We start from the raw sequence: 144,179 nt of genomic DNA, 5'->3' as shown, positions 1-144,179 counted from the left end.
AAACTTAAGTTGGCTTAAGGTGTTCTGATTAAGTTATATGGACATGACCTATATTTATCAGTAACATTTAATTCAATTATGTATCTTTAATTTAACCTTTCAAATAAAAAGAATATAACTAAATATTTATTTAGATAACCAAGTTTACCACAGAGAAATTATGCTATTAACAGATCCAAAGAAATTTAATTTTTTTTCTGTAACTGGCAGCAGTTAACAGCATCTAACAGTGTTGTTATAACTAGTTCTTCCTCCTTTAACACATTTTGCTAACTATTTTTTTTTTTATGGTAAACTTCCTTCAGTTTCTGTGTACATTCCCACCAGCCACAGAACTGGTATATTTTTTACTACTTTCTACAATGAAGAAAGCAGTAGAAACAAAGAAAAGAACATTGAATGAGAAGGTGTGTCCAGACTTGCACTGGTAGTGTAATTTGACTGCAACTTTCCATCTGCACCTTGAATACATCACAGGACTAAGAAGGAAGGAGGATGTGTGAGCAGGTCATGTTTTGTTATAATGTTCCTATTACTCAGCAAGTCTCTCAATGCTATCAGCTGGGAGTACATGAAAAACTATAAGTAACTCATTCAGCAGTACTGTCTATAACAGCGGTCCCCAACCCCCGGCCCGCCAGAGTTGAGGCTGGGGTGTGAAATTTATGGTTTTCAGAGTTTTTATCATTAACTTGGTTTCTCTGGGTTTTTTCCCGAGTTGTAGTTGTGTGTCTTATTTTGAAAGAAATAGTTACGCGTTCCCATAGCGACCTGAGAGCATTAAGTGGCAGGGAGGAGGATGTTACTCTCAATGTTTTGTGGCGCATTTCAGGAGGACGCTGCTAATAAAGTAACGCAATTACACAGTGAATTCACGTTTAGCATTATATTTTGTCTTATAGTCGTATCATTTTATTTGTTGTATTTATCCACGACACCTTAAAGGCCGGAAGGCCGGTCCGTGAAAATATTGTCTGACATTAAACCGGTCCGTGGCACGAAAAAACTTGGAGACCGCTTTTTTTGTTAATGATCATTAATTGATCATTAATTGAAGGTGCTGGAACACCACTCCAGATTATTCCAGCCCACTTTAACCTCTGGGGCAGCTGATCAAATACCTTTAAATTTGATCGATCTCTCACTTAAGATCATCTGGCATTGCTGTTATTTCCATTTCTGGATTTTGTTTGCATATCTTTTTTATCTTTGCATCTCAAAATTTTAAGCTGCATTGTGTGTGCAACTTTGGTCACTGATAGTGGAGTTGCTCATGACCTCTTGCATGATTTCCATTACTTGTCTCTTCTTCTTGTCTTCTTGTACTATATGTTACTAAATAAACTAATTAGTTGTGAGATTTTTCACCATTATATATTTTTACTCTCCATTATTGCACAGTTCTTTTGCAACATATTGCTGTCAGTAGGTGAATTCTGTTTTAATTTGCATTTTACACTTCATACAACATCCCACCTTTTAGAAGAAGCAGTTGTATTTTTCAAAAGAAAAATCATCAAGGCTCAGTGGCAGTTTTTAGCGTCAGCAGTCCAACAACAGTCAGGCTTTTCTCTTTGGACCACATTATGAGCCTAATTATCAGCAGCAGTATCTTTGAAACTGGTTCCAGCAGTTCTCAATCCTCCCACGTCCAATCAATTTGGTCATTTTCTGGGTGAGTTTCCATTACTTTAAAACGTTATTACTGAGGCCATTAGTCTGTCGCTATTGTTGTGTTAAAGTGGGAAGGGGGTTGTGTTCTGTTTTGAATATCTTTGAAAACAGGTGCACTTATTATTCTTACTAAGGCCCCAGTCACCACTTAGTGGCCCCCTGACTGTTAGTCACTAGGGAATATGTATTCCCCAACAAATGGCAAATGGTTGCAAAAGGTTGCTGGCAGTCGCAGGGTGACTGGTCATATAGATATATACAGTGCTGAAATGAAACCCTCCTTGTGCTTTTTTTCCAGATTGGTTGGATGGTTGCAATCAAAGGAATCACAATAGTGTTTTTGGTGCAGCACCATGTAACCTCTTGTAAAACACAATTCCAACATTTTATCCCTGCACTTCTTATCTTTTTTGTACTGACAAGATTTCACTGAATGGTAGTTTTATCCCTTTTGGGAGTTACACCACTCAGCAGGATTCTCCAAATAGTTACTGCTAATTCTATTTTTATGTGTAATGCTGCAAGACATCAGTTTTTTTCTGTTATGTTTTTGGACTCTTACACTAAAGCATCACTCTGTCCTGCCAAAAGAAGTGTGGAAAGAGTGTTAGCACAACTGATTTCATTCACAGTGGTAGATCTGACATCAGTAGATTTTTTCTGATGAACCACAAGTCTTCTGATCAGTGTGTTAGGCTTTCTTGCTGTGCTAAAGCCAGCGGCATTAATAGTTTTGCACAGTGACTTTCTTCAGAGGTTTTTCCTTTTTTACCTTTTCGTTCCACTGCTTCACGTCATCTATGACAATAAAAATAAAACAGCACAAAGTCATCAGGTAGGAATAGATACAAGTTGCCTAAATTAGAATACGGCAGTCTACAGTTCAGTCCTGTTTCCTAAAAATGTTTCCATACAGGTAATGAGCTTTCACATTTTTTTTCAAGGGAAGTGTATTTTCTCTCAGACAAAATACATTACAGTTTAAAAGACAGATGACATTCAGGTAAGGAGGTAGGCAGGCAGGGTGGTGGAGCTGTAATCCATAAGATATTAATACAGGAGACTGTGAGTGCAGTTATAAAACAGGATTTTTAGACTTTTAGTTATTATTCTTTTGCATTTGGTTAGATCTAAAGAAGAGAATGGAAAAGATAATGATTAGGATTCAAATATCATATCATAGCATAACCTTAATCAGGTTACCAGGCATTTTCTGAGCTACCAGGAAGTCTTGGCCTGCCTGTTCTAACATATGTTTGGTTTCCTGAAAAGGATAGGTGGTGAGAAAGTAAGAACATAGCAAATGTATCATATTTAAATTTTTTACAGTCAAATGCAGTGTAGCTGGATGTATATGTAAATCTAAGGGGAGGGGAGTGGTCATCTGGACAAAACTCCTCTCAAGCACACAAATCTCTTTCAGTTCAACTCAATTCAATTCAGTTTTATTTATATAGTGCCAAATCACATCAACAGTCGCCTCCAGGTGCTTTATATTGTAATTAGACCCTACAATAATACATACAGAGAAAAACCCAACGATCATATGAACCCCTATGAGCAAGCACTTTGGCGACAGTGGGAAGGAAATACTTCTTTTTAACAGGAAGAAACCTCCGGCAGTACCAGGCTCGGGGAGGGGCGGCTATCTGCTGCGACCGGTTGGGGTGAGAGAAGGAAGAAAGAATAAAAGACATTCTGTGGAAAAGAGCCAGAGATTGATAACAAGTATGATTCAATGATTTCTTTTTAACACATGAAAAAGAAATACTCAGTGCATCATGGGAATCCCCCAGCAGCCTACACCTATTGCAGCATAACTAAGGAAGGATCCAGGGTCAGCTGATCCACCCCTAACTATATGTTTTTTAAGTTTTAAGCTTTAAGTCCATACTTGACTGTATTGATAAAATCCATACATCCATTATACTGCTATTTTGTGCACACCATCAATATTGTTATTATTATTATTATTATTATAAAAAACAAATTTTGGGAAGCCTGTTGTTTAATTATTCTCATGGCCTATGGCCTACTATCATAAATCTGAAGGTCTCTAGAGAAGTTCTGCATCTGTTAGGCAGTATAAGTAAGCCTTTAAAAAAGAGCCATAATACCAAAGTTAGTGAAATATTTTGATTCCTTAAATGTGTCACTAAAGTCCTGAGCTCTCAATCCTAAATGTGGCTTGTGAGGTGGATAAATATGCTTTCATTTTTCATCCTGCCTTGCCAAGGCAAGCAAACTGTCTTCCATTTGCTAAGGTCTTTCCCAATAAAGACAGAAATTTGATATCTTAAGATAACAGAAATGATATTACCCAGAAGCCATAACTGAGTCCTGTCAGAAAGGAGACGAAGTGAGTGATTGCCCCCAGTTATGCAAGAGCTGATTTATCCCATTAGGCTTTGGTGTAGGCACAGACCCAGAGCTTGTGCCACTGAGGCTCACTAGCAGTTATTGCCTGACATGAAAATTCTTCTTCAAGCGTAAAGTGTCAGAAAGTTGGATTGATGCTTCTACTCATTATTGCTTCTGCATTTTGGGATGAGAAAGGTAATATTAGCTTGGAAAAAAGTATGAATTGCAAAGCCTGTGATTGATATTTCTGAGAATTTTGTATCAGTTGGGACGTCAACTGATAAGAATGAAGGTATAACAAAATAAACAGAGAATAAATGCTTTTATGTAAAAGTATATTATCTAATAAAACATTACATAGTTAAAAATATGGATAAAATTATTGCTTTATTTCATTAATTAGCAACAGACAACATTTTGAAACCTTTGTTAGATAGCATATGCATGCATGCAATACAGTGCACAATACATATTTCACAGGGGTACCCAAATGAGAGATTACAATCAGGAAATATTTTGGGGAAAATTATTATTTATCCTAAGCAAAGTAATAAAAACAAAAACAATGCCAGTCTTATCTTATGGTAATAAATCCTGGACCCAGAGTTACCTTTTTCTGATATTCCATTTTATGATATAAAGTATACATCAGCTTGAAGTGCCTTTCTTTAAAAAGTAATCAAGCTATAGGTCTCTGCAATAACAGAAACAAGAACATATTGGAATGCTGCTGACTTTTTTAATATATGGACTCACTGGTGTGGGACATTGTATTGCAGCAATGGCAGACATCTACTCTAGACATCTTCGACCCTTGCCAAATCAGACTGAAACAATTTGGATGAAGAGATAGTATTCCTGCTATCTGAACCAGTATGACTGTTTCTGTTTGCTCCCAGACTAATATCTGGGAGCTAAAAGTATGATTCAGACTATTAATTATATTTGTCATCAACGGCTTTAAAAAAATCATTAACAAACTCTAGTGTACTGAATACAAAATAGATGAAGTCTTTCTTCACACCACAACAGCACCTTCAATTACCTTCATATCAGTATGACCTATGAAGGTACATATAGGCATAGAGTAATCGTAGCAACACAATAAGACTGTCCCATTTCACGCCACTGGATTTGGATTTTCCGGATGCCTAACAGCAATATAGTAAAGGTGTAATGTGCAGGGTAAATTCAAATTGTAGGTTGAGATATATCTATACGAATACAGCTAAGATTTGAATCTTACAAAAACTTTGTGATAGTTTTCCCACAAATTATGACAACTACTGTTTTTTTCTTAATAAAAATGTATATTTTGTGAATATACCAATTTCATTTCAGGATAAGACACCCACAAGCCACAGACAGTTAATTCAAATGCCAGTAAGGCATCTATAGTTTGGTAGCAACCCTATGATAGAACAAACAACGCAATGAAGGGTTCTCACTGGCAACAATATATTAGTTTATGTAATGCACAATATATCTAACAAGGTTTGTATTGATGTTCTGAGAGAAAGAAACACATCATACTAGTGCAGGAGGAGTTCACAATCGATACAGAAGTAAGTGTGGATAAAAATACTGATGGGTACGTAAAAGTGCCAACGGTTAAATAAAAACTATCAGCAGTGAAAACAACAACGATAACAAAAATCACCCAGAAATTGCTGGTTGCAAGTAAAAGAAGATTAAGGTGAGGCAATTATTTCACCAAACACAAGCAAACAAAAGAGAAAAATACTCTCAGCAACCAGCTGGAGCAAATCTAAGGCTACGTTCGTGCATTACGCTTCAAGAATTCAAGAAGAAGAAAAATACAGAAGGAAAAGCATTTAAATCAGACACAATGTTAAAGCCAGGTTAAATGAACAATAAGGACCAAAGTGTTACAATTCAATGATCTATTAGGAACCCTCAGGTCATGATTCCCAGATTTCAATTTGATTGAGAATTTGACAAGTGTTACACATGCAGGTCGAGGCCCATGTTCAGGGATGTCTTAGTGGCTTACAAGACACCTGAAGAATATTGTATGTGGGTTTAACATTGTGGCTGATAACTTTATGTACTTAAAATAATTCCATCATCACCCAGAGGTAAACCAGGGCAAGATGCCTCCCAGACAACGCGCACTTGTGTGAACAAACGTGACCCATTAATTTCCCTAAGAGCTTGTATTGGCACACAAACGTTTTCTGACCCAGTTCAAATAATATCACTGAAACAAATGTCACTGAAGGGCTAAAATGCCAGAAGACTGCATCAGTCCACCAAAGTTTAAAAAAAAAAAAAAAAGATTTATAATTTTTGTGTTTGACATACTAAAAAATCCATTTTTTTTATTTTGCTTTCATGGTGACATGTTAATGAATAGAGAATATAGAGTTTGCATATTAGAAAAATCAAATCTTTCCTGTAGTCTCGCTGTTGTGTGCAGATTTAAAAACAAAAACAATTATTTGAACACGCTCGTGTTTTTGTTAATAGCTAACGAATAATGAAAAGTGTATCTTCCTTTTGTGAGAGTGAAGATACAAGAGTCTGAATGCGTGTGGGAAAAAGCTCATGTACAAATGTAGAACTCCACAGCTGAAGTCAGTGCACTAACAAGCTAATACAAGATTCTGGAAGAAAGAAAAGAAAGAAACAGAAAATATCCAAATTGCACTTTTGGTTCTGATAAAACTAGATTGACAGTCACATTGGCAATTAATTTGCAACATAAATTTGAGTTGCAGTATTTTGCATATTTACCCCCAAGTTAGTGTAGGATCTTTAAAGCACCTTGAGGCAACTGTTGTTGTGATTTGGTGCTATGTAAACAAAACTGAATGGAATTGAAGAATACCATCAGTCTTGAGAAATATCTACATGTCTTTGGTTTTCAAAACTAATGCTGGTAAAGTAGTATAAAGCCATTCATTAACCCTCTCAAGGCAGGCGTTGCCGATTTGCAACAGTTAAAAACTAACAACCTGATTACCCCACATACATATTTTATTGTTTTTTTTACTCAGAAAACTACTGCAGGACTTGGTTGTGCATTAGCAACGAAAAGTTTAATTTGAGCCTGAGAGGGTTAATACTGGAAGTGGCAATGATTAGGGACTGTAGTGATTAATAGGGCAGGCTTGTAATGAAAAACATAGTCTGGAAAATAAATAGCATGCAGCTACAGGTAAGTTATTCCATGCTCACAGATTAGGATGAAATAAACAAAACACGACAGAATGACTTTGACCTCAGTCACACAGGCCTAAGGAACAGCTCGTGACCCCCTCTGGAAAACACTTGTGAAAAGTGTGGTACAGACCATAAATGCAAAACATATCAACTATGTGAAATGTTTGAACCTAGATGATTTATCATTTTAAGAAAAATATTAGCTTACTCTGAATTTGATGGTAGCAACTTTGCTCAAAAAATGTTGGGACTGGGGTCAACAAAGGGCTGGAAAAGTAAGTGGTGGAAGACTTTGTAACAAATTAATTTAACTGGCAACAGGTCAATGGGTGGATGTAAAAATCTCAGAGAGTTTCTCAGAGGTGAAGACTGGCAGAGGTTCACTGATCTGCAAAAACTGCATCTATAAATTGTTGAACAATGTCAGAATAAAAGTGCGAATGCTATAATTAACCATAATCTAGAGTTCATAATACCTTCAACAGATTCAGAGAATCTGGAGAAATCTCTGTGCACAAGGTTAAACATCAGTATCTTGGATGCCCAAGATTTTACTGCAAACTGGTGTGTTTCTGCCATGGAAATCACTACATGGGCTCAGGAACACTTCCACAAATACTTTTCTTTGAACACAATTTCCCATCTCATTCAAAAATACAGGTTAACGCTTTATCAGGCAAAGAAGAGGCCAGCTTCTCTGGGGCACATTTCACTATAAATGGCCCGAGGAAAAGTGGAAAACTATTTTGTGGTCTGACAAATTGAAATTTGAAATTCTTTTTGGAAAATGCAGCATTCTTCAGACTAAAGAGAAGACAGAAAATCTAGTGTGTCAGTACTTACTTCAAAAGCCTGTAACTCTGATGGTATGGGGGTACATTGGTTCCTATTGAACTGGCAGTGTGTACATGAGGAAGAGCACCATGAATCTTGAAAGGTATTGATGGTGACTTTCCACTGTTTTAGAAAAACACATTCTCCCATCCAGATGACTTCTCTCTGAAGGTCTTGTGAACACCTTGCATGTTTTAGCACAACAATGCTAAACCCTCTACTGCATGGCTTTGTAGTAGAGGACTCTAGAATAAAGGTGCTGAACTGACCAACTGAAAACATTTAGAGGATTATTAAATTGAAAATACAAGAAGACCCAGAACTGTTGAGCAGGACTGTTGAGCAGACTGAAGACCAGTCCAGCAAATGCTCTTTAGTTCCCAGAAATATATGGACTGTTGTTAAAAGAAGTAGGAAAGAAGTGGTAAACATGATGCTATTCCAACGTTTTTCTTTTTTTTAATGTGTTGTTACCATCAATTTCTAAAGTTTTAATTTTAGAATACATTTTTAATTCTTATAATTGTAAATTTTCTGTGTCCAAACACATGTTTTACTATGTTGTAATGTGAATAAAAAATGGATTTCTGAGATCCATCTTTTGACGGACGTTGGTCCCCCAAACTTGTTACATTTTTGTTTTAGTGTTCTAGATGAATTTGAACACACTTTTCTCATTGAGCAGATGGTCATGTTAATTACTGAAAAGTGAGGTGAAACTGAAGTAACAATAAGCAAAGGACGATTCTGAGGGAGTATTTCAAATGCAAGCTATCAGATTTATTTCTGTATATATATGCAAGTATGTACATTTTTATTTAACATTTAATTGTATTTACATGTATTATTTAATTACATTTTTGTAATTTGAGGTTAAAAAGGTTAAAATGAAAATGAAACAAAAAAAAAATGTAGCTCTCCATTAGTAGCAACATAGTGATATTGCTGAGCAGCAGCGTATTTTATACTTTTATGGTCTAGTTAATAACAGCCACATACTGTGTGCGAATAAATTCTGCTGGCTGTGGGTTTTTAAACCAAAACATTTCCAAAGGTCTTGACATTGTTTAGACACCGTTGGAACCACATGCTGTCTACCAATCAAAGGCACAAAGACAGATGGGAGGTGGAAGGAAACCCCAGGGGAAAGGCCTTATGTCTCCGTTTCACTGCAACAATGGGGCACGTGCTCTCACTATTGTTGGAATTGTTCACTCACACAGTGTGCATCAGCTGACCGGAGAACTATATCACATCCTGTCTCAGAGCTATTGATCTTGAGTTACAGGGCCTCACGGTATTTTAACGGATGAAGAGATTTTCTTGGCAGTACTCTGCTGTGAGTGGGACCCCAGCGACCCTGGCATCTGGCGGCTGCATCATTCAAACAGGACCAGAAATCTGATTCCTGCATTTCAACCAATCACATCATGACGTTTCATAGTGTCTAGCTGTTTCGACCAATAAAATATCCCTGTATGAATTCACATTTTCTATATGATATACAACCACTTTCTATCACTCTCCCAAGATGATAAAGGACATTTAAAAATAAAGATATTGTGGAAAATTATTTAAAATGCTCTTATATTGGAGAAGAATGAGTACTATGCAGAAATCACGTATATATACCGTCTGATTATACAGTATTTACAGGTGATTTTAAGCACAAAAAATAAATACTGCGTAATGACTTAAACAGAAGTCAGACACTTATAACAATGTGCCAAAATAAAGGAGGATGTGTTTTTCAGATCACTGTATGATCACATTATATACTGATAAACACAAAAACATATAAAGATGTATGTGCATTAGATTAGTAGATATCTTGTAGCATTCATGAGCATACGTTCAAAATCTCTTCTAACAAAAAACCCAAAACTCTGTGAGTATAGTAAGACTGCTTGTCTTTATTTAGTCAAAAATAATAATAATAATATATTTTTAATACATTACTTGCTCTTTTTATTGTGTCAAAGCCGTTCAAGGCCATAATTTTTGAGTTACACAACTGAATTTGTATGGACAGTTTTGAAAGGCAGGCAGCTGGGTTAAAGAGCAATAAAAGAAGCTTGGGTATTGAGAAAGCTAATGAAGTATATCTTTCTGAATGGGAGGGGCTGGACTGCTGGCGTGTGCTTCACACAAACACAGGCACGGGCCAGAGGGTAGTGTCAATAGACTTCTTGGGGGATGGGCACTTTCTACCGTTAAATTTTCAACGGCATTTATTTCCTTAAGGGTTGTCACGTGGCCCATTTCAAGGAGGAGGTTGGGCTGTCTGGAATAAGTCAAAGTAAAACTGCAGGTGGTTGATTTAATCACAGAAAAAACTCACAAGAACCTAATGGTTTTCATGGCTTTATACTTTATACACACTTTGTTGACTGAATATGTGCATGTGATAGTGAGTATATATGTGTAGATGTGTTTATGTATAAGCAGTACAACAATAACCAAGTTTGTTAGCACCTAAAAAACCTGTTCGATAAGTCCTTTGCTTTCAGTAGCTGAAAACACAACATTCAAATTAATATTTGAGAAAATAATTAACAGTTACTTGGCAACACAACCACCAGGCCCACAAAAATAACAGCAATTTCATTTCAAAAAATGCTAAATCCTTATTGGTGTTCAGCAGTGACATCAGCTTTTCTAGCTGAGGACCACCTACATCAAATTAATCACACAGCACAAAGGTCTGCCAGCAACACTCACTGAAATGGGGCCTGTTGAACATCACACAATAGATTGCTGTTTGTATGCTTCTCAGGGATCCTGAGAAGCATGAACAGTATGGAAGTTTACTTCCCCTTGTCTATGAGTCACATATTAATGTACTTAGAAGTGCATTTCATGTCTGCACTGGTAACTCAGGTACCGGGTTACACGTGTCTGTTTTCCTTCAGCATGAGTATCCAAAAAGACATATATTTTAGCCATGTGACGAATTGGCTCCATGAGTTTTCTTGAGAATAAAAAAAAATATAAAGTTCTTATTATATTTGAGGAAGTACTCTAATTGAGTGGCATTCACGGAGAGAACTCTCTTCTCTGTGAGGAAATCAGATCATTCAGCTTCGTTAATGCAACAAAGAGTGCCTGCCACTGTCTGCCGACTGTGGTGATAGTCAACATCACAATGTAAAACTGACATAAGGAACAACATGAAAGTTAGCTGGAGAAGATAGACTGATCTGCTAATAGTGTAATATTTTGAAGCCAAAATAAACAGTGATTTTAGCAGTTTTAGATATTATAAATGAAAAATGTTCAGTATAACCGTCTTTAGCCATAACTTGGCACGTCACTCTTCGGTTAGGCTTAGTGCATGATTTGGGTCAAAATACACCCTTTAATAATGTTAACCACATGTTAGACAAACTTCTCTTCCAATTCATTTGCTATTAAGTAGACAAGTGATTGATAACACGAGCACAGAATATTTGGCTATTTCAGACATTTAGAAACTTCAGTTAAAACATACTGAACTACCACTAGACCTAAAACCGCATCTTAAAAATGAAGCTAATGGGATACTTGTTCAAGAGGAGAGGGGGCTTTGCGTTACTCCCACACCCCTTTAGTGAAAATGGGTTATGGGAATATCACAGAGGTAAAATAAGCCCTCTATAGTAGTTAATAAAATGACTTCAGTGTCTTATTTCACCTGCAAGGGAGCTGGATTTTGACTTGATTTGGCTTTGCTTCAACATTTATTTTTGCTCTTTTTCAGTCTGGCTTTGACAAAAGTATGATAGGGTACACTCGCGATTGGTTGAAGGTAGCCTGTGATAGACAGATGGCTCATCCAAACACCTGCCAAATATGTTTTGAAAATGCCCACCCCATTCCAGTTTTCAAGGTTAAATTCTCAGATGGTTTTGTGTAATAAACCATCTGTCATGTCAGGTTAAGCTTCATCATAAATTTAATCCAACAGAACTAGCAGTAGTTGTGCTTGTGAAGCTGTTGTAGGATTGTGTCCTTGTCACTGCAATCGTGACTTAGTGGTTGCTCTGGGTGCTTTCATTGAACTCAGGGAATTGGATGAACATCTGTGTGGGGTGAGGGTTCTTTCTGGCTGGGGAGAATACAGCATTTAGCACCACAGTGCATATCTGATCATTTACATCCCTGTGTAAAGCAGGTGGAGTACAGAAGAACTGTTTTTTTTTTTTCTTCAAAGTTGGTAAAAATTAGCAGATAACCTTAAAATGTCTGGATGTCTTAAATTATGGAAACAACCCCCACTGTTCTATTTACTCGATTCATACTTCATTACTCTTACTCATTTCAGTTCAGTTTAATGTCATTTATAGAATGACAAATCAAACCAAGAGTCACCTCAAGACACTTTATATTGTAAAGTAAAGAACGTGCAATAATACAGAGAAACCCCTACCAATCAAACAGCCCCCTACAATGAAGCACTTAGCGACAGTGAGAAAGAAAGACTCAACAGGAAGAAACCATCTGCTGCAATATCTGTATATAATGTATAGAAATGATAGCTGTGCTGGACACTGAGTTATACAGTCAATGCTCCTTCTTGAAACTATTGGTAAAGTAGAGTAAAATTTAAATCAGAATATGAAGTCATCTTGGCTTTTTTAGACTTTTGTCAAAAACAGGTGGCATGAACAACAACATAAAGCTGACAAACAGATGGAGACAGCACACTTAAAGAATCCGACATACAAATAGATCCCATGAGTAATTCATTTATTTTCATTGTATTTCAATTCTGGGTGAACTACATGATGAGGTAGGCACGGCCAAATTGCTGTCCTGCTCTCAGGTGATAAAAGATTGTAACTTTAGCTCACACGAGGCCAGAAAAAAACTGCAGCTGCACAGCTCTCTGTAAAGGTTTTCAAGCATATTTCACTTATAACCACACCCAAATCAGTTATGTGTGGGTAATTAAAAGCTGACTAAAAACACCTGCATGCATTATCAGCCATTATGTCGCTATGCTTGCGTACTAAATGGGTTGCATCTGAGGCTCTTTCAATACCTGTTATTATACAAATTTCTCTGGAAAATTCAGATGGCCAAGTAAACCAGGAGCAGCCCAGTAGATTTCAATGCCATTAGCCGCCCTGCTCAATAATCAGCTTCATTTGCTAAGAAAACAAACTGGGGCCAGATGGCGAGGCTGATGAGTGTTCATCGATCTGGGGTCCCTCTTGCATACTTGCTTAATTTTGGAAATGGAGGGGATGGACCTCTGAAGGTTGAGAAGGGAAACACTGGGGCAGATGTGGCTTCCCTCCTCAATGCTGAGTACAACACTCAAAATGTGAATAGTATATGAGCTTTGGAGCAGCCCTTGAAGTATAGAGCAGCCCCACTAGTGAACCTATGTTCACTTTAGTTATTTTTATACCTGCTGCCAGTGAGATGGTAAAGCCTGGGTGAAAATGAACTGCTCATTAAGCTGTGGTATGAATATTTTAAGAATAACCTTCAATTTAGTGCACTTTGATCTATTAAAACATGCAAATAATGTTTTATTAGTCTCAAAGATGTATTTGATAAGTCACATCTGCTAATTAAAGTAGTGTTTGATGAGCTTTCTTGGGAAGAGGAGATTGATCCTTCATCTAATGCTATTATTCAACTAACATTTAACCTAGAGTCAGTGGAAATGTTACCTCTGGGACTTTCATGTTTGACTGGACCTAATCATTTTCATAAAATAAACATTTTTTTTGAAAACCATGAAAGCAAATATTTAAGTTCAACACAAGTTTAACTTAAAGAACAGTGTGTTTCATAATGTAGTCATTACCTTGGCACTCTAATACCACAGAAAAGGTTTTAATATTTAATTTTTTTCCTTTTATGTTTCATTAGATAAGATTTTGGAATTAAAAGTGAGCAGCAATTTCATCTGGATTTGACCTGAGTGACCCTGCTACTTAGGCTGAGATATTAGTCTCACTTCCTGAGAGAGAGGCAGCTTATTAAAAACAACCATTCATTACCATAAGACATAGCAAAGCAGTTGGCTTCCTAATCTTTGGAAGCTCCAGATGAATATCTTTCCATGACCTAAAAGCTATTATGTGCAGTGCAGCAGAATGCAGCATTTCCCTGACAGAAAAAAAAAGAAGCTGGCAGTTGCTGCTGATTTTTAGCTGATGTTTGGGCCAAATAACTATTGTCTCTGTGAAATCTTGTTTAGTCACGCTGTGACTGTCCTGTACTTGCAGGAAAATAGCTGTTGCATATTGTTGGCTGTGAGGGGGGAAAGGCAAAGCAGAGAAAAGGCAAACAGATGGTGTCAGGATCAGGGCTGCACGCATTAAGTCAACGTTAACCCAAACGACAGAACAGAAATGATTTGGAGGTAATATTAACCTTCAAGAACGAAAACTGATTTTAAAAAATCTGATTATGACCAGATGAACTGGTCCAAGGGAAAACCTAAATCCATGCCAGGATTTCACAAATATGGAAAAGTAATGAGAGACACTCGCTGAATAACAATTGATCTACTTACAGAGTGATGGCGATTGCCACCTAGAAAAGCTGACATACATGGTTTCAACTCTACTGTTCACAAAGGACCATGAAACAGACTGAGCTGATTATGCTGCTGATTAGTTAGCAGGAAGAGAGACAAGCATCTTCATTTCTTCCTGAAATGAAGATGCTTTCTTAATGAACAACTGACTTAGTGTCTGACCTAGCAATTTGGTCAAACTTTAATTATGAATGACACCTAAGTACCTCCCAAATTAAGGAAAAAAAACACACTGCACTCTTAGAAAAAGACGGTGTAGAAGGTATTGTTGAAAGACATCGGCCCATTTTTGCCAAACATGTGAGCATGTTGACTCCTTGCTTTTAACATTTTTGAACACAGGCAAATAGATGGTGTCATGATCACAGCTGCACGCCTTAAGCCAGTTAGTTAGCCCACCAAAATATGAATAAACAAAGCCCTTTCTCATAGACAAGGCATGTTGGATGGAAATGTATAATAGTTTAATAAACATAGGCTTTGCGCAATGAATAGAATAACTGTCTGCAAACACAAAAATGTCTGCAAAATAACAGCTTTGGTGCCACAGGCCCTGTCCTGTACCTGTAACCTCTCGATCTTTGTGAGTTAAAGTATCACAGACACCAAAAGAGGCCAAAAAAACCAAAACAGCAACAAAAATCACCCTTGGTAAAGCGTTTACATATCTTGAGTGTCTAAATAATTTAGAGAAAATTGGACAAGTTGGTCTTTTTATTTGTTTAATTGTTTGTTTTACATTGTTCTAATAGAAAATCTTTGCTTAGATTAATAATTTGGAGGAAATAGATGGTTGTGGCTCCCTAAAAAAATCATCTCCCTAAAACAGATCAGTATCTTGACTGACATGAATCTGCAGTGAAACATGAGGTAGATGAGGTAGTTATGGGTTTTTCTTTGACTATGGCATTGAGGAAGCTAAGCTAAACTAAACAGATTTGGTGAGTCTGCATATTATTATATTTTCAGGCACCCTACCAGCTATACTTATCTCAACACTGACATTACAAATTTGCAGTAGATTTAGATAACTATCAAATCTGTTAAATCCTTTTTTGTTTTTAATCCCAGAATGCACAGACGCGTGATACAGCCCACCCATGAGTGACTTTTTAAAATGTAAAACACTTAAATTTTCTTTGTTTTTCTTTCAAAGGAGCTACAGAGAACTGAAAAGGGGGTTATCTTATCAAGGCTTCCTTGTAAATGATCTCGAAATATAACCTCATGAAATTGTTTTCTGATAATTCTTTTTAGAATAAAAGATGAAAGCACACACTATAAAGAGATTGTGTTTTGTGTTCCTTGAAATCTTCAACAATGTCAACCTGAAGATGACTGGAGCATAGTAAGAGCTAGTGTAAAACATGCCTCTATTTGTAGTTCCAGCTTAATCTGTGAGCTTCAAGAAACTGATAGATATGCAGAAGACTGCATAAACAAGGCTTCCATGTCTGGTCTTACAACTGAAACAAAGCAAGAGCAATGCCTCCCATTTTTAAGGGGTATTTATATGTTTTCACTCTCTTGTTTTGCAGGACACTGTATGTAAGTTGGGCACAATGTGAGTTCTGAACTGATTTTAATCCATTTCTTTTAGGTGTGCTGGTGTGGCTTGCTGCTGAATCAGAGGTGGGCAATAGAAAGGCTAAGGCTTCAACAGAGAACACAGGGTTTTTCCTGTTCTTCTTCTCCCAGCATTAATGGCTAGAGCATTCCTATTACCTGCTCTGAGCCCTGAAGATGGGATTCCTGTGGTGCAGGCCGGGAGCTGCTCTGCTGCACTGCATTGTGATGAGTTCTCCACTGATGTTTTCCTGCTTTTGCTCCTTTCAACTCTGCCAGTTCTACTTTTCTCTCCTACCTGTCTTCAAGCGTGGTGTAGTTTCTCAATACGTCTGCTACTTTGTGCCCCTTTATTCTAGCCTATTGCTGAATTCATGTGCATGTTATTTGCACTCATTTCATTACTATTTTGCAGTAAATAAATATATCAAGATTTAAAGATGTCACTGACTATTCTAGTGGAGTCAAAATACAATACAGCAATGCACTTTACCTGGTTTTTGCAACTTTTTCATGTTGAGGATAACATCTAATTTTAAGTAGGGTATGATTTTACGCTTTTTAGAGCACGCGCTTTTTATTTTTAAAACTGTATCTATCTACTCAGCAATCTTAATTCTACAGTTTAAACAGTTTTTTTTATTGACACATTTGATAGTAGATTCAGAATACCAAAACATTTGTTATATTTATGTCAACTATCATTAACTTCACCAAACTGTGATCCTCAGATTTTTTTTTAATAAAGACTTTTTCAGTTATTACTGTGCATATGTGTACATACTCCAAAAGCTGATGCAAAACATTCTCATCACAGCTTTCATGGTCCTGCATTTAATTCAGCTTGTTAACAATCTCAACTGCTGCATTGACGTTCATCACAGCTAATGAAGTAAGGCTTTTCATTTCAGCAGGATCTATTTTGGGGTTGTTTTGTTTTCAGACTCGAAAGTTAGACTATAAACTTATACTTGTAGAATTCTTACAACCTGTCTCTAGCTTCAAACAAATAAACTGTAACGTCAAAGATAGATAAAATGAGATCGTTTCTCAAATAAAATGAGGTGTTTTGTAATCACTGACTATGCTGCATATCAGGAGAAAGTTATAATCAGTGTCATTGTGAAGCTAAAAATAGTAAAAACCAACAAAAAACAGCATTATATTAGTCACATGTGCTCAGAATGATATTTTTTAATCATCTCTGTCTATTACTGTCATTTTTTTTTCTCTTTTCTAAGTTCTGTACTCGTTCCCATTCTGCTCTTTCTACTAATTCTTCTCTATGTTGTCACTCCACGTCCTGCTCTCAGACACCATCATTCTCTCATCTGTTCACACTCTCTTGGGAACCCTGTTTGTCTCCTTATTCCCTCTACATACTCCTCTCCAATTCTCCCCTCCTACTTTCTCTTTCTTCCTCAGGAGTCTCTTGTCACTTCCCAAGTTCCCAGCGGTACATCTTGGAACAAACAATCCAGAGATGGAAATGAAATATGGACAGAGTTAAAAAGAATATAGACACTGGAGGATCAAGAATATTGCACTGACAATGAAATGTTTCAGTAACATATACTGGGATGTAACACCATCTAATTAAAATACAGTGAAGTACCCATTGAACAATGTGCATATATACACTTGTGTGCCTTTGGATGTGTTTCACAGGTGGACTTGATAAAGTGAAGACGAAGTCCATATCCATATTCCCCAGACAGCCCCTTAGCATTTCTCCAGGCTCCCGCCCCTCCTAGTTTCACACCCTTTTTTTTCAGGGCAGTTCAGACGTGGGGCCCCTCTTTTGCTCTGGGTTTGACAGAAACCAGTATCTTCCCCATCTGAGCCTGCATGAAGTCTGGGTCTCTCATCACAGAGCTGGTTGCCTGACAGCTCATCCATTCAGCCCAACCCCAGAAGGCTTTGCCCCAGTGCTCACTGCTTTAACTAGGTCTCCATAACAAACCTCTTTGCAGTGTTGACTGTGGAAAGCTGAAGCTGAAACTGGCCAACCTGTATGGTGGTTGGGAGGGGGATGAAATTGAAGGGGTGAACAAGGAAGGACTCTGGGAGTAAGACATGGAAAATGAAGTAAGGCAGAATGAAGAGAGATGCTAAAGTCAATAAGTAACCTAATAGAGCAGGGGTGGGCATACCAGACATTCCTCTTTGCAGTCCCTTGTGGGTAGCGCAAGGAGCAATTTTTCAAGTTAAAAGAAGGATCTGGGTTAGATGTGAGGCCCATGAGAGTCAATGTGGCATTTGCACTATGCATTGGGTATCAGCTGAAAAAAAGACAAGAAATACTGTAGAGGAAATAATAATTTGTCAGTGTTACTGACAGTACAAGGGGGAAAAGCAAACAAACAAAAAGGAACCATCCTCAATAAAAGAAAATAGTTTTCAAAGTTTTGTTGGAGACTTTGAGAGAAGTGACAATTTAAAAACACCTTCATTGAGAAGAATATTGGCGGAAGCCTCTGTTTTAATCACTTAGACCTAGATACAGAGGAGCTAAACTAAAATAGCTCTGTGTTCCGCCCCGCTTATTCCCTCACGTCTGAGTGGGTGCACGATTGCTGAATAACCTCCTCCACACTCCAATGGTGGCCAGCTTCTACTACAGATGGAGGGAAATTGGATGGATAGAAAAAGAAATAGAAATAGGACAACCTTGGCCTGAAGCAAATAAAACAGAAGTGAGAATCAATTTTATCATCCAATTATCATTTTGGCCTGACCCCCGTGCACTCAATATTAGTAGTTTTAGTAATAGATTTAAAAGTACTTTCTCTAAATCCCAATTAGAGCTGGTACACACACATACAGTAGACATGGGGATCTTATTAAATATCTGTTGTGTGTGCTTGGTATATGTAGACTGTATAGTGAAAGTTGGACACCAACGTGTCCTTATATTCATGTTAGTTAACCCTAAATTAACCCTAATACCATTTTAAACTGAACAGAAGGAACATATTTTATTTCCTCAAAATGAAGCCCACCATGGAATCGGCATGATTAATCATGCTGCGAAATTGCTCCTTGGCTGCTGCCTCTACATGCAGATCTTCACAGAGCTATCTGTATAATTTGCTAGTTTAACATCACTGAGCATCACCATCTGAATCTCTTAGTTTTATTCATTTTGATCTGGAGAACTGACGAGTGAGGGGGCATTTATCAAACTTTCCAAGGGTGACAAAAAAAAAGAAAACTGAAGAAATTATTTGTGCAGATATCACTAATGAAAGTTGTCTGATATTATTTAAAATGTTGTGGTTTACATGAAATCAGTGAACTGCCTAGCTCTCATTGTTACTGTGTATGGGTGCATACATGAAAAACTCAAAAACTATGATGGATCCTCCCCAACCCCCGGGCCTCGGACCGGTACCGGTCCGTGAGTCGTTTGGTACCGGGCCGCGAGAGTTGAGGCTCAGGTGTGAAATGTATAGTTTTCAGGGTTTTTATCGGTTTTCAGCGTTATTTTGTTATCGTTTTTATCGTTTACTCGGTTTTCCTGGGTCTTTTCACGTGTGTTATGAATAAATCTTCTTTTTTTCGGTACCGGTACTCGTTTTATTTTGTTGTATTTATCCGCGACACCTTAAAGGCCGGTCCATGAAAATATTGTCGGACATAAACCGGTCCGTGGCGCAAAAAAGGTTGGGGACCGCTGCTCTAGAACTTATCCTCTGAGCTACTCACAGTGGTACTATAAAGCATCACAAATATCTTATCTTTGTAGTTAAAGCTTGGCTAGCTGACCTTGAGAAAAAATGAAGTATTATGCACCACAGATGAAATGCTGCCTGCATTTCCCATTGCAGTCAATGAGAGCTGGGTTATCTATCAGTTCGTATCTAAAATGTCAAACTTCAGTTGTGTTCATTGATGGGATTGTGTGAGAAAAGGGTGTTGTGGCTACATTTTAATGCATATTATGGGCTTATTGACATATAGCTGCAGGATTCTGAGAGGTTTTCTTCAGTTTCCAGCAGCAAACTGTAAACTGATTTCTATAAATGGCACACTAGTGAAATCTCCACAAAGCTCCAAAATTCTTTTACTTTTCACCTCTACACAAACACATGGCATCGAAGGGCCCAAGTTCTGTGAATTCTGAGGCTGTAGCTGCGCATATGTCAAAGCAGTAGGCTTTTAAAGCTGACTAGGTATGAAGAAATCTGACTGCACTCCCACGGGATCCCCTTCATTTTTATAATGTATAAAAATCTCAGTATGAAAATCTGCCCCTATAAATTTCAGCACTAAAATTCACACATCTCCTAAACGAGCTCAACATTTTAGAAACTATGCTCCTTACTGCAAGCTCAAAGTGAATGATGTCAGTGTGACATGTAGATTTTCTAAAGAATAATTAACAAGCTGACAAAACAGACAATTCCCACCACAAAGGGGAAATAGATTCAGATGCTGAAAGTGCAGAAAACATGCATATACAATATGTAATAGCATTTCTGTCCCATGCAAAAGGCTGTGCAGTCACCAGGCATGGTTGCTCAATAGCAGAGGTCACTGACCCTTAGCCCACATTAACTATTTGTGCACCTTAAAGGCCTCTTTATGTTCCCTGTATTTGCGCCTGTCACTCCTGGACTCTGCAGCTGCTGCCAACAATAACCTCTGCCAGCATGTCACAGACCTGAGCTGTTCTTGGAATAACAGAAAATATATGCAAAGAGCTGAACAAATAGAATGAACACTTAGAACACACTTTGTGCCCTTCAGCTGTGATAAAGGCATGATTCCAGTCCCACACAGAGACAGATTGATTTTGCATGTTGAATTCTGTAAGTCTCATACATTGTTCGAATTGGAAAAATGAACCTTGATTCAATAAATAGTGGGACCTTTTGTGCATTACAGGATGAACACAATCCTGCCAAGACATAATCCTTCTAACCTCAGACTTTGGGGACGTGCAAGCAAAGCAAAATCACAGTGCAGTTACAACGACAGTGAAACATCACAACACACATTCCCATTTGAGGCCCTGGAAACTAATTAATCTCATATGGGACCGAACAATGATGTAGTGGTTACTGTTGCCTGACAGCTAAAAGTTTTCTCTTGTTGGCTTGAGCCTTCCTGTGCACAGTCTGCATGTTCTCCACGTGTGGTTTTCCTTCAGGTTCTCTGATTTCGTCCCACAGTCCAAAGACATGTTTGTTTGAATAAAGTCTTTTAAGCGAAGCATTTGAGCAAAACCACATCCATTTGAGGGCACTTAACGTGTGTAAGGTGGGTTCTTTTTGACACTTGATATTTTCAGTCACGCAAGCTGCAAAGATTCAGTCATCACCTGGTAAAACTCTACAGCTCTGATAATGTGTCTGTTTATTCAAAGCAGTACTTTATGCCAGATGCTCACAGTGAGAACATTAACACAAAAATCTTTAGACTGTTACAGTGTTTGCCATTGTTATTACTTCATGTTAGTATGTAGAAATGTGAATGAAAAAGTTTTACCTAATTATTGGGGTATGTGAAAAGGCAGGGCACGAGAACATTTCCATCACTTTCATGCAAATTCATTCACTGTTTGAATTATTTGAACTGATTTGCATTATTAGAGCTACTCACATGCCAAAAAATACTATAGATTATCGTCAAGTATTAAAAGAAAAAAAAAAGTTTTTTGGCCTTAATGGCATGGGATGGGTTACATCTGCTGGGTAGGTTGGATATATAATTCTACCACCGAACTTGATGTAATTGCTGTATGTGTGCCAGGGGGACAATGTGCAAAGATGCAGTCCAATATGAGGTGGCTGAGGTTAGTAATAAAACTTAAAGTTATTGTAACAGTTTCCGTGGAGACTGATAGTAATCCATATGGGAACCTTGCAGAGACTGAAGCTTTTAACCTGAAGGCCAGAAAAGTTTAATTTCACTAGATAAATGGCACCAGAAAGGAAGCTAAAAGTGATGACTGAACTTTTACTCTTCTGCTTGTCTCTTCTGCATGGCATGTCTGATTTTGTCGTTTTGTGCACAGAAACGTTTCATTTACATTTTGCTATGAATACAGCATTTTAAAATTTCTTTAAATCTTTGAAAATTATTTTTTTTAAATGGAAACAAATAGAGGATATTAATTTTAATTCCTGTGGTCAAACAATATTGTAAATGTGGTCAGCAAGTCCATTTTTCTGGAGCAATCACTGATTAAGTGGGCATTCTGTGTTCTTGAGGGTCTTTTTTTAGCTATGAAAGTGTGCTAACACTGCCATGAGGCACTGACCGATTCACAAAGGTGAAATGCAGGTTCAGACATGTCTCTCTACATTCATATAAATGTTCAAATGTACTAGAGGCTTTAAGTTTCCAAATCACAATTAAGTTTTTGCTTGACTATAACATTTTTGTCATGCAGGTTATACACAGAGGAGCTCATTAAAAATAAGAAAGCAATACAAGGACAAAAGGCCTGAAACTGCCTATAGAGAAGTCCTTGTTTCCACAGTGTCATTTTTAACATCACCATGTCTGCCACATGAGAACGTGCACGCCATTTGATACAAGACCTTTTCATAAGATACACAATAATATGATTGTTCTTGGAGTCTCCTCTTGCTTTAGTCCTCAGCTGATAATGATTATGAATGTGAAAGATTGACAGTATGACTTTTTAAAAAATTTCTAAATACATTTCCTTTAAAGTATTTGGTGTCACAATTCACATAAAGATAAACAGTTTCTAGCAGTCTGACTGAGTGGGGGGAGTCCAGTGACAGCCAAAGACCTATAAGAAGGTGTCCATGTGACTTACGTTTCATTGTTTTCCTTCTACTGTTAGGGTAAAGTAGGCAACAAAAGTGTTACAACACTGCTTTCATCTCTAAGATTTTAAATTCCAGTTCACACTCTGATTAAGAGGTTTTTAGTTCCCACATTTAGAAAAGCTAAAGAAAAAACAGGTTTTTATCCACTTGTTGTGCTGATGAAATGATGACTGTGTTTCCACACCCGAGCATCTCCTGCACTCCTGCACTTGCTTTGTGTTTTATTTAATAGAAACAAGCCATTAAATTAAAAAAAGAAAAGATATGTGGTCATTGATGGCCTCTGTAGCTTAGCACTGTTCATGTGCAGCACGTCTTAAAGCTAAATATTTAATAACTCAGTGTCCCAGACACCAAATATTTAAACACTTCAGAAAATAATTACTCTCAGGCGGACTAAGATTTCAGTTTGAACAATAAGCTCAGGATCCAAACTTTTTCATAGTGAATAATCTTAATCATAGTGAGTAATTTATTAGTTGACGTTTGGTCCATTTTCACTGTTTTGTTTCTGCCACATGATCTCTGTCCTTTGGGGACCCTCAACATGAACTTTAATTGAAAACAATTTAACCCTCATCTTACATCTTAGCTGTGCTTCTATATATATATATATATATATATATATATATATATAATCCTAGTCATAGCTCTTTAGTTAGCCACCAACATCATTATATTACTACTTAGTTTTCTATCTCCATTTCCATCCAAATGTATGATTTTTTTGTTTGTTTGTTTTCAGTCAGAACTTGGTATATTATCTTTATTTGGTTGAAATCCTGAATGATTAAGTCCTGTAAGCTATTTTGATGACAACTCTTCAGAAGGTTTATTGTGTAAAACTCAACTTTGTTGCTTAATTCTTGCTCAACAAGTTGAAATTTTGTTTTTTACATTTTTTCAAGCCATTTTATTTAGTGCATGTCACACTGTACACACACTTGTATCTCCCAGAGAAGGTATCTTTGGCCAGTTCATAGATTTCTTCTAAACCTCCGCGTAAAGGAAAAAAACACAAGAATTTAAAATAAATGTTTAAAATATGTGTATTTACAAGGATCTATTTAAAAAAGGAACAAGAATGCAATAATTGATGTTACCAGATATTTTCAAGGAGAAGCGATGAGCAGATGAATGCTCGAGCTTAGAAAGAAACATGAGCAAAGTGCCATAAAATCATGAGGCAATAAAAAAAAGAAAGATATTTTTGAATCTCATGTTACAAATGAATAAAATAAAGAGCCATTGAAGTTAATCACATTTTTCCGAGACTGAATAAATAATTCAGAGTAATTTAAAGCAATTTCAATATTTTTTATTATTTTCAGATTATTATTTTCAGTGTACCAGTGACATTACTTTTACCACGAGGCAGATGAAGTTAAACTGGTTTGCCTACTGCTGAAATCACAAGCTGGCTTGGGAGATAAACACATCCTTCTGTGCTGAAGATGACCGACAATGACACGAACGTCTTCTCCTAATTCAGCTCTGGAGGCCTTCATTTGCAGTTGCCTTTCAGACGCTCTGACAGTCTGGCCAGAGTAGATGGAGCAGGTTCAGCCAGGGCACAGCCACTTGATGTTGACTTGTCAAGGAAAAAGTGGCTGGCAGGAAGAAGCTGTTAGTCCTTGATTCCTTGATTGTGATTTAATCTCTGTGTTTTTACATTCCTTATCTATATGGAGCAATAGAATCTGTGGCATGGCTTTTGGCTTTAACTTATTAAAAAAAAAAGAAAAACGTCCACATGGAGAGCGCACATCAAAATTAATTTCTGCAAAACAAATACTGAAAAGAAAATCTTTGAAAGATAAGAAAAATGAAATTAAAGAGACCAACATGGGGACAAGTGAAAAAAGCAAGGCAAAAACGCGAGAGCATTAAAGGTAAAAAGGTCAAGAGCTACGAGGGCAAAGAAGCTACACACTAAAAAAGGAAGAGTCTAAGAGGGCTGAGGAAGCCATGAGGTGCACACTACAAAGTGAGATTAAAGAGTTAGAGAGCTACGTTGAGCTTAAAGCCAGAGTTTCAGTGTCATGACAGGGGCTTTTTTTCTACGTCACTATGGGAACAGGTTATGCTCGCGTTTTGGTTTAAAATCAGCTACAAGTGCCACATTTTCACTAATTCTTTTATTTACTGCATGAGTTCAGTGGTTCTCTGCTTGGCAAATATGATTTATATGTGCAACTTATGTTGGACCTCACTAAAACAACCAAATGAACCCCAGCTGTAAAGTTACAGCATCACAAACTGTGCATTACCTTTTCACTGGAATCCGCATGCATTCAGTTGGTAATGCAAAAAAAATGAATAAATATTTTCGTAGTTCAATCTAATCTGCTGTTACATCTGTTTTACATTCCTGGAATTGCAGATACTATCACGCAGATTAGAAGATTGAAACCGTTTATCACCAAGAATAAATAAAATAAATTTCAAACTAATGTAATTTCCACATCATCTTTATTAGGCTATGCACAATTGTCAGACTCTGAAAGTGCCGCCATTACATTGGAAAAAAATATCAATATAAATTGAAAATATAAAATAAGGTCCCGGTGTGCCACAGAAATAGGGGAGGCATGATTAGATGATAGCTGCACCACCCTGACCTACAGCCGAGCCACAGATCACACCTCTCTATTATTCTTTTATACTTTATTATTCTTATTTTAGCAATGCTGCATTTTACTGTTACAGTTTTTTATGTTCTTTATAGGTCTTCCTAGATCATCTGACTAGAGTAGGTGGAACTCATATGGATCATTTTGTGTGGGGAAAAAGAGTCATATAACACGTGACCTAAAATAGTGAGAAAACCTTTTTGTCATTCTTCATTTTCCTGTATTTGAGAATTAAAGTAATTAATGATTAAATTGAATGATTAAAATAGTTTAATGATTAAACATCTTTCTATCTTAATATTTTCACAAATCTGTGCTGGTTTAATAGGAAACTACAGGTAAGTAAGTTATTTTGATCAGGCCAGTTTCCAGAGGTCAGTTTTATGGTCAGCGCTTTAGGTTATTCTTAGGCATTAAGATAAAAATGTTGTGGCTTCTGTCATATTTTGACATGCATAGAAATCATCTTTCCACCTTGAAACAATGACAATCTTACTCCATTAGATTTACCAATTTATTTAAAAATCAGCAAAAATACCAAATTATCTGATCACATAAGGGGAAAAACATTCACGTGTAGGTTGGGGTAAGACATGTGATGACTTTTGTCTGCCTACATGTTAACCTTGCCACAGTTGTGCATTTCTAGATGTGATTTTTGATATGTACAGCACCCATCACAAACACCATGAAAATACCATGAAATGTGGCAGAGAGATGAAAAACATGCAAAATATGACATTAGCTTTTGTGCCCCTCAAGTTTGCCATTGGTGTCAAGCAGAGCAAGTGCAGCATGCAGTAGTTATAACTAACAAAGATCATATAGAATTCAGTAGGGTGCAGTATTTGCAATGCCCAAATGGTTTTGACAAGTATGTGGTAACTGATATAACTGTGAAACTCAATAGCTCTGCCATCAAACCCATTTTGATTAAGCCCAAGATACTGATGTCTGGCAGCAGCCTCTGCTATCCGGTCTGATGTCTTGATGACAGAAACTTCAGTTCCCTGTTTGGGACAATTACTCCCACACAAGCTCTGGAGACTTGAGACAAGGCTTCATGACTGAAAGAGAAAGTACCATATAAACTGTGACAAATATGACATGCCTGCTGACTGGTATATGACAGAGAAACAAAAGCTCAGTTCTCTGACTATCCTAAGATGTATTTTGTCATCACACCTGGGCTTGCTCAATGCTTTTCAATTTTTAAAAAAGAGACTAACAAATGGGAAACATGTTTTGACGAGTATTTCTTTTAGTAAAGTTTTGAAGGGAAGGGACTGTATATCTTGAAGAACTGTTCTACAAAGGCATGACCTTAGTCTCACAACAGCTGAAATTTCAACTGAACTCTTCCTTCAACACAAACCTTGAAAAAAATATGTTATAATGCTCATTTTCTGTGCTTCTCTACAACAGATGTCTTTTAAAAGTAGTATTTTGTGCACACAATTTTTGGTGCAGACAGAGGAAATTAAAACATTGCCTTAGAGCATGAAGATGAGTAAGTCCTGTTTGAAGTTTATTTTTCAAGGAGGAAAGCATTTGTGTATTATACAGTGAGCTGAATAAATATTTAGAAAGCAATAGATTTAAAGTCCATAGCCAAAGTATTTAACAAAAATAGAGAAAGCAATACCAGTGTGCTATTGTGTCTTCACAACTTCAAGGCTAGACAAATATGTTAGAGGTGATTATTACAAAGAGTTTTAGAAAACCAAAAGGAATATTAACCTAAAGACAAAGTAAGCACTGGGTTACAGACAGCTGGCTGACACCTCTTCACATTGTGGATTTAGACTGAGTAATTTGAATTTCCCTAACAGTACAGCTCTGCTCACTGGGCCCCAGCAGGGAGAAGGTTGACTAGAGGGTCATTACAGACTGTTTTTCATAAATTGTTTTGCCTTTGAGATCTGTCCTGCATTTAAATTGCTTTCATAATTGAATATTAAATATTGAAGGTTCAGCTCGACTTTTACCATGACTTCTCGATGTTATTGTTTCCACTCTTATCTTTTTTTTTTTTTTACTTCTTTTCCATCATAAAGCAGAGGTTCCAACTTACGGACCAGTCATTTTGCAGTAATGTGCCAGTGCCAACCTGTATATAACCTGATATTTTTCAGTGAAAATGCACGGCATCATTATGGATTAGGTATTTCTGCCGCTTGTGGAAAAGAACTGCCTGTCATCACTTGAAGTCGGTGAGTATCGCTCATTTTCTATGTCTCTGGTCACCACATTGTTGCTAATTGCTTCCTGTGTGAATGGAGCTTTAGGACACCAGAAGCAGAAGAAATAAAGCTTTTTGTGAAGTTGTGAATACATTATCAGCACATTGTCAGTTGAAGAAGCTCAGTATCACATCATCTCTGTTTGTTCATGTTAAAAGTGGGGAAAAATGTAACAGGCAAGAAAAATAGTTCATAGCCGTTTCTTGTGGGAAAAAAAGATGAATGGAACAAGACATTAAAACACATATGTCCAAAATTCTATTGAGGTCCTCGTTTAAGCGAACACTCTTACCATCTATAATTTGTATATAATTAAGAACTCTGAGTTCTTTGCATTTGACAAACTTTCATATTTCAGATCATCCAACAAATTTTAATATTAGACAAAGATAATCCATAAATAAAATCAATTTATTTGATCATTTGTTAAGGGAAAAAAATCTATCCAAATCTACCTGGCCGGATGTGAAAAACTAATTGGCCCCATAGTTAAGAATTGTGATGAACCACATTTTTGGGAAAACTGAATTAAATGTCTTTAGCCACAGCCAGGCCTGATTACTGCCAGAGCTGTTAAATCAAGAAATCAGTTAGACAGAACATGTCTGACAAAGTAAAGTAGACTAAAAAATCTCAAAAATGAACACATCCTGCCACAATTTGAAGAAACAGCCGAGAAACAAAGTCAGAAATGTTTGGTTCTGCTTACATCTGGCATAAGATTCATAAAAAGAGCATCATACCAACAGTCAAATGTGAGGGTGGTAGTGTGACATCGGGGGCTGTGTTGCTGCTTCAGGAACTGTATGAATTGATGGAAATATGTATGAGGGCGCAATACTTTTTCACATAGGACCAGGTAGGTTTAACCATTCAAAAGCTATATTTTGTATTTATTCAAGTTATCTTTGTCTAACATTAAACTTTGTTTGATGATCTGAAAAAAGTGTGACAAATATGCAAAAAGTAGAAACGGTTTCCTAAAAAATTAAGAAAGCATCATATACGTTTTTATTAGCACCATAATTTCTCTAGGCAAGGATTTTATACTCAGTAACAAAGGGCTGTCTCTCTTTTCCTCTTTTATACACTTAATACCAAAGTGTGAGTATTATATCACTTTCGTCTTGGTCAATTCTAGGCAATGACGGTAGATCAATAAGACATGCTGTTCTCCTCTCATGGTGTTTGGAGATGATGTCAGAGTGGAGTGATGAATGACAGAATAACAGGCTCAGCAGTCGAGAAAAATGAGCTGGACAGGGAACAGGGGGTCAACCAGGTTAATGATGTTGGCCATGATTATTTGCAGGTGCGAATGATCTGAGATTAATCATTTAGGGGCAAAGCTTGAATGACAGGACATGAGAAATGGCAGTGATCAAACTGGAAACGTTCATGAGCTCTACACCACCTTCACGAACATGAAACAACAACACGAGGCAAGGGTAAATATTGCTGCACAGTGTTTTCCAGGATGCTCATTGATTTTCATGCACTTAGGTCTGTCATTATCACTGTGAAATAAAACTGACAATATGTCCTGAAATTTATCAGAAATAATGTCGAGTATTTTGCAGATCCTCATCAATGTTAGGTGTATTCAATCCAATTAAATTGATTTTATTTATATATGGCAACAATTCACAACAACAATTGATTCTAACTGCTAAAACTGTAAGTTAAAGACAACACAGTATTAGAACGAAACCCCAATCATCAATCATATGGCCCTCTATGAGAAAGTACTAGGTGACGGTAGGAGGGAAAAACTCCCTTTTAAGCGGAAGAACACAACATTGGCTCTTTTCAAGCATCTGCGCAGAGACCATGCTAGCAGATAGCTGCCAAAGAACCCAGCCACAAAGCTTGAAACTAGACTTTAACAGGTAACAAAGATGTCATTCTTGCAGCGGTCCATTTCTGCCTGTGCATGTTCCTACAGTAAGATCACTGCAGTGTTGTCTCTTTGAACTGGTTTTCAGTTTTGTTTTGTGTCGTCGTTTTTGTTGTTATATGTAAAGACTAAAAGAAAGATCATATAAAATAGCGATTGCATCTGGAACTATTGGAGATTATGTATCGGAATTTCAGGAACGCCACGCCTCCAAACAAGCTCCTTCCGGTTGTCATCTATATAGGTTCTGCAAGCTGTTCATTCTCGTTTACGTGCCCCACCCTCCCTCCTTGTTCTCAATTCTTTAACTTCTTTACTCCTATTTAGTACATGGGGATCTGCCAGGCCTGGAAGCCGTCGCCAGGCCCCTTCGAGGCCTTCCCCAAACCGCAGCTCAGTTCATGTCCAAGCATTCACCTTTACCTACTAAAATGCTGTCAAACCTAAAATGAGGACGTGGGCCCAGCTAGTGAAACAGCTTATTTCAGATCATGTGGCTGAGTAATGCAAAAGCAGTGTAACAAATGACTTTATTTGGGAAATAATTAAGCACAGTATAAGATGTACAGTATTACTTTTAACAAAAGGGACGAGTAATGTGCAATACATTACTTTTTCAGTAATCAACCCAAAAGTGTTTGGTGTCTAAGAGTAGATAGACAGATAGACACGCAATGAAATGTGTAGTCTATTCTAAATAGAGTGGTCTACTCCAGCACGATAAGGTGGCGATTCAAGTGACAATCAATACTTATGCTTTCCTTTGTTTTAATGGTCAGGGCATTCTGTCAGTGATGCGATACTTTGAATGGGGGATACTCTCCCCAGAGACACAATAGAAAAATGTCTGATTAGTTGCACAGAAAGAAACAAAAACAAATCTGTGTAACACTGTGATGTCACGGATAATCAAATCAGTGACGGTTTATATTTAAATCTTAGTTCATTGATTTTTTTTTTTTCATCTAGTGAATCCAGAGCTTTCACAGAATACCTTGAAGATGGTTTGCCAGAGATGTACACACGCACATACTGGGTATATTTACACACTGTCCTCTCAGGGGCATGTCAAGCATGTTGTGCTCAGTTGCCTGACCGGACCAAAGCACATTACCCAAGGCTCTGACAAGAAGACATACATACATGTTTTTAAGACACACTTGAGAGCTCCAGAAAGCAGCTGATATAGATTTATTTGCTCTGCTTAAAATGCGTCTGCACGTACATCTACCCCAGCTGTCTGTGTGGTGCAATCAGAGGCTTAGTTCTGGGAATACCGTTGGAAAAGGAGAAAGTGTGGGTAGAGTTCCAGATGGAAAGACTCTGATATTACAAGCTGTACATTAATATACATATATCTATATGTGTGAGTGTGCATACACTGTCTATGACAGAAATCAAGTTGGGGCTTAAACACTCAGAATGAGGATGCATTTGAAAAGTAGTGGCTCTTGGGCTTAAATCTGTCCTCAGAAGTCAAGTCAGCTCTGTGTGGTCTGCAGCAAGGAAAGCAAAAAAAGATAAATTGCCCACTCAGGTCCAGTTTGTGTTCACATTGCTTAATTACAAATGGACCAAGGACAGTACATTTAGTCATAAGAATTGATAATGCATGCTACTGGGTTTCAGTATAGAAATACAAACAACCATCTGCATATAAACAGCAATAATAGAAGGACAGTTGCAAATCAACTGTTTACTTAGCCTGACACATGCATACACACCCACTAATATGTAGAAGAAGACATTATTTTAAATTTTCTGTAACACAAAAACCTTAAAAAAATAAAATGCTGCTATTTAAAAAAATATAGCAAAATGTGATTACATCAAATATGAGATGTATCGGAACAACTTAATTTCTCACAAATCTTGCAGATTCTGTTTTAACAATTTAATTCTTGTTTCTTAATGATTTTTCACCAGGGACATTTTCATAAGGCAATCATTTAATCATTATCAGAAAATTTTTCAACCAGTGGCCTTTCACTGGACTAAAAGCACACAACAGGAGTCTAACTCAAATCAATTAAGTTACCTCCCACAGAGTGGTTTATGTCTTATACATCTGACATACAGTATAATGGATTGATAAAAGCGAGATTATAAAGTTGAACCAATAAGATGTCACTAGCTGTTGGTACGTGACTTCTGACTGAGGAGCGTGTTGATGAATGGCAAAGTGAGTCAGTGTAACTGTACAGGCGTGCAGCAACAGTAACTGTACATGTTGGTATTTTGGAAGTGCTGGAGATTATGATAAGTGAATATAACAGTGATACATGAATTTCCATCACGGATGATATTACACCTCATGTTTTATTCCCAACAATGACACTGAATTGAATGACTTGTTCAAATCTACTGATATTTCAATTTAAAAGCAGACCTGCACACAAGGATAACAAGATTTCATGTGAGATTCATGTATGCTGACAAAATTTGCTCTCAGAGCTTGTGGATTTCAGAAAAACAGTGGCTTGTGGTTGCATGCATAACTATGTTGAGACTACCTCTAACAAAGTCCAGACAAAGTCAGTATAAATGAAATAGTTTGGAATTAATAAAACAAATAATACTAAAGCATAAGAATGAATTCTTTGATTATATTTGACCTGCGTGTAATTGTGTGTATAATTACTATTATTATTATTATCAGTAATTGCCATTCAATGTATTGTACCAAAGTTAGCTTAAGCTCATTTTTATCTGTAGTGCCTTGGCTGGTCATGTGCAGAAGATCATAACAGTATCACATAAAAAGCACAACACAACACACATGATACAACCACACATCCACACACCCACCCACCCACACACACACACATACATACACAAAACACATCAATGTCAACCAGTCTGTGAATCTTTTAGCATTTCAATTTGTTTATAAAAGTGGTGATAAAGCTGCAGTTCTTAATGATATCTTAATGAGATATACAAATATATATATATATTTATAGGCCGTGTCTGTAGTCACAAAATTATCCTAAATGCTTTAACAAGACTAGTCGAGTCTTTATTCACAACAAGAGAGTCTTTCTAGTTTTCAAATCTGAAGGTCTGAAAGCCTGGACACCAAAAGCTGACATCTACACCCACACATGCAAGGCTTTAGGTTGAAAAAAAAATCAAGATAACAGGTAGTCTCATTAATTTTAGTGTAGGATGCAAGTGCTTTGGAACAGTGCATCTTTCAAAGGATCAGAAACATTTCAGAACTGCACTCAGACAAGGTCAAAAAGGGACTTTGTGAAATGAAGAACTGGCTTGTTTGAAAAGGCACCTGTACTGAAAATTCAACATCAGGGCTTTGTTACTCTGAGTGGGATGTGCAAAAATAAAAACAAGTATGTGCACTGTTCCACAACCAGTTCCACAACCAGAGAGGGAGTTTGACACTGGCTGAGATTAGTGGGAATACATTAGAGGTGGGCATGACAGGCTTGACACCAGCCTTGACCCGTTAATTCACCTGTTTTCATTAACAATAAAAGCAGCACGCTCAGCCGAGTGGTTCCATTACAGATATTTTCTCAGTACATATAGACATGCATCGAGTGAATATACTGCAACTAAATAATGAGTTTGGTCATGTGAAAAGTTTGGTTTCCTACAGATTGCTTTGAAGTGATATTATCATCGTCATTGGCACTAGCTCACTCATTTCTCCCATCAAACATACAGTGAATGAGAATAGGGACTGTAAGCAACAAAGGCACAGGAACGTGTACGTGTAGTGTTATTTACTTCACTGGTCAGTGGTTTTAATGTTGTGACTAATGTGGTGCATTATGCAACATACATGCACTTAATTCTATTTCTTGTAATATAATAATAACTAAATTGAATGAAGTAGTTCATGATGATGTTATGAATGGACTATGGCCTGCAATTAACACTCCACCTCTAATTGGTCGTGATGGTTCCTGCTCCAGCATTTCCCTGTCTTTTTTAGGGCCATGTTCACCTGTTCATTTAGATTGCAGAGTAAGTATTAAATAAATAATTCATGTTGCACGACTGGCTGTTAAATATTATATGCCTCACAGGCTAAAATGTGAAAAGGATCTGATTAGTAGTCAAGAAGAAAATTAACAAATGTACATTCTTTTTTAATTTTGCATATTCACACTTAAAGATGATTACCCTTTTTAAAAACTGTCTTAATTGCTTTGTGCTCAGTGTAGTTAAGGAAAACAGTTACATCTGCAGCAGTGCTCCAGTACTGACAATCGCTCCAGTATGAGAATTCCCAATCTTCCAAATGGCCTATCCTGAACTTCTAAATAGTATCATCACTTTCTGAGGGAACTGCCATAACTTACATGCTTATATATAGTCTATAGTTCTTCTATGTAATAAAATGTAAAACTGATAGTTACACAACCCAATAGCTTGCAAATTTTATTACTCTTGCAGACTATACATCTCCTTGACAGGAAGCTTCTGAGAAAGTACCCTTAAACTCTCTTTCATTTGGAGTGGGTCTCTTGGACTAAAACCACAGAGAGTTGGGGGTTTTTACAGGTTTTTTGCGCAGGTCTTTAACAAATCATGATAAAGAGAGTATTTGCCGTAATATGTCCATCTTTAAATGTTGAGTGCCTGTCCTGTGCGGTCCTACAGATAAATACAGCTAAACAATTTCCCAAAGTGTTTTTTTTAAAGGCTTATAAATGCTGAAGAAAAATGGACAGCAAGCGGCTGAACATTTGCCCAGCTGGCCTCAAAGTTGCAGTTTTAAGAAAAGACAAGTCAGAAGGACATTTTCCAAAGGACAGCAAATGAATGTTCCTCAGTAATGTTCTGTATGAATAACAATGAGGTGGACTGATGGATGTTTAAAGAGTCAGCCTAAAAACCTTCGTTAGCTGTCCATGAAAATCTAGAGGTCAAGCAAGCTCTGAAATAAAATATTACCTTAAAACACAACACAATATGAAACATACTAATTCATTCCAGTGGGAGTGCCAGGGTTACGGGCAGACACACACACACACACTCCTCCCCCTCCTCCTCCCTACTCTAACTAATGAGAAGCTGTAAATGAGGAGGTTTGGATAGTGTTTATCTATGTGACTCTGAGGGGGCCAAGGTGCCCTCATACACAGCAGTGTGTAGAGAGAGCGACTGCTGGGCATAATACTTCACACATCAGCTGCCTCTCACATATGGCTGTCCTCGGCTGGCCGTGGCTCTTGCCCCATCTGCCTTCCCACCTCAGTTACCATAGTTTGTTTTTCCAACCACTGATTGGCTGCCTCTGAGTGCTTATTGTGGCGCCACATCGCCCCCAAAGCTAGTCGTTATATTTTTCAGTGCCCTCTTCTTGACTGCCATGTGCACATAACCATTTTGCCCTTCTCCACTCAGTACAGGCCCCATCACTAGCCTACCTCCATAACCTTCCCTCCAACCCTCCCCTCGAATCAATGCCCTAATCCTGCCAAGCTTGGCGCAGGGTCACATCTGGAATGGAGAATTACTGCTGCCCCATCCCAGCCCTCCCTGCTATCTATTCACAGATGGCCTGTTGATTTTAAGTTCTCGACTCTACAGTGAGTGCAGGGTGTTGGCATGTGAGAGAATGGTTAATATTGGGGGAAACCTGTTGAGGGCAGCGATGTTGAAACTGTTTTTTGGAAAACAGATGCAAGGATTAGTGCTAAACATTTCACACTTATAATTTAAACCAAAGTAATGATCTGCTTAGATGACCATGGAAACTGGGCTGTGGCTCAGTAAGGCCAAATAGTAACACACTGAGATATTAGATAACTGAGAAAAACCAGGCTAATTTCAGTAATGATTTCTATTACTTTTGCAGTATTGTTAAGATATCCTAGTGCTTTCTTACAGCCCATTATGTGCACAGGAATCTATAATGAGCTGCTGAAGGCATTCAGCTGAGGAAGGTGATGGCATTTACACTCATGTGGTATTTGATCAGACAACAAAAGCTTCAGGTACATTACTGTGGAAAACTCTTGAGCCACGCGTTTCCACATTTCCTTATTTCCCCACCCAAGGATCCAGACTTTCTTGTAATTGTCTGCACAGATCTTGAGAAATAGCTCTTTAGGGTTTCTGAAGGTGGTTTTCTTTGGATAATAGTCGCTTTTTCACTCATTTTCAGTCCAGTCTAGAGTGTTTGTCTTTGTTTGTTAAGACACTTAACACTGACCACTGATCTTGTCAATATTAATGGAAGTAACATAGAAAAATAAACATACAGAATTACCATCAGAGTTTAAGCCATGATGCAATACCATCTGGAAAGCATTTGATTGGCAGAGGCTTCATTTTACAGCATGCCAATGATACACACCATCAGTTATGGATTGGCCTCCCCAGAGCCCGGACCTCAACATTACTGAAGCAGTGTGGGATCATCTTGACAGAGAACAGAACAAAGTGCAGCCATCATCCAGAGAAGAGCTTTGAAAGTCTTTCAAAAAAGACTGGAGAACTACTCCTGAAGACTACTGGAAGAAAATACAAGAAAGCTCGCTAAGAGAGCTCAGGATGTATTGAAAAGTAAAAGTCGTCATAAAAAATACTGACTTTCATTTTTGTTTTCAATCACATAACACTGGAATTCCAATGACTAATTACAACAATCTGAGCTCACAGAAATACTGGATATATTAAACAATTGGTTGTAAAGTAAGAGTTGGAATAAACCAACATCTCTGTTGTGGAACATTCTGAAACCTTTTGGAAGCAAAATGTTTCAATAGTAACACCCGAAGGGCAGATAAGACAGGAAAGGGCAATCTGGGTTAGGCTGGAGGAGAACTGGAATATCCTGCCCACCAGAAAGGAAACCCTCTAATGTATATTTGATGGGTATGTTGTTGGTCTGATGCACGAGCAGAGGAAAAACTTCCCAAACCTCCCGAACCAATCAGCGCACAAAATACACGATTAGCAAACAATGTCAATTTCAAAATTTTCGTCTTTAATTCACTGAGCTGGTCGTGAAAATCGATAAAATACCAGATAAGATAATAAATTATGAAGTGATTAAAACAACCAAACGACATGCTAGAAAGAAGTGGAATGTGCAGCAGTGGCAGCACTTAAATCTATGCCCAAGGCAGGCTTCAAATGCACCAATGCACAGATTAGAACATGAAGGAAAGCAGACGCAAGGCAATCAAAGAGGCAAAAACCAAACAACTGTCCAGAAGTTCAATAATAATGAATAATATATTATACACGATTTATTCCCATGACTTTGTCTGCAGATGTGGTTTGGTTAATTTTACACACCAAAACTACTTGCTTAGGTTAATTGAAAGATCTTGTTTACAGGCATGTGAATAAGTGCATATAAAATCAAGGACATTGGAAACATTTAGAAATCCATCAATTTGTTTTCCTATTTGTTTTTCTGTTTATTGAACATTGCATGAAGTTAACCAATATGCACAACAGCTTCTGATGATCAGGATTAATTAAGTGCACACGTAAAGTGCATATGAAACACAGTATTCTTCCTATCTCTTCTTATTTAATAAATCCAATCTGAAGTGATAGCACAATGAATAAAAAATAAACACTTTGCTTTTGTGACAATCTGCTGTTTTGTTATCCGCTCTTTGTAAGTCAAAGCATAAATCTGCTTTGGGATTTTGACAGCCATAATTTGGCATTGTCTCGCTGTAGCATTTGTCCATAAATATGAGAGGAATTCATTTGAAAATGTACCTTCACCATATGTCCCTTTACGCATCTAAAGCCAAAAACCTATTACTTTGAAACTGCTTACAGCTGTTCTTGCTCAGGAGTTTGGCAAATGCATCCCGTCAACATCAACACACCATCTAAAGCCAGAGCGAAGAGCGAAGCCAAAGAATGACTTTCCAAATTTGAGCATCATAGTAAGGACACGGGCAATAAAGGGAGATCTGTTTATATGAGAGAACTCCAAGGTGATCATCATTGCATATCCAAATAACAAAATAAGACCAAAACTAATAATAGGAGACACAGACTTTTGTGTTGGATTTTGGTCTGGATTCCTCTTTTCATTCCTGTCTTTACCAATGCTGAGCTTTGTGGTATTATTTGAGTTCTGATGGGGCTTTTTATGACATTTTGAGATCCTTTTTGGATCACTTTAATGGTTTTATATTTAATTTTTATGAATTTCCGATTTTATTGAGGGTGTTCCTGTGCAGACTTTATTTTTCCTTCTCATGTGTGTAGTTTCCTTAGCATTTCCTGTCTGTTTTCCTTCTGTTTCATCTGTGGACTTGTAACCTCTGATTTCATATTTATTGTCTATAATGTTAGTTGTCTATTCTTTTATTTCTTGTTTTTTGTTTTCTTTGAAGGTTAGTTTTCTTTCATGTTTTGCTTAAGTTTTACATCCACCATAGTGAATTTCTGCAGGATAGGATTTGCTTTGCTCCCAAGCAAAGAAGAGCCATGTATGTATCAGCAGTAATTTAACACAATGCCTGCTTTTTTTCTTGTTTTTTGCCAAAACTGCTTCCATCTTGAATTATGAAATTGGAACTTTCCGAGTTGGAAACCTGTTGTTGTTAGCAGCAAAAAAATTCCCCTGAGCTGACATAAACTGGGCAACTGAGTTTGAAGGAGTTTTTGTTTGTAGTAACTGCTGGTCTGGAAGTTGAATCCGGATAAGATAAGATAATCTTAGTACAATGTTTTGTAACATCATACATAAATTTCTTCCTCCCAGCATGAGAAGTATATTATAGTGTCCGCATCTGTGAGATTGTTAGGCTCCACTTAGGCCCGGGTGATGTCAATTTTGTCTTCAGACAGAGCGCTTGAGCAGATGTCGCCGTCCCAATTTTCTGTGAGTGTGCAGAATTATCCGTTTAGACTTTACATTACAATGCACCAACTGCGCATGCACTCATCAGGCAGACTTCAAGCTGACGTCAAAGCAGTATAACAGGAATGACTCCTCATCTGTGATGTCTCCAACTGTCTGTGTCTGCAAACTTAATGAAGTTGTCTTCTATTTCAGCACATTTTAAATTTGTATTTACTTTAATAGATGTGAGCACTGTCCTCCTCTTACTATTTGAACATGATGTCACTATCAGAGCTGTGCAGTAACTTTTTTTTCAAAGTACATTGGGAATAAGCTTCAACAACAAAGGGCAAATATTTAGAGGTGAAATTTGTCATTGCTTCACATCCATTTCTGTTAATAAAGAATTAAATTGCTGAAAAGGCTCTGATTTGCCATCATGTAGCCTCTCTAAGCTGGGTGTACATTAACTGCAATGCAGACATTTTCAAAATCTGCATCCTCTTCAGTAATTTTTCAATACAGCTGTCCACGGATGACATGGTCTGTTTGTTTCGCTTTCCTTATTTCATGCATGGAGAACGGGAGACAATCCATTCATTCTATTATTCTGTTACCATCCAAACAGAAGCAATGTAGCACACAAGATTTACAGTACATTAATAATGGTTTTAAAAACACAAGATGTCAAATGAAGAAAAATACTGCAAAGCAGAGGGCAGCTCGGTGCTTCCACTTAACCGTTCCAGCTTGATTCATCTGCAGCAGCCCTTTGTGCACTTTAAACCCAAATAGTTGGCTTAGTGTATTTCTGTCTGAAATCACTTTTGGCAAGCTTCCCTTAAACACCTCTTTCCCCTGATAGCTCTCTGCTGGTTGAAACTGGCAGCACAGGGTTATCTATATTTAGCATCAGTGATTATCTGAGTACTACTGGCAGATGTTTTATGATGCAACATGTGTAATATATTCAAAAGATACAAATATAGAAGATAATCTTTTTACACTGAGGTTTGCCCTCAAAATGGCCTTAGTTAACTGCAGTGCAGATGGCGAATGGTATGAAAACACACACACACACAGGCTCACGGTGACTCCTATACTTACAGTGGTGTTAAATTGACTAAATACGATGTGAAGACTGGAAGTGTATTTAATCTTCATTTAATATTGACCCAGTTTTTTTGGTCACATTTCACTAACAACAGTGGAAAAGGGAAATTATTCTGCTGATGAGCCCATACAGTCTGTGACGTTGCACAAGCTTAAAGACAGTCTTTGTGTGGCCTCCAGTCACAGGGTACTGAAACCAGGCCCTCCAGTTGAAGGGTGGTCTCCCTACTTAAATCAGCCTGCTGCTTATGCGATAGCATCTACTGACAGGGAAGGCAGCAGTGTGCTGAGTTTGTCATGTTTGTGCACCCATTTCTGGCCAGACTTAGCCTTGTGGTATGTGACATTATCATGCAATAAAAATGAGAGATGGCTTCATTGCTGCAGTTAAAGGATGCACCTGCATGGCAGTGATTGCAGTAGATTGTGTGCGGTTATTTCGGTGAGCCATGGCTCATCATTAGCTTGGAAACATAGGATCACTTGGAGATTTCCATGCTTTTCCTTTATAAAAAAACATACAAATAAAAATATAGGAAATCAGATGAGTTTTTTTTCCAGTAAAATGTATTTTGAATTAAATAAAAGTTAAGTAATTTAGCTGTAAAATTACAAAGTATAATCAAATCAAAAAGTCTTAAAGTATAATCAAAAGCTTGGTTACAATTTTCCATATTCCTTTTTTCACTGCGTATTACAAAAAATGCCAAATACTGTAAGATGTTTTGCGCGATGACCCCATTTCCTGTTATCTACTCTGGGTATGTTTGTTTTTTAGGAGAAAATTGATTTGAACATGTTTGGATGGAAGACAAGCAATAAACCCAGAGTGCACATCGACAAAATTTTAAAGTACTGTAAGAAAATCGTAAAAGATAACTCTCTGGACATTTCTCTCTCTGTTGATAAGTGTTAAAAAATGGATTTACTATTTCAACCGCCCAACAAAAATCAAAAACTACACCTTATTTAAATTGGTATGAATCCCCTCTTGGATTTTTGATAGCAGGTCAAAAAGGTGATGAGACACTGCAGTACAGCAATAGCAATGGATTCATGATTGCTACTACTGGCTGCCTGGAAGTCTACTGCCTTTCTAGTATATGCTTAAACCTGTTGATAGGTGATTTTTGTTTAGATTAAAGTTCAGTGATTTAAACAGGATAGGATAATTGTAAAGTAAGTTGCAGTATGGTATTAAAAAGTACAATTTACAAACCCGTGTTAGACAGGTTTTCTACACTAGTAACTCGTGACCTAATCTGCCATTATTATTCCAGCTTCCTGAATCAGCATTAAGATAGACATTTTCAAAACAGGTTTTCCATCCATCCATCCATCCATTCTCTAAGCTAATCATTAAAAGAAAAGAAAACAATAAAACAGATAGTCGTTGAAGTTTAATACATCATCATCAGTTTTCAGTTCTAAGACTTTTTAATATTTGGCAGATAGAAACCTAAAATAAAAAAACAAAAACATGCACAGTTTGTTTCACCTTACCTTACCTTAGTTAATCGGTTATTGCTTTGGTTATTACAAGGTATTACATAATTATTTGTTGTAAAAGAAATTGTCCTATTAAAATAATATTATTATTATTTTTTCAGCTTTCTGACTTCCTGACTAAACAAAGATAAACATTCTCCAACCAGACTTTGATGGTTTTCTAGCACTGCACACACTTAACTTTTTTTTTTTTAGAGGTTTGAAGGTTAGAGAAACAGCAGTCTGACTGAAAATTTGCCAGATCTGAGCTGACTACAAAAGCTGAGTGAATACCACTCTTACCCTCAATAGCAGCCATCAAAATGCAGTTGAGCAAGGCACTGAAGCATCAGTTGTTCTGGGGGTATTACATAGTTGCCAACATAGAAAAACCTGTAATGGCACTGGCCAAGTGTGAGAGCAAAACCCTGAGTGGGTGTCAGGCTCGCAAGCTTTTGGCTGCCTGCTGTGACTCTTACCTTGGCTCGTTTTGTTAAGTCGACATTAGAAAATCAGGTTGTTTTTTGTTTTTTAAGAGCTGTCTTAAGATACTATACTGTAACCATCAAAGTACATTTTATAATTCATAACATCACCTTGCCTAATTTATTTTTTTGTATCATTGTGAAAGTGGCAGAAGATGTGAGCAGACTACTGATATGCCTTCATTTTGCATTTGAAAGTTGCAGCGATTTGTGTTATTACGGCTCTGTCAGGCTGATGGAGGCGGAATTGATGGGGCCGCTGAGCTGTTGCCGAATGCTCGTATGAGAATACAGGTTACAGTCTTTTTCTCATCAGCACCTATGACACTGTGATGAGTGGAGGCTTGTAGCTTTGACTGACACCTAAATATGGAGGCCTGCCACATACTTATATTTGGATAAGAGGCAGCATGGGACTCTAATTTCAGGGAAACACTTCAATTCATGAAGCATAGCAAGACATTGTTATAGAGTTGTATGACAAGGAGAGATATAATGGAAGAGAGGAGGGTGGCAGGGTGGGTGGGGGATGAGAGTGAAAAGTTGGCAAAAGGACTTTAAAGCCAAGAGAAGCAGAAACAAAAAAGAATATCATGAAATAACAGAGGGGGAAAGAAACTCAAATGAGATTGCAGCATCAGCAGGGTGACAGCTAACTAGTGTATAGCCTGCTTTATTTTGTGCTATAATAAGCAGAGGTCTAGACATAGGCAAGGGCAGAAACTGCTCATGGAAGTCTATCAAACTATCCCATCAGGGTTTGGATACGCAACTGATATAAAAGAAGAGGTGAAACAAGCTAGTGTTGTGCAATACTGCAAATTTTGGTTTTAATCTGATACCAAGTAAACACAGGGTCATTATTATACCAATACTCATACTGATACTGATACTTTTACAATATAAAGCTTATACAGGGAAAAGCAGTGTGTTATCATTTATGAAATGAATCCTCATTAATTTACAAAATGTGAACATATTTTAATGACTACTAAATCAGTGTAATTTACTATGATTACTGTGATTACTTGCCACATTAATTAGTTAATACAACAAAACAAAACTTTTAGCTTTTAATTCATTTTGAAATGGTTTTTTTGTGGAGACCTGAAATGTAAACCTTCCGGTCTCTAAAGCACTTGGAGTCAGCTTCTGTTTAAATGTGCTACAGCATATAAATAAAACTGATTTGTTTGAGGTATATTTCCAAAAATAAATACATAATTATTTAACACATTTCAGTGCGCTACTGTGTACTGAACTTAGTACTTAAAGTATCAATCCTATTGTGCTATTATCAATCTGATACCAATACCAGTGTAGGTATCAATACTATCGGTATTTCTATCCGCTAAACCAAATCCAGGTGCAGGCAATGGGTTCGTTTGAAAGGTATCAAAAGTGATGACTGGCATAGCAATAAGTACCAAACGCAGAACATTTTTGGTTTAAAGGTAAATCTGAGTTAGTCAAGGTTGAAATCCAGTTGTAATGATAATAATAATTATTATTACAATATTAATAATAATAACAAAGTTAGCCTGGTCAGCCAAATGTTACTGCAAATTTTACAGCGGGACTAAGATGGCTTGACCTTTTCAGTGTCATGGTGTTCATCTGTTCTAGCATCTGTTCTTGGAAAAAACAGCCAAGACAGAAACAAGAATCAGAACATGTGAGTGGAGACTGTTTGATGATCTGCCCTCTCTTCTCCATTTTGTTTACATGCAGCGTTTACAGTGACCTCTACGATTCTGGCACAGAACCTCACGAGCGCCTCAATCAAAAAGTGAAGTTAGAAGATGCACCAGATGACAAACAGATATTATAGTCAACACGCTCCTTTCCACACACATGCCGCTTCTTTAATCTTTTTGTCTATCTCTCAGTCGAGTTCAGTCTGTTAGTGTGAGTGGCTATATCACAGAGCCCACTGCCTTCTAAAGCAGACATCAGTGGGTAGTTTATCTAACTCCACAGCCCTCCCTCATCACAACAGACTTCCAGCTGCTGTAGTAGACATCTTTCCAGCCACCACACTGAGGAGAGAAGAGGTTGAGTCCAGCAGAGATGCTCTCCAACACATCAAGCCCTCCTAGGAAGTAGGAAGCAGGAGCAAAGGGAGCTTTTCCTCTTTCCTGTGGCTCACAGTGTGCAAAGATAGTTATTATCAGTAGGAGAAGGTGAGGGAGCACCTTATAAGGCAATGAGGCGCTGAATGATTGCACCTTTTTCTTCCTTTTCTTTCTTCCTTTCACCCCCCCTTGTGTACCTTCCCCTACAGTGCTTCTCTCTCACCTTTCCTCTCCCCATACCTCCTGCACTGCTCCTTCTCCACACAGCTGACACCAACACAGGTTATTCTGACTAATGTGACAAATAAAGTCTTCTAATCTCAACAAAGCGGCTGTTGCTTTCTTCTGCGCATTCATCTGTGTTAAATCAAAGGTTTTATGCAAATAAATGTTTTTATGGGGTACTTTCCATCCAAATAAGCAGCTGTATCACGTTGTAAGCTGGACAGTTTTGAATTTACTGCGTAAACAAGTGTCAGGCTTCGTGCTAAAAAGCAAACCTCGCCAACATTCGCCTGTCAAAAGCAGACTTTTTTTTTCTCCCACCTCTCTAAATTACACCTTTTCTAACGAAGAAACATCTCCTGCAGGCAGAGAGGTTTAAGTTTTTAATCAGGTGTGTCTGCTGTGTGATTCACCTTCTTTGCTATTTGAAACTGCTGTGACCTTAAAGAGCTTAGCACAACATCTCCGCTTCCGCCACGGAGCTGTACTCTGCATGTAAAGCTTTATGCTGTCACCTGTGCAAACTAGATAAATAATGCCGGCGAAATGCTGCAATTCCACAAGTAAAGATGTCAGATTTGTGGGTCTGTGCAGTCTCATCAGTCATATTCAAACTCTCATCTCCAAGGGCTTCACACACCCTATTTTTTTCCATTTCTACATCTCATGCTTGTGGGGAAGTACATTACCGTGTTTTTGTATTGGCGTGACAGTAAAAGCGTTTAAACTTTAACAACTATACAACTGAATATATGGTGGCTGTCAGGCTGTATGCTGTGTTTGGCTGGGAAGAACATTGCCAAAGCACAGCTGTCTTGTAAGTGAGGGTAGGTTTAGTGCAGCAGCAAGACAAAGCATCACGCTGAAGTATTTATGAACAGTTTTTAGGGGGAGGTACTGAGTGCTCTCTCACTCTGTGTACTCTCCAGTCTACATATCCTGGCCTACATAACCTATATGTGACAACAAGCAGTCGTCTGTTGAGTGCTGTCTGCTAACCAAGGGAAAGTTTTGTGTTCCATACACACTGGCAGCTCATGCAATTTAATGTGCAAAATACCTATTCATTGAGCTATAGGTACACAGTGAAATGCCACTTCACAGCGATCATAATATTTAGCTTCTCCAAGGACGATCTACACAGACAGTTTTGGGTGTAAAATGCCAAGGTTTTGAAAGTGTGATGATAAGAGTTACTTTTAATTGAAGTCAGTGGAATGTAATTGTGCATTTAAAGTTAGAATGACCAGAAATGTGAAATTGGTAGTTATTCAATTCAGTTTTAAGCACATCGCACCAAATCACAAAAGCAGTGGCCTCAAGGTGCTTTATATTGTAAGGTAAAGACCCTACAAAAATACAAATAAAGATTTCAAGCACCATAGTGTGTTGTTAATGCAAGTATATCGTGTTAAAAGGCTGATTGATTTTTAAAAAAAAAAAAAAAATCCAATTATGCCAGCATAACCAAAAAGGGCTGTGCTAATTAAAGAAGCAATTTGCCTTAGGACTTTTGATTTTTGGTAATGTAATTTAATATTTACCAATTTACAGGCTTGATTTATGAAAGGCTACCACAAGTATTTCCAGGTAAGAAGTTGCAGTATTATTCAGATTAAAAGTCTATAATGTAAAAAAATAAAAGAATAAAAAATAAATTAAATTTTTAGAAAATCACTGTAATATGTCATCATGATACCATTTTGGAATCCAGATTTTGTACTAATAAAGCATTTTAATTATTAGAAACATCCCCACAATGTTATTAACATCTTGTAATACTATTGGTATTGATTTTACCTTGCTTTCTATTATTATCCAGATATTTCCATTGGCTATTATAACCTTTTTACCTTGCCTTAGTTAATTGTATCTGGTTATTACTTTCACTATTACAAGGTATTATGAAATTATTTGTTTTTAATCAATATGATCATCCCAGTTTGAATATAGCTTAAAACAAAGCTACACACATACACTACCAAAAAAGTTTGTCAAAAAAAGTCAAAAGTTTGGACACACACTTTCTATTAATGGTTCTTCTTTATTTTCATGACTATTTACATTGTAGATTCTCACTGAAGGCATCAAAACTATGAATGAAAACACAGGAATTATGTAGTAAACAAAAAAGTGTGAAATAACTCAAAACATTTTTTATATTTTAGATTCTTCAAAATAGCCATTTTTTGCTTTGATTACTGCTTTGCACACTCTTGACATTCTCTCCATGAGCTTCATGAGGTAGTCACCTGAAATGGTTTTCCAACAGTCTTGAAGGATTTTCCAGAGATGCTGAGCACTTGTTGGCCCTTTGTCTTCACTCTGCGGTCCGTCTCATCCCAAACCGTGTCGACTGGATTTAGGAAACTGTAGGTTATCTGGCGCAGCACTCCATCACTCTCCTTCTTGGTCAAATAGCCCTTACACAGCCTGGAGGTGTGTTTGGGGTCATTGTCATGTCAAAAAATAAATGATAGTCCAACTAAATGCAAACCTAATGGGATGGCATTTCACTGAAGGACGCTGTGGTAGCCATGGTGGTTCAGTGTCACCAGCAAAACACCCCCAAACCATCACTCCTTCACCTCCATGCTTCACGGTGTGGAACGACGCATGTAGAGACCATCCGTTCACCTTTTCTGTATCGCACAAAGATACGGCGGATGGAACCAAAGATCTCAAATTTGGAATCATTAGACCAAAGCACAGATTTCCACTGGTCTAATGTCAATTCCTTGTGTTTTTTGGCCCAAACAAATCTCTTGTGTTTGCTGGTTTTCCTTAGTCGTGGTTTCGTAGTAGTTATTTGACCATAAAGGCCTGATTCATGCAGTCTCCTCTGAACAGTTCATGTAGAGATATGTCTACTACTACTGTGTCTACTACTGGAACAATGTGTGGCATTTATTTGGGCTCTAATCTGACGTGCTGTTAACTTGCCATTTCTGAGGCTGGTGACTCGTCAGCAGCAGAGGTGACTCTCAGTCTTCCTTTCCTGGGGTGGTCTTCATGTACTTAGCTGACTGGTTCTTGCCATAATATGAATTCTAACATTTGTCAAATACGGCTGTCAGCTGTGTACCAACCTGGCTTCTGCACAACATAACTGATGGTCCCAACCCAATTAAGAAGGCAAGAAATTCCACAAATGAACCCTAACGAGGCACATCTGTGAAGTGAGAGAAGGTCAAAGGTTTACAGTGCTGTCAACAAAGGAAAGGGCGGCTACTTTGAGGAATTTGAGGAAAATATAAGACATAGTTAGAGTTATTTATCAATTTTTTCTTTGCTATATAAGTCCATATATCTTGCTAAAAATAAAGAAAAGCCATTAAAGAAGGTAGTCTAAACTTTTGACTGGTAGTGTTACATACATTATTCCTACAAATACATGCATACAACGCTACAAACCACCACCTCATGTAAACTTTATGTCACAGCTGCCCTAAATTAACAGTGCTGGTAATTACCAAAATTATATTTATTGTTTCTATAATCCTTAATCTACCAGCATGTTCAAACTGTTTGATAAAAATAATTTTTATAATGCTAAAATCTAATTATTGTTGTTGTTATCCATTAATTTTCATATTAACTGTTTCACCCAAAGAAAAGCAGACAAAATAGTAAAACAGATGATTATTCTTTTAATTAATATGCTAAATTGGTTATTTACTTGCATTTCAGAACAAAAAAAAATATTTTTAGTGGTTGAAAGTTATGCTTGATTAATTTATGACTTTTTTTTTTTTTAAAGAAGTCCATTATGCCGGTGCAAATTTGGGTGTAAAGTTTTGAATTTGATTAGTTATTTTCTTTCAAAAGCAAACAAAACAAAAAAAACTACAATTTATAGTTTCAAAGAAGTTTTTGATAGATTTCTAAAATATTTGTATTTTGTTTTTATGACAGATAAGCACTGGACATATATGCAACCATATATACATATGTACATACATACATACATCACAGGCATGCAGGCATTGGGAAATGCTTTAAATGACCCTGTTAGTCATCACTGGGCATCAGTCTGTACCCCTGTGGTTGGTGCCATCAGGAATGGATGTGGTCTAGATACCACACAGGCCTCTCACTACCATGCCAGATGCAGCTTTGCCACTCGTGGCACCATCTCAACCTTTGAAAATTTAACGGTTCATGTACATCAGGTCTGAACCATCTGGCCCTCTAAAGAGTTTTTGCATGTCAAAATGACCTTGGAGGTGATGAATGGACAACATGATCAGCGCAAAATTCCCCTTTTTTATTTTATAATTTATGCTTCTTGATCACATGGTTCAGTTTGTCACACTAAAATTAAAAAGGGTGTTGTCGTTTAAATGTATGCCACACTTTTATTTTTAAATATAATTATATGTCATATCTGTCCTGTGCTTCACGAAATCTGAATCCCTGTCACTGGACATGTTACACAGAGCCAACTTGTCACCTTTTAAGGCTGTTTGCTTTTCCAAGTTCATCTTAACATATTTTTACAATTTTTTTATTTCTTTCATCTCTAAAACATCATATTTGAGTTTCAGTTCACATATGTATAAATCAAATAAGATTTGCTGTCAGTTCAATGGCCCAGTGATCCTCTATTGCACCTTTGTTTCCTCTCTCTGAAGTAGTTCTTGCTTCTCTGCTCGCCCTCTCCCTGTCTCTTTCTGCAGGTATCTCTGCCTCCAGAACTGCATGTTTCTGATATGTGGTTACTGGCTCCACCACCCTGCCAAGTGTTCATTGTTTGTTGTTTCTCAAGTTTTCATCTTTTCTCACTCTGCGTCTCTCTCACCCCAACCGGTGAAGGCAGATGGTTACCCTCCCTGTGGCTGGTTCTGCTCGGGATTGCTTCCTGTTAAAAGGATATTTTTCCTCCCCACTGTTTCCAAGTGCATGCTCAAAGGGGAATAATCGTATTTCTCCTATAATATTGTCTCGTACTGTATTGTTGACCTTTGTAGGTAAACTGCACTGAAATGACTTATGATTATGATTAGGTGTCGTATGAATACAAATGAAGTGGTCATTTTTGTGTGGTCTAATCTGCCACCTCTATGATTAAGATATAAAGCTACTTCGTTATGGTAATTACTGACAAGTAAGATTGATCACTCTATGGTTAGAAGAAACACATGTTATATGTATTTACATAATACAGTATATGCATATAAGACTTGCTATACAAACTATAGAGGCAGAAAAACAAGGTCATGATAATGTTTTCCAATGCTTCTTTGTTTCTAGTTTCTCCTTTAGAAGGATTTTATTTCCTTTTCTGTAGAAATATGTTTATGTGCAAAACACTGGTATATTGATGTGTCTCATTAGCAAATATGGGCTAGGCAGCTTGGGTATGTGAATCTAGTGTGAAAGCAATCAATAGTTTTATCAATAGTGCCATCTGTTGAGCAGTCATCTGGTCAATAAATTGATACATTAATCAACTTAGAACTACACATGAGTTCTAGACTCAAAATGAGCCATTTGGCTTGATTAATTTATCCCCGTTCGCAGGCTTTGACACACAGTGTGTCACCTTATTGTAAACGGGTGTCAGGCACATTGTGTCACACAGGCAGAGGATCTGAGACAGCACTGTCACTATCCCCCTGCCACTCAACTGACACTCGAAAACAGGGTGTTCAGATGTGCACTGGGCTGTGATCTGAGCTGTAACACTAGCCCAGATGCACAACACACGCACAGTTACACACTCACGTAACTCGTTCGCTGGGTGGTCTGGAGGAGGAGGGAGACAAAGAGAGGCAGGAAAAGAGCAGTATATCTGAAGGGTGAAACATTAGAAGGGCATCTCTAATGTTTTCCATTAAGGTAACAGAGATGTGATGGCAAGGATGTTTGACCAGATAAGCACAGAAAGAGACATAAATGGAGATGCACCAATGTTTTTTTCACGGATAACCTAAGGGTAACATGACTTAACTGTGACTCCTAATGCGCAGCTTGCAGCAGTGCTTCAGTGTTAAATTGCGCTTTCATATAAAGTTGAATTACTACCCCCGCCCAAATACAGGCAAAATACTGTATGTGCAGTGCATTACCCGTTATGTGCAAGATATTTTAATCCAATATATGCAGTGCAGATATTTGTGCAGTGGCACCTCAAACACAGACAGGCAAATGGTAAAATGATTTTACTATTGTTGAGCCAAACTGAGAATCTTTTAAGATAATTTCCGTGCAACTGGTTAAGTAAATGTCAGATAGCAGTCAAACAAATCAAACACCCAAACCAGGGAGCCTTTGTGCTATGTGGCACACATCTCTGGGGAGTGCCTGTTATTTACACCCTCTCATCCTGTCGAGGTTGGTGCTGTGCGGATTCATCACATTCTCACTTTGTTGTAGATCAGCTTTAGACTGCTTTAACTGTCAGCCGCAGCCCTTTAAATCCCACAAGGCCCATTCTATTTGCAATAGCCATTAGCCGAGGAAAAGGCCTCTGTCTGTCGCGCTGCTTATTTAGCAACTCTTTGTTTATTTTTCCCTTGCTGATTCTTATTTGATCGTTCAGTTTCTCACTCCTAGATGTGGACTGCGTATTCATTGCGTTTCATTGTATAAGTTTGGGGAATAGTTGACGGTGGAGTTGGGGGGGTTCAAAGCTCTAAAGGATGGTCTAATCATATGCAGGCATGCTGTCAGAGGCTTTAATCGCCTTTGTCAGCCATGCCTCTGAGTTCAGAGAGGGGCCGACATCCCTGCATGATACCCACTGCTGTGCTCATACTGGATATACATAAACTTTGAAAACAATGGTACAAGGCAGAAGAATGGGGGTTTCATCCGACTAAAAGTTGCCCGTTGCCATTGTTGTATACGCTATAGCATACCAAAGCCAGTAGTTTGACTGAAATAGAACAATTGAAAATGTGCCAACAGACAAATGTCTCACAGATTTTCAGCGGACAGTTGGGTTTCAAGGCCAAAGCCTTAAGCCAACACAGTGAAGAATTTTCCTGGTAAAACCATTCATCATGCAGTTCATGCAGACTTTCAATGAGCTGCCATAAATTCTCCACTCTATAGATGACAGGAAATGTGTAACATTTTGTTTAAAACTGCAAAGCATATTTTCACTGGATCAGTGGATCTCTGTTTAATGGTTTGCCATGTATTTCTCTGCCACACCCTCTACCAACCACCCTGCGTAGGCCACTTCAGGATAGCGGCAGTGCCGGAGAGGAAAAAGCCCACAGACCAGACAGAACTCGTAGCACTGATTTGTATAATTGCTTGGAAATGTCATTCATGTTCTTACTTTTAACAAAGAGAGTCAATATGGCAGATAAAGAGCACAAGCTAGTTAAAATTAATTATCTGCCCCACTAATTTATTTTCCTTATCATGAGATTTATTGTGCAACAAAACATAATTGGAGTTTGTATGGAATCACTTCAGTATGCATGTGTGTGTTTGCTTTTCTGCCTGCATACATATTTGAGTGAAATTTAACTTAGCGTCGTGCAGGGTTTGTTTTTTGTGTTGCGCTGACCTCAGATTGGATGATGCTTGTTCTTTTTAAAGTTTTCTAACCTTGTCTTTAGTCCTACCCGGGAACTTATTTCACAAAGATGACTCTTGGACAAAGAAAGTTTAAATATAGAGTTCACTGAGTAGGTAGCTCAGGATATATTCCAAGGAACATTGTCAAAATGACATTGTGGTAAGGCTCAGTTAATGATGGCATGGCTAATTGATATTAGAGCACAGGATCAATGGTGCAGCTGTGCCAAAGGAGAAAAGCTTCAGTAGTAAGAAGAATATCCCGAAGGTCATATTCTGTTACTGTAATATTGAACTTCCTGTTCCCTCCTGACATTCTGTCCAAATCACATCCTGTTGTTATCGTCCAGCCATTTAGGTATCTGTCTTCTCTTTCATCCAATGCATCCTTTCTGTGATGGCCTCTGTGGCAAGCTATCAACAAAGCCGCAAAGCCTAACAACCAAATCGCTTGCTTGTTCACTGTTAAAATAACGGTGCGAGCATAATGCAATAGGGAAGTGAAAGGAAATTGTCATCATGTCCACAGATTTACAGATTACAGGCAGCAGTGTACTGCAGATGTTTAGTGGAACGCACCATTTTCTATCTGCTATAAATGTGAACAAACATGAAAGACCACATGTTCAAACATCCATATGTACAGTAGTAGGTAGTGAAACTGCGAGAAATTCAGAGACTCCAACAACTTCAGAGTTCTCAAACTTGAGCTGAAACACCAAAAAAGTAAAATAAATAAATAAATGAGATAAAATGAAGTAATCATAATATCCATAATGGGAAACAAAATAGGTGAACAGCATTGCTTTAAAAGTCTAGGTGGCATTTAGTGAAAGGTCCTCTTAACACTTGAGTGTCTTACACATGAGACATTGGATATTTATGAATTGATTCAGCAGTGTCAGTCAGTCCTGCACTTTGCCAGGGGCGCTAATCCATGTGATGGAATTCATATGTCTACTTCATATTAAGTTTCCCGTGTTGCTTATTGACCTTTTCATCTAGCATTTTCCCTCACTGATGTGAGCTGGCCCCTTCACAGAAGCCGTCTAGAGCCATTATTTTGCTGCTTTCGATTCTGCTCCGGGTAAGAAACACTTGGACACTTACACACTTGAAAGGAGGGTTTTCATGTGTAGAGAACCGACAGTCTAAGGTACTGGGTGCAGTAATAAGTACAGTCAGGTCCATAAGTATTTACACAATGATGCAGTCTTTGTAATTTTGTCTCTGGACGCCACCGCGGTGGATTTTAAATCAAACAATCAAGATCTGATTGAAGTGCAGACTGTTACCTTTAATTGCAGGGGTTTTGCAAAATGTGAACGGATTACAGTTATTTTCATGCATATTCCCATTTTCAGAGGCTCAAAAGTAATTGTTCATTTGACTGACAGCAGTTTCATAGCCAGTTGAGGCCTGTTCCCTCATTATTTCATGACAAACTAAGCAGATAAAAGACTCCAGTTGGTGAACTTGCATTTCGGGAGCTGTTCACTGGAATGAGGTCCAAAGAGATGTTGAAGCAAATTAAGGAGGCCATCACTAGGCTACCTCCCCCCCAAAAAAAACAAACAAACAAACAAACAAACAAACAAACAAACAAACAACCAAATACATCTTAAAAAGAAGGAATGCATTCACAAGTTCAGCAAGCCTGAGAGGCCTTTAAGACCAAGGAAAACAATATGCAGAGGATCACAGAAATCTTTCTTTGGTTAAGGAAACCCCTTTATTTATTTAGCCAAGTTGAGAGCATTTTCAAGGAGGTAGGTGCATCATTCTCCAATCAGAATACTTTATCATGAATGCTGATAAAGAGGGTTTACCAACTGGTTATACTCAAGATTAGGAAGGCCAGATTAGACTTTGCCAGAAAGGATCAATAAGAGGCTGCACAGTTCTGGAAAAACATTTGGAAATAATCAACTTGATATAATTTGTACCAGAATGATTGGGACTGATAAGAAGGAGAGATTCTGCTCATGATGTGAACCATACCACATTACCGTCAAACATGGTGGAGGCAGCGTTATGGTAAAGGCATGTATGGCTGCCAGGGAAACCGGCTCACTAATGTTTATTGATAACAAAAGTAACAGGTTGACTCCTAAAGTGTACAAAAGTGGAATGGCACTTCACAGTATAAATGGATACTGAGCCAAAGCATACTGCAAAACCAACCCAAAAATTTCGCAAGGCAAAGACATGGGATATTCTTCAGTGACCCAGGCAGCCAACTAATCTCAGCCCAATAGAGCATGCTTTTCAGTTACTGAAGACAAAAACGAAGGCAGCGAGACACACAAGCAGGCAGCAACTGGAGAAAAAGCAGATTTTGGTGATACCCGTCGATTCTAGACGTCAGGCAGTCATTGGATTTTTATCCAAGTGGTAAAAACAAACGTTCATATTTAAAATTATGTTAGTTTGTCCAATTATTTTTCAGCCTCTGAAAGTGGGACAAAATAAATTAAAATGTAAATGCAATACTTCTGTTAAACCCCTGAAAACTGAAACTGAAAGTCTGCACTTCATTTAAAAGTTGAGTTTTAACAATTGGCAAGTTTTAATTTTTCTCATCTGCCACACTTTTAACATTAACTGAGGGTGAAAAACGGTCACAACAGACGGCAGAGAGACGGGAATCTTTCCAGACATTTGCATGCTATGGTCAAAGAATCGTGAGCAGTTCCAAAAGTATTCAAATGAAGTCATGTTTAAATCATGTTTAGTAGCAATTTGGTGGCAATGAAGCTATTAAGGCTAATGATTTATAGGGACATTGATGCTTCCGAATAACAGAAAAGAAATCTATAACAATCAGCGTAAATAGCTAATGATGATATACACATACAGAATGGGGCCATTGCCATTCCTTCTTTTCTCCTGAGTTACACATTCCTACTGCATTTCTAACGTTTCCAAATTGTTAGTAAATAAACATTTTCTTTTTCTCAGCTGTAACTGAGTTTAATGCATGCCGGGCAGAAACAGCCCGTAGCGCTGGTTTTTGCTAGGTTATATAATGGAAATAAGGAAAGTTAGAAAAAGGTCATCTGGTTTTAAAAAATAAATAAATCCACAATTACTGTTATTTAAGGGGTAAAGGTGTTGTACTTTGTAAACCTGCCATCCAACACAACCTTCTCTGGCTGACTCCAGTAAAGCTGAAGCTGGGAAAGCACAAGAAAGGAAAGCAGTTTAACTGTATAGGAACATCATTTTTAGGTGACAGGGTTGTGTTGTGAGGCATACATTTATATTACCAGTGTCCCTCACGTCTCTTTTATGAAACCACACACACACAATTACAGCCATACACATAACGCACATATTTTCAATTTGCAGTACCTTCCTGACCACAAATGAAAGGAGGATCCTTGTCCTTTAACAATAGAATATGATGAATACTTTCTTTTCTTCATGTTGAAAAGATCTTCTCTCCATTTGCCCTTTTAGCCAGCTCAATACAGAACAGCACTTGATTAAATCCCATCAGCACAGTTATTTGGATCAAGGACCTTGATTAAAATGCTGAAATATGAGTTTGCTATCTTGTGTTAGGCTTAAATCACAAACTCATTTTAGTGACTGCGGTCACTATATATAACTAAACGAGCAAACAATCAAACAAATAGAAACACAATGTTCCTGTTCTTATTACTGAAGCTATAAATAGAATTTATGATTCTGTCCTCACTTTGACATCAGTTTTTTTTACTCATGCATGCTGTGAAATACAGTGTACACAATGTACTAACAGACACTGAGAGGTGTCTTTTACCTCAGTTACAGTCACATTGCGCACTTGTGGCTTCTACTTATTGCGTATTACATCACGTCATTACTGTTTCGCACTTTACTGCAGTTTCAATAACAACTTGTGTGAGTTCAGAGAAATTCTAATTAGAAACGATTGGCACATATAATATAGGTAGGAAGGTACACTTTAGGTTGAAAGGAAACTCTTATCACTGGGCCAAATGAGACAACCATGAGATGCGTGCACAGCCACTGCAGTCCTACAAGCTGTGTGTGAGCGCCTCGACTATCTTTTTAATTAATATCTGCCTCGAGGCAACTAGTTAGATGAAAAACATAGAAAAAGCTTTGGTGCATACCAATGGTCTGTAAATCCAGGCTGGAGTAAAACACTCTCTCTGTGGCCAAAATAAAAAGAGTTTGTTTGAGTCCAATTCAAAAAGTTTTTTTTTTGTTTTTTTTGTTATTGAAATGTTGCACACGTCGATATTACTGATACAATTCATTTTAGCGTATTTAGAATAAAAAACGCAAGTATGTGGGGAAAGAAAATCATGATATTTTATCACGTCAGCATTGAGAAATGATCCACTTTCAGGTTGTAGGACATCTCCGTGTGAATGCTTAGAAGGACTGCAGTCTGGAAAATTACTGACTCGAATCCTTAGACAGCAGTACGCTGATGGATCCGTGGAGTCGCAAACACAAAGAGCCATATGTACTTCTGCAATTAAACAGTAATGATGGAATAGTTTCCTTAGATAAATGTAATGGTGTATCATTAGCTCCCATGGTCTGTCATTTTGTATTGGGAAACACTGAAATAAGACATTAAAAACCCATTTCAAAGCAATAATACTTTAAGCACCAGTCAGCAGTTCAAAAGAAAGAAAAAAGTTTGTCTACACTAAACACTAAAAAGAAGGTCAAACATGCCACTCAGAGCATCTCTAACGTAACACACAAACAAATTAGGAATTAAGCAAACCAGATTTGGGAGCAATGTGGTATATCTAACCAGACCAGCATTGAAAAGGCTTCAAATTGGCCGCTGAATGAAAATCTAGCTGAAGGGTAGAATACAAAATCTTATTTGAGAAGCAGTAGTAGACATAATTTCAACTGCCAATTTATTTGCCTCTAAGCAATTCAAGAAAAAAAAAAAAGAAAAAGAGGCATGAGCAGTAATCTTTATGTGGTGAAAATGTGAACTAATGTAATGAATCGAGGATCATTTGCCCACAGCAAGTTTCTATGTGTGTGTACTTTGGTAGGATTTGCTCTGCGCATGTGAATTTAACATTGAAGAACACAATTGGAAATATTTCTGAAGTCTTTTATCTGTTCCAAACTAATCTGGCACTCGCTGAGTAAACAATGCATTTCTATTTGACAAGAAAAAGATTGGCTCCGTGGACGCACGTGCGAGGTTATCGCTCGGGAGACGAAGGGGAAATCAAAACAAAGCTGCGACTAACCAATCCTCAACCGCCTCATAAAAGGACAAGAGCAAACGTTATTAGTAATTGCTTTTTTTATTTGAACTTTTCATCTTTTTTTTTTCCAGATAGATCACAATGAACACAGCCTTTAGACAATAGCAGTTGAAATAATCCATACAAATGAATGTCTCTGGTCTTTTCACCAGCTGCCCATTGTAGCGTGGAGTCCTATGCTATCAGTGTGGGCCTGGAGGGTGAGGGGACAACACTGACAAACATTGGGTGCTTGCTGTAACTACCAAAAAAAAAAGGCATGTTGTCTGTGTGTGTGAAGCAGTGGCTGTCTGAGTCCATGTGCACCTGCGTCGGTGTGAGTCAGACACCAGAGGTGGTTAGCCACATTCAACAAGGCCCTGTCCTAATCACTTGATAAAACCAACAGTCTCAAGTGGGCAAAAATAACCCACTCTAGAGTTCAGTAATGCACTGCTAACAGTGTATGATGCCAACAGTGTGTAATTAGACAACAATGAAAGGCCTTACATTGTGCTCCACCTCCCACTATGTGTTGACCTCAGCAGCAGCCTCTGCTTTATTAAACAGCAAAAAGCCTGAGAGAGGGGCCATGGCTTTAAAGAATACCTTCTGTCCACTGAACCCAGCTCATTTCCCCATTTGCCCTCACGTTTGGGAGCGTACAGACAGTGGCTGGGCCTGTGGAACGCCATTAGAGGGGACAGCACTTTCAGCAGCAGGGCTCAAGAATCCTGGGATGACCTCTGACCTTTGTTGTTGAGTGAATGTCAAAGTAAAAAAAAAGAAAAAGAAAAAAAAAAAGAAAGAGACAGTGCAACAAAAGCGGTTTCATTTAAGGGCGAATTAAACCTCTCGAAAAAAAGGAACAGAAATCAAGGAGTGTTTAGTCAAAATATAAAGGCATGAAAGTGAATTCTGCACGCGCACACACACGCACAGAAAGCTTGTTTGAGCATGAAGACTGAGCACAAAGAGATAAAAAGAAAAATAAAGCATGAAGAAAAGTGTGGAAGTGTCACATTTGTCTGGGTAGTGTTTTGCCCTCTCTTTGAGCCTTTACCTCCAAGGGGCTAGCATTTAAATAAAAGGCAGTGTGTAGCTGAAGTGCCTTGGTGTTATTTTTGTGTATGTGTGTGTGACAAGAGTTTTTTTATGGATCACAGTTGTAGCGTGCTCGTAGAACAGCACATTTTAACTGTTTGTATGTTGTGAATGTCAGGTTTGCTTGATTTATCCAGATATTTGAGAGAGATAACAACAAGGAGAGAGGAAAAAAACTCATTTAAAAAGAGCCATAAATATTTTCTTCCTCTGTCAAAATCCTCCAAGCCCTCTCTAAAAACAGCCTCTGCCATCTCCCAGGAAAAAGAGCAAGGGTAAGACGAAACCAAATACTCTACAGATGAAAGAGAGGAGAAAAAGGCAACGCATACTTTGCTCCACAGAGGCGAGAAAAGCCAGTGGCTTAGGAGGAGAAAAGTAAGCAAATGAAGGGTAGAATGCACAAAATGTAAAAAAACATGGCAAGTAGGTACAACAAAATGGCAGACTGACAAGAGAATGTCCAAACATGCATCTCAATTAAGAAAAAGGAAGCAAAAGAACTCGGATGTGATGTGTTCACAGGACTGAGGGTGTTATATCTGCTGTTGAGATTCCCATTCAGCTCTTCCCGGTGTTAAACGTACCAGGAGTCGTATGGATCTGAAGTCACTGTTCCCTCTCATGGCTGCATCTCCACATACATTTGGTGATTGTGGTCACATTTTTCCAAAACACATCTAATCTAGTAGCCTACTGTTCTGCGTATTTTACCACCAGAGAATATTAGAAAAAGCACCTCCCGCTATTATTTCAGAGAGTGGCCGAAATGTGCCAAAATTGTTTCAAAAATAAATGTCTGTATCTTTTTTTATTCCTCTTAAGAAAGCCTGAATGCGAAGTCACATGGCTCTATAAAACCATGTACCTAAACAGCAAAGACATCAAAAAAAAAAGGAAAAAAAAAGAGAACTTCAGATAGAATTTTAGATGTCAAGTTTCTCTGCAAACTATGATAATTCTAACAGGTATTGAGTACATACATAAACAACACAGACTGCTGAAAAAAGAACCTCGTTTGGTCCTTTATAGAAAATGCACATTCTGGTGGACCAGGGCTTTATAAGCAGTCACAAGCTCCACAGATACAACAAGCTCTCTGCAGAGACAGTAAGGCAGTTTTATGATCACCAAGGAAACCACTCCACTTTCCATATGGCAGGTTTCTTTTTTTGGAGATAAAGTAAAAACATAATGAACAGAAAATACGTATACTAGTTAAAGAAAATAGCTGCCCTGTAAAAATCTGCTCAGCAAAAATATTTGAACTGTTTTTTTTCTTGTGGTTGTTGCTTTTTGTCGTTGGTTCGAACCGTATTCTAGATCAGCTGGCTCATGAAGCTTTCAACAGTTATTGTATCTGATCCAGCTGGATCTCAGGGTAAAAAGAGGCGACATCTCAAAAGCACTGAAGCCAGCCTGCAAAGATGCAGAATAGAGATGGAAAAAAACGAAACAAAAGAGAAAACACCAACATAAAACCCAAACTAAAGCAAACTCACAGAGTTCGACAGCTACTAAGGCAACTTTTGCCAAATACAATATAAGCCCAAGTATATTGCAACACAACTATATATTAATTTAATAAAATACACAATATAGCTTTTGTACACATAACAATTTGGCTCAAATGCACAGAAATTGCAGTAAAATCAATAAAAAATATGTCAATTTTTTTGATGTAAACACATCTAAATTGGATACATTTACACATATAATGATATTATGTATAGTGAGAATGTGAAGGGACATTTTCTTCTTCGCTTATATTTTTGGATATTTGTCTTCGAAACAATGGCAGTGTCCTCTGTAGTTCTTTCAGTTAATACGCCGCTCTCGACCTTAACGCCAGGACACATTTCGTTTAGTTTCCTCATTTCGTCGTCTTTTTTTTTTGTTTTCTTACAAAATGTATAAATATTTTTGTTAATATTTGGACACTATACATGGATTCATACATACAGTCATCTATATAATCATATAGATATCATCTTTTCACAGTTGAGGAAAAATGTCCCTTTTTTTTTTTTTACAATTTGCCTTAAGGCAGAGCCACACACATGATAATTCACCGTACACAAGGGACTGAAAGCTGATGACGTACATGTATAGGACAATTCCACAGATGGACAGTTGTGTTTAAGCATTTGTGTCTATGTGTGCGTGCGTGTGTGTTTGTTTGAGTGTGGTGAGGCATCAGTGCGTGTGTCAGCGTATGTTTGCGCAAAGTGTAGTGCACGTGTGTAAACTTGTGTGCGTGCAGCTACACCGGTCAGCAACGTGAACATTTAAATAGAGGTGTGAGACAGACACAGCTTACACATGTAGCTACAGATGACAGGTGAAGCATGGTTACACTGGTAATAATTCACCTTCAGCGGGACACTGAAGCCACTCCGACCCCCGAGTTCATAACAAACCCCTGCGAACACACCCCTGATTAACCAATCTTTTCAGACACAGGATCCAAACACTTAGATTAAATTCAAAAAGGATAAGGTCAGCTTGTGGATTTCGGTCTTTTGACCCCAAAACGATTAGAATTTGTTTCTGCGTCCGCGTCGATTGTCGCATCTGACCATAAATAGTCCTTTTTCAATCGTTTTTGATGTCCATCACACATAACAGAAATCCACCTACACACTTAAATATGTAGGATTTCACGAGACCATGAACAACACACTTATGAGCTGGTGGGCACTTAGATAATAAGCTTGCGAGGTGCCTGAGGCGAGAACCTCTGCAATTTGCTTAGGAATCCAAAACATAAGAGTTTATAAATTCAGAAGAATTCAGATGTTTGTTACCAAGTTCCTTTCTGTTGGTAGGGATCTCAGCACCGAAACTGGTGCTGAATGACAGATATATTAAATGTTCAGTGTTTTCTTACAACAAATACAGTGAAAAGAGCTCCTGTCATAAGAGCCATTTAAGCTTTTTTCAGTTTGTTTTGGTGAGAGTTTTGGTATGAGAGTTTGTGGAATAGCACCCTACTCCTCTCTCTACCGTCTTGACTTCTTTTTGCTGCAGTTCTTTGTGTCACTTCCTGAGCGTGCCAGTGGCTTCACTTCCCCTGCAGTCCTGCAATAGTTTGTCGATGTCTCTCACCACCTGGTCAGCGTCCATTCCGTCACGGCTTGCATCTGGCTCCACCTGCTCCAGGACACACTCCATTTCACCTGCTGCCTCTTGGCTGATCCTAGAGCGAGCCTCTGCGAGCACCTTGGCCACTGGGTCTGAAGGAGGCAAGGATGGGTAGACCCCCTGTTCTCTGGTTTGTTTGGTGGGTGACAGGTACTGACCATCAGGAGGCCCATAGTGACCAGAGCAGGTGGCCGGAGGTGGTTTGCCTTCGGCCCCGTCGGCGGGGCTTTTGACTGAGGAGCAAGGAGACATGGTGAAGCAGCCCTTGGTAGGACTGCTGGAGGCTGAGGGTACCTCTTGGAGCAGTGGGCTGAGAGCACGTTTCGCCTTCAAGTAGGGCTTGACGTTGGCAACCAGGACGGTGTGGTCACGTCTCTCCTTGCCAAAAGTACAGAACGTTTTCTTGCCATTGGGGTTGACAGTCTCGTAGGTCTCTGTCTCTGGCACAGTCTCCATCCCTGCTGGCACAAACATATTGTTGCGGTAGTCGATACCCTCTGCCTGGTTTCCTCCAGTGGGGAACTGGGGCATCCAGCAGCGGTCAGAATGACCGAGTACCCGGCACTCCTCTGTACAGTTCAGACAATCCTCATCTGCAGAGAGAAAAAAAGGGAGAAGGAGGGAGTGGACGGAGAAGAAAGTGATCTTTATGTCAGTAGTGAGCACAGAATTGAGTACAACCACACAGGGAGAGGGTAGCAGATTCATAGAAGTATCATGGAACTGAGCTGCACAGGAAGTTGAAGCCTTAAGTCTTAGAACTAGAGCCAGTCCTAATGAAATGATGCAAAAAAGGAAGTGCCCGATCAGGCTCCCCCTATCAAAACACACATGCACACACACTTATATTCCTGAACACATGCACTTATGCACATATAGTACGTGCACATAGCTTTTCAAGGGGACTGGGGGACACCTGCTAGCAATTTCCAAAGCTCTGATCAAGGGGATGGCAAAGCATACAGAAAGGATGGGGAGGGAGCAAGAGGAAAAACAACAACAGTTGAGGTTTGGCAAAGGCATAGTGCCGTTATCATAAATTCATGTCAGTGGGCTTTGAAGCCCTCCCTAGACAGAGAGGCTGTGCCAAATGGCTTGTGCTTCTTCCCTGTGTGTTTGTGCCTGTTTATTTGTGTGCTCTTGTTGCTGGCGTGTGCACGCATGTGTGTATAAGTGTGTGTGTGTTCCCCGCTTTCATCTCTATTCAGAAGGATGCACACTCTGGCTGATTATGGGAGTGTTCATGCCTGTGTCAAACGGATCCAGAACTTGGTTTTAAAAAGAATAATAATAAAAGAAGAAGCACTTTTTTTCCTCCTTTTGGGCATAAGTGAAAAAAAAAATGTGAAAAATGAAACAAAACAAACAACCAAAAAAAAGCATCTGTTGTCCCATAATAAATGGAATTTCTCCATTGGCTGGGTGGGACGAAATCAAGAGGACACACAGAAAGACAATATCTGAACAGTTCCAAGAGCACAAATAAAATGAACACAAATAGGTCCTTGTTTCCCCATCATCATGAGATGTGACCATGAAATATACTGTAAATGTGACAGAAAAACATTATCACGCCATTAGTTAAAGACGCATAAACTTAAAAAGGGACAGGTTGGGGCAATCTCACAAATGTTATAACACACAGGAAAATTTAACAGCCATCTCCGGTATAATACAAAGGTTATTTGCACAGACGTCTAAAGAGCTCAAGCTAATTGCATATTACTTTTGAGATACGCCATGCGCCTCTTTCTGTTTGTGGAACCATATATGGTAAACACCATATTTCCAATTTCTTGCAGAAATGCAACACTAAGGCAGCTGTCTCCAGGGAGAGAAGCAAGGCAGTTCTAGTCACAGGATTTTCATATCTGTTTATATAGCCCAGTAAAAGTGAGAGCAGAACAGGTGGCAGACAGAAATAATTGAACATAGCCATCTCTCTTGCTCATTTTCATTACAGCTTGTCACCCCTTTCACCTCTCTGGCTGACTGTTAATGATTTAAACCTTGATTTCTTCATTGTTGCACACTAAGTTTGGAACCAAAGCACATTTTAAAAATCAGCGTAATTTATCTTCGTCTAACAAGCCTGTTGTGGTTTCAGCTCTTGAAACGCAAATCGGTAGGTGGAATTTAGATGAATTTGTTACCAAGGAGAGTGTTTGCTTTGGCTTTGTCTTAAAGGCAACAATAATTGCAGTTAAAATGAGGCTACTAAGAGCAGCATTCCACTATTATTTCCAACTAAATGTGAAAAGACAACATTGCTGTTAAGAGCTGCGACGCTACCCCCATCAATTCCATTATGCAATGCATGAACCTCTGCAGCACGGTGAGAGTGCTGCTTTAGAGACCACAAACTTGGGACTAATACAATCTTTGGTTGATGCGAATGAGCAGGCAGAGTGGATGTGCTTGAGTGCACTTGGCTAGGCTGTCTTTGCTGTGTTGCGGGTCAGCAGTCTAGATTCCTAAGAGACTGCCCTCCTAAGCTGTAGAGATGAGCTTAACACTTCACAAATGTTTGAAGAAGCCAAACAGTGCTGGCAAAGAGAGCTTGACATTTCCCATGCTGAAGCAGTCATCTGAAGAAGAAATAAGGTGAGCTGGAAAGCAGAGGCCAGACCAGTACGAGACGGACTACATTTAAATCGTGTGGGGGTGAGTGCATGCGTCTGCACGCACTGAGAAATGGGAGTGTGCGTGCCTGTGTTTTGTGCAAAAAGTGATTTGGGTAAGAAAGTATAAACAACATGTCAAAGCGATTCGGTCCAAAGCTTGTGCATGAAAAACAAAAAAACAAACCTGAATGCACTTTCTAATGACAACGCGCTGTTATTGTGATCCATCACCAAGCTACAGCGTACAGGGAATACATGTAACCACGCTTGGTTAACAAACCAGTGCGTGAATTCCAGACACAAACAATTCATCTGGCCTCAGCAATGTCTCGTGATTGTCCATTCAACACGTGTAAATTAAAGTATAAATAATCCATTTTGACATATTTCCCTCTGTTTAGTTGGAGGAATCCTCTGATAGATTATTCATGTCTCAGCTGCACGTTCAACCTTGAGGCGTTCTCCTCATATCTATGACTACCAATATGACATATGAGAGCAGAGGTGACATTCATCTCGCACTCCCTCTCTCTCTCCTTCTCTCACTTTCTTCACCTAGGCTTCACCAGCTCTCTGGGATGGGCAGTAGATGTCCGGATCAAGGACACATTTGCCTGTGTTGATATGGCCACCAGGGTCATGCTCAGCAGGTTCTCTCTTGCGATTATGTGGTCCAATATAAGCTACACCGTTTGACTGAAAATCTGCTCATCTGAACTGATACGGCAGTACAGGGAGTGCAGAATTATTAGGCAAGTTGTATTTTTGAGGAATAATTTTATTATTGAACAACAACCATGTTCTCAATGAACCCAAAAAACTCATTAATATCAAAGCTGAATGTTTTTGGAAGTAGTTTTTAGTTTGTTTTTAGTTTTAGCTATTTTAGGGGGATATCTGTGTGTGCAGGTGACTATTACTGTGCATAATTATTAGGCAACTTAACAAAAAACAAATATATACCCATTTCAATTATTTATTTTTACCAGTGACACCAATATAACATCTCCACATCCACAAATATACATTTCTGACATTCAAAAACAAAACAAAAACAAATCAGCGACCAATATAGCCACCTTTCTTTGCAAGGACACTCAAAAGCCTGCCATCCATGGATTCTGTCAGTGTTTTGATCTGTTCACCATCAACATTGCATGCAGCAGCAACCACAGCCTCCCAGACACTGTTCAGAGAGGTGTACTGTTTTCCCTCCTTGTAAATCTCACATTTGATGATGGACCACAGGTTCTCAATGGGGTTCAGATCAGGTGAACAAGGTGGCCATGTCATTAGTTTTTCTTCTTTTATACCCTTTCTTGCCAGCCACGCTGTGGAGTACTTGGACGCGTGTGATGGAGCATTGTCCTGCATGAAAATCATGTTTTTCTTGAAGGATGCAGACTTCTTCCTGTACCACTGCTTGAAGCAGGTGTCTTCCAGAAACTGGCAGTAGGACTGGGAGTTGAGCTTGACTCCATCCTCAACCCGAAAAGGCCCCACAAGCTCATCTTTGATGATACCAGCCCAAACCAGTACTCCACCTCCACCTTGCTGGCGTCTGAGTCGGACTGGAGCTCTCTGCCCTTTACCAATCCAGCCACGGGCCCATCCATCTGGCCCATCAAGACTCACTCTCATTTCATCAGTCCATAAAACCTTAGAAAAATCAGTCTTGAGATATTTCTTGGCCCAGTCTTGACGTTTCAGCTTGTGTGTCTTGTTCAGTGGTGGTCGTCTTTCAGCCTTTCTTACCTTGGCCATGTCTCTGAGTATTGCACACCTTGTGCTCTTGGGCACTCCAGTGATGTTGCAGCTCTGAAATATGGCCAAACTGGTGGCAAGTGGCATCTTGGCAGCTGCACGCTTGACTTTTCTCAGTTCATGGGCAGTTATTTTGCGCCTTGGTTTTTCCACACGCTTCTTGCGACCCTGTTGACTATTTTGAATGAAACGCTTGATTGTTCGATGATCACGCTTCAGAAGCTTTGCAATTTTGAGACTGCTGCATCCCTCTGCAAGATATCTCACTATTTTTGACTTTTCTGAGCCTGTCAAGTCCTTCTTTTGGCCCATTTTGCCAAAGGAAAGGAAGTTGCCTAATAATTATGCACACCTGATATAGGGTGTTGATGTCATTAGACCACACCCCTTCTCATTACAGAGATGCACATCACCTAATATGCTTAATTGGTAGTAGGCTTTTGAGCCTATACAGCTTGGAGTAAGACAACATGCATGAAGAGGATGATGTGGACAAAATACTCATTTGCCTAATAATTCTGCACTCCCTGTATAAATATTTCCTATTTATATTAGCCAATCATCGAGGAAGCACATTACCTGAATTATATCTCCACCGCTTTATACCTGCACTCGTTTGGCATCTTCAATTTGAAGTCGGTATTCTAGATATTTGTTGTAAAATCAAAACCTTGAGATGAAAATGAAGATATTAATCCATATTTACACCATGCACAGAGATTTTTTTTTTAATCTTTCTTTGTTCACTCATTTACAAAACTGGCCTTAACACCAGGCACTGATATTATAAAGATATATATATTTTTTTTTAGACTTCATCTTACATTCAAGTCTCAAAAAGGCCAGTACAGTGTCTGTGAAATAAATGAGAACCCATGAAAGGCAGGAGGGTGATCCACTCATATTTAGCAAAAAATGTGCGATTTCTCAGTGTGTAGGATGACTAGAACATCTTATCATTAGAAAGAAGAGGTAAGATTCAGCTGCAGCTTCAAGGGAAAGTGGGACTGTAACACTTAGAGTAAGAGTCAGGCAGGGTTGATTTTTGTATCTTTGTAGCCATATTGTAGACTCTTGACCTGAATCCTTTATTGAAATCAGATATTTATTATACCTCGATTGCCAGCAAAAAGGTTTAATTCCACACACACCTTTTTTTTAAACTTGAATACTTTCTTAAAGAGAAACAGAGCTGCTACGTTTAGCAGGGTTAATTGCCGTGCTTACAGGCAAAATTTCAAGTGACTTTGATAGGACACCTCTGTAGCTGCCAGTTATCTTCAATGCTAAAAGCACATTAAAATGGATATAAAAGTCAGAAAGCTGCTCTAAGAAATATTTCAGCAATAGCAAAAGGACACAATGTGTCAAAAGAAAGCAAATAAGTACATGATTCGTGTTCACTGTTTTATTTGTCAACATCAGTCTTGTGAGATGAGCCAGAATAAGATAATAAGTTTGGTGAAAAGAAAAAAAACACAGCTGAATAAAGGAACTTTATTTTCTTTAAAATGACCTAATGATCAGTAGTAACACCATGTAACCCACAACATCATTAAATCTCTCTGAGAGCTAGCTAAACTGAAAGCTAGCCATTACCCTTTTGTTATGCTACATTTGATCAAATTTAGACCAGAACTTTTTGTATATGATTAATACTTATTAACACCAATTTGAATTCCTCTGTGATGTTGTCCTTGGCCTTGTTTTCCAAGGAAATCCATGTACTGTAAATAAGTTTTAAGAATTTAAGAATTATCGCAAAAAACACGTCTTTTGAGGAAGATTTAAAGCTGATTTATTAGTAATGGTTGAATTAGAGTCTTTACATAGTCCAAAAGTTTGGTTTACATTTTTTTCTGCTTTCAGTCAGTTCAATAGGTCGATCTTAAGGATCTACCGGGCTGAAGCTGTGTTTCACAGAAGTGTAGGATCTATAATCGGGAACCTTTTATAAACCTACTACATGAATAACAATTGAGTTTCCAGAGTGAAAAGCCAAGAAAGAATGAAGATGATGTTACCAAAAAAAAGAGGCTGAAAAGTTACACAACCAGTAGATTAAAGAACTGTCTCGTGCTATCGTTTAGTAAGTGATCACATACATTCACACTCTTTTACTGTTTCACATTTTCAGCTTAACAGAAATTTCCATTCACCTCAGCAGCACAGCAGCAGTTGAGGTGTTATTCTTTAATGAGCCGCAAACACCTATTGAGTCTTTCTAAATTACAAAAAGAAAAAACCTCCCTCTCATTTGCTGACAAAAAGAAAGTCTTTCTAAATTAACACTTCATTAACAAGGACCAGGCCACATGACATGACACAAGCAGGCAAAGCAGTGACTAATAGAGAGGTAATGGTCACATCTCTCTAAATAATGAGTTGTTTTTTTTCTCTCCTCTTCAACTAATTTTTCAAAGTTTTAGGCTGGATGCTTTCAATATGATGTGCACAGGGTGTGCAACGAAACCTGTGAGTGTAAAAGTGTGCCTGTGTATCAGTGTGTGTCATAAAGCATGGTGTGATTTCCCTAAACAGCCTTTTCTCCCTCCAGACGCCTGCCCCCCTGGCCCTACATGCCCATCCCTCCTCGCTTTATTACCCAGCCCTGTGATTAATGTCCCCCTGTCACACACTGTGGTTCCTGAGAAGGGAGGGGTGAACCAAGAGGGAGGTGTACTCAAAGGCTGCAGCTAGCAAAAACATAACACTGGGAAAATCCATAGCATGTTAGAGTGCTCCCTAAGTTCAAGAACTTGTTAAAAAGTTACAAATCATAAATTTCATCAGTCATTTTCCTCTCAGTCACACCTGGGGAGTCTTTAGACAGCTCTATAAGCTACAGGAGTAGCCTATGAGGCTAAAAAAAACAAATTCTGTTAAAATGTCAGTGCATTTGTGTATATTTGCGGTTGTGTTGTGGTGAATTTCTCCCATACCACCCAAGGTGGACAGGAGGAATGGCAGCTGACGAATCGCACAGAGCATCTGTGACAGACCATGACTGCACCTGTTCACCTGGGGGAGCTCGCAGTGTGGGTTTAGGTGTGCATGTGTGTGTGTCATTTTCCTTTTAATCTCCTCACCTAGTGCTATCTAGCCCAGCTGATCCATCTGTATACACCCACCCACCCCACACGCACACACATTCCCACATTCTCAGCCAATCAGGGTAACTAAATATTTGGACTGCACAGATGAGAGAGTCTCCACTCTGACTGAGCCTAATGTTTGCTAAATATCTGACTTCTCAGGTCGCCGGTCGACCAAAAACAGTACTTAAATAGAGTATTTCAGACTTTGGGCCTTAGTGAGCCGACTGTGCTACATTATCTTGTCAAGAATTCAGTTGACAAGGTAGACTGGAGGGGCCACACAAGAAAAAAATTATATATAAATGAAAGCAGTATTAATTAATGATTATTAATGAAATAGATTTTAATGTAAATGCATTTAAAATCTGTGGAAGTGGTTTTATGCTGCCTCTGTTATTTAAGTTGTTGACAGACCTGTTATGCTTTAGTTTCTTCCAGATTAAAGTCAGTCTATATTTCTTTTTAGCTGCACAGTTTTGCTGTGTTGAAAATGAGGACATTACTCAAGTGAATTACTGCATCTGATACTGTTATGAATCTAAAACAAAGCTGTGCTGGGAACGTTGGCTGTTCTCTACAGTTGGCCAGTATATTTTGCCAACTTAATTTTAAGAGGCTGGAAAACAATAGTATTTCCATGAAACTGCTGCTTTGGTGTACTCATCACAGTTTGCTAGGGGACCAGCATTTTACGTCGGTCTACTGCTCTGCTTGAAACCAAAAACAACACTAAATTTTGCCTGTGATGTGATATAAATTGGTAATTTGGAGCAAGCTGAATGTTTAAGTAGACTTTTTTGCTCCTTTTTAACTTATGTTCCTGCTAAATTGTGGAGTCGATGTAAAGCATACCTTAGAGATGTTGAGTGAGTAGATTTTATTTTTCATGTGCAGTGGGTGACTTTGCACAATGAGAAGGGTAGTCCTCTCCAGCGTGATAGATTTTATCTCAGTTGGAGGCATAAGAATGCCGACTTATAGGCAGAAATGCTTGGCAGCGGTGGTGGGGAGCACTGGGTGGCTGGCACAGAAGAGACAGAATCAAGGGCAGATATCTTAGGATCAAACACGTCCTCTCTTCAGGCGTTCCCTCATGAGCTACAAGTCCCTCCGTCAGCTAATGCCTGGCTAAGTTGTTCAAAGAACACCTTGGGGAAAGAGTCTTTGTGCATAGGAGAGAGAGGGATAAAAACTCAAGAGGAAGAGGAAGCGGAGCATAAGCTCATATTCAAACAAAAACAAACACACAAAGCCCAATCAATGATGAGCAAGCACTGCTGTGTGCAGTGGGTGGCAAGAAGGGTCTGTGGGTTGTGTAGATGAGGGCAGGCGGATGCTCCTTAGCTTAAATGACACGGTGTGCTCAAACAGCACTTTTCCTTTAACACAAAGCAGAAATGAGGGCAGTAAAACGTGGGATGCAGTCCTTATAAATACAAATTTGTTTGCAAATGATTTACGTGGTTTTATAACCGCTGCTGCTTGTGAGCGCACATGTGTGTGCCTGTTGACGTCCTTGCGGAGTGACCACTTAGAGTTTTCCCGTGCCAGTGTGCAGGCAACTTGAGGACATATCAATTGGTTTTTAATGAACCTCGATTAATATACCCAGTTCGAATATGAATAGCCTTCCCTGAATTTAGTGCATTTTGAGAACATGTTTTAGACTTGTAATTCACACACAATCCATGAGGTCCCTGACAAAAATATAAATTACTGAAGATTTCCACCCGCTTAATTGTTAGCAAAGGTCAGCCTACGCATAAGTGCGATAAAAAAGAGGTGAATGTCAGCATTTCTCTGTTTGTTGACAGGCAAATCTCAGACTAGAAGAACAGGTTCCACAGTAATAAACGGCCACGGGAACCTATTCAAAGCCAAAAAAGAGCTGAGAACAGACAAACTGTTGTTTATCTGTAACCACATCTTCGACATGTGACAAAGTTCCCACTGTTGTGTTTGAGAAACCTGCTCAGCCAAGTTCTGCGTGTTCTTCAATAAGAGATTTTCAATGCTGGAGACACAGAAACAAAGGAAAAGAAGGCTAACCGCAGAATAAACAAAGAAAAAAAAAAATATTATCGAGCATGCAGCAGCTCTGAGTATTCTGTGTTCACGGCAATCAGAGACACTCACTAAATATTGTATGGTCAGTCAAGACAGATTCTTTCCACGGACAATCCTCCCAACCCCCCGAAAAAAAGTCTTCCTTTCCAACCTGTGACTTAAGACCTTGTATAATTCACATTTCCTCTGGCAATAGATCGCTCCTCTTTCTTTCACCCAGTAAGTGTTTTAATGGTGGAGCAATTTCAGGAGAGTAGCCACAGGGAAGCTATTAGATATAGATGTCTGAGAGGAACAGTCCTCAGACATCTATCCTACTGTCATTAAGCTATTTATACCTAGCAAACAATAAATCTGAAAAATCTATAGCATTGAAGAACATTAGCCATTGTTTATACAAGGTACCTCTACAACAACTCTGCACTAATCAGCTCCAATGCAATGTGTTTATCATAAGTTAATTTAACAAAATCTTAATGTTGCCAGAGTCCAGATGACTTTAAAGACAATTCCTCACAAACATCCTGCAATGGGTTATCAATATGCATTTGGCATTAGCCATATAAAGTCATATAAATACAGGATTACAACAAATATTTTAAATATCTGTAAAAAGAAATATAGAAATCATACTATCAATAATCTTTAAATGTTTTTTTTCTTATATTGAAAGCATGTAGAACTACATAAATGTTCAAAAACAGATCCACAGGTGAGTAATAGTTTCAAACACCTCTTTAAGAGTCTTTATGGCGACGTGTTTGAAAGTAAAACATGCTCATGCTCTCTGAGCCAGGCATGCCGACAAGATGTAACAAAGAAAGAGAGAAAGCCGCAAGTCAATAGTATCTTGCTACCTTTACCTGGAGAGAAAGACATGGAGGGTGGCACAAAGGGTGGCAAGGAGACAAGAAAGGAACTTATTAGAAGATGAGGCGAGAAGCGTGGTGAATCAGTGGCTAATCCTCCGTTTCCTCTAAGCCTGTGTAATTAGGACATGGGGGATTGCACCGTGACAGGGGATGCTTCTGGACCGCCTTGCTTCTCTCCCCCCCTCTCTCTTTTGTTTATTTCTTCCCCCTTTAGCCTGGGTTTATGGCAGTTTGTCATCTAAATATAGCGTACTTGTGTGTGCCTTGTCTTTAGAGTGTGCGCATCACAACATGTTCACTCATAAGCAACACAAATAGACACAGCAGGCCTGCACAATGCTTTATTTCTACTCACTACTACTTACTGTTTGCAGATGTGAAGACAGTGCACTCTATTTTTTCTCTTCTTTTGTCTTCGTCTCTGCATGACACTTTTAAATCGTTTTGGGGTATATTTGTGCGAATCAAATGGGCTTTTCAGTTAAACAGCACTTCTTCCACCGCATGCCAGTTCAAAACAAACGCAATGTGTTCAAAGGGAGCCTATAGCCCAGGATCCTCAGGAGGAGGAGAGCACAGTATGGTCCGAGCATTAGAGCAGAGACCAGAAAGGCTGATCAGCATCCTTCTGCCTGTTAACAGCCTTAATCTACTTCCTTCCCCCAGTAGACGGCAAAGAAAGTTGCCTTGGCCCATTTAGAGAGACAGTGAGCACAAGAAATAAAGTGAGAGAGAGAAAGAGAAAAAAAAGAGGGAGGAGGCAGGGAATTTAAAAAAAAATTAAGCCGAGAGAATCAGTGACTCACCAGCTCATTACAGAAATCCTGTTTCTATCCAAGGAGAAAACAGGTTTAAAACACCCTATTAAAGAAAGAATGAAAGGAAACCTTTTGTTTCTAATTCACATAGGGTCATCTTTTGAAGTGCTTCCCTCCAACAAATTTTTACATTTTAGCCATGCTGCGTTAATGATCCACTTCCATTGCTCTAGAATTGGGGGATCTTTTCTTAAACTTTGTTGCCTAAAAATAAAGCGTCGTGGCCCTGTCCTGATAGCCGACCGAAAACAACACGGAGAACTGTGGAGGCTTCATTTGGGCAACCCATACAACAAGAAGATCAACTAGACATAAAATGATGTCACATTTACTGAATTAAATCACTTTCTTTTATTGTCTCCCGCTCTCTGTCTGCCCCTCTGTTTGTCGCTCTCTTTTGAACAAAAGGATTTGAACAACTCAGAGTGTCATGGCTTTGTGCAAGTAATCATTCCCATGTGTGCTGCTTTAGCAGGATTAGGGAAAGTGCTTCTGACGCTCTGTCTCCACAGAACCATCACTGTAATACAACACTTAGACACACAGCATAAAGCAGAATAGTACTAACCTTACTATTGCATTAGGACATGGTTCTCCCTCATATCAAATGATAGCACTATTCTGCTTTGCAACTGAAGTCTGAGATAAAATGCATTATCATACAAAAGAAGGGCAAATGGAAAATTCTGCAAGCCTTGTGGATATTCGACAGGTTGTTGCCACTAGCAATACTGTTTCCTTAGCAAGTAAAACAGCAGAGCCTGATCAATAATATCAGCAATACACATTATATATTAGCTGAACCGCATTGTTATGTTGTCGTAGCAAGAACTCATAAATAATTATACTTGATAAATATTTTGGAAATTTGTTTAATGTGTGTGAAAGAAGAAAATCTTATGCAATCTATCAGATTTTTCAATTACCAAGTATCAGTATCAGTGTTGCAAACCACTATTTTTTTAATCGTAATTTTTGCAAGAAGCCTTAAATATTACTGGATGACGATGGAGGACAAACCCTTGTGATTTGCTATGACATTCGTTTTTCTCAGACTAAATTCTACAGAATTGAAAAACCAACCAACCAGAGCATTTCGCATTTCTTAGTGACACTTTTAAAAATGTGTATTTCTCTTACATTACTTCGGCTGAACTAAAAGCATCCCCTGGGTGAAAACCCCCCCACAAAAAAAAATAATTGTGAATTTAATCACGTACCTGACATGACACCACTCAGATGTTTTCAAACAGACTAATCTGACAGACCAAGCCTGCTTGTTAGAGTGTGCATAATATTTTCATTTTTCTTCCACTTTGACTCACTGGAGCACAGAAAGTCAGTCTGTCTACATTAATCGAGTGTAATCACAATTCCTTTAATCAGAATCGGCTTTACTGGCAAAGTACGCGCACACATACAGGGTACTTGCCTCCGGATACGGACAGTATCAGCGTGACATATGCTCTACATATTGTTATTGTCTATTTATATGCGCAAAGGTCCAGAGTGCAAAAATGTTGGAGTAAATGATGAAATAAATAAGGGATGGATCAGCTGTTACATCATACGGAGTATCTGATATCGCTGTGTTGTTGTTGTTCCTGCATCATCATAATAATGTTGGTCCAGGACCAACATTAGTCATGTTGTTCTGATGTCATAGAGAAAAAGGCCCTCATTTATATAAAAAATCTTTTAGAAGAAATGATCAACACTTTAAGCTTTTCCTTTATTCATTAATAAAATGCAGTAAATGCTGGGTTTGCTTGTGATAACTTCCTGGTTAACAACATCACTGTTCATTTGCAATGTTGATGCTTAACTAACATTACTATGATGACGTAGGAAGAACAGCAACACGAGAATATGAGATCATGCACAATATATATGCACAATATATATGTAATTTCTTTTCAGGAATGTACACCATTTACATGTATTTTTAAATATTATGGCACAAGTTAATACTAGCTACACAATAAATGGCATATATTCAAGTTAAAATGACTTCTTCTGTATGCATGATCTGTCATATAAAAAATAGTATGATGACTTACTGTCATAAAATGGGATCACCCACACCCCGACTGCCTGCTGAACACTGGAGCGAAGCTGCCAAAGGAGGGAAGTAAGTGTGAAAGCACACCAACTGTAAAGCTACCTGCCACGCTGCATACCACCTACCTTCTCTAAATTCAGCACTTCAGGACGTGTACTCATGAGACTAATATGTATAATAGGAAAACTGTACACTTTAGCACCGAGTCATCTGATCAGTCGTGCCAATGAGCAGCACTGGAAAAACCCCCACACCGCCAACCATCCCACCCCACCCACCCCCTCCAAGGATATTGGCGGGTGTTGAACAGAGGCTAAGTGGAAAGGTGAAGTGCGGTAGGTTGAGTCGATGGTGTTGGCTTTCTCAGCCCCGGGGCCTAACACATTTAGAGAGCTAACTGACACACTTTGGATGTATTAGCAACAGCGAGCTCTGCCAGCCTCTCTATTTCTGCTGCGCCACCTCCTCCTCCTCCTATCGCTCTCTGTCTGTCACTGCAATCTCCTCTCCATGCAGAAGAACATGCCTAGTGTTTCAGCAGCATTGCTTTAGCATTGATGTTCCTCCATGCGCCAGCCAAATTGGTGTTTGCCGTCTAGACACTGGTTGCTTATGTCTCTGTATGGATGAATATACGCAAACACTAACACTCTCACTCATCTGTTTATAAGCATGATTAGATTAAAAGAAACTGACGGAAATGCAATAACAGTCTATTAGTATAGCCGTCGGGGAGGATAATCATTTCAAATAGAAATGTGTTTTCCATCTCACTATCTAATTTATACTTTCTTTGCCTCTCCATCTGTTTCACTCCTGAGACCAGAGGGTTATAAGCGCGAGGCTTTAAAATAGGGTGGGTTCAAGTCCAGGCCACTGCAATAAAACACAAATAAATAGAAATATATAACAATAAATACCTTTCAGACCCCAGCTCTCGCTGACAAATGTATGCATTGAATTTGAAGGTGAGAAAAACAACTCTTGTCAATCTGCACTGCCCCATTCTATGTGACGCTTTAAGATTAGGGTCAAAGATTAGAAGGCTTACACAAGATAAGAATGGGATTAAAGGAGCTCAGAGATGTAAAATTACAGATCACAGAACCACTAAAAACACACCTGAATTGTAAACAAACTCATAACACAGCAGCCACCTGTCCTGCCGGACAATATCAGCGTCGTGGGGGGAAAAACAAAACAATGTATTCCTGACAAGAGAGAGGGAAGTGGGTATTATGGAAGCAGCATCCAATATTCCAGAGAGGGATTCAGCACACATCAAAGGCTGCCTCTGCAGTAAGTCTGTTAGATTTGGGATTAATGGACTCCAGAGGGGCCTGGACACACACACGCAGGCACACAAACTCACAAACACACACACACACAAAATCCACTACCACAACTCTGCCTGATAAGATTCACAACCCAGGCTAGCAAAGCACTGCAGTGCAGACTGAGCATCTATCCTAGTAACTCTCCTCAGTAGGCTCTCAGCTGCAGTGTGATACAGTGTGTTACAACATGTGATAAGTCAGCGAGGGGCGGTGAATGTAATTTCTTAACATTCCAGTAAATGTTGGAAAATAAACGCTTTGTATTTCCAGGTGATTTGGGGCCAGGAACCCAGGGAATGCGGCGCAGCTTCTTTCGGCCACGTTTATTAGATTGTTTGGACTAGTTCTTTATTTTGCTTGTCAAATTACAAAGCACATGCCAGGAACGCACGCATGCCTGCACATGTGCACACACAACCGCAAGTTGCCTCCGAGCTCCAATGAGTTCATGCAAATTGCGAAAATGCAAATACGGGTGGGTAGTAAGGCTTAGCTGGCCTCTGATCCATTTTGAGGAAAACACAACAAAAAGAGGGAAACTCAGAATGAATCTATTACGTTTAATCTCGACAGACAGAAAGACAGTCTAATCCGAAATCTGACTTCCTTTCCACGCCAGTGCCCAGCCTCTTCCTATTTTGCCCCCCACCCCCTTCATGCATCCCATGCCCTCTGGGCCGAAACCACAGGTGCAGGCAAATGCAAACCACTGGGTGGAAAATGCTCGTTGACAGCATTCTGGTGTGTTTGCGATTGGTCAGTGAACAATGAGGGAGTTTCCTGAACCACTTGTCGTGCTGATGGAACAGCTGGACACCAACACCAGACACAGATCAGGGTGGGAGGAGACCATGCAGAACAACAGGGAAGTTAAGACCTAAATGAGATTCAGCAGAGCTTAAGCTTACTGTCATTTTGCAAACTGTAAGTCGCAAAGAAAAGCAAAAAAACCCCAAACAAACTCATAAACAAAGTCCCAGTTTGTTGCTGTTTCACACTGCAAATGTTGGGTTTTTTTCTACCAAAAGAGGTGCACTGGATGAACATAACATCTCATAAACTGAGAACAAGCAAACACTGCAACTTTTTTAAAACAATGGCAAGAAATAACAGCGATGCTCCTGAGCAAATGGCACCATCTTCATTATTTAAATAAATTGTTAAAAATTAATCGATATAAATTTTGGATACCTTTAAAGCCATAAAGATTACAATTATGTGTTTCATATTAGGGCAACTAATAAATACCTCCTTAGGATCTGACAGATACAGCCTGGCTGCTTTAAATCTCTTTTGGTTTAAAGCATGTGGTGCCATCGTGGCAGAAGAAGAAGAGCTCTCTGTTTTAGTGATTTTCCTGCCAACTTATTTCCTAAGAAAGAAAAAGAAAAAAAATCGAATGTAAAACTGAGAAAAAACTCCGAAAAGTCAAAATAAAATTGAGCACAATTTAAAGCTTCACACAACAACAGATTGGTTTGCAAAGTGAGTGTTTGCTAGCACTAGCATCTTTCCATCATTTCAAATTAAAATCGATGTTTTTTGCTAAATGGGTTTAAATGCTGAACTTGCTGCAGTCGTAACTAGAATAGCCAGAGAACCTGATGACGATTCAGTCATCCAGTCTAATCCCAAACACTTCAAATAATCACTAAGATCTTCAAAAGTTTGTGATCCTTGAGACCAGCAAGAGGCAGATTTCAAATATCTGCCAATCTGATCCAGTATTGGTCCCCTCTCCAAATTCAACAAGACCAACAAACCAACCAACCAGCCAAAGCACAGCTAAGACTTTGTTATTCAGCTCTACTGGAGAGACACTGAAACTCCAAGACCATGTGACGATCCAAGAAGCTCATAAGAATCCCTCAAAATTCAAACGATTGGATCTGCTGCTAACTCTTTTAGTCGATGATGTCAAGGCACACAAGTCTAAAGTCAGAACAAAATTTGGCAAATCTGATGTATTTGGGACATGTGCCACAAAAATGGCCTTTGTTGCCCAAAAAAACCATTAGAGCTAAATTACAGATTGGAATAATGCAAACCAGGCGTTTTTAAAATAATGTGTTCTGGACAGATGAATCAAAGATAGTTGCAGGGGGTGCTTGGTAGGTGTTAAACTCGATATAACGTGAACCTTTTTTTTCATTCGTGCACTTCATTTAAGTTAAAAGTTAGGAGGAAATGAAGCACATGAAAATGCATACTTTAAAGTTTAGTAACCCCATATTGCTTGTTAGGTAAATGAATAATCACGTGAAAAAAATCAAGATGAAGATACTGATCACAATAGTTTTTTGTCAAAATTGAGCCGCTTTAGACCAACTCTGAATCTTCACACAGGCAGCGTCACAGACTTTTAAAACTTGCAGTCATTTGATTCAACTAGAAATTATGTTATGAGTGCTAAATTTAACCTGGGGTCATCCTTTGTTGAATCGTAAGCTGACTTTGGACAGGGTAATGATCCTAAGTAATGGCTCAAGAACAAAAGAAATGATGCCCATGAATGGCCAAGTTATCAATTCTAATTAAATGCTTTTGAAGAGGCAGCACCTGCTAACATCTCACAAGTGAAGCACAGTCAATGTCAGAGACTTGTAGAGACTTATGAAAAATGTTTTAAAGAGGTAATTTCTTCGAAAAGGATCTAATTGTATCCACATAGTGACACATCATCTATTGAAATTTTGTGGAATAAATGAAAAAATGATAACCGTCCTTGTCCTTCAAGCATATCACCTTCATCTGTAGGTGCTGTATCAAAGAGCAGTACCCACGTATGTCTGCCTGTCTAAATATGTCAAACTGCAATTTGTTTGTAAACAGCTGCATTGTTGCAAACCATCAATTAATATCTGATCACAATTAATCCGCCTAAAATTAAAAAGGAAGATGGTGGCGATCACCTGTTGTTTGATATGTCTTGAATTCTGATGTGGTTGCCTAGATACAGCAACATCCTATTTTCCATCAGGCTATGTGTACTATTTCAGTGGCTCACTCTGCTATTGTCTGCCTCTTCTCTTTTGAGCACCAACACATTGGCGCACAAGTACATGCAAGCATAAAACCCACAGGCACGAGCACGCCCCAACCCGCTCTGATCCACACGATCATCCCGAGCAGCATTATCACAATCTAGGGAACTAGATTATCCCTGGGCTCAAAACTTCATCCTCTTTGATCCCCACTTGGGAGGGGATGAGAGTCAGCACAAGGGACCATTACCGAGATTTCCCACTTGTTAATCAAGGCAGATTTTGATCACCTCCAGGGGCAGATGGACAACTGTTTTCAAAACATCGCCACTGAATGGGCGCTACGCTATCAAGGAAATGTCCTCCAGCAACACTAACCCCACAACGCCGCTAAAGAGCCTACACTAATCTCAGCGGTGCTGATTTTCTAAAAACTGCATCAGATTAAAACATTTCAATTAACGTCATTCATTTTGTGTCCGCAAATTGCTGCCACTTCCCTTTAAAATGAGTAACATTGAGTGTTTATGCGTGATAGGACACTCTGGTAAATACTTTTAGCTTCCTACAGTAAAAGCAACACTTGAATGGATCTGGGGGATATGTGATTTGATCAAATGCTTTCTTTAAACCTGTTACAGAAAAACCTACACATCAGCAAAACATCAATCCGTCTACCTCACTGTGGCTCTGAATTTCAATGAAGCGCGTGTATGCAAACACCCATAAGCACTGTAGGAAGATCCATCGCACTTAGTTGTTTACACTGCAAGCCTTCCAAATCTCCATAATAGATCTTTGTTGTGGTTTGAGGTGGGAAGGTGAGGTCAGCTTGTTAATTGGCTGCTGGTGATTACAGATGCATCTTAAGCTTGCTGACATTGTCCACCGGGCTTTGGAGACCCTTGCAGCTAATGCACTGAGGAGACGCCTGCAATGTACAGAAGAATTACACAAATCTCACTCGCGCATACTCAAGTAGCAATTAAAATCCGTCCCGTTAAGTCTAACCTAGCGTTAACCCTGTAAAGCAGGAAGCTATGGGAACAGCATTTACAGTAGCACATTAGCAATCAGATCAACCTTTCGTTGGCTCCACTCCTCTTTATTAAAATGTTCATGTCTGTCATTCGTGAGTCTTTTGCCAGTAGCCATGAGGGTGTTTCTCCCCATCTGTGGGGCTGCTTCGCAAAAAAGAGAGGCAACGCGGGGACATTTGCAGCCACCCAATTAAATCTGCGTTGGCCTGGCAATTCCTCAAGGTATTGCCATGTGACAGTTTAATTAACCAAGCCCCTTATCTTAATTTAGCAGGATCAAAAAGTAACAAACTGAGGTTATCGGAGAAAAACACTCCCAGTCGCCATCCTCACATGCTCGCAAAGAGACACATATACACATGCTCTCGATCTCCTTCGGTAAGGGAAAGCTATAGTGCGCCGTCAAGCATGTGAAAAAGATGTTTGATGAAATTCTTGCGGCTACTAGGGCAAACAGCACAAAGTTACATTTATGTTACAAATGGTTCATCCCACATTTATCAGGGCTCTTTCTTTTTATGCTGCTACAGTGACACCAAAGAACTTCCTGATTTTGTGTGCATGTGATTGGGTTTAGGCGTGTGTTAGAAGGGCATGTGTTTGCTTTGACAGGTTTTCTTTCTTTTGAATTTGAACTTGAGGCTCAGTGACTGCAGGGGAGCCAGGCACCATGCTACTTAAGCCAATCTCCCATGGAGCCTGCCTGCTGTCCCGCCCCTCTTCATCCATCTTTCCATCCAACCACCCATGAGATTTTCTCATCCTCTGATTATTTACAACTGCCTGAGATATTCTTCCTTCCTTTTCTGCAACTGTTTCTTAGATTTCCTATATTTTAATCCATTTATATTTGTCTATATATATATTTCATGCATTCAAACCCCCGCTGCTATTTCTCTATATTATATCACATTTGCTTCTCCTCTGACATTTTTGATTATCCCATCCACTGCCATCACATAAACCACATCTCGTCTCTTTGTTTTAGCATTTCCTCTTCTTCAAATACTCCATTATCTATAGCACTGCAGGCAGAGGATGAAAGGACATTACTAGTTATGGTTGAGCAGAGAAGAAGTCCCGATGCCTTGGACAGGCCAAGCCCATTTATCTCCCTGGTTCCTGATGCTGTGTAACATGGGGAAACAATGCCCCAGGGCACCACAGATATTCATTTACATCAGCCAAGAAAATAGCCCAGACAGAGGGGCACTCGCACTCGCATCTCAGTGATTCAGAGGAAGATGTGCAGAATTCACTGCAGGAATTTTCACATAATCAAGGCGGAGTAATTCGCCCACTTTGTAGCCGACTGCACAGAATTGATCAAACAATCTGTCGTTTGTTGTTTTTATAATTTATATTGGTACTCCACTCAATATTGTATAACTGAGCACAATACAAGTCCAACTATACAGCACTGTGGCATCCAAATCTCACAAAACATTTTAGTCAACTGATTGTGACCACCGTATTAAATCGCACACGCACAAAACCACTGGTATTATAACATCATGTTGAGATGCCCTCTTTAAGCCGGGTCTGTGTTTTTAAGTTAAATACTTTCAGAAGAAAAGATATCCGGTGTAATGTTTACATTTCAGAGGACATGAAACATGCAAAACATACACCAACTCAGACCTGGAACCTCAAATAAACTACAGGGAGTGCAGAATTATTAGGCAAATGAGTATTTTGTCCACACCATCCTCTGCATGCATGTTGTCTTACTCCAAGCTGTATAAGCTCGAAAGCCTACTACCAATTAAGCATATTAGGTGATGTGCATCTCTGTAATGAGAAGGGGTGTGGTCTAATGACATCAACACCCTATATCAGGTGTGCATAATTATTAGGCAACTTCCTTTCCTTTGGCAAAATGGGTCAAAAGAAGGACTTGACAGGCTCAGAAAAGTCAAAAATAGTGAGATATCTTCCAGAGGGATGCAGCAGTCTCAAAATTGCAAAGCTTCTGAAGCGTGATCATCGAACAATCAAGCGTTTCATTCAAAATAGTCAACAGGGTCGCAAGAAGCGTGTGGAAAAACCAAGGTGCAAAATAACTGCCCATGAACTGACAAAAGTCAAGCGTGCAGCTGCCAACATGCCACTTGTCACCAGTTTGGCCATATTTCAGAGCTGCAACATCACTGGAGTGCCCAAAAGCACAAGGTGTGCAATACTCAGAGACATGGCCAAGGTAAGAAAGGCTGAAAGACGACCACCACTGAACAAGACACACAAGCTGAAACGTCAAGACTGGGCCAAGAAATATCTCAAGACTGATTTTTCTAAGGTTTTATGGACTGATGAAATGAGAGTGAGTCTTGATGGGCCAGATGGATGGGCCCGTGGCTGGATTAGTAAAGGGCAGAGAGCTCCAGTCCGACTCAGACGCCAGCAAGGTGGAGTACTGGTTTGGGCTGGTATCATCAAAGATGAGCTTGTGGGGCCTTTTCGGGTTGAGGATGGAGTCAAGCTCAACTCCCAGTCCTACTGCCAGTTTCTGGAAGACACCTTCTTCAAGCAGTGGTACAGGAAGAAGTCTGCATCCTTCAAGAAAAACATGATTTTCATGCAGGACAATGCTCCATCACACGCGTCCAAGTACTCCACAGCGTGGCTGGCAAGAAAGGGTATAAAAGAAGAGAAACTAATGACATGGCCTCCTTGTTCACCTGATCTGAACCCCATTGAGAACCTGTGGTCCATCATCAAATGTGAGATTTACAAGGAGGGAAAACAGTACACCTCTCTGAACAGTGTCTGGGAGGCTGTGGTTGCTGCTGCACGCAATGTTGATGGTGAACAGATCAAAACACAACACACACAACAGAATCCATGGATGGCAGGCTTTTGAGTGTCCTTGCAAAGAAAGGTGGCTATATTGGTCGCTGATTTGTTTTTGTTTTGTCTTTGAATGTCAGAAATGTATATTTGTGAATGTGGAGATGTTATATTGGTTTCACTGGTAAAAATAAATAATTGAAATGGGTATATATTTGTTTTTTGTTAAGTTGCCTAATAATTATGCACAGTAATAGTCACCTGCACACACAGATGTCCCCCTAAAATAGCTAAAACTAAAAACAAACTAAAAACTACTTCCAAAAACATTCAGCTTTGATATTAATGAGTTTTTTGGGTTCATTGAGAACATGGTTGTTGTTCAATAATAAAATTATTCCTCAAAAATACAACTTGCCTAATAATTCTGCACTCCCTGTATGCACCTGTTAGAAATGAGGAATTCAGTGTTCAGACTATTATTGTCAGTAAAAGCAGATATCACTGCAGAAGAAAAAATCTTCACCAATATCTGCAGTCTCTGAATCCAGCACCGGAGCTTCTGCCTTAAATGAGACAAGAATTCATTAAGAGATAGCAGGATGGTGAGATCAGAAACAAAGTCATGTGGAAAAAAAGAAAGATCTCTGCAACCCATAGCTTTACCTCTCACGATATTGTTAAAGCTGACAAGAGAACGGGCATCTCTACTTGTGTGAACTGTCTAGAGGTGTGAATCTGACATATGTAACACGGCCCCGCTTAAACGTAAAAGCTGTGTCTTTCCGTCAGTCACTCTGTAACGAAGGCAGATGTTATATGTGCTTCATTTAAAGCCATAGCATAACGTTGGGCTAGAGTAAAGCATAGAATAATCCTCAGCCCATTAAAAATACGAACTGTACCCAGAACGGGCAACTCTTGCTGTTGCGACACGCTATCAAAGGCAAAACTTCCAATTTCTAGTATTTTACTGAAGACAAAAAAAGGGTGCAAAAACACAGCATGTAAATACAATTATATGATCGTAAAAACTAAAACATGAACTGTCACATGTCACTTCCTGTGACCTTTGTAATGTGTCTCAAATTTTATTGCCTTTATCCTCTCGGCTCTTTAGCTTCTCGTGATTTGAAAGCGATCACGCTCGCTGGAGGTGGGAGTTTAATCAAATCAGTATTCTTTTTAAGCAGTCTGATAGACGTTAACTTAAAGTAAAAACATAACCTTCACTTTGTCACTCGATATCATATTCTACTCACATATACAGTGGAACCCCGACTTACGAATACCCCATTTAACAAAAAATTCAAGTTACGAAGGCACTTAACGGCAATATTTCTGCCCGTGTTACGGCAAAATGCCCGAGTAACGAAATCCGCTGGCTCTGATTGGCTGAGCCCAGAATGCCCACAATACCTTTCGAATCATGTGACAACCCCTTGGCTTTCGTACTTGCGCTTCGCTGTTGTTGCAGTCAGCAATTAGCCTATAGCCTATCGTTCACTCAAAAGGCGCGATGGGTGCTTCGACTTACGAAAATTTTCGACTTACGAAAGACCCTCGGGAACAAATTACTTTTTTAAGTCGGGGTTCCACTGTACTCCGCTGAGGCCTTCAACTGTATTTTTTTTTATAACAGCTCTGGACATTATCATTATCTCTGTGCAAACAACTGCTTTTCATTTGGTGTTTGCGACTCACTGTCTGGCCATGCCACAGCTGCAGAGAGCGAGTTTTTACTTTCACCTTGTGTTGTCCATAGCAAAGGAACAGCACAGTGGAAATTATATTAAGCCCTATCATTAAGTTCGTGTGCAGTGCATTTAAGAGCATAACGGCTGGCAGGTAACAGCATGTAGGGTTAATACTAGTTATACAGGATGTTCCTGAAGTTTAGGAGCTTTCTTTAATGACAGGTAAGGTCAGATTTACTTTCATAAATAACTGTTTGGGGTTTTTTTTTTTTCTTCTTTGCAGGTGCTTGGTGACTTAGAAAGAGTTAAAGGAAGCTATTGTAAGATGGCATATAAAAGATTTAACTTTGGCCTCAGAAAATAAAAAATAAATCAAATCAAATCTGGATATTTCACCGGCGTAAAAATGTTTCCAAAGTGGAAGTAGGTCATAAATTACCACAAAAACAAAAAGGAAAAAACTCCCGAGACCAGCACTGCTCTGAGTGCCAAGATAGCAACAGATATCTGCAACAGCAGTAAACCTTCAAGGACTGTTTTTCCCCCACTAACAAACTCATCTTTTGCCTGTAAGCACTGCAAAGAATGACAACCGTCAATTAGTCAGTTAATTAATTTCCATTTGAATCTAATGTATAATGATTTGAAGAGCACTAAAACAAGTAGCGCCTTGCTCATTAACAGTACAAGTTAGATATTTTTTCTTTGTAAAACCCTAGCGTGCCTCAAAACTGGAAACCCAGACGTGTACGCGAGAGAGCGCTGAGAGAGAGAGAGAGAGAGATGAGAATGGTCATGTATACGGCTGAAAAATGATAGGGGGGAAGCAGAGGCTATCAAAGCATATGTAAAAGAGCTTGGTTAATGTCTAGAATTACATCGGAAACTCTCTAACACACACACACATGCACACACACACACAAAAGCACAAATGCCCGGCTGTCCATGTAAAGAGGACAGATGGCCGCGGAGTGGCTCTGGTCCAGGGAGTGACGATGTTCTGTATCATTATAATCTGCTCCGTAGTATCCTCCCTACTGCTGTGCTGGACAACATGTTTCACCCACTGAGAGCAGATACTGGAACAATTCTGCTGCTGCTCTGCAGCACATACTCCAAGAGTGGCGCTGTGACAACAAACTTGCCTCGTAACTGTTCTTTTGTTTAACTTTTGGATAGTTGGGGGTGTGGAGGGAAAAAAATGGTCATTTCGCAGCCCACAATTCAGTGTCACACAATGATCGATGATTTTGTTTTTAATGCAGAAAAAGAAAGCCACAAGGACGGTCTGACTGTAATACACTGCCCGCTCTAAAACCCACTAAATCAGCCTTTTGCAAACCAGGGTGACAGGAGTTATTGCTGCCCTTCAGTCTGTGCATCTAACAGACACACACCACTTCCGAATAACCGTTTAAGCCTGTCGGATGTTTTTCGCTAAATTTATACTCCACGTGCCACCCAGGAGCTGAAAAAACCCCAGAACCCCGGGAATTTAGCGTGCGAGATCTTCTATCTTAAAATATCTTTGAATCAAAAGTTAGAAAAGATAATACCCTAATTGTGTTTGTTGTAATCGCAAATTTAATTTCCAGGGAGAGGTTATCGCCTGGAAAAAAAAAAAGAAAAAAGAAAAGAGCTGCACAGCCATGGGGCTCAGGCACACAATGTTAATTTAATTTATAGTACAGACACTACATCTACAAGGTTGTTGTTCATGTGATTACAAAGAGAACAACTAGGAGAGGAGACACGTCTGTCACGATGATGGAACTTATAAATAACTGGATTGTGTCTTTCTCTCTCGTGCACGCACACAGGGTGAGTGATGGTGTGTAGAGCGCAAACACGTGTGGCAGTTATTTTTTTTTTGTTACGTTTGCAGAATGAAAGCCTACGCTCCCTGGATGATGAACACGACGATGATGATATGAGCTACTAGTGTGTTTACAGCAAGCAAGACTGTGTGCGTGTATAAACTGTAAATATGAAACATGCAAACTATTCAAACCGCCCAGCCCAGCTTTCTGAGCTCTATTACGCTCAAATGAGGCAGTAAAACAAACGCATACAAATTCATCTGCCAGGTGTGGCATCTGATACAAAACAAAGAAGATAGAAGCAGTTCTGGGTTAACAGTTGAATGTAACCGAATGTTTTAATACTCGGTATCATCCCTGAGGTTTTGCAGTTGGCCTGACAGTGGATGAAGCCCTAACAATATGGCTGAAGTGTGATTATGTTTAAATCTCCATGACTCTAATCCCTATACTTAGGGCACCTACATTTTTTTCATCAAGCTTCCAGTAACATTCTCACAGTGTTTAACGGCTTTGTGTGTCTTCTCGATGTATTATGAGCGGGCACACACTTGGATTAATGCCCTGTCATGTTCTCATTACACAGCGGTGCGAGGAGAGATGGGCCGGGGCACCTGTAAGCATTCAGGTTCAGCAGGAGAAACGCATTCCCTGTGTTGTTTTTCTTTTCTTTTCTTTTTTTCCTGCAGAGTTTTTAAGATCAGAAGTCCAATCATGCTATGTCGAGAGGTTGTAATGGTGCTTAGAATGAAATAAGACATATTTTTACTCACTGCTTCCATAAACATGCCGTAATTATTCATTGCGGCTACCAGGGGAAAGGGATAATGTCAGAGATTTACGGCCCGAGTGGTAAGAGTCTGAGATATTCATCAATCCTCTCCAACACTGTGGTGCCACAGTGCTTGAGAGAGGCTTCACTAGCTGAATGAGGATCAGGGGGTGATGCGCCATGCAGTCGGGCCCAGGTTTAGAGGTGGAACTCGCATTCCTGCAGCCAAGCTCATCAGCTGCAGCTCGAGAGGAAGGACACAAGAACGGACATTACCCTTCGTGAACTGCAATCATAACAGTAGAATTTAATAAAACTTTGTGTATTGAGGAAAATAGAATAATCCCTTTCAATCTCCCGTAATGAGAGAGAAGAAATCCTAAGACTGTGATATTTCCCCTCCCTTCACCCCACAAGATTTTAGGCTTTCAACAGGATTCCACTAGCTTAGCTGCAAATCGCCTCACTGCTGTGCGATACCGCCACATCCTCTAAGAACGGGGTGAACACAGGATCTGGCACATGTGTATGAGCACACAAACACTCACAAATCTTATTTGACTTTGAGTGAGAAGTCCAGATTGCTGATGGTTCTCATTTTCCCCACCAGGGAAGTGGCTGGTGATGCTGCCATGAATCAGACTATCAGCCCAGTCAGGGACAGGACACAGAAAGCTGAGAAGACGAGGAGCACGAGAAGATGAAAGACAAATCCTCGCTTCTCAATGGCTTGCACAAACAGTAAGAAGAAACACGAGCATCTGCTGTTTTCAGATGACAGTCGATTTTCTAATCTACTACCCAAGGCCATGCTACACACTTATAAATGGATTCTCTAGTGGTCTGATACTAAGACAGGACAGATACTTAATAAGGAGAAACTAAAACTCTGCTTGTTTTTTTGTTGTTGTTATTTTTTAAATTACTGATTACTCACGAAAAGAGCCAACAGGCATAAAAACGAGCTCTCACGCTGCAAGAGTTCATCAGAACCATGCACATGCATGTCTCTGCTGGTGTAGACACAAAGCACTGGGTGTAAACATACCTTGATGGCCTCAATTAATCATGTTTAAAAAGACAGATGTGACGGCATCACAAGAAACTATGACTCCTCCATATGCTACCTGTTTGGAGTAATGTTTGCAAACTGACTAATTACAACAGTCTCAGACGAAGCCTCTCTCTCAGCAGATGTTTGTCCATTAACCTGCAGGAAAAAAAGACTTTAACATCGTGTGAAGAATAACATATTAACAATGCTCTTTCTCTCAGGGTGCACACTAAAGTTTTGCTTTATGTATATATTTGCGTTTCCATTTTCATTTACTGAAACACATATATGTGCAAACATACATTGACATACAGAATATGATGCAAAATCAGTCTTCAGGAGTATTCTTCATGCTTCTTAAAGCCTACAAAAGCCAAACTGTTTCTATAATGTTGGTTGTGGGGAGGCCAGTCCATCACTGATGGTGTTCAATCGTGTATTTTTCTAGTCACATATGTTTTTTTACTGCACTTGCAGTGTGTTTGGGATCATTGCCATGCTTAAAAATGAAGCCGTTGCTGATCAGATGCTTTCCAGATGGTATTGCATGGTGGATCAAAATCTGATGGTACTTTTCTGCATCTGCAATTTCATCAATTTTGACAAGATCTCCAGCACCACTGGCTATAATGCAGCTCCCAACAGTCACCGCTGTATCTCTCCTGACCTCCATCGTACAAACATATGATGATTTGAATCAAAGGCGTCTAATTTAGATTTAGCACTTTAGTCCAGTTCTTGTGTAACTTGTCACAGCTCAGCCTTTTCTCTCTGTTTTCCTAAGAATGGCTTTTTGACTACCAAACTTGTACTGAGACAATCTGATGAGGCTTCACTGAACAGCACTAAATGGATCGAGTGAAAGGCCATTTGCATCTCTGAGGTCCTATGTCAGGTCCTTGGTGACTTTTTTCCCTGTTTCTTCTGGTTTTTAGTTACTGATCGAATGTGGAAGATATTTTTTAGGCCTTCCACTACTTTTTTTTTCATCCTCCACTGGTCCAGTTTTCTCAATTTTTTATGACACACGGGACACCACGCTGAGATATGCCAAGTTTCCAGCTAATAGCTCTTTGGGAATCACCTTGTTGATTCACAAATGCTATTTTGTGCCTGTCAAACTGGCATTTTTCATTCAGCTAAAGACATGGGAGGAAAATATGTGCTTTTGTGACAGGCTGCTGGCAACAATGTGCCTAAAGATACAATTTAAAATTGGTTCCATCTAAGTTGTCTATTTTATATAGACACAACACTAGTTCATTCATTGAATTAGGTGCTTTTTTTTATTCAAAATGATTTATAGCTCGGTGGTAATTGCTTTAAAGAAAGGTCAGATACAAGAACTGGACTGAAATGAGTTAAAAGGCAGAAAAAATGAAACATACATGAAAGGCTCAGTAGTAGCAGTACTGTGCAGAAAGCTCAATGCTTCTACACAGTACTGCATATTGAAACTATTATGCTGCATTTGTCATAGCCGATTATGTACAAATGTTCTAACTGCACGTTAAGATTTATAGGAGGTATGAAGATGAATCTGCAGAAAAATCCACATTAAGCTGTGATATTAAGAGCAGATTTGACAACCAGCGAGTTCTAAAGCTCAAGCCCCTCACACCTAAGCAGCCCACTATTTGACAGGCCAGAAGGATTACAGCTGCCCTTTGTGAGTATATCCAATTGTAATATTCATTTTTCCCTTTGCCTGTTAAACCTTTTAATGAGCAGCTCATGCAGGACAAACAGAGTACTGGGCAGGGGTTAAGTTAAGTGCAGGCTACACTGTGTAGAACTATCACAGGTATGGAGGATCTAGTAATAGGAATGTGAACCATTAACCACGTTTTCTGATACTGAGTCATCATTTTTCAGCTCCCTCGTTGCTGTTGCTTTTTAGTTGCATCTGATAAATCGGAGTCACGTTCTGGCTGTGCCGTAATTTCATCAAGACTCCAATTTGGATTCAATGCCCGGCGGAAATGTTTCAAGAAGAAGGATGCATCTTCAAGCAGCTTGTCTTTCAGCAGTTTGACTTTTTTTTTTTTATTGCACAGCGTCTGAACTTTTTTTTCTTTCTGATTGCTCCATCTTTCACTCACTTTGACTGAAAACTTTACTTTTATTCTAAGCAATAATTCATCCCTAAAAGGAAACCCACAAAAGAATTATTATTTAAAAAAAGAGTGGCATGAACTCATCCATCAGACTGTGACAAACCGTAATTCACCATAACTGTTTATAATAAAACTTTGCACTAACAAATACAACCAAGAAAACAATGACATCTCAGTAATATGTGTGCGCAGTGTTTTTGTTCCTTGTAGAATTAGTTGGCCATAAAAAAGGCTAAATATGAATATCTTCAAATGACATAAACACTGTGATCATGATTAAGCACAATAAGCACTGTTTACATTATTTGTATCAATAATGTACGTGCACATAGCGAACAGACAGTGTTCTTACTGAGCTGCATTCTGAATACAATTTCAGAAGGATTCAAATTAGAGATGTAATACACATCTACCCACCCTATGAAAAACGTGTCTGCATTTATCTGTCCATGAAATATGAATGATGCTGAATGGAACGGCCTTTTCCACAAGTCAGATAAAGGTTTATTGAAGGCCAGAGTGAGAAGGATAGAGGTTGCCATGGCTACAAGTGTGAAAAGGGCATCTGATCAGACTTCTGACCAGTCAATTAATCTTGGAATTGCATTTTCTTTTATCAAAAGGTTCACTCGCAATTCAAAATTAATTGCTCGGAATAAAAAGGAGAAAAAGAAGAAGGAAAAAGGCCGAGATTGTGGGGAATCAAGACCCTTTGAAAAAATACAGTAACGCAGGAGTCTTAAGATTAAGGCTGCCACGGGGGGAAGATGGGTGAATATTTAAGATGGATTGAAGTCTGAATAGTTAGTTTGTTCCCAGTGTGCAATGGAAGAGAAAGCTTATTATTCAACAACATAACTTTTAAAAGACTTAATTTCCTCCTGATTGTTTCGGATGTAAAAATGTAAAGTCATGCCCTCTTTTATTTTTTATCTCCAAAGTGTTGCAAGGCCATAGTGAGGACTCAATTTTTTTTAATGATTAAAATAAGTGATGTATAATGTGCTTTATAGCCAAGGAGGCATAGTTATATAGTATGATATCCAATACGTATAAAAGTAAGGAATTCATTTTATACTTTTATACTGAAATTGCAGATATTCCCCACATACTACACATTATGTTCACATAACATAACAGAGTATGTTTTTAGCTATTCAATAGTATGAGCACTGACAATAAAGATGAAGTCAATCTGAAGCCAATGCTGACCAACTTCAAATTTCTTGGGTTCTAATTGTAACGTTCTTGATCCCTTACCAACTTTTTAGGCAAGGAAAATGTTTAAAATCCACCAGGGAGGCAATCCAATTTCATAAAATGTACCCATTATATATATATTTATACATATAAACTGTTCGCCTCCCAGGACTCACTCTCTTCTCATCACCATAAATTGCTGAACACCTACAGAGAAGACAACCATCTTGGAAACGAAGAGCTAAATACGGCATCATCATTTATTTATGTAGCAGATCTGTGCGTGCACTTACATCACTGTTTAGTCATATTTGTGCCAGGAGTTTGTGTGCGTGCGAAAAATTGACAAAAGTCTGACATTTCCCCTTATTCTGAGACATTCACGAGCTGTGGGATGCTGTGGGGGTGGGGATTTTTTAATCACCCCTCAACAAATAACAGAGGAAAGTACATTTCATCGCTTTCTACCATGCCGTCACAGAAACACGTCTCTCGCTGTCTTCCCTCACTGTACCCACACTGTCCTTGTAGTATCATATCCTCCCCCTGCCCCCCACCCCCTCCTCTTCTGTCACACTCGAGTTTCTCTCTTTAAAACAAGGCAGGAGGCGTTTTGATTATCATAATCCAGTCGCAGCTAATTAGGATAGGTCAGCTGGTACAGTTAAACAGCATCCGGCCCCTTCTATTCTTTCTGCTCTTCCTCCATCATCAGCTCTCTCTCTCTCTCTTTCTCCATTTGCTCGGACAGCTATATCAGTGGGTAACATCTCCCAACACCACTGCCGCCTGTCTGTTCGTGATAGCGACTGTGGCAGTCATCTCCACAGAGGCGAGCGATGTGCTGCCAGCCACTCCGCTAGAGCCAGACAAGCCCACATTAATGTGTGCTGCAGGCACGCTGGAGCATCAATTAATCGGCGTTTAAAACTGGCAAAAAATGCATTTGATATACGCTTAATTATAAGCTTAATTAATACATTGCTACCACTTTTGCGGAGCTAATTAATCAATTTGAGAGTGATCTGTGGTGCGAAGATGTCCAGATTATGTTGTCTAGCAGGATACTGCTGAACACTGAGCATCAGAGGAGGCGATGGATTGCACGGACAGTACGAGGTTAATGTATGTTACTCGTGGCTGTTACTGAAAAAGAGAGAAAGGAGGAAAAAAGCCAAAGAGAATGTTAAAAATAGAAATTAAAATAAAAAACAAAGACACAGTTGTAGATACGCTGTAGGCTACAACCTATAGGGGCTATGACTAAAACAGGGTTGGGAATTGATTGGGACTTGAACTACATGCTTTGTGCACTTGTAGTTCTGTTTATACGGAGCCAGTGAATGAGGCTGCAGTGTTCTGGCAGGAAAGCAGAGAGAGCAACAGAGAGTAATTGAGAGGGCTACGCTTAGAGGGAAACAGAGGACTTAAGATGGGATGAACGAGGGAAGGAGAGGAGGGGGGCAGAGAGGGAGAGAGAGAGACCTATGAAGGAGATGCTAAGTGCTGAGATCTGAAGAAAATAAGCCTGCAGGAATACGACCCCAGAGACAGTGACCAATGACAATCTCCCTTTTCTTTCTCCTTTTTTTCTCCCATCTGATAATAGACAGACCTGCGTCCTTCCATGTGGAGCACGAGAGTGTGCACGCACACACGCACACGCACACACACACACACACACACACACAGAGAGTTTTATTTAAATATTAGGCAGTACCTGACTGTAGCCACATCATATTCCCTTTTAATAGTTCACGTTTGAGTTTCCTCTATTGCCTTTATTCTTTGATTTTTTGTTATTTTTTTAAAAGAAAGTCTCATCAATTAGGCATAAAATGATTCAGTACCAATAAAGACAACAGTAGCACTGAGTGTGACTGACCATGACTGCATCGTGTAATATTTAAGTGCAGTTTCACTCACAGCGAGGCGTTTCAGCATTCAACTGGTATTTTTGCAAGTTAATAAAGACAAGCTGGAACACCGCCAGAGCGATGTTTACCACACCTCACTTCTCACTACCACTCCAGCACCAGGGCTTGGCCTCCTGCTCCAGCCCTCCCCCACAGGCCTAGCTAAGCCTGCATGTTATTGGCAAAACACAGCCAGCTGCAGCCAGTTAACTGTCTAATCTCACATCAATCGATTTCCCCAAACAAGGAGCGGTAGAGAAGTGTAACGAAAGTCATGGAGCGGGGCTGAAAACAGAGCAGAGGGTGAGAATAAAGTGAGCGAGAACAGGCAGTTTATAGCCCTTCACTGAGCTTCCAGCACCGCTGGCCTTCGCGCGTATATGTGCGTATTGATGCGATCTTTTGTACGAGAACAAGACATTCCTGATCGAAGCAACACGCAGGAAGGGCGGAAGGACGGGTCGCAGCTGGCGCAAAGGCCGACGGGGCCAGCACGCATTCGCCCGACACCACCAGCAACAGCTTTTGCACGCCGACTAATGCCCCAAACTCTCTCGTCTCCCTTTGTCATGTGTCTTGTGTGTAGAAATGCGATCCATTTAGTCCCTCTTGGACAATTAAATGAGAACATTTTCAAAATGAGAAACATATGGAGCTTTTTAATTGTCCAATTTCTCTTGCCAACATGTGTGGGCTTTTTTTCCCCATTCTAAAAACCAGTGAAAAGGAAAAAAAAAAACGCTATCTAGTGAGACATGCATATTGCAGCACAGAGTGTTGCACAAATTGTCATTGTCCTTCCGCAAGAAGTAAAAACAGCCCGTCTGTTCCCTGGATTAATAGCGTCATTATTGAGAATCCATGTTCAGGATACAGGACTGTACTTCTGCATCCTGTCAGCCAGACTTGGGAAATTTGTATCTCTGTGGCAATCTGTGTTTTTCCTAGCAGGTAATGATGCACGCCGATGTACACGACTGGCTGAAACCGCAGGGAGAATTTCACCTTCCCACCCTATCACCTTACACCACACCCGTGCGTGATCTTGACTTCCTGCTTCCTTCCCCTGACCCTGCACGAATCATGTGAGGTCGCTGGGGTGCGAGGGACCCCAACAACTCATATCTGGGGAGTTATTGTTCTACACATGTCATGTGTAATCTGCCCGACCCGCAGCGCTTAGAATAATTATTCATATTTAATTACCGCAGTACAAAGCTACATCGCCTGCCGCTCACTAAGTCATTTTCCATGTTACATTATCAAAGTTTCAGAGACGGGTGCTCGAGGAAGGGGGACTAAATGGAGAAGCTGAAGTAGTTGGGCTTATAAAAACATAATGGGCTTGTCTGCTTTGATAAACTGAGGACGTGTATAGAATGCACACTCGCTCACACCCTCCGATACAACCGCACACCCCCATGCACTTTAAATGTGAAAAGTGCAGAGAACAAAGTAGGGGAAATAAAGTAGCCAAGTATAAGTTCAGATTGGGAGCGCTCAGGCAAGTCAAAAGCTCAACCATTAATACAAATAACTTGAGCTGAGCACAGAAAACGAATTGAGTCCTTTTTTTTTTTTTTCCTCATTCAAGTGTATTGGCCTGCACGACGCTCCTTTATTTCTCGTGTAATCACATTTTTTTCCGGTAAGGGCTCACCTTGCTCCAGAGGTGGTGGTTTCACGCCTGCAGCCTTCAGCTTGAGGGCTTCTTTTGCAGACATATCACAGCAGGAGCCTTTGTTGGTGTCCTGGTCACTGTCAGCCTGGTCGCTGTCACCATGACCGCTGTCTCTGAGGCTTGCTCGCTCAGGGTCTTTGAATGTTGAACTACTACACAAACAAACAAATAAAAAAAAAAAAGGACTGTGAGTGCTGAGTGTGGTGGAAGATTTCTTAGTGGGTGTTTTTTAACCCTCCAAGGAAGTTTAGAGACACCATTCTTGAATGCCAAGAAAGGAACATTATTATAATGATTTAAGGATTTAGGATGTAATAAAACGCTTCTAAAAATACTGCACAAGCTTTGCTGTCTGCTGTGAGTCCAATCCTGTGTGTGATAATGTTCTAGTAACACAGAATATTTTTAGTGACCGACTTTCAAGCTAATTAAATGTACACGACCGTCTTCTTCCTTTTATTACTCACTACAGTTCATTGTCAGCGCAGTTAATGTTAAAGTAGTTTGTGGGGAATAAAATGAAGCTGAAAAAAACAAACAAACAAGGGTCTGATGTCTAGTCAAGGCCACAGGTCTCAACCCTTACCTTTGAACAAACTGTTGTCTGCTACCCATATAATTAGGCTCCGTGGGGAAATTGTCCGTCTGTTGAGAAGAGAGAGAGACAAAAGTATGTTGTAAGCACGAAAGAAATGAGTCCTGCTGCGAAACAAGAATTCCTAGTGACATATGATTAATTATGCATAAAAAAATAAGGCAGAGGACAGATTAGGGGTGATAAAAGCTATAAAATTAAAAAAGGGAGCCCTTCATGGCCAAGATTTGAGCATTTCATTAACCACATAAGGCAGGCTAATTAGCCATTTGAGAGTAAACCACAGAGCTGAACATCAAATCTGGCAGACATCATATAATCAATGAGCGCTAGGACAACAGTCTCGATGAAAATAGAGAACATTGCCGATACGGTTCTGGAGTCTTAGTCGGACTGTTTGTGCAGAATTTAAAATGCTATTTGCTCCTTGTTCCTTTAACAACATCTCCACGGGAATCTGCTGACACTCTAAGAATATCCTGCACTTTTTTTTGTCCTTTCTATTTTTGTGCACAAAAATAAATTGTTTGTGAGGAACCGCATCTTGCATGTGCTGGACCCTGTGGTGCTTTATTTCATATGGGTAACCCGATCGTACACAGGGGCCTTCTACTAACGCGAATCGATAGGAAACGAAAACACATGCACATGCTTTTACGCACATGGATGCAAAGAAACAGAATGACGTCTGTGATAAAGCATAGCAGTATAATGAAATACTGGTAGAAGCCCTACTGTATAAACAGGATAAAGCACTGTATGATTTGAAGTTTTACAGGGTAGATCAGTGTCATGGTTTTGATCATGTTAAAGGAAAATCTTCATGCGCTTTCTGGAATTTCCAGAAATAGCTAACAACCTTACAAAAGATGAAAAAAACTTGCAAGATATATAGACTTCTCAGCAAAAACACAGGGAGAGGGAAAGTTATGTGCTCATATTTAGGCAAAATTATTGCGAGGATATAAACATAGTCATGCTCAGGTAGGGAGGAATGGCGGAAACAAATGTCTTTGAGAGATATAGCTTTCATAGTGTTGTAGCAGTATTCATCACAGCAACACAAATAATTACCCTGTGTTGTGCACAACTCTCTGTGTCTTGAATTTGTGGCGGTTAAATGTCATGTTTAGTGAGTAATGTCTACTTGTGCCAGAGTTTTTCACATGCACAGCTTGACTCACAGTCGATAGAGTATTTCAATGTCATCCGCGCGCAGCGGTGGCTCGGTATGAAAAAGGGTGTGTGAAGGTCAGGCGGGCCACCTCAGTTCTTTGACCTTCCATGCTTTCACCAGCACCTTTATCTCTACCTAAACACTTTATTCCACCTCAGCCTTCAACCAATACTAAAAGAAAACACCCACAGAATATATCAAAGACTGGAATCTGACCACGAAGTAAGGAGAAGAATGAATGAAATCGTTTGGCATTGAAATGATAACAGCCTGCGTTTTTTTTTCTTTCTTTTTTTGGAGAGAGTTGGGAGTTTTTATATTGATGTGCCCCTTCTGTACTTTTATGACCAGGGTATCAACCTTGGGCATATTTTTCAATCAACTCAGCTTTGTTAGCACTGAGCAGGAGGAAAGGACATTAACAGAAAATAGTTTTCCTGCCAGTTATATGGTTTAATTTATTTTCCACACCTGTGCACACAAAACAAATAATATCCTTGTGAACAGAACTTTTACTTTTTCATTATTACAACAGACTCAAAAAGTTATTTTTTGTCATCCACATGGACCAAAAAACCTTGAAATGTCAACGGTCTGTTGTACATTAGCATTAAATTTGCTTTGATTAGCATGATGAATGGAAATGCACATCCCCACTGCACGGTAAATACGATGGTATTTTGTTTGGTTTGTTATCAAAAAGGGAAAAGAGACACTTCACACCTAAAGTACATGCTCCACCCCGCACGAGCCAATAAAAAGCACATTAAGCCACTTCATAGGACCCTGTTTCCTGCCAACTATTCCAGGCTGATCTTAAGGCTCCATCTCTTCCTGTCTGTCTGTACTGCCCAACCCTTTCACTACAATGGGCCCCTTTCCAATTAATGGGTCGATAATAGCCGGCACGAGATGCTTTGTACTGAGCCAGTCAGCGCCCGCAATGAATACAGGATAATCTGAGGGAAGGTGATAAAAAGTGGATCATGTCTGTTATCTTACTGTTATGATTTCTAGTAGTATTATTAAACGCTGTATCAAAGAGTTAATTAATTAGTTTAACATTACAAGTGCAGCTGACTGTTTCATACTGCGTGTTTCCCAAATGTGAAACCTCGTGAAAGTGATCTGAAGTGAACTGAATAAAAAGAAAAAAAAAATCAAAGTAAATTGAGTGGAACTAAACTGACCAAAACTGCAGTATCTGTATATCTGTATATTTGGCCTATGACGGTTAAAAATCTGACTCATTTACTGGCCTAAAATATGAGTTTTAGACCTTAAAGGCTCAGAGAAGCACTGAACCCATTTAACACGAGATAAATTCAGTAGTTCTGGGTCGATCTACTTTGTGCAGATATGATCAGAGGTTAGGTTGTTTGGTAGCGTGGATGAAAATTGCAAAAGCATGTTGTCGATTTGTAGTGAATGATGCGTTGTATCTGCTCCATGTAGCAAGGCCACAGAGGTCAGAAAGATACTGAGTACAGTGAGGCTGAGTAAGTGTAAAAAGCTGCACTCTATTCTGTATTCCCATTGAGGTCCCAAGACTGACCGCTCAGACAGCCGGCCGATTGAGACAAATGGGACGAGCATATTGGAGTGCTATTCTATTCTCAGGGCATGCTGGTGCATTTTGGGGCACTCTTCATTTCTATGGGGCTATATTTGTGCATATCGGCCTTTGTGTGTGTTTGCGTGTGTACTTGATATCTTAGGTAGGAATGGTGAACGAGGACAAATTGCAGATTCTCTTTCACACATCACTGGATTGCTCTCTTTTATTCACAGGAACAAGAGTACACCCCCTCCCTCCACCTACCCTGTTAGGTATGATACATGCATTTGTCCTTTACTGTCTGCCAGGAAAACACACACACGCACACACAAACACACATTATTCTCATTCAGTGTATGCTTGTGAGCACATGCGTTTCTTCACATCAGGCAGTGCGAGTGGCTCCTACTCAACCCCTTCTCTGTAAGCTAAAAGATAAACCCTCTGTTATTGTGCGTTGCTATGTATCTGAGTGACATCATTCCTACTGGAAAACTTAGAGCGGATTAGCTAAAGCTATACAGAAAAAAAAAAAACATCTAAAACAGAGAAAATTAAAGGAACCGATCATTTTTGTGCAGTGGAAGCTGGAAATACATGAAAACAAAACACACACAAAAAAACCAGAACGTCAGTAACATAGTAGCTCTTTCGGTTCATGACTCATGACAATTTAGAGGTTATTGTAATGTGCAAAGTGCAAACACAGAGTTACAGGTTTTGTTGTCTTTTGGCTCTATTGCGCCCACCAATAAGAACTAAAATCCAGCGAGAAGTCAAGGAGGCTGGCAAACAGCAATGTCCACAACAAACTTATCTCATTTCATTAAAATCTGACCAATCCTGTAGGGGAGCAGTGATTCCTGTGAAGCAACAAATGCAACCTTGAGTAATAAAGGCTAATTAGTTGATCATTGTGTGCAAGTTTCACCAACATCTTAACTTTACCCAGGAGGTAAAGTGACAGGAACAGGCAGACGGTGGACACCTCGCCCATAAAAACTGAAGACGAAAGGCATAAAAGCAAAGTGAAAAACGTCTTAAGAAAGGGGTGGAGACAATAATTACACTGCAATGATAATCAACTGGCTCAGATGCACAAGGGGTCAGATCAACTTAACATCCAAATATCTTCCTAGAGACAATCAACCAATCAATCAATCAGTCGTCAGTTAAGTAAGGCTCTTACTTAACCCTTTAAAACCGGTCAGAGCGGCACGCTCCGTTTTGCGTAACTATTTTTAAATCCCGGTAGCACTGCAACCACGTAAGCTAGCGCAATAGTTTTTTTGCATATGAAACCGGGGGAGTTGTACTTATACTCATCTTATGCCATCAGCTTGTCCTAGGTCACGGTTTCCTTCCACATATAGCTTTGCAAAAACTGCATAAAAAGCGCTTGCAGCAACAAAAACATAATATTCCAATCCGATCAGCTGTTCATAACACTTCCTACTCCATCAGCGCGAACTATCGCATGTCCGCCATGACCTGCCCGAAACCGGAAGTGACGTCATTTTCGCGGAAATGTAGTTTTTTTTTTACCATCAAGGCCTCATGAGCTTATACTGGTGTTTTTAAAAGTTATGTTTGACTTTATGACTTTCTGTGTCGTTTCTGGGATGCTTAGGACTCATATTGCACTGCTGGAAATAGTTTATTTTGATGCATATGCTGTTTTTTTTGCAAATTTGCACTATAATATTTATTTTCATTTTTCCTGCAGTATATAGAAATTGGTGTATTTCAAAAATAAAACTATGAAGACACTCAAAATAAATTTCCTGTGGTGGGAAACTAGTTTGTGCAACTTTTTTGTATTTACAGTTTTGAGGGATAAGCCTCTTAAATTTCTCTAACTAGAAATATATGTTAAAAAACAAAAACGATTTTAAATTTTTTTGTAGTTTACTGCACTTTTTTGCAATTTATGTAATTACTATGCACTTAATGCATACATATTATTAAAATTTAGGCTGTAATGGTTGTATTGATGTATATCAACTTGAAATGCTCCCAAAAATGGCACTACAACATGTAAAAATATAATATAAGCTCTGGCGGACTTGGTTCTATGGTAGGTCTTAAAGGGTTAACTTCTAAATAACCTAAAAGGGGTCCAGTCCAAACAAGTAAACCAATCACAACTCAACAACCACAGTTAGCACGTGTGAGTCTAGATACTACTTTAACATTGTTTCAGCAACAAACTGGTGATTTGTGCAAACGGATGTTTAGTGTAAAGAAAGGCCTCTTTTTGCTATGTGATACAAAAAAAAACCCCACTGGACTGTTACTTTCTGTGACTAGTCTCAAAGAGAAGGTCGTCCGATATAACACTGCAAATTTAAAGGTTTTTTGATACATTTTTTTAAATTTGTTTTTTAACTACCAAGCACACAGGTAATGGTGAGTGACATGCAGGCTCTGTGTGTACATAGTCTAATGAACAAGGAACAAGAGAGAATAAAAACAATCATAATACACCAACGATGGCAGAGCCTTTCACCATATCAGACTCAGGTTATTTTACACTAGAGTTCAGGTTGCAGGTTTCTCCACCACAGACAGAAGAAGCAGTGCACGCAGCATCAGAGAGGGGTGCGTATCTGCAGCATCCCCCTTCCACAAGCACGTTGTGCGAGTGCTACGCATTACAACTCTGCCACAAAGCTTCCACCTTTTTCGACAGTATTCTGTGTGCCACTCTTCCCTCGACACCACAGAGACTGGCAGTGGAGGAGGAAATAGCTTCACTCCTGAGTAAGGAAGCAATAATGACAGTCCCTCAGCCAGCGGCACAGAGGGGCTTTGTCTCCAGAGTTTGGTGCTTTAAAGTCATTTACAGCATTATGTCTGAAGAAATGAGGCAATGCATTCAAAAAAAATTTCAGTAAAAAATTACAATTTCAGATGAAACGAGATGCATTTTGTATGCAGATACAGTCATCTACAAAACCGCCCTCATTAATATAGTCAGAACGATTAAATCTTTACTAATAGCGCTCCTTCAGTTATACAGAGAAGCTTCTTATAGTTTTACACATTACTACGCAAAATCTCATACCCTCCCTCCCCCCTGGTAATGGGCTGCTCTAATGTATAAACATCATCATAAAATGGTCTTTGAAAGAAGAATTTTTCACATTAAGACAATTTTGGATTTCAAGGTGACATGGCATTCTTTAGACATATGTGGCGCAGGCACGATACGCCGGCTGAAAATATGCCTTTTGATATGACTATGAAGGCTTTCTCTAAGGGAAAACATCTTTTTGCAACGTTTTATGGTATGTTGCACATGGACCTATCTGACTCCACTCTTCAACTCTACATCTTTTTTTTAAATGTAAGTGCTTTTAGTTTGGCTTTGATTTAGCCCTGTAAAGCCTCAACCATGAAATAATTGCTAGAATTCAAATTTTGGGGGGAAACCTGAGTTTTATTGAACCTTCTGACCTAAAAAACGTAACTGTAATAATGTAATTATTAATTAAATTGTATCAAATTAAAAATATGTGCCATTGATTTAGTTCTTTTGGGGGGGGGGGGGAATCACACTTATATGGAGGTCTCAAATCCTCTCATGTATGCAGGGACAAAAGAAAAATCCTTTACAATTATTTTGAAATCGCTCTACTCAGAATGACAAGCAAAAAGGAAAAAACTCTGTAAATTTCTCCGCTGGTTGCATTTCTACCACATGTCAGCGGCACTCAAACACTTAAATACAACCTCTAGCATAATTCTAAGGTGCCCGGGTGAGCCGTGCTGTTGACAGAAGTTCAAAGCAGTAGTTAAACTGGTGTCTCCCATGTGTGAGCGAGTGCAGCTGTATAAATGACACGAGGCACAGCTAAAATCAAGCATGCGTGCTCAGCAGCCCTCTGTATAAAGCAGAGAAAAGGCTAAAAAAAGGTTTCTTTATGCAGTGCTGTGAATCATCAGGAAGGGGCATTCACACCTGGCCTGTTGTTGCTTATTTTGCCACACCTCTAGTACAGCAACCCTTGAATTCAGCTACTTTAATTTTACAGATATGCTGATTATGTGTACACATGAAAAGAAGCCCTGTGGTTGTCTTTTCTTATGAAAACAAAAACACATCGATTATAAGAATATACTGGGAAGCAGGTTTGATATTTTGCTTCCAATGAGCCAAAATTTTGAAGACTTTCTGAAGGTCTTTTCAAAGTTATTTCTTTTGACACTGGCTGCTTTTTCACTAACTTCAGCTCAGTCCTTGTACCTGACCGTTTTGTTTAAGCCACAACACTGACCTATGAATCATTCAAGTACAAAAAAGGGCACCTAAGTGAAGAAAAGAATCAGTGTTTTGTCTACATAAAGCAGACACATTAGCAAAAAAACAGTTTTAAATGTATCTTTAGCCACTTTGTTACCAGTAGAAATGGCAATTTGTTTAGTTGACTTGATAAAAATCTATTTTAAAAAAAAGCCAAAGGAGTCACAGACATAAAACAGTATTTCTGCTCCAACAAGGTAATTCTCAAAGAGCTATTAGCTAAAAACCATATGCACATCAAAATGTCTCATTATGGTGTGCATTTGAGAAAAGTGGAGCAGTGAAAGACAAAAGAAGAAGTGGTGACAAAATTAAAATATCTATCGTTTCGTATTATACACTATTGTTTGTTTCATGGTATCGCAATATTTTTTCATCGTTTAGATGGTCACCATGTGGATGCAGGCACAGAGAAAACCAGCATGGACAGTGAAGATGAGGCAGAACCAGGTAGCTCCAAACAGAAGGACCAGTCACAACAAATCGAGGACCTTATTCCTAAATGAGGGGCTACCTCTGCAGCATGGACATGGTTTGGTTTTGAAAAGTCTGACACGGATAGAAAACTGTACTATGCAAATTATGCCACAAACTGATCCCCACCACAGGTTCAAACACGACAAACCTCTTCAACCACCTACACAAGAATCGCGTGAAAGCATATGGAGAGAGTTTACAGATGAGAAGGAACAAAAATGCACTATTTTGAGATATATCGTTATCGGGATGAGAAACGTCTTATATTGGGATATGAGATTTTAGTCATATCGCACAGCCCTAGACCTGACTCAGGACCTGAGTAACTGGTCTGAGAATCAGTGGCAACAAGTCTTATGGAGCCCGAATCCAAATTTAAAGTTTTCGGTTTAAACAATATGCACAGAAGAGATCAACAGTAAGCATCTACGGGTATCTGTAAAACATGGTGGAGACTGGTTTGGGGCTGCATTTCAACCAGTGGTGTTGGACCACTGGATGGCTGGATTGACAAATATGAATGCAGAAAAGTACTACTACTACTAACTATTCCTGAAGACTACTTATAGAAATTACAAGAAAGCATACCTAAGAGAGTTCAGGCTGTGTTGAAGAATAAATGTGGTCATACCAAATATTGACTGTCAAGCTCGTTACAATTGTACAAGCTCTGTTTTTGTCTTATATGCTGTATTAACATCTATGTTTGCGTGTATTTCAATAAATCACAGCAGCTATTTCCCATTTTTCTATCAAATCATAAGGAAATGAAGGTTGACTGAAGAATTTTGAACATTACTATATGTATTTCCTGCATTCACGATGCTGCATCCTTTTTGGCCATGCATTATGAAAGAGGTTTCATTTTATTTGATTTGTTTTTTTTCAGAAATTCTAAAGGAAGAGAAGAAAGCAGAGTACATCTTGTGAAATCAGTGGCAGCACAACAAAAACATATCAGTGGGGCTTATCTCAGAATATATTGATTATTTGTCCCACTTGTAGTGATTTGTCATTTAAAGCATCTTTAGTGACAGCCTTCCAATCTCTTGTACTGAACTCCACGTACCATGAATCTAATAAACTCGGGCTGAATAAACTTGGCCACTGTGTTAAAGGTGCCACTGCCTTGAAATACTGTGTTTTATTAAAACTACTACAGGGCTTTTTGTAAAATTGCTGGTTTATTATGTAGCTGGTGACTCAGACAGCTCTAATCCAACTCAATAGTCTCATCTTGTTAATCATGGTTTGCCGCAATTCATTATTCATAACAAATGCATTTATTTTTATTCTTATCATTTATATATTTTTATATTTATTGTTCATATTCATTTAGTGGGCTAAGTAGCACTTTAGAGGGTTTTATGTATAGTCGCATAAACAGCGTGACCTCTCCACTGCATATTCATTCCTCGCCAGCAAACACACAATATTCATAATTTGTATGCAACCATTCTGATTGATTGTCTATTATTTTTGGTTGACCATACAGCAGCATTAGAGAAACTATTAGGGGCCCAGCAGAGTGCACGGAGTCGCCCAACTGGCACAAGGGCTTTTTTAAAATTATTATTCTTAGTCTTTATTTAAGAAACGCTGCACTGAAAAGAAATCAGAAAACAGAAAAGAAAGAGATGAATTGTTATTCAAACCACACCATAGTATAAAAGACTAAAATCAACGATAGGTGAGAAGAAAAATAGAAAGACAGCCTGTGTGATTACTGATGATATATCATTCCATTTGAAGAAGAGCCTCAGCAAGTACATAATATATATAATTTTCTCTTCTGTCTACAAATGACTACTTTGGTAGCATTTCTAAGGTAGGATCTTTATGTGCAACTGGGATTGCTGCATCTGCCTTTAAGAGTAACAGCTATGAAAGAGTCTATCAGTTCTAAGAGCTGCTTTTGTAAAGCACATTCATCTATTTGTAATAATGTTTGTCGTTTAATTTTCCAGACTAAATTACTTGAAGAGCATGAAAAGAACACTCTGGGGGATAAACGCAGCCCGAGTCTAAGAGATGGTCAACAAAGCATTGTTAAAATCTTATTCTTAAGCCTGTCATTATCATCTTGAGAATCAACTCACGCACAATAAGAAAATGCAAACCTCTGGAGAGAGTGCATATCCTTGAACTTGTTTCCCTGGCTCGCACTTACACACAAACTTCACACACACACTCTCACAGGTACAGGAGATCTGACAACCTAGCCTGTTTTATAATGCATGAAAAATCAAACGATGGGGTAAACTACATCCTGCATAAACAAAACGCCACAGACGGCTTGTGTCTTAATACGCAGTGATAGAGAACAGTCTGTTTAAATTATAATACATATATATAAATATAATTACCAGTTTTTAACTCCTTTGCAAGTAATTGTTTTATTAATTGGCTGATTAAGCCCTTACTGAGCGAATCATCCTTATCTAACTAAAACGAACAACATTTCTCATAAACAACAATAATGCTGACCAACATCCCCTTGGGGAAAGATTACAATTATCTGCCACACTGGCAACACACGACAGATGCTCTGTACTATGGCAAACTGTCAGAGTCTTTTTTTTTTTCATTCCTTTTCCTAAATGAAAGTAAACGAAATGAATGTGACCCATTTTATGATGCATCTGTGTTATGAAAATGCTCCATTCATAAAGGAGATTGATCTGATCAGACCATCAATGAGGGAAATGCAAATGACTCTTAATAAATATTTAATGTTTAATAAAAGCATCCTCTTCCTATGCATGTTAGAAATCTTGAAATCCAGACACTGGAGGTTTTGTGTATACAGATGCATACCTTAAAAGCCAGTAGTGTGATACTAGTAGTACTATAATATCACGTGGGGTAGTTACTCTATTAGGCATTAGCGAATACTGCCAATCAGAGGTATGACAGTTTTGTCATTTTTTTAATCTTTTTTTTTTCCGTTTACCTATAACATCCCTCATAAACAGAATCATTCTAGACATATTTTTCAAACATAAGAAACAAAAAAGAAACCCTAAGAATGCAATATTGTAAAATTGCACTGCCTGCTCACCAGCTGCTGTACATTTGTCTTTAGGCAAACCAAATGTGGGATTGCTGAAATGCCATGCAAGTGGGATATTCAAGCAGTAAAATTAATTCCAGTTTCATAAGGGTGGCATTGGCACAATTCACATCCTAACAAGCTGCAAACTAAATTCAAATTGAGTGAATTCCTGTGACTGACCGTGGGGTTTTGGAATTGAGTGAGAAGTCTGCCATAATCCTCTTCTACCAGACCGGGTCTGGTCTCTACATGTGTCAGGGTATCAGTGTATGTGTTCATCTGTGCATGTGTGTGTCATTGTATTATTCATGTTGTGAGGACATAAGACTGTTTACACAGCCACATAACGAGTACCTACAGATCTTTTGGGGACAAAAGCAGGTTAGCATAAACTTTAACTTAAATGAATTCATGTTTAAAGGGCAAAACTCAGTTTAAGGCTATACTTTACAAAGTTCTAGGGCACCTAAGTAACAAATTCAATAACATAGTCCATATGAAAACTGCATATATTTAACTCAAGTTGAGAAACTCAGACCTATATACTAGGGGTGCAACGATACAACGGGGTGCATCGATATTGAAACGTTCGATACAGTGCTTTCGGTTCGGTACGCATATGTATCGAACAATACAAAATTTTTAATTTATTTTATCAATTTTCCTTCTGACGACGCTGTCTGTGTTGAGCGCTCAGTGGATCTGCGCTCGACAGTGCAGCCTAGGCGGAGTAGTCGAACGCAGATTCACTGAGCGCAGGGCAAGCTAGCGAGAAAGAAGTTAAGCTCTCCTTGCAACATGGCAAATTGAACCTCCCCCACCCTAATTCAGATGTGGCCTTTGGAACTATTTTGGTTTTCATGTGACGTATGACCCTGAAGGTTAGTACGTTAACAGTTAGCTTGTTAACGTGTTGACGCCGTCCAGCCCCACGCACGGGGCGATCCGCGGTAGCTCGTTAACGGAGATTTGCCGTGTTGTGGCGTTAACGTCATTTCAACGAGATTAACGCTGACAGCACTAGTGGGAACACAACGAATATGACTGCACATTTATGCCGACATCATCCTAGTGCAAAGACAAGTGGAAGCAGGCAAAAACAACAAGCAGGCATGCTACAAACTTTACCCGAGTCATTTAGACAGCCGTTAGCACATGATTCTCCTTATGGGGACCTGATATGTTTAATATGCTGCTGAGAATATAGCCCAGAAGAAGCGTATAGTATAGCTTTTATTTTGGAAAGAGCCATTTCTCTGTAATAAACTCTCTTTTCCAAAGATGAGTGATTCCTCAATCAGATATATATATATATTTTGTATTACTTTGTTGTTTCAGCAACATTAAATTTCAAAACTGCACTTTTGAGTTAAAATATATATTTATAATTTTAATAAATGACAAATTAAAAAGGCATGAACATTTTTTTTTGTATCGAAAAAATATCGAACCGTGACACCAAAGTATCGAACCGAACCGAACCGTGAATTTTGTGTATCGTTGCACCCCTACTACATAGGTAGATCATTGTATTATAAACTATGTAATAAATCCAAGCTGTTACTAGCCAATAGATTGTGTTTTCTTGATATGCCCACATGGACTGAAACTTGGATTTTCCTGCCAGTGTTTTGATATAAACACAAACTGAAGGATTTCATATCAGCCTTTACTCCATTTTTGCTATTGTTTTAAATGGACCTGGAGTATTGGACACCATGAACAGAGGTCAAAGTTCAAGCAATTTGAGCTTTGACCACTGTGAGTCCACAAACTCATGACAGCGCTTACTGCAGGTGTGCTTTGGTCAACACAGCAACAAACTGTTGAGGTGTAGCTTAAGCCATTTAAAATTGGTCTGCCAAAAATGAATCTAAGTCAGTATAAATGTTCCACCGTGGGAAAATGTGTCTGTGTGTGTGTGTGTGTGTGTGTGTGTATCCAGTGAAGGAATATATTTATTAACCAGTAAGTGTGCCTTTAGTGATGTCATTCCAAAACCAAACTCACCAATTTTCAACATGTTTATTTAATTGCACTATCATATCATATCATAAACACTTAGGAATTAGGCACATCTTGCTCATACTGGGATATACCCAATTTTTTCTTCTGAACTGCCACGATTCCTCCTGATTTAATTGCCGTCATTGCCTGATGTGAGCCCATAAGAAGATGGGTACACAGAGTGATTGAGCTTACACCAAATTCTAAAACGTGCCATCCAAATGCAGAAAACTGCAGAAACTGAGACTCAGCACCAACAATAGTTCATTCATCTGATCAGATAAATAATGTGTCATTTCAAAAGATCTTTCAAAAGATCAGATACACCATTAGAGGATCTGTTGAGAAATTCTATGCTATGCTACCTAGCAACCCTTCATATCCTTTGTTAAAAGTATGGCAGCTTATTAACACATAACCTCAAAGTTATTAGTGTACTTGATGTGTTAGATAAAATGACTGCTTATTTTTATATATTACTGAGAAAACATATCAGTCATTTCTAAGCATGTTTATATCCTTGATCTGGTATTCTAAGGGTAGGCTGGAGGAGGTTTGAGAGTAAATTGTTTTCTCATCTCAGTTTTTATAGTCTTTACTGTATTTTGCCGTGGAAAAGATAAAATAATAGGACGTTTTTGGCGAGCCACTATGACCTGTAGCCTCAGTTTTCCCGGTCTTAGCTGACATGAGTGGCACTAAGTGCGGTCTTCTGTATCGAGATGCTCTTCTGCACACCATGGTTGTATTGAGTGGTTATTTGAGTTAATGCTGCATTTGTATCAACTCTGTAATATTTTATTGTTTTATTTTTTTAGACCATCCTCTGTAAAACCTAGAGATGGCTGTGCAGGAAAATCCCAGTAGATCAGCAGTTTGTGAAATACTCAGACCAGCACATCTGTTAATACCAGGCAGGTTCAGAGTCTCTTAAATCACCTTTCTTCCCCATTCTGATGCTCAGTTGCTATAATGTGATTGGCTGATTAGATATTTGCATTAATGAGCAGCTCAACAGGTACCCCTAATAAAGTGTGCAGTGAACGTATGTGAATGAAGTGGTGACTAAGACGAGTGTGTATTCATATACTATTCTGGAGCCAGAATAATGAAGTGCAGTCGCAGTTATGTGCAGAGCAGTATAATGATGCAGCCTGTTCGGTAGTTGGCACTCAAATACCAAGCCAAAAATAATTATATAGGACCTGGAAATTAAATAAAATTGCCCTAAATTACAGCCTCCTTAAAAAAAAGAGGCAGATCGGAACATGCTGTGACAATATCTCTATTTTCCAAAAAATACGCCTTGTTCTAATCTTACTCAAAAATTAAAGGCCTTGTTAAATTTGCAGTCATCTTCTGCAGTATTACTGTATGGATGGAGTTCCTACCAGCACTGCCGTTTATAAATACAACAACAATTCAGCAGGCAATTCAGTCTCAGCTGCCATCTCTGCAGCCAGCTCGCAGAAAACTTTTCTGAAGAGGAGGGGTGTCACAACACATGTTTGTTCTCCTATCAACACAATCCACATCTGTGGCAGTTTAGCCTCAGGAGTAAATGATAAATGTGGCTTTTGGCATACATATTTATTCCAACACACAAAAACCCTTAACACAGCAGTTTGCCAGCTTTCTAAAATAGCAGTGTTGTTTTCCCTCAATGCTTGAGACATTTTATGTAGACTAACCAGCTGGTCTGGGAAGCTTACAGCTGGGACCAGTCTTAGTATTATTGATAAAAGAAAATATGTGAACTTGGGGTAAAAGAAAAGTGAATGAGGATTGGGAGATAGAGGACTTTAGCTAAGGCTACATTATTTATACACCTTTGAAACTGAGGGGAAAGCATGAAAAAAAGAAAAGGTGTGTAGTGTATGATGATCTTGATGCACTAGATACTAATCATTCAGTACTTGCTCATCAATAGTTACAAAAGCTCTGCAGTTAACTGAAGTCATGAGTCAGCTTTGACCTTCTTTAACTCATTATTCCAACGCCAAGTCAGCCCGAAAATCTAAAGCAGAGCTAACACACTGTTCATATCTAAGTGTAGGAAAGAGCAGGAATATAGTATTTGAGCACTAAGCACTTTTCAATTTGAAGTAAAAAGTCTGACAGCTTGATAAATATGCTTGTTTGTTTTGGTTCAGAAGACTGACAGCCCCCTAATGTCTGTTCACTAAATATGAACTTTATGGTGACAACAAGACTTGAATGTTCAGCTATCGAATCAACCAATCACAGCAATTCAGTGCATTTAGGCCTGCAGCCTGGTCTTGAGCATCAGAATGGGGAAGAAAGGTGATTTAAGCAATTCTGGATATGGCTGGTCTGAGTATCTCAGAAACTGCTGATCTACTGAGACGTTCTCCACACCACCATCTCTTGGGTTTGAAGAAAAAGGTTGTGAAAAGAGAAAATATCCAGTGAGCGACTGTTCTCTGGGTGAAAATGCCTTGTTGATGCCAGAGATCAGAGGAGAATAGCCAGGCTGCTTGGAGGTGATAGGAAGGCAACATTAACTCCAATATCCACTTGATATAACCAAGATGTGCAGAAAAGCATCTCTGAAAACACAACATGTTGAAACTTGAAGCAAATGAGTATCGGCAGCAAAAGACCACACCAGCTCACCAAAATTAGACAACAGACGGGTGGATTTGGTGTAAAGAGCATGAAAGCATGGATCTAACCTGCAGCCGTTCAGATTGGTGTTGGTTGTGCAATGTTTGCAGGGATTGTTTTGGTTTTGTTTTTTTGGGTACACTTTGGGTCCCTTAGTACCAAATGAGCATTGTTGGTGTTTTAGTCCATCCCATTATAACCACAGTGGACCAGTCTTCAGATGGATGCTTCAAACAGCATAACACAAAATATCACAAAGCTCAAATCATCTCAAACTGGTTTCCTGAACATGACAATGAGTTCACTGCACTCAAATTGCCTCCATAGTCATCAGATCCCAATCCAATAGAGCACCTTTGGGATGTGGTGGAACAGGAGATTGATATCATGGATGTGCAGCTGACAAATCTGCAGCACGCCAATACGAACAGAAATCTCTCTGAGATGTGCTTCTAGCACTTTTTTGAATCTGTGCTATAACAAATTTAAGGCAGGCCTGAAGGCAAAATTGTCCCCAACCCGGTACTACCAAAGTGTGCCTAAAAGGTTTGCTGGTGAGTGTATGATTACTGATAATAACTATTAAAGGGGTGATAACATTGAAAGGGATGCACAGAGCCAGTCCAGCCAAGCACAGTTGTTAAGCTAAGTTAAGCAGTCTGTTTGCTATAGCAAGAAATAGTTAGCAAATAGCAACAGCCAGAGACAAAGGCTATGCAAGTTACCATCTCCATGTGTTTATGTTTAAAGTGACCACATTGAAACTGTAAACTGCCCCAGGATAGCCCCACCCTCACCAGCATGTTTCATACGACAATGACAAAAGCAGTTTTTTTAGGCATATCACCTACACCTGGCACACAGTCAAAATGAGGCTCAAGCTAATATTTTGGTAATATTGTCAGGAACTGCTGCAATTATTATGCAAAATTCATTCTAAAGGGGGAAGAAAATAATTCTTCTTTAATATCTTTAATATAATTAAATAATGGGGATTTACACAAGTAACTAGAAATATCTGCAGAGTAGGGCAAACACTCAAGAATACATAAAAGACATTCATAAAATAAACTCACCAAGTCTGTATCCTTCAGCTTTTGGAGTCATTTGTAATAAGCTAGTATTTGACTTCTGCTTATGTTCACATTTTCCAACTAATTATTAAACCCTCTCATCTTGTACTTATCCAACATGTATTCTATTTTTATTTAGGAAAAAAAAAGAAAGAAAGAAAAAGCTTTTTTTGTAATTTAGTGCTAAAACAAGCCATCACAAATTGTGGTCTTGTTTGTGGGTTAACAAGACAGAAGCTGAGCGCTTGTGAACAAAATCATTAAAGAGCAAATTATTCCGTTTGAATTGATGGAGGAAGAGCCATTCTGTGGATGAAAGGATTTTAGATATTTCCCCAAAGCACCAAACCAAGGCCAGACGCAGATACATAAATACACACACACAGAAAAAAAGGCACAGAACGCGTGCATATGTCTAATATCAATACATGCACAAGTGCACATACACACACCTGGGTTCTCCCTGTCTGCTGCAGATGGACTATGTTTCACTTCAAGGTGACCTATCTACTGTACATGTATCGGGTCAGCGGGGGTGAGGCAGCTTAGCCAAGGAAGGAGTGGAAGACAGAAAGGATACTGTCCGTGCACCTGGGTAAAGGCTGACAGAAAAGGCTTTAGGATAATGCTCCGTTGTCAAAGTTCCGGACGCTGGTTTCTCTCGCTCTCTTTTAAGTGTGTCTATGGTGCATTAAGAATCTGTCAGAGCAGCTTTAGTATTAATCAGCTAGCCCACAGAAGAAACAATCGCACATAATCTCGCGCTCTAAACCCCGCTGACCTTCTCTTCAAATGCATAGATGAACTCCCCTTCAAACCACAGTCATTTAAAGACACACGCAGAGGCAAGCGCACACACACACGCACACACACTCTCACAGGCCCTGGCACCAGCGCTGGTAATTTGTTTCCTCCCAGCTCTCACCCTCCCTTGCAGACTACCTGATTGGTTTCTCCCACGGCTGCACCCATGTCTCTCCACCTGGGAGTACATCGACTCAGCGTGTCAACGTGACCTCAGAAGAGGACGCATTTTTAGACAGTGTGTATGTGCATGTGTGTGTGTGAAAAGAGACGTTTTACCCCATCAATCCAGGGAGTAGAGACGAGGGGAGAGGGAGAAGGAGAAGAGAGGAAACAGGAGAAAAGGAGACAAAGTTCCATTCATCATCTCAGCAGCGTAGAGAGTGTATAAAAAGCAAGACGCGTTCAGAGTCATCACTGAGCCAACGCTTCCATCGTGGTACTTCATTTATTAGGACAGTGCGCAGATCAATACGCCAGACATATACACCCTGTACTGTTGACAAGATAATCTCATCATTATGAATTTGGCTTGGGTCGTCAGTAACATGAGCAATCGCGACGCTTATCAGAGATGACAAGAGCAGAAAGAAAGGGAACCCTAAAATGGGGAGAGAAAGAAAGCACGGGAAAGCCAGGGAAGAGCGAGCGAGCGCGAGTTCTTCTTTTACTAAACAATGCTCAGAGCGATAGATAATGAAAAACAGTATTTCAGTACCAAACAGAGCAAAAATCAATAAGAAATGGAGCAAACCAGCAATTGATCTTTATACTAAAGGCCCCAAAAAGATTTCTCTCTAAGACATAAACCCAGAGAGGGGGACCAATTGAGTATATCTGTGTAGTACAATAGAAAAAGATGAGACTGGCCAAATATCCCATTTTCAATACACCATTAGCACTCTGCATCGCCGTCACTACCCCGAAGAGCAGGCAGAGGCGACGTCTGACAACAAATCTTGTGTGCCCACCACTTAAAGGGCCTTTTGTTTAGACAATAACATCTGAGAGCGCCGACTCATTCGCCTGTGTTGCCACAAACACATAACAGCCACTGCAAAACACAGCGGCTGTCAATTCCCTTCAGACGCGCGCAGGGCTTTAGACATGGGAGTCAGATTTCAAACTGCGCTACAGATAAGCTGGAACAGAAGAGACAGTGGGATCTCTGGATCACTCTTATTAGAGAGTCAGACGTTCGCAGAGACATTCACAGCACGTGCACGCAAAAAACAGAGACTGGCAGAGTGAGGAAACAAAAAACCAAAAAAGATGCTCCTCATATTGCAGCAAATTGTAATTTCTTGATTGGGAAGAGTGTAATGTACTCTCCCAATCAGTAGTGATTGCGTAAAGGGAAAGAAGTTGTTTGGAAACAGATTGTTTTTGACACGCAGTTAGGTGAATTTAGAGGAAATAAAACGGTACTCATTGTGTATCCCTCCAATCAATTAATCTCATTACTAATGTAGCTGTGGAAGTGCTGAACTGTAAAAGGCAAGGACATGGGGAGAGAGAGAGAGAGAAGGAGAGAGGCGAGTGGGATAAATCACTCCTCTAATACTAATGAGATAGAAGGTGAGAACAGATTCGCATAACTCATTCTTTCGGCTGCGTGTTGTTTCTGCAGCACATGCCTAGGGGGCATGGTGAAGGAAGATGTGGCAGAAATAAAAGCTCTCTCCGGTTGGACCGGCGCCAAGACACAGCGGAGCGAGCGAGTTCTACTTTGTTTGACTTTGAAAGTGTTTGATTTACAGCAAGGAGACCCAGCTGCTGGCAGCTCAAAGAATGCATTGCCACGCCGTGTGCAGCACGCAGCCGTCGGTGTGCTTGTGTATGTTAGCGCGCATTACTGTGTGGTCACTTTTATCTATACCCATCTATTGCTGCGGCTGAGACTCCCCGCTGCCTAAAACGTTAAGTCTAAAGACCCCAGGAGGGATCTAAGAGTCTTCAGGGGGCAGGCAGCCACTACAGGGAAGCCCATTCCAATCTGAGGGAACCAGCAAGACCGGTGCTTCAGAGCACAGCTGGTGGTAGCTCTGAGGGTATGTGTGTGCACGCACACAACCCCCCCACAAACACAGGTAGACACATGGTAGCTGAATGCTAGATTCCTCCACTGTGAAGGTTATGCTTTATGTTGTGTTCTCGTTAGTTTGGGAGCTCTGTTAATGCCTGGTTGGCTCCTTGTGCCTGACTTGTTTGAGCACAATGCCAGCAGCAACAACGTAACTAGGGACATGCACAAATGTTTATTTATCGCAATCTTCCGTCTTCCTTTTTTTTCTCCCCCTCCTTCTATGAAATATGACACGTCGGAGGGTATTCTCTATAAAAAAGAACACCTTACAGTAGAATGGTTGTAAAGTGACAGCATCGACGGTGTAGGCGTGCACCTGCCAGTGTCAGCGTGGTCAGGAAAATAAGACACAACGGCAGCCAACATCAGCCAACATGGTCTCAGCAGCCTTGTAATTACAGAACAGCAGAGTAATTAATAAGTCGCAAAGGACTCGCCAGCCCGCATATGAAAAGTAAACCAAGCTAATCAACGGCACTTGCTGCTCAATGGAATGACATGATAAGATGAAGCTCTGGTGTCAGGGAATTAGGCAGAAGAGTGCTGCTCATCCACTCCACCTCTATTACACACAAACACACATAGAGGTACACACAAACACACAATAACTAAGGAGTGGATGTCTACTGACAGGCCACAGTCTTATTATCATGCCCATGTCATCTCCAATAGGCTGCTTCCTACTGAACCAAGCAAATTGGTTTAATGTGTCCGGCCAATTTGGCTATCACAGAGCTCAACTTGTGTTTTCATATCCCGTCTCTTTCTCTACCCTCGCAAAAAAAAAAAAGAGAATACAATTCTTCCATCGCCTTGCACTGTCACCCCGGTGGGTCTGTTAAAAATAATGAAATTACGCAGCGCACAGGCACGGCAGCTGGCTAAAAGGACATCTAAATAACACCAAAACATGGCACTCTTTACATACAGCACATTGTTTTTGTCTCTTCTATATCCGTTTCAGTTTGATCCACAGTTTGATTTGACTTGAGTTTAAGTTACAGAGAAGGAGTGCGTGTGTGTAGCGGTGAGCATATAGTCAGGGGCCAACATTTCAATTATTCAGCAGGGTTACTTGGATTTTTGAAAACTTGCAATAAATAAAACATTGACTTCTACAGCTGCAGTGAAATCTCAAGCAAATTCACCGGATACTCGTAGCATCTGTATTTGCAATGAACTGTTAATTGCACGAATGGAAGTTTTATGCCTGTGAGCCTGTGTGATGTTTTCTGTGTCTAAAGAAAACATTAACAGTGAGCGAGGAAGACAAAGACAACAGATGTGTGCGTTACTACCACACCGGACTTTTCTAAAGTCTTTCAGGTAACTTTTCTAAAAATCTAAAAGTGTCACAGCCCCACAAGCAGAGGGGAAAACGAAACGCACCGTAAGGACAGGAACGAAGCGAACGAACGCTCAAATTCTGCTTCTGTCAGAGAGTCTGCGTCTTCTGTTTCCATCTTGGCCGGCGTTCTTGCCCACCGTCTTCCGCCCATTTCCACAAATACGTAGCCAGAGACCGTCGATGCTTATCGTGACATCTTCCGCTTTCCTCTGATTTGTTAAATGATTTATTAATGAAAGAGGATGTAAACATAGCTGCTGTTCTGTGCATTACAAGAGCTGCTACAGCAACGCTGTTGAAGTGTGCACCTTTGCAAGCACCACAGATGAAAATGCCAATAATGGCAACTAATAAACAAAAGCGTTTCTGTGTTTTGGCTTAAGAGAGATGTCCTAATTTACAGCACTTCCCTCATGCAACGCTCTACTGGTATCTATCATATGAGCTTTGGGGAGATGAAGAAAAAATAAAAGCGCTTATTAATAATTCAGATTTTTAGTGTGTAGCGTTATGTACAGTACCAGCAGGTTTATTTGAGGAAATATGAAGATATACCCTGAGGTAAGCTGATATTTTTTAAGGACTGGCAAGCTCAAATAAAACTAATCTTGCCCAGTGACTCAGAGCCTCAACTGGGGGACAAATGCACACAAATTGCAAAAAGTTTTTTTTTTTTTTTTTAAACTGTCTCCCATTCCTGAAATGACTGCCTGCGCATCCAGTTGCTATGCTGTCGATCAAGGTTTCAGTGCGTACAGGTTTACCAAACTTGTTCCAACAGAAAGCTCCGGAGGAAAGTAGTTATCTAAAGATGAAGGGAGAGAAATGAAATAAAGAGTGCTTTTCTATTCACTGCCTCAGTGGCCACTGAGGTGTGGGAGCAATTTCAATACAATGCACAGCGGAGGCTTTGATAAGACTTTTCAGCGGAATCCTCAAAAACAGTCCTTCACACGTGCATCTGTGTGTTTGGGTGGACGAGCGCGCGCGTTTCTTTGAGGAAGGGCGTTTCAACGTTCGGACAAATACAAGATTGTCACGCTCATAAAAGAGTAGGGGCTCTGTCACGGAGCCTGCCAGCTAAAGGCTTAAATCACACGCCTGGAATACACAATGACGTTAAACCCACACACATCCACACACACTCACAGAATCTCCCTAAATTATGCAGAGTAAGACCATTCCTCAAAGCATCAATTTTCAACATCTGCTCCGGCTACATTGCTGGCAGGTATGTGCTCAGTCTAAACAGATGAAAACAGTGATTTTTTATTTTGTTTGTTTGTTTCTTTTTCTTAGTAAGTACGCTTTTCAAATGATCACAGTCACCACTCTTTACGTTTGTTTTTATTCCAGGAATATTTAATTCACCGAATAGGATTTTGGATCTTTTTATTGTGTGTGAACTCAATCCCAAAATTCCATAAATTCAGATATTGTCACTCAAAGAAGTGCGGCTGCTCGCCTGGTAAATCCACAAGAAAAAAAATGCTATATTTCATGTGTATGAATGTCTGGCATTTCTCATTAGAGCAGCAGGGAGTCTTCTTTGCAAATGACAAGTGACAGTGTCAAGTCAGCAGAGACTGGAGCCCCGTTCCTCCCCGTCACCCCACACAAGGCAGAATGCCGCCACCTAAAGGCAGCTCTTATAGCCTTCCTGACACCCCCTTTTCTTTTCTTTTTTTTTGCCTTTGCATTACTTGCACCTTATTAATGCGAACGGTCTCCCACTAAGACGAGAATCTGTTTAATTAGAGTTTTGTGGTGAATCTAATTAGAAACACTCAAAACAAATCAATATGATAAAATATGGGTCGTTTGAACGCCATGACACAAGGTGTCTCTGTTTGGTTACAGTGGTGATGTCAGCTGTTCACAAAAGTAAAAGAAATGAAAAAAAAAAAAGAGGAACGTGCATACTAGGTGCACATTGCTGCCTAAAGCATGCTCGTGACAGATTGGACTTAAGTGTGAAGTAATGAAAAGTAATTCCTTCTTCCCGAACACTGAGACAATTTGCTGCAGACTGGTCTTAACCTTGATTCGACGCTAAGTAATTCCCTTCAACGCCAAAATTAGGCATCATTACTTATCATCCATCTTCTTATTCCAGGAATTCTCTCTACAAATGAATCTGGCACTGTGGTGACAATGATAAGGTCAGCAGAGCTCTGCTGATGTGTTCGTATTATTCCCTTCTCCCAGCTAGAAACCAACCAGAGCCTTTCTGCCAGCTCACTGCTATAAAACATCATTAGAGGCCGGAGTATGGAGAAAGACTGGAAGTTGAAGACAACTACAGCGGCTCTACTTGGAACAAGTTTGGTAAACCTGTATGTACAGATGAAGACAGCGGCACTGAGGTGCCCTTGTGAAAGTGATTGACCATGCGATATGCTCGCCAAGTTTATCCATCTCCTTATTTATTTTTTTCCCATATAGCCTCTCCTTTGTGACAACTGTAGTGACAGATGGGCTGAGAGGCCTTGGGATCGATAGAAGGGGAATTCTGTCTTTGTTTCCTGACATTTTTCCCATAGCCACGCTAGCCGACTCAGGTTACTTACTGTCCACGCGCAGGGAGAAGCGAGGATGGAGTAGGGAGGAGGGAGGAATGAGATACGCTTCTGTAAAGCCTCTGAAGAAACTTAATGCCTCAGGCCATCTCCCTCTACACAGGTTTCTGTTGAATAATACAATAGAGCACCCTGAACGCCTGATGCGTCGAAGGGGACCGTCTGTAAACAAGACACCAAGGAATGTGTTGTTGCCTTTCCTGCTAGTTTCCCCTTTGACAGTCTGAATAAAGAGCGAAAAGGAAGCTCTCAAACTGTATGTGTGTGTGTGTGTCTGTGTGTGAGACAGCCTTGTGTTGTCCAATTCATCATCACTACATTAACAGAGAAACAGCCTGCAGAAAGGCCCAGCAATTATTCTCTCTCTCTGATTAGGAAGCCTTAACGATCTTTTTGCTGACCCTTGCCCTGTGCAGCTGGTTCATAATAAAAGCAGGGATGAGGCTGAGAGTGAGAACAACAGACAGTGGTCTTCCTCCCTGGTGGGAATATGTCACATCCGATCACCGTCACGATCAAGTCCTCATCCACTGAAAGCAGTGGGGAAGCAAAAAAATGTAAAACAGAAAAAAAAAAAAAAAAGCTAAAAATTAATAAAGTGCAACTGGCAAAAATGTCATGCCCTAACAGTGTCAAGCAGTATAAGACTATGATATAAAATTCAGTGCCAAATCATAGCATATGTTCTCTCAAGGTATATGTTCTCTCATAGCATTGTCAGCTGAAAAACCAACAAGCACTTGGAGAGAGTGGGGAAGAAGATGGAGGTTCTTTTAGCAGGAAGAAACTTACAGAACCAGAATCAGGGTGGGCGACCGCTTTGGCCAGAATAACGGGTAAATATCGTAATAAGGGTAAACTGTGCCACGACTGCCCATTATCCCCAGCATTACGTACCAATGTCTTAAGCAGGCTCTAATCCTTGTCTGACACGACAGACTTTTAATGGGCTTAAGGCCAAAGACACAGAGAAGTTATCACATTAGAGGCTTATACACCCAGTACTCTGCTCAAAGACTTATAAAGTAGCTGTGAAAATAGGTACAATCTCCTAATCTCTAGGAATTAAAACCCACTAGAATAAACCTCATATAGCTATAGAATTTCATGTCTCACCAAAAGAAAAGGGAGAAAAGAAAAAAAGAAAAAGCATCAGTCACTGTTTGGAGGAGCTTCACTATCACTTTAAGACATCTGTTGCTGTCACTCTGTATATGTTTAAATTTAGAAAATATTCAGGTAAAAATCATTTAAACAAAACTGATCTAGATGTAATTTTTTGGATTAAAGCAAGAACATTTCTTTGGAATTATGACAATGGTCCAAAATAGGATATATACCTGCTTATAAGACACGCTAAGCTCTTGACTCCACAGCAATGAGATGACAGCGACTGAAAACTGATTTCAAAAGCCTGCCGTGACATATTCCAAGCACAACCGATTTGTGTTGATGTCACTGGCTCTGTTCTATGAGAGCACCAGAATGACTGTTTAATCCTTCTAATGCTCACCCCCCCTCTTCCTTTCTTATCTTTGTCTCAGTGCTTCTGGGCCTCTCTGCCTGTCCTTGTCTTTTTTTTTCTTTCATTTTATAAAACAAGGGGTGGGGGGCTGATACAGGAAGTGGGACCTTTGTGAGTCCTGTGACGTAAAAATGGTGGCACAACAGTGAAGGAGTGCAATTTCTCTTACCTGTATGATGGACATGCGGTTAGTAGGTGTATCTGTGGTGCTGGTGACTGGGCCTGTGAAGCTGGTGTGGCATCCCACGTGGCCTTGGGGCACGCTGAGGTTATTGGCAGTGGGTTTGAGGTACATGACCTCTGACCTTGGTGAGCTGAGTGGCAGACGTGTCTGGTAGTCAAAGTACATGGGAGAGGTGGCCAAGGAAGGGCTGCTTACCACATTCATCACATTCATGGCATCCCGCTCCTCCACCTCGCTCTGCACCAGCATGATGTCGTTCTTGTTAATCTTCTTCTTCTTCCCTTTCCCCAGCTGCGGGTGCGAGTACTCTGCAATGCGACAATTGTAAGTGCGAATCTCCTTGTTTTCCCGCTTGCACTTGATAGCTATGGTCACCATGGCAGCCAAAAGCATGATAGATATGATGCTAAGAGTTACAATAAGAGGCAAAGACATGTCCCAGTTCTGATTGTCCTTCATGTGCGGCAGTCCATCAGGAGGTCGTCCATTGGAAGCCTTGATGATGAGCCTGGCGGCAGCGGTCAGAGTCGGCTTGCCGTGGTCCGATACTCGAATGATCAGCTCAACAATGGGGCTCACGTCGTCCCAGAATGGGTGGGCCGTTCGTACCTCGCCGGTCACTGGATCAATCTCAAAGAGATGCTCCTCATTGCCATCTGATATCTCATAGGTAAGCCGCCCACTTTCACCGTAGTCATTGTCTACCGCCCTCACTGTGGTGACAATGTAGCCAACGCCAACATTACGTGGCACGTGGATTTCAGCGGTATCATTCTGAAGAAGCGGCAAAACTATGACAGGGATGTTGTCATTGACATCCAGAACACTGATGCGCACTGTAGCATTGCTCTCCAAGTGCGGAGATCCTGCATCCTTAGCCAGAACCTTGAAGTCAAAATATTTTATTTGCTCATAGTTAAAAGATCGGACAGCATAGATGGCTCCATTAGCAGCATTCACATTAACATAGGTGTTGACATCACCCCCACTAACATTGGAGTTAATTATGCTGTAGTACACGGTGCCATTTTGCCCAAGGTCTGGGTCATGTGCCAGAACTGACCCCAGGTATTCCCCAGGTATGTTGTTCTCAGGAATCTGAAGAAGGTAGACTGACTTGGTAAAGCGAGGGGTATTGTCATTCTCATCCAGGATCTTTACTGTGAAGGATTTTGTGGAGTTCAGAGGAGGTATGCCGTTGTCTTTGGCCACAATGGTGACATTGTACTCGTCCTGCATCTCCCTATCCAAGGGCCTGTCTGTCACCACTGTGTAAAAGTTGTCATAGTTCTCTTCGAGTTTAAAAGGTACATTACCTAGGACTCTGCATTGAAGCTGCCCATTCCTGCCCGAGTCCTTGTCTGTGACACGGACCAGAGCAATGACAGTGCCTGGAGGAGCTGCCTCACTGATGGCCCCCTGTCTCACAGACACAAAGCCTATAGATGGCCAGTTATCATTCCTGTCAAGCACTTTAACGGTCACTTTACAATGGCCTGGGATTGGATTGGGACCTAGATCCTTTGCCTGGATGTCAATCTCAATAACTGGGCTTTCTTCATAGTCAATTTCACCCTGAATCTTTATGACTCCTGTTCTTGAATCTATGGAGAAAAGCTCTCGGATTCTCTCTGGAGCATAGCCACTAAAGGAATAGACTACTTGTCCATTGTTCCCCTCATCAGGATCGGTGGCATTTAGATCAATCAAGACTTTTCCAGGAGGTGAATTTTCAGGAATTTCCACAACATACGAGGGCTGATCAAACACAGGGCTGTTATCATTGGAATCAATAACTTTAACATTTATTTGCATGGTGCCTGACCTAGGATATTCGCCCCCATCAGTGGCTGACAATATAAGGGTGTGATGGCTTCTTTCTTCCCGGTCCAGTGGTCGTTGAATAACTAATTCTGGGAATTTAGTCCCGTCACCACGGGATTTTACCTCCAAAGAAAAGAGATTGTAGTCATCGCGTGTTATTTGATAGGTTTTCAGGCCGTTTTCCCCTGCATCTGGGTCATGTGCGCTGGTCAGGGGAAAGCGTGTCCCTGGGACTGCATTTTCAGAAATGTCAATATCAATCTGATCCGAAGGAAACATAGGTGAGTTGTCATTGATGTCCTGAATATCTATCTTGATCATGCATATCTCCTTGTCGTTGGCAAACACTTCCATTGAGAGCTGGCACTTGGGGTTTCTCTTACACAATGTTTCCCTGTCGATGCGCTGTTTCGTATACAGCAATCCGCTTTGTGGGTCCACGTCGATGAGATGCGGGGCTGAGTTCTCCAGCACTCTGAAGTTGGCTTTCTTACCCTGTCCTCCCTGCCCAGTCTGTTCAATTCCAAGTCTGGCATCTTTGGCAATGTTCCCAATCACTGTACCTGGACCCTGCTCCTCTGGGACAGAGTAATTCAAGTTTTTCAATGTCAGGGCTTGAGCCCACAAGAGCAGGAAAAAGAAAATAGAAAGATACATCTCCACTCAGTTAAAAGCTGGTATGATCTGTGTTGAGATTAGCCCCTCCTTTTAACTGTTGATATTTTGCTCAAATGTGGTATTTCTGTTATCCAGGACAAAATAAAGAGTTCTGTTCATCATGCGAGGCCTTGACATTTGTCTTTGTGGATTGTTTTTGCTCTGTCGCTCTCTTCCTCTGCGAGCAATCTGTGGCGCTGAGCACCTAATTTATATTCAGCTGAGCATCCAGACTCATCTGAGCAATAATCGGGATCCAGTCTCCAAACAGAATAGTCACTGCAAAGTGTTCAAAACCACCTAAGAAGGAAAACAGAAACAAGATATAGATGTTATAATATACATGAATCAATTAGCCACTCAAATGAAACGACACTGAGCCGCACTGGCCATTCTGCCAGTAAGAAATCAGATCCACCTCTGAGCCAAAAATGAAACAAAGCTCATGTGTAATTCATCTCCACATTTACGGAGGAAGCTTGTCAATTAGTTAACCTTGGGAAGACACTCCACGCAGCATAAAATACATGGGCAAATAATGATTCTCTTTGTAGCTTATTTACTCCATAAATACCACATCCTCAGTGCATTTTTTTCAATCTATCTCTAATGTACAATGGACTACCTGACCCGAGCGCGATAATGGCCCATTCACACATTAGGAGAACTCAAACTGCAATAGGGCAACTTCAATAATGTGGTATCACTGCAGGCGTACAACTGAACACGGCCTATTGTGGCGGCTATTCGAATAAGTGTGTATAAAATGAGCCTCTTACACGCATTAACAAATCCGCATAATCCGGATATTTAAAATGAGCCTTATAAAAATTCAGAAATGAGCTGCCAACATCTCAGCACAGCCGTGTAATTCTCTCCACTCGTGCTCTCTGCCTCTCTTTCTCCCTCTTTCTGTGAGAGAGATTCATCGCTCCTTGGAAGAAGACGAAGAAGAAGCTGTTGCATCCGCATGCATGGGGATGGTTGCGAGATAAGGTTTGGAAACGAGCAACAGACAGCGGAAAAATAAGAGAAGAGATGTCAAATGATGTCAAATATATAACTTACCAAAAGAAACTGCGCAAATAGTCCAAGGATAGAACTGTACAAAAAAAGAAAAAAATATAATAACAACAAAAGGAGAAAGACAAAAATTAAAAACAGTCAGTTCCAGCAGGGTTTAGGGAGAGTTTCGTCTCCTTAGCCCACTTCGGTAGGTGCCACCCGTATCCTCCTTCTCCTCTTTGTGAAGAGGGAGAGAGGGGGGAAAGCCACAAGCCTCCAATGCACACGCAGGCTACAGTGCAGCGCAGTGGAAATAAAAAAAAAAGTGCTCCAGAAAAGTATGACTGTAATGTCAATGAGCTGAAGTCCTCTCCGCTGTCTGATTAGGATGCAGCGGCTCGCCTTCTGCCTGCAGTGAGTCACCGTTCTTCAGGAAGGAAAACTGAGAAATACTCTACGAAGAAGAAGAAGAAAGGAGGGGAAAAATCCAGATGTGTGGTAAGGTAGATCCAAAGTGAATATTTGAAAGGCAGTCAGTGTTTTTTCCGCCGTTCGAGACAGCACAGAGTTACTGATTCCCGTAGTGGCATTTTTGTCCTTGCCCGTCGTCCCCGTCAAAGTCCACGCACACACACATGCACACACACACATATATATATATATACACAGATACACAGAGAGACAGCTGCTGAGGAGGTGGTCAGCAACAACGCCGCATTCCGGCACAAGTCTCCCCTATATCTGTCAGAAAATGTGTGATTTCCTTCAGCACGCACGCACGCACAGTCGTTATTTACTATTTCGCGCACGCAGCACAGCCCTAAGCCCACGGAGCGCTTCCTCTCACTGACTGAACTCCGGACACCGCATGGTGCATTAAACATTGTCGCTACTCCTCTGGCAGCCAATGATTTTGAAGAGGTGGGAAGAGAAGGAGGGGATTCAAAAGCCGCTGTGGGTACTGACTACAAATGATTGGTGGCTTGCAGTTCACCGGTGGCGGATGGGTTTTTTTTCAAACCGCACTTCATTGTTGTTTACAATAAAGGAAACGGTGCGTTGGGATGGGGGGTGGGGGGAGCGGGCAGGCTCACCGACATATGCACTGGGGCCAGGATGAAGTGGTTGGAAGTGTCCGTTACAGCATCAAAAAATAACAAGACGACAGATTTGAATCCAGTGGAAGTAAATTTCTCTGGTACAGAGCAGAGACCTCCCTGATCCCGACGTAAAAGCGCCAGTTTAATTCTTTGGTACACAACTGTCTTAGTTTTCTTAAGAGGGATTGTGAGTGTTTGGGAAGTGTGCGTTTTAGGAGCTACTTATTACACTTCGCAATTACCGGTCTACTTTCGCGGTTTTTATTTAAAGTTCTAGCTAGAGGCTTTATTTGCCGTGCCACCTGAGAAGCAGCAGAGATTGCGTTAATCATTTCCTGTGTAATTAAAGCTGCTAAATGTCTAGGCAACTGTATGATGGGAATTTATGATACATTTTGAATTAAGGACTGCAGCAGGCAGCCTATTCGATAGTGACAGTGAACTGTCATGGCTGTTTCAAACGAGAACAATTAACAGTAAACGTCCCCTAAGCAGTGGAACAAGGGCTAAGCTGTTCAGTCATAAGTAAGAGTATGTTGACCATCTGTGCTTTTAAATGTGTGCTAGACAAAATAAGGAATTTAAATAAATCATTTCAGACTTTAGGAAAATGTGATGTGCATTATTTTTTTAAAGCCTTTCTCCCTAGCAGCATCCCAGACACTAACTCAGCCAATATTCAGATTCAACAATATTAATAATACAATTAGTTTTTAACTGCAGGCTAACTCAGAGACACTTCCACCTTAGCTGGGTCAGGACATGCATTCAGAAAAACTGATTAGAAAAAAGTAATAAAAAGTTTTCTAATCAACCCACTGTGTCACACTGTTGCTCGTCATCATCCGTCCCACGGTTAGTAACTGGTGTGTATCTGCAAAAACGGCAGATTACAGGTCAAGAATTTTCAGTGGTACTTTTGGCTCAACTATCGCTTCATCATCACTTCAGCGCCAGCAGAGCTTCTGCTTCGCCAGGGCTTTACTAAACCTTTCATTTGGTGTTGCTATTTCAACACGTCAGCTTTGCTCAATATAATCATGTATATACATGGGTCTCAACCTCTTTGACTTTCCCGCTGACCTTTCTCCCTGACAGGGGGAATGACAAAAGTGTCAGATACGTTCAGTCAGATGGCGACCAAAGCTCATTATTAAACAGCAGGTTTGATGTACTAATGTCAAGATGTTGATAACTGATGAAGGTAAATGTCACATCATTGTCTCTATCTGTGCGCTGTTTGTGTGTGTATGGATCTGTGGTGCATATTTCCATTCCCTCACTGTGGCCTTCTTTAAACTTTCTCATGTGGGTGTTCACAGAATTAAGAGTTGACGTGGTGGACTTGTACAAGGCCAGTTTTTTTCTTCTTCTTCTTCTTTAAAGTCGATTGATTAGCAGCATTCTCTGAAATAATTTCTACATAATTCAGCCTGCTCTTGAACTGAAGTCGAATTAGTTGTTTTCCTCAAGACCGCATTGTCTTCACCGTTGGGTTTGTCATAATTTTCCTAAATAAAATGATTGCTTTATTTTGCTTTTCAGCTATGAAATGCTACGTAGTGAGCTCGAACAATGTCTGGAAAATCACCTGCCTTGATGAAATGTCGCCAGTGCTGCCAGAGATAAACCCAGCCATTAGCAGTTTTCTTCATTAGCCCAATTAAATGGCCCTCAGGAAATGCACTGACAGAAACCGTATTTGGAATGGGCTGCTGGTGAACAGCTGCATTAAAACCCTATTTTGTAAATTAAATTTCAATCTAATGGCAATAGCCTTTCTTCAGGTGATAATAAGAGGAAGAAGGCCTCTTCCTGCCACACTGTTTAACCCATTTTTTAAATTCCCTTTTCCTCCTTTTCCTATAGTCTGATTCACCTCTCCCCCCCCCCCACCCCCCAACAATGAAAAGTTTAACACTCCTACCACTACAAAGAAATTTAAACCATGAAAATGGAGCGCACGAAGCCAGAGTTTGTTCTTTTTCTCTGCTACGTCTGTCAGAAGAAGAATGGAGAAAAAAAAATCAGAGCTGACTTTTACACATGGAGAGTTTTTTCCAGCAGCAAACTGTCACCTCTGTCACCGCTACTTTTTACTCGGCTGTTGTTTGTCTCCCACATAAATTCTTGCCATGTTGCCATCTGTATCCATGTCTCTCTTCTTCTTTTTCTTCTTTACGCTGTTCATCTGGTTTGCCACATATAAGGAGAGGGGGTGTTTACATGACTTTGCTGGGGTTCAGCAGGAGAGAAAAGCTGGTTTCCTGTGTATCTATCAGCCCACTGTATGGCCATATTGGGTGAACGATGTATCAGTAAGGCTTTGTTTTTACTCACATGACGGTATGAAAGCTTAGAGCTTCACACTGATGATGTTTTTTAAGGAAATGTGTCTCCTTTGTTTTTCAAAGAGATAAGCCTTCGGCACTGTACATTAGCTACAGCACCCACCCAGTCTTGCTGCTCTATAAATATTAATCTCTTTCCAACAGGTCGCTTGCATGAGATCCGCTTTACTGAAAGTTAGTTCAACCTGCATTTGACCCCAAATACTGTATATTTTACAAGTTAATCCCTGAGTGTCTAAAAGAGGCTGTTGAAGCGGTAGCTCTCTGCACTTTAACGGCACAACATATCCTCAAATTGAACAGCAAAAAAACTATAAAAAAAATGCGCAACATAAAATACTACCCTTTCAGCTTCATTTGTTTTTGTCTGTTTATTCTCTGTCTACAGGCAGTTCTTTCTCAATACATTGGTATCTAAAGGTAAAGTGTGTGTATGCTTCAAATGAAACACGTTGTTATTTTTAAGGTAAATTGTGGCCGTATTGAAAAGCAGGGTGAAAAAGTCAAAGAAAAGGACACCATGAATTTTGAAAAGGAGATAACATTTTTCAATTCATAGTGAGTCACTGAGTCTTAATAAATGTAATTTAAAGCTCAGCCCTGATGTAAGAAGTTCATTTTAGATATCAAAGCTGTAGAACCCAAGTTCTACAACCGTGTCATGAGCAGAGCGGGACGGCAGTGTCAGATACCATTGATCCATTCAGCAAGATGGACAATGTGGGCTTAACTCAATTCTGTAATGCTTGGGCCACGGGAAACACTGTTTCTGTGTGTTCACCTTGCAAGAGCAGCTCCCTGACCTGGAGTATCATCAAACCTGAAGCAAAGCAGTGATTTATGCAAACGAGATCATAGACAAAAATAGTGAATTTCTAATTACTGATTTCTAATTCATCAGTAAATGGGCCGTGTGTAACAAACGCTTCTTTTACTGTGGTTGAGCACAATCTGAATCTGTTTGTGTGCCTCTTTTCTCTTTGGTTTAATGTGTTTGTCGACCAAATGTTCAGTGTTTGTACGTGTCGAGAAATATTTCCTGATCAATGCTCGTAAATGATTCTGCCTTATCAGTGAAGAAGCTTTTTTGTTTGTTTTGAGATGTTCACTTGTGAAGCAGCTTGAAAAACAACAATGAGTTCTCAGGTGGTTTTTTGTTAGTTTTTTTCTGATAGGAAAATAACACGGATGCTCTGTAATTTTACATTAGCTATAACCACTGTTTTACTGGAATAATGTTTGTCAGAACATGTGATTTTTTAAAAATATAGATTCCTAAAATCAACGCTCATTGTTTGGACAGAACTTAATGAAAATAATGGCCACAGTTTTAGACCTTGGTGTGCTTATTATGAATTTGAACAGGGTAATCTTCATTGTAACTATTTCAATGAATTCATCAAATAACTGGGTACATGTGATTCATTTTCCTAATTTTGTCTAACAAGTGTTTGGATGTGGGTAAGAAAGTCAAAATGTCCTCCTCCTGTTGATGTTTCCTCAAGTTCAATTTTGAGCATTTCTGTTTTGCCAGGCAGGCTTTAATCGGGCAGTAATGTAGGAGCCCTGTACAGAAGAAAAAAGATTTGACTATCCGAGAAAAGTCGAGTCAAGTTTAACAAAAGATGCAATCTCTGGCAGTGAATGGCCCTGTCTAGATGCAGAGAAAGCTTCTGGTTAGCAGCAAGATGTGTGGAAGAAATGATTCTCGTAACATGTTTTTCTTGCCGAGCTCCTTTCTTGCTCAAATATCATGCCTGTAGAGGCAAACATACAAAAAAGCTAAAGATCACAAAGGCAAAATTTGCAAACACAGACATTCAAATGGACTCTCCATGTATACCGTTACAGTGGTGGATGCTCATGTAACCGGTGTGATTCTGCGTTGTGTCTGATAAAAAAGGCAAAAGAAAGAAAGGCCTCCAAGTAAATCATTTGCCCACTCCAGCTCCTCTCCCACAGGGGAATTGTAGAAAAGGCCTGGCATTTATTTTTACATTAAACATAAAGTATGCATTTACACGTAACATATTTGACATAAGATAAAACAAAAACAACAACATGAAATCTGACATACCTGATAAAAAAGGTAAAAGAAAGAAAGGCCTCCAAGTAAATAATTTGCCCACTCCAGCTCCTACGACCAAATACAAACAGTGGGGAAGAGGGTTAGCTCAACCCACCACAACTTCCAAGCTAGCAAGGAGTATATATTCATGCTAGCATTTATGGCGCCTAAAACACATTTATGATACACACATACTACACACTTATAACATCTAACAAAAACAGGCTTAATAATGACAATAATTGAACTAAAATCGCAATCAGAAACATCAGGGTGGCTAAATATGAATTATATGTGTGTTTTAAAGTGTTGGGAAGAAATGACACCCACCTCTCCCACAGGGAAATTGTAGAAAAGCGGAGAAGCCAAAGGGGTACACTGTATTTATAGGGTTGCACCAAAGAAGAAGAAGAAAAGAATGAGGAGGGGCTCTAACTGATAATGAACATAACTACAGGCTTGGAGGTCCTAAAAGTCGGGTATAAAAGGAACGGTTTGTGTAATTATAACAAGATGTGATTTATGACCCTGTTACACTCATATTAACCAGTTTCAAACAAAGAGTATTTGGACTACTAACCCAAATTAATATGTTTTCAACCAATTACAGTTTATTTTGCTTGTATATGCTACATGTAGCTAGTTACTCCCAGCATATCTATATACCTTTGATCCTATATACACACGCCTACACAATGACTTTTATTCACTTCAACGTGAAAAGAAAATCTGTGGAATACATAACAAAACAACCGATACAACCACTTACAGCTTCCAACTTTGGGAAGCTGTGGTTTTGCTTATTAATATTAGCAGAGATTAATTAAAGCAACAATCGTGTGTTTAGTAGACGGCATAAAGGGCTTACCGATGTGACAGAGTAGCCCCATGAGAAACAAGTCACAGGCAAAAGCGTTTCATCAACACTTATTAGCAGGACTGAGTTTTGTTTTTTTTTCCTTTTCTTTTCTGGAATGCTGACAATTTAAAACTGCTCACTCTAATAAACCATCATTCCCACATGTTTGTTTCACAACAGCAAAGACATCACAATAAAGATGGTGATATTCAAATGATAGCAATTCGAATGTTGGATGCATCTGGCAAATAATGCATAAAATGGCCTTAAGAAAGTGATACTGTGTGTAGTCTATAATTAAAGCTGTTTAAAGGCACAAATTGATGTTGGATACAGATCTGAAATTCCTGACTATTTTTTCAACCTATTATCTTTCTTGCTCTTAAAAGTAACACATTAAAAAAGTCAAAAATATGCATGTTTTAGTTTTGTATTTTAGTCCATAGAGCCATTAAAAGGACTCTATCAGTCAAAAAAAGTTTAAAAACTTCAAGCTTAGTATCACATATCATGTCAAGCACTGCTGAAAAATGACTGTTACTATACTTTCTCAGTCTGACTTTGAGTGCATTCAAGAACCATAAGTATTTCAGGAATATATATACACACAGCACAAATGGACTGTTTTTTTATCACTTGACTCATACACTGTGCTGAAACAATAAACTAGATCATTTGATATACTGATGCTGATACTTCTGCTAGTGTTAAAAAAAAACTTGCCAGTACAGCTTTATATGTTTAATGCTCAATCTTACCATCTTATCTCAGTCTAAGATAATACTAATTTCAGATGGTGTTGTTTCCTTAGATTCTTGCTCGCTGGGAGACGTGTTTCTCAGTGACACTGAATAATGTCTATACTGTTCAAGAATATACCCAGACTTGTTCCTCCGTTTCATCCGCTTAATCTAATTTATATTGTAAAGGACAGAAATAAGAACATGGACTACTTTACATCAAAATAGGTCAAAGTGATTTTCTACTGCCGAGATAGAATCATGTGGGTCACTGCATTATTTCTGGAAATTCAGACAGAACAAGTGTTGTAGGATTGTTGAAAATTACCAACCAATTTTATATAGGTGACCCAGTAGAGTGTCTATATTTGTCGTGAATAGGGTTTACTGTATTGGCGTGAGGGAGAGGATTTGTCTCTCCCTCTATTTCACGTTTCATCTCACCATATCTGGACTTGATCATCTTTGTTCTCTCTCGCTGTTACATGCCTGCCAGTATGTGTAGCTGCTCATGTCTGTCAAAGCAGAGCTGCGGCATTACTGCCGTAACTTTTCATTTAAGAAAAAGAAGCACATTTTAATGGCTCACGGTTTTGGTGTCAACCAAGCAGTTTCAGGTGCAGTGACTATTAATCATGCTGGATATCAAATGACTGATCTTAGAATTAAGCCCAGATATCTTAATTGTGCTATTTTACTCAACACCACTTCTGGGTAGCGCTGTCATTTTGATTTTAACACATTGGGGATTTGCAGGCAGGATTTGAGATTTCCTCTTTGGTGTTTGGCTTGACTTGGACTCAACTGGGCCAGCTCAATTTGTCTTGTCTAAGGCGATTTTGACTCTAGGGATGTTCACAGTATCACCCTCTGTAGCTAAGAATGTCTGTCTCTTCCTTTTTATCGCTGTCTCAACTGCTACTTCTTGCTTCTTCCTTTTTTCCCCCTGTCTGCGCACTACAGCGACCACTCCTACCTCTGCTTCCCTCTCTGCGACCTCTGTCTCAGTCACCCTGTAGTGAACAGGTGTATCTGTCTCTCTCCTGATGAGTTTATTACTCTGAAGTGTCTCCATAGTCCCCGTGGACCCCCTGCCTCCTAATACGCTTATCCCTCACAGCTTATGTCAGCCGGAGTGGGTGGTCTGATAATGCTCCACTTGATCAAGCCATCCACATCAGGGTCCATCTGGTCCGCAGTCACTTCGGTCAGCTTGCATGTCAGTGGCTTGACACACAGACAAACACCCATATAGAGTAACCTCCCCCTCAACCATTAAAGGTGATGGGGGTGACACTGCAGTGTGGAGTCAGTGATAAGCTCTGCAGACCTTTGAAATGTTTCTGGAACCTCTTTTTTTATTGTCAGTGAACTTGTATGGAGATTAATGCAGAGTGACTCAGCTTGGTTCCTTCAACACATCAAGCTGCCTTGCTCTCAAGAGGAATCAGGAGGGAGTTCATTGCATATACAGCAGCTGAAAGAATGAATTCTCAAGTCACTCTGAAAAGGTATTCACCATTTTTACAATTTAAATAGGTAAAGCTTTATGTTTATCAAATAGACGCTACAAAATAATTTTTTTTGGCATTTTTTGTTTTGTTTTTGTGGTTTGATTTGATTTTTTTTAATACATCATTGAGGCAGTTTTACTGATTTCAAATATAACCTGGAGCATTGTAGGTGATGTGGGACAGCAGTAAAAAGAGGAAGACTTATGTTTTCTCCCATTTCAAACACAAAAGGCCAGCTGGTTTAGCAAACATCTGCTTAATAGGATACCCCACAAATCCAAAGCAGTGTTATCATTCATTTCAATTTTTAAATATTTTTTGATTTTGTCTTAAGGGTCATAGTTGTTAAAAATTATCCTGAAAAAGTAAATAAATTGAGAGATAAGACAGTTCCTGAACTGGCCACTTGGGGTAGGCTTCAGTGGAGAGTCAGTCCCCATAGAGTCCCATGTTAAAAGGTCCAATGTTACAGCAGAACAACAGTTGACAGCCTGGTACAACGGCACAGGCAGTGATTAAAGGTGTAGCTGCCGTCTGTCTTCTAAAGCAAGTCACTGATTGTGACTTCTCGACCGTGTTGGTGACAGCGGTGGCTTTCACGCCATTTTTAATGCAAATATCTGACAATATCGACTGCCCAAGGAGTCTGTTTTCCAGTTTCAGTGAGTCAAACTGTGCTTCAACCGTAAAGGTTATGGATGCTCCTCGCTGATTGCTAACTTAGTCATCCATGCACTGGGCCAAAAAATGTCATAATCCTAGAATGATAGCTTCAGTATGGAACCACATAAACCCATGGGTGGTGTTACATGTGTTTTCTATGCAGTTTAGGATTGAAATATGTTGAAATGTTCCATAAACAGAGGAAAAGCAAAGTTGCATTAAGGCTCATAACGTGGCTTCACTGGTATCAGAGTCAAATGTTTTATACATACAGTACCCGAGTTTACAAGACTGCATCTTTTTTACATTCATCATCTCACTCTCCACAGTATATAAATAACAGCAAGCTAACACTTGTACTGAGTAATCCACTGTGGCTCTGTGCTATGATCCTGGACAGTAAAGGCAAAACAGGAGGCTTTTTTTTTTTTTTTGCTTCGTGTTAAGCAAGATGTGATACCAGCCCCCACCGCCTTGTCTCCCTTCCCATCTCTCACTTGTGTGTGTGTGTTTTTTCCCCTCTCTGTCTTCTACTTGCAAACGCCTGCCCCTCCACCTTCCCACCAGGAGATATCAAAGGGCCTGAAAGCAAAACAAAGATTGCTGCCCATCCCTGATGGAGCAGCGCGGCGCTCGCGCTTAGATGTGCATCACGCTCAAGTTAAAGTGCACCACCTGATTCCCTCTGAACTGCTGCAAGTCTTTGTACACTCTCAAGGCCTTGAAGTATGCATATGGGTTGTGTTCATCATCAGTAACTGTAAACAACAGCAGGAGACAACCTTTTGACTTCATAAAGAGCCTACAGGTGCTACTTAAATGTGATGTTTCACACACAAACTAGCATCAACTGCGGTGCATACATTAGGTGCATCTTAGTGATTTACTGAACCAGAGCTGCTCGCACTCGCCTAAGATGAATGGACTGAGTAATAATAGCTTATTTACAATGATTCAATTTATGCTGTTTGCATTATCCATTCCCCGTGTTTTCAGCATCCACACAGTCCTCATCAGCTGAAAAAAACAAAACAAAGCACTCTATACTTTGCACCTTTACTTTAATATCTGGTTGTCTATGGCAACCGCACATTACCTTTTACCTCCTTTTGTGGATGCAGAAGATGCACACAGCTCACACAGCCCTGTCATGTCTTTTCTCTCTGTCCTTCATCACATTCACTACAGACATTTTAAACGATTCTGTTTCATTTGCATCTTTAACATTAACGGCCCAAGTATTAGAGATGGAACATCCATCTGCCGAGAGGAGCGGAAAGGCAAACACATTAACACCATCTAGTGGTAAGCCTAGAAGAGCCTTTCTGAGCCTCTTGTGTCCCACTGCATGAATACACATGAGTGCTGCGCTGCTTCACTGACAGCCACTTTATTTAGAAGACCTTTAATAACACAACCACATTCTCTATTTTGCCTTTGGTCAAAATATTAGGAAAAATTTCACCCCACACTGCAGAGAATTTGACCTCAATAAAACATAAAGCACTCCCGACTTAATATCACCCATCAAGCAAAACTGCCATGAAAAGACTGTTGCTGTACTTTGCTTTACATTTCACGTGTTACGAACAAGGTCACCAGTGAGTGTATGTTATCATGAGCTGCGCTACCATAATGTATATCAGCAGAGATAAAATAGGATCTCAGAAAATGAATTAAATTGTCTATTCTGGTACACTATCGTCATGCCTTGCAGATAAGTGCTGTGATTAAGAAAAAACTAGAGCTAATTAGCCAGATAATAAAGAATTCTGAATGTCAAGTAAATTATGAATTCACTTCCAGTGTGTTCAGGCATTTATCTTCAAATGTGTCCTTTTTAAATCCCCCTTTACCTGTTAGAAATTGCCAGTACTCCATGTTTATATAATAGATGAACCCATTTGCCGGGGTATTTAGAGACTGCTAATAAGCCTTTCTTCTAAAAGTCACGAACCCATCTCCAGACCATCAAAGACATCAATGCACATAACCAGCTTTTCTGCGCACATGCCACGGCACTCTCCTTCCATGATTAGCAGAAATGTTCTGGTTTGTGTTGCTCATGAAGATGGGGATGTTTGTTTAAAACTAATTCCATTTTTGGAAGGTCCGACTTATAATTTGGTTGTGTTTCTTTGAGCGCAGGATTGGTAGCAGCAGACTGAACTTCAGCAGATTAAATATTGAATCTGTCTGGGATCTTGTAAAACCAGCGCCTCACTGCCGTTTCTCTTCGGTAGCTGTCACGTTTAAGTCCATTTTCACTGCCAAATGTTAAAAACTCAACACTGTAAAAATAATTTGACATTTGAGTAACAGCAATTACTTCTTATTCAAATACTTTTCAGATTTTTTGCATTACAGTTCCTTGATATAAGAATCTGACTGCTCTATGTTGGTGCAGTCAGTTTTTAAAGTATGTATATTGTTGGGTTAAATTAATAAGAAATATAATATAATATTAGAAATTATTCCTACTAAAAATTATTAACAAGCAAACATGGCTACAAAAACTGGAAAAAAGATCCTATATGAAAGACTGTGTTGTAAAACATAGAAGATGAATAAGAAAGCAACACGTATAAGTGGTTCTAACTCACAACATGTATTTGGATGAACTGACTACTTTTTCTGTGCCCCTTTCATTTCTCTCTTTCAGTCAACCATTTTTTTTCCATCTCTAGTCCTCTAAGACCTCTGATGAGGGCCACGCTAGAAGCATGAGTAAACATGGCAATTTAAGGACACTGCATGTAATTGTAGTCTTCTGCTAGTACAAAAGGAAGAAGGAGGCATGAAATCACAGCGTGATATTTTTTGGGGTGTTATTATGGGCACACACATGGAGAGAGTAGGAGATAAAAGGCAAAGAGAGAAAGCAGGGAAACATGTAGACTGAAAAAAAAAACGGAATTTGCAAATTATTGGAGGCCTAGGTAGCTTATTTGTCGAAAACACAGCCGTAACTCCGAGAAATTAATTTACGAAAGTATGGCAAACCTAATGGGGATGCTGGTTTCTGTTCACAGACAAGGTTTTGTTTTAATCTCTGCAGTTTGAAACTCTGCATTTTCAGCCAACACCGACACAGAATACTCCAGAGTAGTTTATTTTTCCTATATGTATATTATGAATCAGGACAGATGCTTTTGATAAGGAGACTTCCCATAAAATTGAATGACACCAAAACATGAAACACCAAACTGTATAGGTCTTTATCAGTTTTTATTTTTGAAACTTTAAGAGCTACTGTGATATGCTGCTGTGTGTCTTCGCTTTGAAGTTTCATAGCCAGTTTAGACAGAGACCTTATGTCAACACGCTGCACTCTAGCTCTGTCCATGGTGCTGATCTTGCTCACAGGCGGCTCTTGCTGTGCGCTCTCTCTCTCTTTCTCCTTTGCCCAAGCCAGCGTGAAGGCTGCAGTCAGCTGGAGGTTCCAGCCAATAACTTATCATGTCTAATCACTGAATTCACTTGTTGCCAGACTGTTAGTGTTTCCTGTTTGCTGAGTCTTTATTTCACTTTTCACGCCTCCCTCTGCCAGAAATTACCCCTCTCAGTTCTGCTGTTTTCAGCACAGCATTAGTTGTTGTAGTTTCCGTTTGCCAGGATTCAGGTATTCCGCCTCCTGTCTTGTCCTTGTGTCTATGTCAGGATGACACTATTAACTTTCTCTCTCTTTTTTAAAAACTAAGGAATCAAACATTTTAAACTACCTGCTTTTACGTTTTAGTGACAAACCACATCTCTTGTTTAAAAAAAAAAAACCTAAACTAAAGACACCAGTGACTTCCTTATTTGAGCTTCGCACATGCTCATAAAAAGGTGGTCAGAAAAGTTCAATGGGCAGAATTACTGTAAAAATATGAGACCATGTGATTTTGTTTTTGATCATAGCCACTTTTTTTTTTTAGCACATTCGCTCTAACCTTATATATTTTATTTGCTTAACTGAGCCAGTTATAGCCTTGTTATTTAGCTAAAAAGATGGTGGAAATGATCAGTAATGTTGAATGGCACAGAAACTCATTAACAGAACCACTGAGACAATTCAGATCTCCTATAGGACATTTTGGCAGTGTTTTGTTATATTTCTGATGTGTTGTTAAAAAATAATTTACATGTAATTACCGAACAGTGGGTGTCAAACTCCCTTTCTCTTATTGAGATGCACCGGATTTGTCATTCTGTTAGGAAATGATCTTTTTTTTTACCCTTAAAGGTGCATGATATGCATTTTTGATACACAACAGTGAAAGTAAAAGGACTTCACCACCTAAATACTGATGGTTTAGTGTGCTGATTTTGGCAACTCACAGCTTCACCTGCACACCCTTGCCCGTGCAACTGCAAAGATTGGCTTGATTTCAGTTTTTTTTTTGTATATTAGACTAATAAGTGGACAGGTTTTGTTATTTATCCATCACATGGAAATAATGCTGAACTTTGAGCTATCTCAAATCTTGGAGCTCTGTCTACTGGGTGAATGCCCCCCACAGTTTTCTGTTTTACTCAAGGTTTCTGTCACTTTCTCTTTTTGCCCTCTTTCCCTCTTTTGACAGTGGGACTTTTTCTTGTCACTGTTTAAGCTACATGTGGAGAACAAACACATCTTCCTGTTTTGGTTGTGTTTGCGTTGTATTCTTGTAGGTAAACCATCTAAGCGATAATTCTATAGCCACCTACATTGTGCAGTTAAGTGCTGTTTAATAAGGATTAGAATAATAAAAACTTACCCAATGCAAATTTAACGAAGTGTTATTTTTTAATTGCACCTTCTTCTCCTGCTGCCTTTCTTTTCTTTCTTTTGATGTGCCACTTTACATCATCCAAATCATATACAGTGACGCTGTTTTTCTCCTCTGTTGTTGATGCTTGTTAAGTTTGCTGCTTAATTCTCTTCTTTCTTTTAGATTTGCAGCCAAGTTTAAGTTTATTTTTACCTCTAATTACTTACCTATTTTTAATTATTCTCTGTATTTATTCATTTTATTTATTTACTGTTTTTTATCCTGGGAGAAGCCAAACCAAGTTTCATTGTACTATGTATAATCTATGTATAATAATAATAACAAAGCTCATTCATTCATTTATTCATTCAGTTGTCACAATCTGTAGGAGCAATGTTTATGTGCTTTTGTCTGTTACATTACAGACAGCTTTTTTAAAATGTCATCAAAACACGTAAAGTAGAAGAGCCCTTTCTTCATATAGCTCTTTCTTACTTTAATAATATATGCTATTGTAGTGTACATACATTATGTCCAGTGTTTTAAATGGACACTGGAGCACTAAGCCTCAACATCAAAACAACAAAAAACTTAAGAAAACAAATAAGTGTAAAGAAAGAAACTGAGAATACAGGACGTCTGTAACAGGTAGAATTTGTAATCACTAATGTATGATGTGTACAGTTCTCCAGCTCTACTCAAACTAGAAATAACAGCATTGTTTTTACGAGAACACTGATGAAAAGGGATTTAAACCAGAAAATTCAAAATCAGAGAACGCAGTCTCACTTCCGTCTTTCATTTGAGATTCTTTTGTGAGGAGTCTAATGAGTCATCATCATCGATTTTACTGAATTTTTTCTTTCTCTTTTTAAATCCTAAAAATGTTTTGTTTTTAAAAATATTGATCTTTCTCTCTTATTCTGACGGTCTGCCAGACAGTTCCTTAGCAACCGAAAACACACATTATCCCTCGACAGCATCATCCTTTACACTCCCAACCCGGTCCTCAAAAATACATGCGCATGATGCAGCCCTTCAGCATCTGTTTCCCCAGGTCTTGCGTAAAAGAGGCAGAAAATGAGTCTCTTCTCTGATGCAGGAGCATAATGCAAATAGCTCCCAGAGCACAGCACACCACTGTATTAATAAAAAATAGAAGCCAAAGAGGTGAGCACGTGTGACCCTTGACTTTTCAATCCTCCTTTGTCTTTCCTTATATTACCACCTACAATCACTAGTACTTCTCATTAAAGGCCGCCTTCCATTAGAGTGAGTCAGTCTTTCAGAATCCCTGTCTGCAAAGCTTGTGTAATTTTATTCCCACACTCCTAAGCCTCTTTGAATCATCCTTCTATTCAAAATGAACATTTCTAATTTCTAACATACAAGTCCAAACAAAATAGAAAATTAAAAAAGCAGCTTCTACTGTCTAAACAGTAAGGTAAAGCATAAAATATTTATGTGGAAGAATTTATCTGCTTTATACAAATCCAGCAGTAATTAATTCAAAAATGACTTTAAAAAGCAAATAAGATGCAATTTTTTGTTTAAAGGTTTCCTGCTGGTTACAAGAGAGACACCAAAGATGCTTTTGAACACATATTCAGGTGCACTCTGCACAGATGGCTATTATTGTTATCATAGTGTGTACATATGCAAAGTGATTGAGATAAACAAAAATAGCTCACCTTTGTAAACTAAATTACGACTTGTATCAAATTTTAATAGATTCAACCCACAGAAAAAGGAAGAAACAAACAAACAAACATTTAAGCAAACACACTCACCAACCACTTAATTAGATACACCTGATCAATTTCTCCTTAATGCAAATATCTCAGACGTCATCAAGCAGCTGTTTAAGTTCAAACCAAGAATTCGAAAGATGATTTAAGAGACTTTGAAGGTGGTGTGGTGGTCAGTGCCAGATGCACTAGTCTCAATATTTCAGAAACTGCTGATCTGCTGTGGTTTTCCCCACACAACCACCACTAGGGTTTACAGAGAATGGTTCAAAAAAAGAGAAAATATCCTGTGAGCAGCAGTTCTCTGGGTGAAAATGCTTTGTTGATACAAAGAGAATAGAATGGACAGACTGCTTGATAGGAAGATAGCAATAACTCAAAAAAACATTTGTTACAACAAACTTAAGAGCATCTATGGATGCATAATATTTCAAACGCTGAAGCTGATGCGTTACAGCAGCAGAAGGCCACACCTCTATCTATCATGCAACAGATAGATAGATAGATAGATAGATAGATAGATAGATAGATAGATAGATAGATAGATAGATAGATAGATAGATAGATAGATAGATAGATAGATAGATAGATAGATAGATAGATAGATAGATCACAAAAGCATACCCTCCTTAGTCCCAGTACGTACTTAACAGGTTCAGTACAAGTGCAAACTCAGTACACCAATCTAAAGTGAATGGGTATATATGACAGGGATGAAAACAAGAAAGCAGAGTAAATGGTGACCTCACTTGATTTATAGCTTCTCTTCCAGGACTGAAAGGCCAGGTGTTTGGACTGCTGTAATCCTTGTCTCTCTGTCAAAGCAAAGGCACACTCCTGCAAAGATGCCTTTTAGCCCACCTGGGCCCTTATTGGATTACCTGTGCTGTTAAACAGAATTACTGCCATTGTCAGGTATTTTGTACATGTTGGGTTGTGATTCATTGTTTGTACTTGTGGTAACTTTGGTTTTATCCTTCGTCTCTGCAATAACTGAACAGAAATTGTCTCGCTGTCTTTTCAGTGTGCAGGCTGACACATGATACTCTGAGATCTTCAGAGAACAGAATAAAAATCAATAGAGGACTTATTGAGAACTTCAATATAGGTTATCCATGACTGTGACAATATTGGCTTTGCTGCTCTTAGATCAGCTCGTTTGGCTATTGTTATCTAAGAAAAAGAATCTCTAGGAAATAAGTTGTTATATATTTTTTTCCTGTTATGGAATTGAAGCCCTAAAAGAGTTTGATCTTAGTTAAGACTTGATTCATGTGTATTTTGTGAGTTTTTTTCCCCACTATTTTGATATTTTGACTTTTGTGGATCCACTGCACTGTAATGGGCCACTAAATCCATCCTGCAGTGTTGCAGAGATATTTTTATATGCACATTAGAGGAATGCGCTTCAGCTTAGACTATTTTTGCTTTCAAAGTGCTGTGTTACACACAGTGATGCATAATGCACAGTGCATCATCATCATTCTTGTGTAATGCACATATAGATGTGAAGTGGTTCCTCCGTTAAATGTTTAAAGGTCAGAGATTAAGCCTCATTTGCACAAAGTTTCTTTCACTTGCTTTGATGCAACATGCTCAATGTTCTAAACAGATTCCCCCAAACAGCTCAAACTTGCATTAAAAAAAACCCCAAAAGTTTTCTCAGTTTATTCTTTATGTTGTTCCATTTGGGCAAATGACTAAGAACAACCGTCTACAGATTGATCAAATGTTAGTTTCTATGCCTTCAGTTCATCAGTTTATATTTATCATGTGCAAATTAGTTATCATATGCCAATATCAACATATCAATAGCCCATGTAATCATTAAAATCATGAAGTGAAGTAAAAAGTATAAGCCATAGTAGTAAAACATATTTATTGAACTTGAGTGCAACAGAGTTCTAACAAATTGGAACATAGAGCAGCCTGCTGAGATGAACATTTTATGTGGCCAAACGTCTGCCCACGAAGAGGAAGAGGAGTAAGGATGTGTGGCAGTGCAGCAAGAGAAAGACAAAAGAAATGAGCAAGAATCAAAGTAGAATTTAAAACCTTCTACCCTTCAAAGTAATCACTTTGATACGCAATATCAGTAATTATAGTTTTGCTGGAGGAAAAAGTGTCAGAGAAAATATGCAGGACAAGATATTTGGAAAATTTTAATAAGATGAGGACACTTCTGGAGTCTACTCTTTCTGTCAAAATGCATAAACATTTTGACCACTATAGTTTACACAGCGTTCAAGGAATTTGTTATTTTGTTAGTAAAAGCATTCGCTGATGCAAAAATGTCTTTTTGACAAATGGATTTGAAATTTAAGGTTTTACAGTCTTTTACAGATTATGTCTAGTGTTTCGCTGCATGAATGAGCTGTTTTGGGAAATGTATCTTCAGAACTTCAAAAATGTTCAAATAAATATGCCAAAGCAACTGAGATAAACACTATTCACTGTGATACGTAATAATATTTAAGATAAGATAAGATAAGATAAGATAAGATAAGATAAAACTTTATTAATCCCTCGGGTGGGTTCCTCTGGGAAATTCGGTTCCAAAAAAGCACAGCACCGACAGAAGTTACAGAATATTATATATATATATATATATACACACATATATAAATACAAAGACATATATAGATAAAAATATACAAAAGGGATAAATAGAATAAATAGGAATAAAATAAAAATAAAAATACAAGTGGATTGCACATTTCAAGTATGGAGTCTATTGCACTGTTGACTATTAACAAAAAGTATTGCACAAAAGGTATTGCACAGTGAAGTGAAGAGGCACTACAGCTTAGTTGTTCCCCCCTCCTTTGCCCTCCTGCTCCCCCTCCCTCTCCCCTCCAGAGAGGAGTTAAACAGTCTGATGGCGTGTGGGACAAAGGAGTTTTTAAGTCTGTTGGTTCTTGTCTTGGGGAGAAGCAACCTGTCACTGAACAGACTCTTCTGGTTGTTTATGGCCGTGTGCAGAGGATGCCCAGCATTGTCCATAATGTCCAGCAGTTTCTTTAGTGTCCTTTTCTCTGCCACTGTCACCAGAGTGTCCAGCTTCATGCCGACCACAGAGCCAGCCTTCCTGATCAGTTTTTCCAGCCTGGATGAGTCCTTCTTTGCTGTGCTGCTCCCCCAGCACACCACAGCATAGAAAAGTACTCCAGCAACCACCGACTGGTAAAACATCCTCAGGAGCTTCCTGCAGATGTTAAAAGACCTCAGCCTCCTGAGGAAGTACAGTCGGCTTTGGGCTTTTTTATACAGGTGCTCTGTGTTGCATGACCAGTCCAGTTTGTTGTCCACCCACAGCCCGAGGTACTTGTATGTGTTGATCACCTCCACCTCCTCCCCCTCTATCTGAACCGGCAGTGGACCTGCTCTGGACCTCCCAAAGTCCACAACCAGTTCCTTAGTCTTTGAGGTGTTGAGTTGCAGGTGGTTTGTGTGACTCCATGCGACAAAGTTCCTCACCAGACTTCTGTACTCCTCTTCCTGATCATCCCAGATACACCCCATGATGGCTGTGTCATCTGCAAACTTCTGAATGTGGCATAATTCAGAGTTGTAGCAGAAGTCAGAGGTGTACAGGGTGAAGAGAAGAGGGGACAGCACAGTTCCCTGTGGTGCTCCTGTGCTGCTGACCACAGTGTCAGACGTGATGTCCTTCAGCCTGACGTACTGTGGCCTGTCGGTGAGGTAGTCGGAGATCTAAGCGACCAGGCAGGGGTCCACCTCCATCCTGTTCAGTTTTTCCTGAAGCAGACAGGGCCGGATGGTATTAAAGGCACTGGAAAAGTCAAGAAACAGGATCCTGACCGTGCCTTTTCCCCCATCCAGGTGTGAGTGGGCTCTATGCAGGAGGTACAGGATGGCATCCTCCACTCCGACACGCCTTTAGCATCCTAGGACACACCTTGTCTGGACCTGCTGCCTTTCTGGGGCGAAGCTTCCTCAGTTGTCTCCTGACCTGATCCACTGTGACACTGGGAGATGATTGGAAGGAGGGGGGGGAAGATGTCTTGCTGTTGAGAGAGGGATTGGAGGAGGGGGGTGTCATCATAGTGTCAGGAAGGGGGGGGGAGCGAGGGAGGAAGGAGAGTGGGGAGAGGGCTCTGTAGTAAAGGTGAGGGTGAGGGTGGGGGGGTTGTGGGCTGGTCAAACCTGTTGAAGAAGTTGTTGAGTTCGTTTGCCTTCTCCACAGTCCCCCCCACTGTGCTTTTCTTGGTGTTGTGGCCTGTGATTTAGTTATTCTCGGTAAATAAATGTGCCAAAACTGTTTAGGAAAAAAAACCCAATACTTTACCCAAAAGGCTACAACTTACCCAAAACCTTTTTGATCATAAAAACATTTTAAAATGTATCATGTACATCAGAATTGGTTCTTTGGTCATATCAGTGGCCTCCAGTCCTTCTGCTGTCAGACCCCAACAGACTGATTGGAAATACTTATAATAGTAGCGTTTTGCTTTTTATGAAGACATTTCTGTTTCAAATCCATGAGAGTCTAGTTGGACTTAAATTAATGTGAATTTCTGTTAAATGTGAAGCAGCAGTTTCACAGTTTTTACAGTTTTATTATAGTTAAACACAGTTAATGAATGTAGCAGATTGATGGCAGACAGACCCCATCTTATTGCTATTCCATCCCTGTCACGATGCACCAAGTTGCTATAAACACAGCTCCTGATCATGAGTAGGGATGGGTATAGTTTAGGTTTTATCCGATACCGGTGCCAAACCGGTACTTTTGAAATGGTGCCGGTGCTTAAACGGTGCTCAAACCGGTGCTTAAAGAATGGAGAACACAAAATTGGTCCAAAAACCTCTCATGTTCAGCTGTTTTTTTGT

The 144,179-nt window shown here is 39.5% G+C and overlaps 1 protein-coding gene across 2 annotated transcripts; it reads right to left on the bottom strand.

The window, feature by feature from the left end:
- Positions 1-56,741: 56,741 nt before the first annotated feature.
- On the bottom strand, positions 56,742-124,412 carry pcdh17 (protocadherin 17). 2 transcript variants are annotated; one of them, XM_084936835.1, is made up of 5 exons: positions 123,610-124,412; positions 120,046-122,841; positions 95,245-95,303; positions 94,638-94,810; positions 56,742-61,541 (listed from the first exon to the last, which is right to left on the bottom strand). In XM_084936835.1, the coding sequence occupies exons 2-5, from the start codon at positions 122,539-122,541 to the stop codon at positions 60,844-60,846; spliced, it is 3,426 nt and encodes a 1,141-aa protein (XP_084792961.1). In that variant the 5' UTR covers positions 122,542-122,841; positions 123,610-124,412; the 3' UTR covers positions 56,742-60,843. The 2 variants fall into 2 exon arrangements, with proteins under 2 accessions (XP_084792961.1, XP_084792968.1); XM_084936842.1 differs by having other exon boundaries at positions 120,256-122,841.
- Between the last annotated feature and the right edge of the window lie 19,767 nt (positions 124,413-144,179).

This window comes from Perissodus microlepis, chromosome 1, assembly GCF_051167445.1.
Source record: "Perissodus microlepis isolate ML-2025 ecotype Zambia chromosome 1, ASM5116744v1, whole genome shotgun sequence".
NCBI classification, from domain to species: domain Eukaryota; kingdom Metazoa; phylum Chordata; class Actinopteri; order Cichliformes; family Cichlidae; genus Perissodus; species Perissodus microlepis.
The sequence above is the reverse complement of the archived record's forward strand: the minus strand, read 5'-3'. Positions and strand labels throughout refer to the sequence as shown.

Excerpts from the sequence above, each read along its gene's own strand:
- pcdh17 (XM_084936835.1), bottom strand. The coding sequence starts at position 122,541 with ATGTATCTTTCTATTTTCTTTTTCCTGCTCTTGTGGGCTCAAGCCCTG. Across the intron at positions 94,811-95,244 it reads AGACAACAGTTTGTTCAAAG|TAGTTCAACATTCAAAGACC; the intron begins GTAAGGGTTGAG and ends TTGTTTGTGTAG. Across the intron at positions 61,542-94,637 it reads ACCACCACCTCTGGAGCAAG|ATGAGGATTGTCTGAACTGT; the intron begins GTGAGCCCTTAC and ends TTCTCTCTGCAG.